The sequence below is a fragment of the Aegilops tauschii genome, chromosome 7, assembly GCF_002575655.3.
Source record: "Aegilops tauschii subsp. strangulata cultivar AL8/78 chromosome 7, Aet v6.0, whole genome shotgun sequence".
NCBI lineage: Eukaryota > Viridiplantae > Streptophyta > Magnoliopsida > Poales > Poaceae > Aegilops > Aegilops tauschii.
In genome coordinates, this window is record NC_053041.3 from 491,383,368 (window position 1) to 491,527,546 (window position 144,179).

At 45.1% G+C, this 144,179-nt stretch overlaps 2 protein-coding genes across 2 annotated transcripts; one reads left to right on the plus strand and one right to left on the minus strand.

Moving 5' to 3' along the window:
* The first annotated feature begins 16,274 nt into the window (after nt 1-16,274).
* LOC109752718 (uncharacterized) lies at nt 16,275-91,363 on the plus strand. The gene is made up of 2 exons (XM_020311617.1): nt 16,275-16,656; nt 91,341-91,363. The coding sequence occupies exons 1-2, from the start codon at nt 16,275-16,277 to the stop codon at nt 91,361-91,363; spliced, it is 405 nt and encodes a 134-aa protein (XP_020167206.1).
* Nucleotides 91,364-109,481: 18,118 nt separating this feature from the next.
* LOC109752716 (CBL-interacting protein kinase 24) lies at nt 109,482-115,577 on the minus strand. The gene is made up of 14 exons (XM_020311615.4): nt 115,166-115,577; nt 114,729-114,791; nt 114,526-114,597; nt 113,778-113,885; nt 113,608-113,682; nt 113,476-113,523; nt 112,798-112,923; nt 112,580-112,669; nt 112,153-112,275; nt 111,934-112,053; nt 111,035-111,151; nt 110,877-110,933; nt 110,716-110,790; nt 109,482-110,236 (listed from the first exon to the last, which is right to left on the minus strand). Exons 1-14 carry the CDS (start codon nt 115,334-115,336, stop codon nt 110,141-110,143), a joined length of 1,341 nt encoding a protein of 446 aa, XP_020167204.1. The 5' UTR covers nt 115,337-115,577; the 3' UTR covers nt 109,482-110,140.
* Between the last annotated feature and the right edge of the window lie 28,602 nt (nt 115,578-144,179).

The following is a 144,179-nucleotide window of genomic DNA, read 5'->3' on the forward strand; positions in this document are numbered from 1 at the left end:
TTGCCGGAGTCGTCTCTCTTGTGTGCTCTTGGCTTTTGCGCGTTGATCAAGTAGTAGGAGTCGTTGCCGAGTGCCTTGCTGACGATGAAGGGGCCTTCCCAAGGGGCCGAGAGCTTGTGCTGGCCGGCTGTTCGCTGGATCAGCCGGAGCACAAGGTCGCCCTCTTGGAAAGATCTTGGCTTGACCTTGTGGTTGTAGTAGCGGCGCAGGCCTTGCTGGTAGACGGCGGACCGGCTGAGGGCTAACAGCCGGCCTTCTTCCAGTAGGTCGACGCCGTCTTCTCTTGCTTCTTTGGCTTCCTCCTCCGTGTACATGGTGATCCGAGGCGAGTCGAACTCGATGTCTGTTGGGATGACAGCCTCGGCACCGTACACAAGGAAGAATGGAGTGAAGCCGGTTGACTTGTTGGGTGTAGTGCACAGACTCCAGAGGACAGCCGGCAGCTCTTCGAGCACTCAGCCGGCCGATCGCTCCAGTGGTACAACTAGTCGGGGCTTGATGCCGGAGAGGATAAGTCCATTTGCTCGCTCGACCTGGCCGTTTGACTGCGGGTGGGCAACGGACGCTAAGTCCAGTCGGATGCCCTGTGTCGCGCAGAAACGTGCCAGTGCGCCTTTGGCGAAGTTCGTGCCGTTGTCGGTGATGATGCTGTGCGGCACGCCGTACCGAGTAGTGATGTCGGTGATGAATGTCACGGCAGTCGGCCCGTTCAGCTTCTTAATTGGCTTGGCTTCAATCCACTTTGTGAACTTGTCCACAGCAACGAGTAGATGTGTCAAGCCACCGCGGGCTGTCTTGAAAGGGCCCACCATGTCCAGTCCCCAGACGGCAAAAGGCCAGGTGAGGGGAATGGTCTTGAGGGCAGAAGCTGGCAGGTGTTCTTTGGAACTGAAGACTTGACATCCTCTGCAGCTCTTGACTATTTCTTTAGCATCCTCCAAGGCAGTCGGCCAGAAGAACCCATGGCGGAAAGCCTTGGCCACGAGGGATCTTGAGGCGGCGTGATGGCCGCATTCGCCTTGGTGGATGTCTTTGAGGCTTGCCACTCCTTTTTCTGGCTCGACGCAACGCTGGAAGACTCCAGTGACGTTGCGCTTCACAAGCTCCCTGTTGATTATTGTGTATGCTGTGGCTCGTCGTTGCACTAGTCTTGCTGCGATCTCATCAGTCGGCAGCTCTCTGCTGACTAGGAACTTGAGGATGGGCTGGGCCCATGAGGGAGCTGTGACTTCTTCTGCTGTTAATGTGGCCACCATGACTCGGGTGGGTGGGTTGGGTGTTGCATTGGAGTCGACCACCGCTTCTTGTGTCGTTGCAGTCCCCGGGCCGACTGCTGCAGTCCCCGGGCCGGGTGCGACTACGTCAGTCCCCGGGGCAGTCGTCGAAGTCCCCGTGCCGCCTGCGGGATCTCTTGAGCCGGATCCGGCTGTTTCTGGCGCAGGTGGTACGAAGATGGAATCCGACTCTGGAGACGGCTTGATGGACGGATTGAGGAGGCGCTGGAGGGAGACGCCAGTCGGTATGGCTTGTCGGGTGGAGCCGATCCGTGCTAGGGCATCTGCTTGGTCGTTGTCGGCCCTTGGCACGTGAAGGAACTCGCATCCTTCGAAGTATCCGGTCATCTGCTGGACGAGGAAACAGTAGCTTGCCATGTTTGCGTCCTTGGCGTCCCAGTCGCCAGATGATTGCTGGACCACCAAGTCTGAGTCGCCGTAGCACAGGATCCGGCGTAATCGAGTTCTTTGGCCAGCCGGAGCCCATGTACGAGCGCCTCGTACTCGGCCACGTTGTTGGAGGCGGCGAAGTGGATCTGCAGCGTGTACTTGAGCTTGTTGCCTTTGGGAGAGGTGAGGACGATGCCGGCTCCCAAGCCGGTGCGCATCTTGGACCCGTCAAAGTGCATCCGCCAATGGGTGGAGTCGGGAGCCGGCGGTAAGTACTGGGTCTCGGCCCAGTCGACGAGGAAGTCGGCCAATGCTTGCGACTTGATGGCGGTGCGGGGTTGATAGAAGATTGTGTAGGGCGCCAAGGCAATGGCCCATTTGGCCACCCGGCCGGATGCATCCCGGCTGCCTATGATCTCGGCGAGCGGGGCAGTGCACACGACCGTGATGGGGTGCTCTTGGAAGTAAGGCTTCAATTTCTTGGCAGCGAAGTACACCCCATAGCACATCTTCTGGTAGTGTGGGTAGTTTTGCTTTGAGCTGGACAGTACTTCGCTGAGATAGTAGACCGGCCTCTGGACCAGCTGGGCTCGGCCTTCCTCCGGGCGCTGGACCACAACAACAGTGCTGACGACTCGGCTTGTCGCGGTGATGTAGAGGAGCATGGGCTCCTTCTCAGTTGGCGCAGCCAGGACAGGCGGAGTGGTCAACATTTTCTTCAACTCATGGAAGGCTTGGTCGGCTTGATCGTTCCACTCAAAGTGAGTGGACTTCTTCATGAGTCAGTACAGGGGGAGAGCCTTCTCTCCTAGTCGGCTGATAAAACGGTTCAGGGAGGCTAAGCAGCTAGTGAACTTCTGCACATCTCGCAGCTTGGTGGGAATCTCCATCCTCTCGATGGCTTTGATCTTGACAGGGTTGCACTCAATGCCGCGTTCGGAGACTAGGAAGCCTAGCAGCTGGCCGGCTGGCACTCCGAACACGTACTTCTTGGGGTTGAGCTTGATCTGGAATCGATGCAAGTTGGCAAATGTTTCCTTCAGGTCTTCCAGCAAGGTACCGCGCTTCTCTGTCTTCACCACAATGTCGTCTACGTAGACGTGGGCATTTCTGCCGAGTTGTTTCAAGAGACATTTCTGCATGCAACGCTGAAAAGTGGCACTGGCGTTTCTCAAGTCGAATGTCATTGTCAGGTAGCAGAAAGCTCCAAAGGGTGTGATGAAGGCAGTCTTCAGGCGGTCAGCCGGGTCCAACTTGATCTGATGATACCCTGAGTATGCATCCAAAAAACTTAACAGCTCGCATCCGGCTGTGGAGTCTATCACTTGGTCAATCCGTGGCAAAGCAAACGGATCCTTTGGGCAGGCCTTGTTCAAACTTGTGTAGTCTATACACATGCGCCACTTGTTATTCTTCTTCAAAACCAGAACTAGATTGGCTAGCCATTCTGGAAAGAACACTTCCATGATGAAGCCGGCTGCAAGGAGCCGGGCTATCTCTTCTCCCACGATTCTTCGCTTCTCTTCTGATAGTCGGCGGAGGGGTTGCTTGACCGGCTTCGCATCAGCTCGGACATGTAATTTGTGCTCGGCGAAATCCTTCGGGACACCCGGCATGTCCTTTGGGGACCATGCAAAGATGTCTCGATTCTCACGGAGGAAGTCGGCGAGCTCGCCTTCCTATTTACTATCCAAGTTCGCCCCAATCACGGCGAACCTCTCCGGGTGCTCCGGGTCTAGAGGTATCTTCTTCGTCTCTTTGGCAGGCTGGAAGGAGCCCTGCGCATCACAGTCCTTGGGGTTGGGGGACAAGGCCGGCTGCTTGCCGGCCATGGCCACAACCCGTTCCAACATCTTCTTCTCTTCTGCCACCACGAGGGACTCGGCCAGCCGGCTGCTGGCCATGGCACACTCGATGGACTTCTTGTAGTCGCCGGCTACCGTGATGATCCCCTTCGAGCTAGGCATCTTTATCTTCAGGTAGGCATAGTGGGGCACAGCCATGAACTTGGCCAAAGCAGGTCGGCCAAGTAGTGCATGATAGGGGCTCTCCAGATCCACCACCTCGAACCATATTGCTTCCCGGCGAAAGTGATCTTTGTCTCCGAAGAGAACATCCATTTTGATCTTGCCGATTGGAGAGCAAGATAGGCCGGGTACGATACCATGGAAGACGGTGCGGCTCGGCATGAGCTGCTTTGCTTTGATGTTCAGCTTGTCCATGGTATCGCGGTACAGTATGTTGATACTGCTTCCGCCGTCTATCAGGACGCGGGAAAATCTGGCAGCTCGCCTCTCCGTCGCAAGGGTGACGTCCAAGACCATAGCATAGGAGCCAGGCGAAGGCATCACCTCTGGGTGGTCGGCCTGGCTCCAGCTGATGGGCTTTTCCGACCAGTGCATGAACTCGGCGGTGCTAGAGGCGACTGCGTTTACTTCTTGGTGCTGCTGGCGTCGGCTGCGCTTGTCATCGACTTGACTTGTGAAGATGACGTAGGCGTCGTGCGCTTCGGGGAACTCGTCTTGGATGGCGCCGACTGCCGGCCGGGCCGCCGGCTGCTGGGGAGCTGGAGGCGGCGGGCCGGGAGGCGGAGGCGGCACCATCCCTTCGCCCTTGGTGATGCGGGTGAGCTAGTGGCATTTCCGTGTCGTATGGTGGGACGGTTTCGCGCCGCTGTGGAACTTGCAGGGGGCATCGAGTGCTTGTTCGTAGGAGAAAGATGGCTGCCAAGGCGGCCGGCCACCCTTCTTCTTGGGAGCGGGCCGCTCTTCGGGCTGCTCGTCTTCAATGGTGGCCACCTGCCGACTGGAGGAAGTCGGCATGGGGCCCTTGCGCTTGTGGTTGTTTTGGTAGGGGCGCCGGTTAGGGTCGCCAGCCGGCGTCTTGGGAGCCGGAGCAACTACTTTCCCCGAGGCGTCCACTCGGAGCTCGGTCTTCATGGAGGAGTCGGCAGTGGCATACTTGTCGGCGGTGATCAGTAACTCATCGAGGGTAGCCGGCTCGTCGCAGAGGAGTCGGTGCTTGAGGAGGGTGCCCTCTCGGCACCCGGCAGTGAAGTACTCGATGGCCTGGACCTCGTGCACTCCCTCGCAGGAGTTGCGGAGCTCGGCCCATCGCGTGAGGTAGTCGCGGGTCGACTCGTTGGGCCCTTGGACGCAGAGGGAGAGCTGGCGAGGCTTGGGAGGCCGCTTGTAGGTGCTGGTGAAGTTGCGGACGAAAACTTCGGTGAAGTCCAGCCAGCTGTTGATGCTGTAGGGCTTGAGGCTGTTGAGCCATGTGCGCGCCGTGCCTTGCAGCATCAAGGGGACATACTTCCCAGCGACGCGCCGATTGCCGTTGGCGATGCTGACGGCCGTGGAGTAGTCGATGAGCCAATCTTCCGGCTTCACCGAGCCGTTGTACTTGGGCGTGTCTCTGGGGAGCGAGAACCCTTTGGGGAAGGGCTCATCGCGGATGCGGGGGCCAAAGCATGGCGGGCCGACATCGTCTTCTTCTTCTAACGCCAAGGATCGAGCAAGGCGGTCGATCCTGTGGCGGGCGTCATTCTTGCCGACTCCTTCTCGGCGGCCGAGTCGGTCGCCAAGAGTCGGATGGGTGACAGGCGGTGGAGTGAGGCGTCTTTCTCTTCGAGGCGGGGGAGGAGGCAGGTTTCCCTGGTCCTCTACAGCTCAAGGGCGGCCATCCGCGTCGCGCTCGATAGTAATGCGAGTCCGGCTGCGGCTGGCAGCCGGCTCCTTGTCTTTCTTCTGGTGCGCACCGCTCGCAGTCGGCGAGCGGGACGTCGCAGCGTGCTCCCGGCGCGGGGGATGGCTATCAGCTCGGGCGCCGGCTTCGTGCCGTTCTGCAGCCGCGTCGATCAGCTGCTGGATCCGTCTTGTCATGTAGGGGAGCTCATCGGCTCCCAGCCCATTGAGCTCCTCTACAGCCGCCTGAGCGGCTCGCAGATTCTCGAGTGGGGTGGCGTAGACGGGGCGATCTACGCCCAGCATGCTGGCAACGGCTGCGCCGCGCTTCTGGACGAAGCCGGCTCGGCTCGGGCCGCTAGGCAGCGGCGTCCCGAAGGCGGCGCGGTCGACTTCGCGCTGGTGGGCCTCGGTGAGGTGTCTCATCGAGGCTATCTTCTTGCTCTCCGCGATGAGGGCAAGGCGGCGTGCCTCCAGGGTCTCGGCGTCGGCGTCGGCCGGGATGGGGACAGAGAGGTCGTGGATCGCCGCTTGTTGAGCGTCGCGGGCGTTCTCGCCCGAGTTGGAGACGTGGCTGATGACCAGCACTTCGGTGACAGCGCTGCTGCCGCTGTCAGCTCGAGGGAGGGGGTCGTCGAAGACCACCACGTCGGAGGGGTAGGCGTCGAGCAACGCGGTGTCGGAGTCGATGATCATCGGGTCGGTGGAGCCGACCGACTCCATGTCCGCGGCGGGCTCGCTGGAGACATGAAGTTGGTCGAGGAGGCTGACGAGGCGGCTCTCGGGGTAGTCGGTGCCTGCGTCGGACGCAGGCTCGTCGGAGATGCGAGTCTCGCCGAGCAGATCGGCGAGGCGGCTCGCTGCGCAGGCGTCGTCGACGCCTTGCAGCGCGTCGGGGCAAACGCCATCGGGCGCAGCAGGCTGGCTGTGCTCGTGGGGAAGGAAGAGGGTTCCCGTCCAGAACAGGTCTCCGGACGATGGTGCACCTGGCCCCACGGTGGGCGCCAAATGTCGGGTGGTTGGTGCGACATACGCCAAGGGATGGCTTATCATTGTGGGAGCCAATAGAACGTCGCCGGTGCCTGGAAACGGGATGAGGCGAAGACATGCACGCCGGCGAATCTTACCCAGGTTCGGGGCTCTCCGAGGAGATAACACCCCTAGTCCTGCTCTGCGAGGTCTCCGCATGATCACTAGATCGGTAAAGGGTAGCTACAATCGCTCCTAGAGCTGTTGGGTTCAAGGGAGAAGAAGAACAAGGCTAGCTCTTGCTTCTCTCTATCTATAGTGTGTGTGTGTGCTATGCTTAGAAGCGAACTCTGCTGAGGTGCGAACCCTTTGCATGGGTGCTCCGGGGGGTTTATATAGGCCTACCCCCCGGGGGTACAATGGTAATCCGACTGGGGTCCGGTCCTAGCCGTCAGTGTCTACGCTCGCCGGCTTCCCCGCCGGCTGGTGGGTCCCGCCGGCTGCCGGCTACTTGGTCGACAGGCCGGTCCCACCGCCTAGGGTTTTGTCCAGCTGCTTACTGTAGCCGCGCCTCTGATGATGAGGGCTTTGTCGAGGTGAGCGTGGCTACAGTGGGCCGCCTCGGGGGCTATCACTGTAGCCTCACCTCGTCTTGTCTCCTTAATGGGGCTCCTGCTTCGAGGAAGGGAGTGGCCGGCTTCTGGAGGCCGGCTATGCTCTTGGCCGACTAGGAAGATTCGGGCCGCCTTCACGCCTCTCTCTGGCTGAAGGGGCCCGCAGTCCTTGGGCCATACAGGAGTGGGTCGTGGATGACGTCGGAGCTAGCGTGGCTACAGTGCCGAGCCGCACGGGAGACATCCCTCCCATACGGCCTCCTGTAGCCATGCCCGCCTCGGGCTTCGGGGGTCGTGGGCCGCACTGTGTCCATACCCCGTCAGGTCGCTGTTATGTAGGAGTGGTTGTGGTCTTGGCCGGCTCCTAGGAGTCGGCGTCCTTCTTGGCCGGCTTCTTGGAGTCGGCCACCCCGTGGTCGTCCTGGGGAGGAGTCGGTGAGGCTGGGTCGCCTTCCGGGAGTCGGCTTTAGTGGTAGCCGGCCATGGAAGGCGGCCCAAACGCTTGGAGTGCTTGAAGGCCCAAAGGCCTGATAAATTTCTTGAAAGCCAGGTGTAGTCGGAATGGCTACCCGTGGCCATTTACCTCGACAAAAAGGCTCTGGCGGTGACGCCACATTGGGCTCCATGGTGACCTCCGTCTTGCCGTCCTGCTGGTCTTGGTCTCGTTGCACCGATATGGAAACCTTTGCCTGATGCCTCGGAACTCCTCGCATGCGCTTGCCTCCTAAGCACCAAAGAGGTAACAAGGACACCGCACGCGCTGGCACCCGCCTGGCTTCGGTCGTCATGGCTCACATCATGAGAACCTCGCGAGGTTTGCCTTGCCTTGATCTCTCCGCCCCTCGCGAGCCAGCCTGGTGAGGCCGCTCCCGAGGAGGTCTTGTGTCGTCCGCCTCGCGAGGCTTGGCCCCTCGCAAGGGTCTTGAAAGCTTGTTGGTGAAGATGGGCCATACGGGCCTGCTCGCAGAGCTACGCCGTGGGCCGCAGGCAGGCAAGTCTGGGGACCCCCATTCCCAGAATGCCGACACTCTGGCTCGGGCAAATACTTGAAGGTGAGTGACGATCTGTTCGTCCACCTCCCAGGAACGGTGAGCACCAGGGCGCCAACTAAGGGGGAGGAGTTCGATGATGAGGCGCTCGCCGCCGCCGGGCTTGAGGTTGTTGACGAACGGAGCACCGGTGGCGGCGGTTCCCAAGAGGAGCATCTCCTTCGGGCCATGAGCGTCAACTTCCAGAAGCTCTAGGCGCTTCACCGTGCCCGCCTGGACAAGGCAAAATCCAGGATGGCGGCGGTGGACAAGGCGTAGGCAGACCTTGAGGAGTGCGTCACCGAGACGCAGGACTGGTTCCATCGGGCCCACGATGAACTGAAGGTTGCCCAGGATCTGCTGGCTGAGCGCAAACAGGAGCTCATCCTAAAGCAGGCAGACGTCAAGAAAGCCCAGGAGGTGGTGAAGGAACAGGCCGCCAAGGACGAGGCCGCTCGGCACTAGCACCAGGCCGAGCTGAACTCCCAGGAGGAGGACCTTGCCGCTCATGAGGAGGCGCTCGCCGCCACACTCCGCGGCAAGGATGAGGAGGTCGAGAAGCTCGTCGCGCAGCGGACCCAGGAGCTAGAGGAGAGGCACAAGGAGGCACTCAATGCTCAAGCCCTGGTTCATGCCGACAAGCTGAAGGAGCTAGAGGTGGAGCGGGATGGGCTGAAGAAACAGGTCTTGGAGCTGACGGAGGAGAAGGACACGGCGAACGACGCTTTGGCGGAAGCGCAGGCCACAGTCCTCAGCAAAGCCGAGCTACTCTCCAAGGCCAACGACTCCATCAAGGACCTGAAGTTGAAGCTGGAAGGCTTGGAGGGGAACCTTTCGGAGGCCGGGGCCCGCGAGGAGATTCTGAACAAGGACCTGGAGCAGGAGAAACGGCTGCGGAGCGACGACGCCGCAGAGCACGAGGAGTACGCAAAGGGCGTGAACCTCTGGATCGGCCGCCTCGTCAACGTCGCGGGGAGGTTCACCCGCAGCTGGCCACCATGGGCCTGCCGGATGTCACATACTCCCAGGAGCCGAACGTGAGCCCCAACTCCAGGCTGGCCCTATTCTTCGAGGGTGTCTTCGGAGCTCTAGAGGGGCTTCAGGCCAACCGAGCGACCTCTCTGGCCAATGAGGCCCAGAAGCTTTGCCGGGGTGCCTTGACCAAGGTCCTCACCAAGGTGGCGTACTGGAACCCCAACATCGACTTCGACGCCGCGCTGGAGAGCATGCCGGAGGGTGTGGACCTCACGGTGCTCGAGGAGCGTATCGAGCCCATCATCAGCCGCGTCGACGGAGTTCAGAGGATAGAGGGCCAGCGCCGGGACTAGGCACCCCGTTTCTCATCGCCGCTGCAGGTTCATGACCAAGACAATTTTTATCTTTAGTTACAGCCGCAGCAACATTTGATGTAATATAACTCTGCAGTACTTTGAAGTGAAGCATGTTATTTTCCTGTTTGATCTCTCTTTGTATGTCCGCCCTACGTTTAATTGGATAGGCTTGCCGATGCGTAAACCCAGGTCGTGGCGCCATGAGGACGGATCCTTAATAGCCTGACGGGTGTGCTTGCTGCCAGGCAAACCACCTTACCGCTCTTAGCACGGCCGCTTGAACTGTCGAGCGGACTCGAAACAGGACAAGAGCGTTGCCAGTAGCGGAAAGGCCACCCTGCCGTTCTCGACGCGGCCGCTCGAACTGTTGAGCGGACTCGAAACAGAACAAGGGCGTTGCCAATAGTGGAAGGGCCCCATTGCGTGCAGGTTTTCCATACAAAGAGCAAGATCTCCAAGGAGAATAAATTTATATAAAAAGGAATTGCTCAAAGTTTCGCGCGACTTAGCTTTTCTGTCGCCGCGCGGACAGCCACTGCGTCTGTGGATGGTGCCACTCGCTCGGTCATCTTCTTCCTTGGAGCAACGACCGTGATGAAGCCACTGCACCAACTAGACTAGATTTTCACAACGGCGTCCCCCTGCCTGGCGCGCCAAAGATGTCGGTGGAAACGACACCTATGGGATCACAGGAATCCCTTCTACGGTTGGCGGGCGCGGAGTTGTGAAAAGAGCGGGTCTAGTAGCTAGCACAACGAGATTTATCCAGGTTCAGGCCGCAAGGATGCGTAATACCCTAGTCCTGCTTTGGTGTATATTTGAGTGTTCTTGAATCCTTGAACTAGCTACAGTGCGTGCGTAGTCCAAAAAGTCCGAATCCTTCCTCGGTACGCCTCGGCCCTCCTTTTATAGTCAAAGGGGTCGCCACAATGGCACACGGGAGGTGGAAAGGTATGTACAGAGTACAAGCTTATCGCTTGTCATTACAGGACAAAACGCATTAAATGCGCTACTTAGGTGTCCACTTGCTTTATCGGGGATGGTAACGAGGCCCGTCCCATCCGTCGCTGCGCCGCCTTGCTCCGACACGCGTCTAGGCCAACGAGGCATGCAGCGCCATGTAGGCTGGCAGGCTGCTGAGCTGGCATGGTGGTAGGGTATTCACGAAGATCTGTATGCCACCACGCAGGTGCTTGACTAGTTGGATTAGGAGCCACGTACTGCCACATGGGTACTTGCTTTAGTTGGTGGGTCGGCCGCTAAGCTAGGGCGGCGATGGGGCGGCAAGGCCTTGCCGCGGTCTTGTGGATATTCCCGGCAAGACTCTTGCCGAGGCCTTGTGAGCGCCCTCGGCAAGAGCCTTGCCGGGGCCTTGCGGGCGCCCTCGGCAAGAGCCTTGCCGAGGCCTTGCGGGTGTCTTCCGCAAGGAGCCTTGCCGGGGCCTCGTGAGCATCCTCGGCAAGGAGCCTCGCGGTTGTCTTGCCTTCTGGTTCTGTTCTGGGCTTTGTAGGCTCTTTGTCTTCACAAAGATCTGTATGCCACCATGGAGGCGCCTCCTGAGCCTTGGTTTCAACATTGTCGATGGTGTCGGAACTCTCAGGATTTAAGGGTGGTTGTGATGCTGGCGTTGGGTGAGCTCCCCTGGCAAGGGCTCTTGCCGGGGTCACGCAGGCCGCACCGGCAAGGGTCTTTCCGGGGGAAAGCCAAACTTGTTGCTTGACCTTCTTGCGCTTCTGTCTTGGAGCTGCTCCGGTAGTCTTGTATTTCTGCTTCCCTCCTCTGCCCTGCTAAGTGTGGCCGGAGGTGCGGCTCTGACTACCCGTGCACAAGTAAAGGGGGATAAAAGAGAGCCCCTACTTTTGTACACCGACACCAAGTTATGCCAAATGAGTCCACCATACCTACCTATATGCGGTATTTCCTTGCCGTTATAAGCAAATTTGTATGTGCCAACTCTAAATTTCAAAATAAATTTCTCTTTTGTGTGCACGTACCGCTCCTGAAGCAACGAGGGGTGGCTAATAGTTTTCATGCTAGATGTATTATTCTCAAGATGAGTGTTTATTCACTTGTCATTGCACGAGGGTATGGCGGTAATAGGGATACTCAGTCCCGAAATGAAAAAGGAAATTTACTATGTTGTCATATAATAAATTCGTTGGAAAGTGTTGGTATGGAGGGCACTCGTGGATACGGTTAGCCATGGCTTGTGAAAGTTTGGTGGAAAAAGGAATAAACTTTATTTTATGTTTGGGAACCGCCTATGATATATCTAGCATGGAAAGTGTTGGGAACTCTAAGTCGTTCTCATTCATGAGAAAAGCATGCCACCCAAAATAATTTTATCTCTTAATTTTTGCTTTAAGCTCTGGCACCTCTACAAATCCCTACTTCCCTCTGCGAAGGGCCTATCTTTTACTTAATGCAATTTTTATCTTTTTTGTGTCTCCATCTTCTCCTATGAGGCACCAACTACGGAACACTATTATCATACTTGAGCATTGGATGTAGTTAATATTTGGATGTGTTGCATGAATGGATCAATGATTGAGCATGATGGGCTAGGGATACCTTGCTTTAGTATTGATGTTTTGAAAGACATGGTTGTTTGTTGATGTGCTTGAGTGTTAAAGTCCTCATGTCAAAACTAGACTATTGCTTTGAACCATATAAAAGTCCAATTGTCCATGCTATAAAGGAAAGAATATGTGATGAACATGTTAGGCAGCATTCCACATCAAAAATTCTATTTTTATCATTTACCTACTCGAGGACGAGCAGGAATTAAGCTTGGGGATGCTGATACGTCTCCAACGTATCTATAATTTTTGATTGTTCCATGCTGTTATATTATTATTCTGGGATGTTTTACTATCCTTTTACAATCATTTTATATCATTTTTGGGACCAACCTATTGATATAGTGCCAAGTGCCAGTTGCTGTTTTCTGCTTGTTTTTACATCGCAGAAAATCAATATCAAACGGAGTCCAAATGCAGCGAAATTTTTTGTGGATTTTTTTGGACCAAAAGACACCAGATGGGCCAGAGAAGCACCTGGGGGTGCCCTGAGGGGGCACAACCCACCAGGGCGTGCCTGGGCCCTCAGGCGCGCCCAGGTGGGTTGTTCCCACCTCGGTGGCCTCCCGCACCGAGTCGACGAAATTTTATTCTAGCCGCCGCAAGTTCCAGAACCACGAGATCCAATATAGATCCCTATTCCGGCACTCCGCCGGAGGGGAACACGATCACGGAGGGTTTCATCATCCTCATTGGTGCCTCTCCGATGATGCGTCAGTAGTTCAACTCAGACCTACGGGTCCGTAGGCAGTAGCTAGATGGCTTTTTCTCTCTTTGTATCTCAATACAACGGTCTCTTGGATATCTATTTGATGTAATGACTCTTTGCGGTGTGTTTGTTGGGATCCGATGAATTGTGAGCTTATGATCAGATTTGCCTTGATTTAATATCCAATCTTGATTGTTATAGTCTCCTATTTCTTCTCCGACATTTGGGTTTTGTTTGGCCAACTTGATCTATTTATCTTGCAATGTGAAGAGGTGCTTTGTAATGGGTTCGATCTTGCGGTGTCCTTTCCAAGTGACAGAAGGGGCAGCAAGGCACGCATGTATCGTTGCTATTAAGGATAAAAGATGGGGTCTATTCCCACATGAATAGATCTTATCTACATCATGTCACCATTCTTATTGCATTACTCCATTTTTCCATCAACTTAATACACTAGATGCATGCTGGATAGCGGTCGATGTGTGGAGTAATAGTAGTAGATGCAGGTAGGAGTCGGTCTACTAATCTTGGACGTGATGCCTATATACATGATCATTGTCTTGGATATCTTCATAATTATTTGCTTTTCTATCAATTGCCCAACAATAATTTGTCTACCCACCGTTGCTATTTTCTCGAGAGAAGCCACTAGTGGAATCTACCCCCCCCCCCCCCCCCCGGGTCTATTTTCCATCATATACTTTATGATCCATATTGCCAATTGCCTTTTCTTTTATTTGATTCTTTTATTTTCGGATCTATATTATCAAAACCCCAAAAATACCTTTATGCGTTTTATTTACTTTTATTTGCATCTATCAATCTACTACAATTTTATCCTATCCTTATGACACTTTTTGGCACCGCTACTCGAAAGGGATTGACAACCCCTTTAATGTGTCGGGTTGCAAGTATTTGTTATTTGTGTGCAGGTATCGTTTACATAGTGTTGTGTGGGTCTCCTACTGGTTCGATAACCTTGGTCTCATCACTGAGGGAAATACCTTACCTTTGTTGTGCTGCATGCTCCCTTGTTCCTTGGGGAAACACCGACGCATCTCAAGCGACATCACTGATCAAGAGAAAACCACCTTTACTTGTCGTTTTGGAACTTATGCCTATAGACGTATGCCTTTTGGTTTACGCAATGCACCTGCTACCTTTCAAAGATGTATGACTGTTATATTATCTGATTTTTCTGAAAAGATTGTTGTGGTTTTCATGGATGATTTTTTCCGTTTATGAAACTTCTTTTGATGATTGCTTAAGCAACCTTGATCGAGTTTTGCAGAGATGCGACCAAACTAATCTTGCCTTGAACTGGGAGAAGTGACACTTTATGGTAAATGAAGGTATTGCCTTGGGACATAAAATTTCTAAACGAGGTATTGAGGTGGATAATGCTAAAGTTGACGAAGATATTAAAGGTATTCGTAGTTTTCTCGGTCATGCTGGTTTCTATAGGAGATTTATTAAAGTCTTCTCTAAAATTTCTAGGCCTCTTACAAATCTTTTACAAAAGTATGTTCCATTTGTTTTTGATGATGATTGTGTAGAAGCCTTTGAAACACTTAAGAAAGCCTTAATTTCTGCACCTATTGTTCAACCACCTGATTGGAACTTGCCTTTTGAAATTATGTGTGATGCTAGTGATTATGCTGTTGGTGTTGTTTTATGACAAAGAGTTGATAAGAAATTAAATGTTATTCATTATGCTAGTAAAACTTTAGACAATGCCCAAAGAAATTATGCTACTACTGAAAAAAGAACTTTTAGCAGTGGTGTTTGCTTGTGATAAATTTAGATCTTACATTGTTGATTCTAAAGTGATCGTTCACACTGATCATGCTGCTATAAAATATCTTATGGAAAAGAAAGATGCTAAACCTAGACTCATTAGGTGGGTTCTCTTGCTACAAGAATTTGATTTACATATCACTGATAGAAAATGAGCTGAGAACCCCGTTGCTGATAACTTGTCTAGGTTAGAAAACATTCTTGACGACCCACAACCAATTAATGATAGTTTTCCTGATGAGCAATTAGCTGCAATAAATGTTTCTCATAACACACCTTGGTATGCTGACTATGCTAATTATATTGTTGCTAAATGTATACCACCTAGCTTCACATACCACCAAAAGAAAAAATTCTTCTATGATTCAAGATATTACTTTTGGGATGACCCACATCTTTATAAAGAAGGAGTAGATGGTATTATTAGACGTTGTGTACCTGAGCATGAACAGGGACAAATCCTACGAAAATGTCACTCTGAAGCTTACGGAGGGCATCATGCGGGAGACAGAACTGCTCACAAGGTATTGCAATCTGGTTTTTATTGGCCTACTCTCTTCAAGGATGCCCGTAAGTTTGTTTTATCTTGTGATGAATGTCAAAGAATTGGTAATATAGGTAAGCGTCGGAAATGCCTATGAATTATTCTCTTGCTGTTTAACCATTTGATGTTTGGGGTTTTGATTACATGGGACCTTTTCCTTCCTCTAATGGGTATACACATATTTTGTTGTTGTTGATTATGTTACTAAGTGGGTAGAAGCTATTCCAACTAGTAGTGCTGAGCACAACACCTCTATTAAAATGCTTAAGGAAGTTATTTTCCCAAGGTTTGGAGTCCCTAGATATTTAATGACTAATGGTGGTTCACACTTTATTCATGGTGATTTCCGTAAAATGCTTGCTAAGTATGATGTTAACCATAGAATTGCATCACCCTATCACCCTCAGTCTAGTGGTCAAGTTGAACTTAGCAATACAAGAATAAAATTAATTTTACAAAAAATTGTCTAGGTCCCGAAAGAATTGGTCTAAGAAATTAGATGATGCACTTTGGGCTTACCGAACAGCATAAAATGGTTTGTGGAAAAGCTTGCCATTTGCCTCTTGAGTTAGAATATAAAGCATATTGGGCAATTAAAGAACTCAACTATGATTTCAAACTTGCCGGTGAAAAGAGGTTATTTGATATTAGCTCACTAGATGAATGCAGAAACCCAAGCTTATGAAAATGCCAAATTATTTAAAGAAAAAGTTAAAAGATGGCATGATAAAAGAATCCAAAAGCGTGAGTTTAAAGTTGGAGAATATGTTCTTTTGTACAACTCACGTTTCAGATTCTTTGCAGGAAAACCTCTCTCCAAATGGGAAGGACCTTATGTTATCGAGGAGGTTTATCGATCTGGAGCTATCAAAATAAATAATGCTGAAGGTACTAACCCAAAGGTTGTCAATGAGCAAAGAATAAAACATTATGTATCAAGTACACCCATTAATGTTGAAAGCAATATTATCCAAACTATGACACCGGTAGAACACATAAAAGAAACCTTCTGGAACACTCGAGAATAACCGAAAAGGAGGAGGTATGCGATACGGTAAGTAAACCTTCTGGAACACTCCGAAAAATCCGCAAAAATATTTTCTGTTAGTTTTGGAATATATTAAAAATTAGGAAAATAAGAAACAACCAGGAAGGCTACCCTGGTGGGCACAAGACACCAGGGCGCGCCCTGGTGTCTTGTGCCCACCTCGGGTACCTTCCGGACTCCGTTTTTCTTCCGTTTGCTCGTTCCCCAAGAAAAAAAATCTTTATATACCCCCCGAACCTATTGACCACCGTATCGCAGAGAAATCTTCCGTTTGCTTTTCTTGCTGTTTTCTGACAAATTAGATCCCCATGGCCGCTTCAAGCTCCTCCAAGGACAAGTTCTTCGAGAACGTCATAAACCCATATTTGCGAGAGGTGATGCAGCACCCTCAAGCCATCGAGTTGTGTGACGGGGTGCTCCACATCCGCGACGTCCAGGGGCCCAAAGCGACGGGAACCGTGGATGCCAGGCTGAAAGCTATGGAGCAGGAAGTCTTCAAGTGCAAGAGGATGGTGGAACATGGACTCAATGCCAATCACTTCATGATCGCGGACTTCACCCGTGATCTCAAGGTGTATGGCAAATATATGAAGGACATCGTCTTCACCTTCAACGAGCAAATCAACTTTCTGCAAAGACAAATCTATGATCTCCAAAACCAAGTCTTTGAATATGAAGCAAGGTTTCAAGGTATGAGTTTGGCTGCCAGTTGTAGAACCCACGAGATTCACTCCTCCTCTTATGATGGTGAGCCTTTGCCATGCACTACTGGAATCAGCTAATTTGCCATCTGCCAGCTCTTTGCCGTCTGCTAGCTGACGGCAAAGAAGCTCTTTGCCATCAGCTACCCAAAAGCAGACGGCAAAGAAACGGCAGACGGCAAAGAAATCTTTGCCGTCCGCTAGCAGACGGCAAAGAGGCAAAAAGGCGGACGGCAAAGAGAGGCGGACGGCAAAGAGGGCACTACCTAAAGGCCCGTACCCCCCCGCCCGTTACTCAGTTTCTCCTCGCCGTTCTCTCCTCCCACCCCGCCGCGCGCCGCGCGCCGCCGCCCCCACCACTCGCCGCTGCCCCACCGCCCGTCGCCCCCGCCGCCCGTCGCCCGCCGTCGCCCCACCACCCGTCGCCCCGTCGCCCCCGCCGCCCCGTCGCCCCGCCGCCCCGGCTCCCCGCCGCCCCACCGCCCCGTCGCCCCCCGCCCCGGCCCCCCGCCGCCCCGGCCCCCCGCTACCGGCCCTGGCCCAGGTGAGCCCCCTTTTTCTGTTTTTTTTCTTTTTAGTTTTAGTTTTAGTTTAGATTTAGTTTTAGTTGTAGTTTTAGGTTTAGTTTTAGTTTAGTTTTAGTTTTAGGTTTAGTTTTAGGTTTAGTTTAGTTTGAGGAAAGAAGAAGAAGAAGAAGAGAAAAAGAGGAGAGGAGGAGAAGAAGAAGAGGAAAAAGGAAAGGAAGAAGAAGAAGAGGAGGAGGAGAAGAAAAAAGAAGAAGAGGAAGAAGAAGAAGAAAAAAGAGGAGAGGAGGAGAAGAAGAAGAGGAAAAAGGAAAGGAAGAAGAAGAAGAGGAGGAGGAGGAGGAGAAGAAAAAAGAAGAAGAGGAAGAAGAAGAAGAAGAAAAAAGAGGAGAGGAGGAGAAGAAGAAGTGGAAAAAGGAAAGGAAGAAGAAGAAGAGGAGGAGGAGAAGAAAAAAGAAGAAGAGGAAGAAAAGGAAGAATAGGAAGAAGAAGAAAAGGAAAAAAGAGGGAAAAACCCCGACCCGACACGGCACCCCGACCCCGACCCGGCACCCCGACCCCGACCCGGCACCCCGACACGACAGCCCGACCCGTAGACCCCGACCCCGACACCCCGACCCCAACCCCGACCCCAACACCCCGACCCCGAGCCTGACCCGACACCCCGACCCCGACACCGACACGGCACCCCGACCCCGACCCAGCACCCCGACCCCGACCCCGACCCTGACGCCCCGACCCCGAGCCTGACCCGACACCCCGACCCCGACACCGACACGGCACCCCGACCCCGACCCGGCACCCCGACCAGACACCCCGACCCCGAGACCCCGACCCCGACACCGACACGACACCCCGATACTGACACCCTGACACCACACCCACCCTTACCCCGACACCGACACGGCACCCCGACCCCGACCCGGCACCCCGACCCGACACCCCGACCCCGAGACGGCATCCCGACCCGACACCCCGACCCCGAGCCTGACCCGACACCCCGACCCCGACACCGACACGGCACCCCGACCCCGACCCGGCACCCCGACCCGACACCCCGACCCCGAGACCCCGACCCCGACTCCGACACCCCGACCCCGAGCCTGACCCGACACCCCGACCCCGACACCGACACGGCACCCCGACCCCGACCCGGCACCCCGACCCGACACCCCGACCCCGAGACCCCGACCCCGACCCCGACACGGCACCCCGAGACCGACACGACACCCCGACCCCCGACACCTCCCAAAAAGGTGTTCTTTGGCCTTCCAAAAGCCGACGGGGTCATATATTTGTGAATTATTAGTTAGGTCATATATCTTTCGATTTTGTTATGAAAAACATCATATATAATTGTGTTGATCGGGTAGTTTTAAATGTGCAGTTGTTTCATCGCTGCGAGCTTTGGTGTTCGACGACCTCGCCGTGCGTTTGACGAGCTCTGCCCCTTCGTTCGTGGGTGAGCACAAATGACATGTTCTCCTCCCCCATTAATTATTTGATCTATTCCGATGAAACTTGATAGCTAGCTATATATGTGTCTTGAATCATCAGTATGCGTAACCAATATGTGTCTCCCGTTCGAAAGCGTCATAGTTATAAATATGCATGCATTTGCATATTTATAACCTTGATTCTTTCGAATTGTCCAACGCTATCCATGGACAGCCCGAGTATGTTTAGACTGGGTTCGTTTTCCCATATGCTTTGTTGCGGATCCGACGCATAAATTTCGTTAGTGCCTCCCCTGTTGTTCTCCGGGTACACATCCTCTCTGTTTATTGCAGAGACGTGTATCAGGAGAACAACGGGGAGGTGCTGCCAAAATTTTGCGTAGGATTCGGAGCATAGCATGGGAAAATGAACCCAATCTAAACATACTCGGGTGGGATTAGGACCTATCATTACCTATTAGAGTGTAGGTTGCATGGACGTAATAAAATTGACAAAGTAGATCAACTGATGAATATATACATGGTGAATTATATATATATATATTTGTTGTGTGTCTAGTAGCTCGGAAAGTCAAGATGAGTGATCGTGCGTGGATGTACACCGGTCACACTGGTCAGAACAAATGGAGCACTGAATGGTTCACAAAAACCAAGGGGTTTGTGCGAGCCGCATTTGCAAATGGCCAGAGGAAAACCTGGTGCCCCTGTTTACGGTGCGGCAATTGGGAAAAGAGGACAGAGGCTGAAATGGGCAAACACCTGCAGAAGAGTGGTTTTACGCCCGATTATATAGTGTGGACATTTCATGGTGAGTCTGCCCAACGTGACCTAGCTGAGGTGGATCGTCGTCGCACCGACGAGCATGGTACCGGGATGGAAAACATGGTGCAAGACTTTGATGATGCTCGGGATTCGGACGAGGAGATGGAGGAATCTGCAAAGGCCTTCAATGAAATGTTGGAGTCTTCAAAACGTCCGCTCCATGAGCACACTGAGCTTTGTCAGTTGGATGCCATCTCACAAGTAATGGCTCTGAAGGCTCAGTTCAACTTGGGCAGAGAATGCTACGATGCAATGATGACAGTATTTGGACGCTTTCTACCCAAAGGCCATGTAATGCCTGCAAACCTGTACCAGTCGGACAAAATCCTCCGTGCACTGAAGATGCCCTATGATAAGATACATGCCTGTGAGAAAGGATGTGTCTTGTTTAGGCTTGACTATCCGGACTTGAACTATTGTCCCATTTGCAAGTCTTCCAGGTATGTTGTGGTAGACAACGGTATGGGTGAGAAGACACAGACCAAAATCCCCGTTAGTGTTCTTCGGTATATGCCAATCGTACCAAGACTTCAACGTCTTTTCATGGTCGAAGAGACGGCCAGACAGATGACATGGCACAAAACGGGCAAAGGAACCGAACTAGATGCAGATGGGAATCTGATGATTGTACACACATCGGATGGTGTTGCGTGGAAAAAGTTTGATGAATTACATGGTGACAAAGCGGCAGATCCGAGGCATCCTCGAGTCGGCATCAGCACGGATGGGTTCAGTGTGTTTGGTATGACGGCAGCCCAATACAGTTGTTGGCCCGTATTTGTCTTTCCACTCAATCTCACCCCCGGACAGATTATGCAAAGAAAGAACATTTTCCTGACGTTGATAATTCCAGGGCCCAACTATCCGGGGAAAAATATGAATGTGTACATGCAACCGCTTAAGGACGAATTGCAAGAAGCCTGGGATAATGGGTTCAAGACATACGATGCCTATAGCAAACGGAACTTCATAATGCGTGTCTGGTACATGTACTCGACGCATGACTTGCCGGCGTATGCGCTATTCGTTGGCTGGTGTGTGCATGGAAGGTTCTCGTGCCCCACATGCAAGGGAGCTCTTAAGTTTCGTTGGCTTCAGGCCGGTCGCAAGTTTTCTTGCTTCGACATGCATAGACAGTTCCTGAATCCTCGCCATAAGTTCAGGAAAGACAAGAAGAACTTCATCAGAGGTAGAGTTGTCAAAAACTCTGCACCACCTGCATTGACAGGCCAACAGACCCTGGATCAGTTAAATGCTCTCGAGCCAGATCCAGAGCGTCCAGGGTACTTCAAGGGGTATAATTCTAAGCACGCCTGGACTCACAAAACATGCTTATGGGATCTGCCTTACTTCAAAGACCTCCTTTGCCCACACAACATCGACGTGATGCACACTGAGAAGAATATCGCCGAGGCACTTCTTGGTACATTGTTCGGCATAGATGGGAAGTCAAAGGATAATACTAAGGCTAGAGTCGATTTGGAGGCGCTATGTGATAGGCCGTTACAAAACATGAAAGAACCGAAAGGAAAGCAGAACTGGACGAAGCCAAAGGCATGGTTCAATCTTGGAAGGCCAGCTATGAGGGAAATTATCTTGTGGGTCAAAATTCAGTTGATGTTCCCTGATGGGTATGCAGCGAATCTACAGAGGGGAGCCAGTCTTGATAAATTGAAGATATTTGGTCTCAAGAGTCATGATTGGCACATATGGATTGAGCGGGTAATGCCGGTGATGTTGCGTGGCTTTATCCCTGAGGATGAATGGCTAGTACTGGCAGAACTCAGCTATTTCTTCCATGTTCTTTGTGCGAAAGAACTATCGCCTGGCGTGCTAGAAGAAATGGAAGAGTTGGCGCCGGAGTTGATCTGCAAGTTAGAGAAGATCTTTCCACCGGGCTTCTTTAATCCAATGCAACATTTGATTTTGCATCTCCCGACCGAGGCAAGATTGGGGGGGCCCGTGCAAAATCGTTGGTGCTACCCAACTGAGAGGATGCAGAAGACGCTTCGACAAAAATGTAAAAATAAACGTAGAATTGAAGCATCGATGGCTGAGGCATTCATCACTGAGGAGGCGGCAAACTTCATGACAGCACACTACGAAGCCAAAAATCGTCATTTGCATAATCCGAAGCCTCGGTACAATGCTGACGACCCTAAAAAGGGTGGATCCAACCTCAGCCTATTCAAAGGGAATCTCGCACCAGCCAGTGTTTCAAATCCAGTATCTTTGGATAACGAACAATGGCGGACCATTTCGTTGTATATCTTCAACAACCTGATAGAAGTGCGGCCGTACATCGAGTAAGTTCTCAGTACATAGTTTCGCAACTTCTATTTCCTTTGAACTGCTCTTATTCCTGGATATTTCATACAGTCGATACGTCGCCTTATTCTCGTATGGAGCGGTGATCCAAAAGGATTCTGTCGAAGAGTATGAGCTTCTCGCAAAGCAAGGAGGCGGCTATCCCGGTTTCATCTCTTGGTTCAAACAAACGGTAATTTCTATTAGACTTGTAGGCTAATTTGTAGGCGGCTATCCCGGTTTCATTCGCTAATTTGTGCGTAATGCAACAATCCTTTCATATAAAACTTGTAGGCTAATTCAGAGTCTATGGACGCTGAATTGAGACAAGTCGCTAATGGTTTTGACTATAAGGTCCGTTCATTTGACAAATACGACATCAACGGGTATCACTTTCGTACCTATGGCAAAGAGCTATCTATGGCCGACCAAAAGTCTACAAATTGTTGTGTATCTGCTATCGGCGAAGGAGGTACCGAGTATTATGGGAGAGTTGAAGCAATTTATGAACTTCTATTCTATGGTGAAAACCCACCGAATGTCGTAGTCTTCAAATGTTATTGGTTTCAGCCGAAGGAGACTAGAAGGACTCATGAACATATAGGGCTAGTTGAAATCAACCAAAGCAACCATTTAGATGTTCCTGATGTCTATATTATGGCTCAACAGGCGACCCAAGTATTCTATCTACCGTGGGCCTGCCAAACTAATCCAAATCTGAAAGGTTGGGATGTCGTTTATGAAGTGCCGCCACATGCTAGACTATCTCCCCCAAAGGAAGAGGATTATGAACCTCACATTAACCCAGACACATATGAAGGAGAATTCTTCCAAGAGACACGTCTTTCCAGAAAGCGTTTCAAGAACCGCTATACTTCACCCCAAAACATTGAAGTAGACAGCGACAGTGAATCCGACATCACCCCAGAGGAGGAACAAGAAGAGCCGGAACAAGAAGAGGTTACTGCTGCGGATGACCTGTCATTGCTTGACCGATTACGTCAAGGTGGCCTTCCACATGTTGATGCCACTGAACCCTATGAGCCCGTCATTGATTATAGTGATGATGATGATTATGCATTTATTGATGATACTGATCGAGATTATTAGTAGTGTCAGGTATTAAATTTTTTAATGTTGTACTTGATGATGATACACTTAAGTGATACACATATTATTATTCATGTCGGTCTTTTTTTATGTTGTACTAATTTCGTTTACTGTTTGTCATGGCAGGTGTTGAAAGATGGTGGGCGCTGGTCGGGGGCGCGCCAAGGCCCCTTCTTCGTCGGCGCGTGGTCTGAGGTCTTCGATTCCAGACGCACCTCTCCGCCGAGCGTTGCTGGACAGTATGTCCACACCGCCGGGCCCTTCTTCGTCGACCGCGGTGCCCAGCAGGGGACGAGGTAGGAAGAGAGGAGGTGGGGCACGTGGTCGCGGGAGAGGAGGTAGGGTGACTGCTATGGCGCCTTCCTCGCCGCCACCCCCAGCTGTTTCACCCGAGCACGTGACTGCTAGGGTGGACTCGTCCGAGGAGGAGGCTACACGGACTCCGGTCCACGAGGCTCCGGTCCACGGGTCTTGGGCCCACGAGCCTCAGGTCGACTGGCCTTCGGCCCACAAGAGTTCGGCCCACGAGACCCCGGAGGAGCACACCTCCGGATGGGGTACCTGGCCGGATCAGCCCGAGGAGCCGAGTGGTCATGCTGATGATGGCGGGGAGCCGACTGATCTTGAGGAGGAGGGTGGCACTGTCTACCAGCGTGGTGCTACACGGCTCCCGTCCGTGCCGGCGACCCGCGAGCAGAGGTGGTTGATTTTCCCTGATGGGGAGAGGTACGTAAGTGCATTTAATATTTTGGTACCTTCTGCATTCACGTTTCTTCAAATAACTAATGCGTTGGCCTTGTCATGCTGCAGGGGTTGGGACCACCATCATAGTGTCCGCCGGCCCAACTCCGTCCTTGGAGTTCTTTGCCAGCAAAACTTCCCGGGGTTTGTCACGTTGCCTGGTGAGGGTAGGCTTCCAGAGCTTGGATTGAGCTAGGAGCACTACGTGGCTGCCCCGGCCCCGCCGGATGAGATTATCGACGGTGTCGTGTGCGACACGAGGGCAGACATGGTGATCAGAAAGTTCTGGGTAATTTCTCCTTTACACATTTCAAAATCTTCAACTAGCTAGTTATTAATTGTACTAATCAATATTGTCTCATTTGATTGCAGACATTCTACAGGTGTGAGGAGGGATACGAGGAGGACGCGGCACATGTTATCGAGAACGTCTGCAAGCGCCTACTCCAGAACTTACGGCACGAGGCTCGGGTGCAGGCTGTTCGAGACTACTACGCCTTGCGTGGTATCAAGAAGACCAAGCCGGCGTGCCGCGATAAGTTCCTGAGTAAGGAGCAGTACATGAAGGTAATTCTTAAGGCCTTCTACTTAAGTTCCTTCATTTAGTAATTCTTAGCCGTAGCGCTCAAGTTTCTACTTGCTAACTTAGGCGCCTCCAAGATGGTGTGCGGATCGGATGGATTGTTGGGAGGTGTTGGTCGATGAGTGGTGCTCAAAAGAATGGCTAGCCCTCCACAACGAGGCCAAGGAAAAACGTGCCCAAATGGAAGGTGTGCCACACCATCAAGGCAGCTCCAACTTATATCAGTTCGGGCGCAACTGGGTATGTGGTTTGCTTCATGATTCATGCAATTCATTCATCATGCTAGCTTGAGCCCTTCAATTACTGATTTTCATTGTTTCTCTCTTTCAGGCACGCCACAATAAGGCGGATAAGGTGCCAGAGGTGTACGACCTGTATGCCATGGCCCACACTGCCTCTTTCAAGAAAGTCAAGGCTTTCTCTCAGTCTGACCTCGATGATGCAAACAACTTCACCAACATCTCCTCCCACAACAAGCTCGTGAGATATAGAGATGAGGGGAAGGTGAGGAAAGGGGAGGACTTTAACCCGAGCCAGGGTCCCATTGATCCAGAGTTGGTGATGATATCTGGTGGCGGGAGGTCCCATGGCTCCATAGCCATTGGAGATGGACTTATCCGTTGTCCTAGCACTCTCCCGGAGATCAAGGCGCGCCAGTCGAGCTCCGCTCCTGAGATAAGGCCTCGTGAACGGCCAGTGCAACTCGCCATCAAGGTTAGTGATACGTACTCAGTTATCTTTCTCCATTACATTGTGTGCGCTTCCATCAATGATTACAAATGGTCATGTGAGTGGTGTTGCAGGCTGCTATACAGACTGAGAGAGATAGAACGGAGAAACTTCTGGCGGAGGCGGCAGAGAGGCAGCGGGAGATGGAGGAGAGGACGAGAAAGATGATGGAGGAGGAGAGGGCACGGAATGACATGCAGGCAAGGGCCATGTACGAGCTCCTTGTGGTAAGTTTCTTCTGCAGATTACTTGCTAGTCTTAACATTTGAGTCTCATTACTAACTAGTATGATTCTGTTGTGAAAACCAAATGTGCAGTCTGTGTGCGAGAAGTCCGGTCAGCCCGCTCCGCCGATGCCAGTGATTGCTCCTGGGAGCACGGTGAGTTTAATTTGAATGGACATTACTTGCTAGTCTTAACATTTGAGTGTCATAATGCTAACGAGACATTGGAAATGATCTTTGGTGCAGCTTAACTCCAGAAACGCATCGCACGATCCTTCTCCAGGTAGCGGCACTAGCCACCCCGCTCCTACACCTCCCTGATCACGGTAAGTTTCTCTAGTGTTTTGCTTAACAAATGCATAAAGACCTAGACTTAGCTTCATTTCCTCCAATATGCTTACCATAATGACCTAGAGTTAGCTTCTTTTCCTCCAAAATGACCCATTTTACCTAGGTTAGCTTATAAATGATGCAGTTCATCCAAGTTAGCTCAAAAATGACCCATTTTACCTAGATTAGCTCCTAAATGATCCATTTTACCTACGTTAGCTTTAAAAAAAATGGCCCATTTCACCTAGGTTAACTCCAAAATGACCCATCTTACCTAGGTTATCTCATAAACGATCCATTTCAACTAATTTAGCTCATAAATGATCCATTTGACCTAAGTGAGCTAAAAACGATCCATTTCACCTAATTTAGCTCTTAAATGATCCATTTCACCTAAGTTAGCTCAAAAAGATCCATTTCAACTAAATTAGCTCATAAATTATCCATTTCAACAAAGTTAGCTCAAAAAGATCCATTTCAACTAAATTAGCTCATAAATGATCCATTTCAACAAAGTTAGCTCAAAAACGATCCATTTCAACTAAGTTAGCTCATAAATGATCCATTTGACCTAAGTGAGCTAAAAAAGATCCATTTCACCTTAGTTACCTCAAAAACGATCCATTTGACCTTAGTTAGCTCATAAACGACCCATTTCAACTTAGTTAGCTCATATATGATCCATTTCACGTAAGTTAGCCCATAAATGACATACTCTTCTTGTTCTAGTCTTCTTCTTGTTCTAGTCACCTATTTCTAACTTTCTTATTTTTCATTTTGCAGATTTCATTCACTTGACGAAAGCTTGCATAGATGGAGTGCTCCTTATCCCTTTCTCTGTTTCTTTTGTATCGTTGAACTATGCATGTATCTTGGTAGTTGGATGAACTATGCTATGTATGATGGAACTTGGTAGTTGGATGGAACATATGTGATGGAACTATGTATGATGGAACTCTGCATGTTGGATGGATATCTTATATGTTTGCTGTGAAAATTGTTGTCATATATATCATATATATCTTATATGTTTGTTGTGAAATATATCTATATATGTCATATATATTTGTGATGAAAATTGTTGGATTTAATAAAAAACAGAAAAAAGAGCCAATATGCAGGCTCTTTGCCGTCTGCCACCGACGGCAACGGGCTCTTTGCCGTCTGCAGGAGAGGGCAAAGAGGCCACGTGGCATCCAGCTGTGCTTCCTGGGAGCTGACCCATTTGGTCAATTTGCCTATAGTGGCAGACGGCAAAGAGTAAAAGAGTTTGCCGTCAGCGGCGGACGGCAAAGGCCTGCCATGTAGTGACGTGTAGATGACATCATATGGCAGACGGTAAAGGCACTAGAAATTTTTCCGTCCGTGGCGGACGGCAAAGGCCTGCCGTTAGCCACTTAACGGACTGAAGGCACAATTATTGCCGTCCGCCCTCTTTGCCGTCCGCGGCGGACGGCAAAGGGCCTTTGCCGTCAGCCGCCAGGAAGCAGACGGCAAAGTAGCTGTTTACCGTAGCCTACTTTGCCGGAGCCTTTTGCCGTCCGCGGCTGACGGCAAAGGCCTTTGCCGTCCGCCGTTCGTGCCTTTGCCATCCGCCGTTCGTGCCTTTGCCGTCCGCCGTGGCAGACGGCAAAATAGCTGATTCAAGTAGTGATTGAAACCTGAAGATAAGATCGCTACTACATCATCACCACCACCACCTTCTTCGTCACCAAAGGAGACTTGAGTATCGGGTATGGGAACTCCCCTTGGCTTGTGCCAAGCTTGGGGGAGGTGCCTCGGTATTGTATCACCATCACTATCTTTTTCCTTTACTTATCTTAGTTCGATCCTCAGTTATCTTTTGCTTTAGTTGAATAAAAATTTAGTTTGATCATTCTTTGAGTGTTTGCTTAGTGATCTATCTGTCCTTGTAATCATGTGTGAGATATATAATAAAGTTTAGTTTGAGTTTTGGTTTCTTTACTTTCATGTTTAATAAAAATAAAGGAAATAAATGAAAAAGAACATATGCTGATCTTATGGTAAGTAATGACATATGATGTCTACTATGCAACTTTATTATTGTAGACTCGTGTTGGGCCTCCAAGCGCGGAGTTTTGTAGGACAGTAGGAATTTTCCCTCAAGTGGATGACCTAAGGTTTATCAATCCATGGGAGGTGTACGATGAACATGGTCTCTCTCGAACAACCCTGCAACCAAATACAAGAAATCTCTTGTGTCCCCAACACACCCAATACAATGGAAAATTGTATAGGTGCACTAGTTCGGCGAAGAGATGGTGATAAAAGTGTAATATTGATGGTAGAAATATATTTTATAATATAAATAAATAAAAATAGCAAGGTAGCAAATAGTAAACGGGCACAAAAAGGTATTGCAATGCTTGAAAATGAGGCCTAGGGTCCGTACTTTCGCTAGTGCAATCTCTCAACGGTGCTAATATAATTGGATCATATAACCATCCCTCAACGTGCAATGAAGAATCACTCCAAAGTTCCTATCTAGTGGAGAACATAAGACGAAATTGTTTGTAGAGTACGCAGCCACCTCAAAGCTATTCTTTCCGTTCGATCTATTCAAGCGTTCGTACTAAAATAACACAAAGCTATTCTTTCCGTTCGATCTATCCTAGAATTCGTACTAAAATAACACCAAAGCAAATTCAGATTCATAATACTCAATCCAACTCAAAGAACCTCAAAGAGTGCCCCAAGATTTCTACCGGATAAACAAAGACAAGAACGTGCATCAACCCCTATGCATAGATTACCCCAATATCACCTCGGGAATCCACGAGTTCAGTGCCAAAACATACATCAAGTGAATCAATATGATACCCCATTGTCACCACGAGTATTCATTTGCAAGACATATATCAAGTGCTCTCAAATCCATAAAAGTATTCAATCCGATAAAACAAAATCTCAAAGGGAAAACTCAATTCATCACAAGATAGAGAGGGGAAAACACCATATGATCCAACTATATTAACAAAGCCCGCGATACATCAAGATTGAGACATCTCAAGAACACGAGAGAGAGAGAGAGAGATTAAACACATAGCTACTGGTACAAACCCTCAACCCCGAGGGTGGACTACTCCCTCCTCATCGTGGTGGCCGCCGGGATGATGAAGATGGCCACCGGAGATGATTCCCCCCTCTGGCAGGGTGCCAGAATAGGGTCTAGATTGGTTTTCGGTGGCTACAGAGCCTTACGGCAGCGAAACTTCTGATCTAGGTTAACCCCGAGGGTTTTTGTAATATTTGGGATTTTATAGGGCAAAGAGGGGGTGTGGGAGGCCACCGAGGTGGGCACAACCCACTTGGGCGCGCTTGGGGGCCTAGGCGCGCCCTGGTGGGTTGTGCTTCTCTGACCCATCCTGGGTGTTCTGGTCCATAAAAATTCTCCAAAAAGTTTTGCTGCATTTGCATTCTGTTTGATATTGATTTACTCCGATGTAAAAAAACAAGTAGAAAATAGCAACTGGCACTTGGCACTGTGTCAATAGGTTAGTCCCAAAAAAATGATATAAAGTTGCTATAAAATGATTGTAAAACATCCAAGAATGATAATATATTAGCATGAATACTTCATAAATTATAGATACGTTGGAGACATATCAGCATCCCCAAGCTTAATTCCTACTCGTCCTCGAGTAGGTAAATGATAAAAGAAATAATTTATGAAGTGTGAATGCTAGCAAAGTGCATAAGTTTGATCAATGATAATTTCAATCACTTTTCCTAGCATCATAACAACAACTCTTTCTCATAAAAACTCATCATGACAGAGTAGCAACCAATTCACATGTTAAGGTTCAAACAATGAATTCTCTTGAAACTCAACAACCTATGTTCTCAGTCACCAAGCAATGGTAATTCAACTTATTCAACAGAGTTTAAGTAACAACTCCACATACTCAACCATCATATAGTCTTCTATGATTGCTAACACTCACCGCATACACATGAGCAAAACGTTTCAACCGGACACATAGAAAGATAGGGGCTTATAATTTCGCCTCCCAACGTATTCACCTCAAGGGTGATGTCAACAATAATAACTCATGCTACCCATATCCAACTGGATATATGTGCCTAGATCTTTCCTCACCACATGATGCTTGCCAAAAGATAAAAATAAAAAGGAATAGAGAGAAAAACTTTGACTATTCATAAAAGTAAATACACAAAGTAAAAGATAGGCCCTTCGCAGAGGGAAGCAGAGGTTGCCATGCGCTTATTTGTTTGTATGCTCAACCCCTTAGTGCAAAAGAACGTCACGTTATACTGCCCCCGGTGATGGCAACCTTTATTATGCAGGTTGTCGCTTTTATTCTTTACCATCACAAGTTCGTACAACGCTCAATTTTCTCTTACACTAAATGATCTCACACTTTTAGAAGCAATTTTTATTGCCTTATTGCACCGATGACAAATTACTTGAAGGATCTGACTCAATCCTTAGGTAGGTATGGTGGACACTTGAAAATAAGATTTGGGTTGAAGGGTTTTTGGATGCACAAGTAGTATCTCTACTTGGTGCAGAATTTTTGGCTAGCAAAGATGGGGGGCAAGCACCACATGTTGAAGGATCTATGACAATATAACTTCTGTGTGAATATGAACAAACATAAATCATTACGTTGTCTTCCTTGTCCAAGGTCAAGAATTTTGGCATATAATATTCTGATGGGAGCTCACAATCACAAAAGATTTCCAAGATAGTGTATTTGCATGTGAAAGTTCTCTTCTACTAATCATTCGTGAATTGCTTGTATGACCAATATTGTGATTGTCAAGCCTCAAAAGATTTCACTTTCCAAACCCAATGTGAAGCTACCACTAGGCATGATATGATTTCAACTTCATGACATTCAATTTATTCAACAATTTACTCATAGGATATAAGTGAAGTACAAGAGTAAATGAAAACTACTCCAAAAAGATATAAATGAAGATCATGCGAGTAGTTAAGTAAATAGATAGCTATGTGAGGACTCTCTCTTATTTAAAACTTTCAGATATAAATATTTTATTAAAACAGCAAGCAACAATGAAAGTAAAATGACAATTCAAGGATAGCACAACACATGTGAAGAAGCAAAAACTTAGGCTCAACCGATACTAACTGATAATTGTTGAAGAAGAAAGGTGGGATGCCTACCGCGGCATCCCCAAGCTTAGATGCTTGAGACTTATCAGAATATTAACTTGGGATGCCTTGGGCATCCCCAAGCTTGAGCTCTTGTGTCTTCTTCATTCCTCTCATGTCATAGTTTTCCTAAATCTCAAAAACTTCATCCACACAAAACTCAACAAGAACTCGTGAGATAAGTTAGTATAAATCAATGCAAAAACCTTATCATTATCTACTGTAGCAAATCACAAAAATTATTATTCAACATTTCATACTAAATGCCTCTGCATATTTAATACTCCTATCCTCAAATAGAATAATGAAACAAGCAAGCATATGCAAACAATGCAACCATAACAGCAATCTGCCAAAACAGTACAGTCTGTAAAGAATGCAAGAGTATCAATACTTCCCTAACTCCAAAAATTATGAAAATTTACCACACTGTAGAAAATTTATCAGAGCTTACTGTGCAAAAGTTTCAACATTTTATCATGTTCTGACTTTTCTGGGGAAATTTGCAACACCGATGAACTTTTTGTTTTCAAACAGCAACATGTAGACTTGCAAAATAAGCATGACAAAGGCTATACTTGACATTTTTATTGAAAATAAAGATGCAAAACATTATTCTAAATAACAGAAAGCAAATCCTAACAAGATAAATTGACGCTCCAAGTAAAACACATAGCATGTGACGAATGAAAACATAGCTCCAAGTGAAGTTACCGATAATGTTGGAGACGAAAGAGGGGATGCCTTCCGGGGCATCCCCTAGCTTAGTTGCTTGGATCTTCCTTGAATATTACCTTGGGGTGCCTTCGGCATCCCCAAGCTTAGGGTCTTGTCACTCCCTATTCTCCTCATATTGATATCTCACCCAAAACTTCAGAACTTCGATCACACAAAACTTAACGGAACTTCGTGAGATAGGTTAGTATGATAAAGAGCAGACCATTTCACTTTGGTACTATCAAAGACAAGATTCATAATTGTTTCCACACAATGCCTACTGTAGCATATCATTTCCATAATTTATATTGAGCAATATAAGCCATAGAAACTAAGAAACAAGCAAACTATGCATTGAAACAGAATCTGTCAAAAACAGAATAGCCTGAAGTAATCTATACTCCAACCATACTTCTGCTACTCCAAAAATTCTCAAAAGTTAGGAAAACGTATATAATTAGTACATCAATCACCTGTAAAAATTTCAGATCAAAAGCACATTCTAGTGAATTTTCAAAATTCCTGGATTGAGCGCAAAAGTTTCTGTTTTTGCACAGATTCAAGTCAACTATCATCCACACTATCCCAAAGGCTTTACTTGGCACTTTATTGAAACAAAAGCAATAAAACATAATTACTACAGTAGCATAATCATGTGAACACACAAAACAGTAGGTAAAAGTGTTGGGTTGTCTCCCAACAAGCGCTTTTCTTTAATGCCTTTTAGCTAGGCATGATGAGTTCAATGATGCTCGCATAAAAGATAAGAATTGAAACATAAAAAGAGCATCATGGATCATTGGTTCCTCTCTCATAATAATTTTTAGTAGCATAATGAATAGATTCATCAATATAACCATCACATAAATCATTCTTTTCATGATACATAAGCATAGAAATATTGTTACTCTCCACATAAGCAAATTTATTCTCATGAACAATAGTGGGAGTATCATATGAAACTCGAATACTAAAAATTGTTTCCACATTAAAAGAGTAATGTTCGGAAAAAAGGATATTCAAAATTATGACAATAACTATCACTACTTTTTATAACATAAGTATCATCACAATAATCATCATAAGTAGCAACTTTGTTCTCATCATAGATAGGAGGCATGCAATCATCATAGAAAATTTGATCATTCAAAGTAGGGGGACTAAAAAGATCATCTTCATTAAGCATAGCATCCCCAAGCTTGGGACAAACATTAATTGCAGCAAATAAATTCTCAAACATGTCATTCTCATCAAACATAGCATCCCCAAGCTTGTGGCTTGGCATATCGTAAGCATAATCACTCTCATCATTAATAGTATGAATAGCACCAATGGTATAACAATTGCTATCATCATAATTTCCCAAATTCGTGCCAAAAAGATTTCCAAGATTATAAGAAGCATCATTATCTTCCCAATCATAATCATCACAACAAGCAATAGGCATAACAAAGTCATCATCAATAGTGCTCTCGGACATTGTGCCATAAGACATAGAAGCAATACCATCATCAAGTGCATCATCTTCCACAATTATTTTTGATACATTTTCATGAGGCACAACAATAATAGGAGCAACATTATTTGGGAAAGATACCCTTTTACCTCTATTCTTTCTTCTTTTCTTCTTCTTCACCACATCATGTGTGGGTTTAATTAATTTTTTCAAGCTTCTTGTTGAAGAGATTGATTGGATAGGAAGCTCCTCCTCGTTACCTGATTCATCATAATAAACACTAGGAGGGTATTGGGAAATATTTTCCCTTTCATTAGTAATCTCTTTATATTTTATTTGTTTTCTTGTCTTTACATAGTTGGCAATATAAGGATTCTCAATGCAATTTACCGCACAAAACATATAAATTTCCTCTAGATCAAAATCAAGAAATCTCTTGAGATTAAATTTTGGAATACCCTTAGTTATACATTTCATTTCTTCATACCCCAAGAGAAGACTAACCTCTTTATGATGCTCAATGGTAATCAAGTTATCAAAAAATTTGGACACGATTTGATCATGAAACAATTTGCATTGGAGATTTAAATGACCACGTTCATTGCAAAGTTCACAAGGATGGCAAAAAAAATTAAATCTTTCAGCACAATCATCTAGCCTCTCTTGCAACTTCTTCGTTTCTAAATATTTATGCCTCTTACAAAATCTATCTTCCCTTTTTGGTGTGCATTTGCACTCCCAATTCACTCCGCAAAAATTGACATGCTTATAAGAAACATTTTTGTCATGACTTGTGCAATCATCATTAGCATTTTGGATATTCAGAGAATTCATACTAACAAAATTGCAATCATGCTCATCATTCAAATATTTTGTGCCAAACATTTTATTGACTTCTTCTTCTAATAATTAAGCACAATTTTCCTATCCATCATTTTCAAGAAAGATATTATAAAGATGATCAATAATATGATGCAACCTTAATTCCACATTTTCAATGTAGTTTTCTTTTATAAACCAAACTAGTGATAAAACAAGAAACTAAAAGATTCAATTGCAAGATCTAAAGATATACCTTCAAGCACTCACCTCCCCGACAATGGCGCCAGAAAAGAGCTTGATGTCTACTACGCAACTTTATTCTTGTAGACTCGTGTTGGGCCTCCATGCGCACAGTTTCGTAGGACAGCAGCAATTTTCCCTCAAGTGGATGACCTAAGGTTTATCAATCCGTGGGAGGTGTGGGATGAAGATGGTCTCTCTCAAACAACCCTGCAACCAAATACAAGAAATCTCTTGTGTCCCCAACACACCCAATACAATGGAAAATTGTATAGGTGCACTAGATCGGCGAAGAGATGGTGATAAAAGTGTAATATTGATGTTAGAAATATATTTTTATAATTTGAATAAATAAAAACAACAAGGTAGCAAATAGTAAACGGGCACAAAAATGGTGTTGAAATGCTTGAAAATGAGGCCTAGGGTCCGTACTTTCGCTAGTGCAATCTCTCAAAAATGCTAATATAATTGGATCATATAACCATCCCTCAACGTGCAATGAAGAATCACTCCAAAGTTCCTATCTAGTGGAGAACATAAGACGAAATTGTTTGTAGGGTACGAAACCACCTCAAAGTTATTCTTTCCGTTCGATCTATTCAAGCGTTCGTACTAAAATAACACAAAGCTATTCTTTCCATTCGTCTATCCTAGAGTTTGTACTAAAATAACACCAAAGCAAATTCAGATTCATAATACTCAATCCAACTCAAAGAACCTCAAAGAGTGCCCTAAGATTTCTATCGGAGAAACAAAGACAAGAACGTGCATCAACCCCTATGCATAGATTTACTACAAAAAAAAGACACATCCGTGACATTTAGGGCCGAATGAAAAAAAATTCTGTCATACTTATGACACTTCTATGACGATAATTGTGACAAAACCCGGTATCATCATAGATGTGGTGGGGTCCTACTTCTATGACAAAAAATCATGACAGAAAATGGGATTTTTGTCCTGGGCGGGCCGGAGACGCAGCTGCATGACATTATTTGGGTCGTCCATGACGGAAAAAACCGTGGTAGAAGCGAGGGCGAGGAAAATATTGGGGAGTTCCTGGTTATGGTGGGTGGTCGGGGGCCGAGCGATGCGCGTTTCTCTTGTACGTACGCGCGTGTGTGCGAGGCATTGGGCTCTAACTGAACCCGAGCGAGGCGTTGGGCTCTAACTGAACACGAGCGATTGCACTGCAGGCTACGCGTTACTGAACCCGAGCGATCGCTCGATCCCTTGCTGTTAACTGAACCTGTGTGATTCCTTTGCTATTGCTCCTAACTGAAGCCGATCGATGCTGCCTCTGGATGAACAGTGAGTGTTGTTGGGGGGTTTGGGTGAATAGTTCCCGGTGGGGGGTTGGATGAACAGGACCCCGTGGTAGTAGAGGTCGTTGCCACTGGGTGAACAGTACCCCGATCGATCGAGCCGGTGGAGGGGTGGATGAACAGGACCCCGTGTAGGGCTGGATGAACAGGACGACCCCGTGGAGGGCTAGTTGAACAGTAGCCGGTGGAGGGCTAGATGAACGGTTGCCCGTGAAGGGGTGGTTGAACAGGACCCCGTGGAGAGGGTTAGTTGAACAGTAGCCGGTGGAGGAGCGCGCGGTCGAGGCTGGATGAACAGGAGCCCGTGGATGAACAGTCACAGGTGGAGGCTGGAGGAGGTCGACGGTGGATGAACAGGAGCCCGTGGAGGCTGGAGGAGGTCGACGGTGGAGATGAACAGTATCCCGTGGAGTCCCGTTTTGCGGTACGCCACACCCCTCCCGATGAAAAGGACCCCCGTTTCGACCGTAGCGCTCCAACACAAGTCCGTTTCCTCCGTTTTGCGGTACGCCACACCCGTCCCGATCAACATGACCCTGTTTCGACCGTAGGAGGTCCGTTTCCTCCGTTTTGCGGTACGCCAGACTCCTCCCGATGAACAGGATCCCATTTCGACCGTGGCCGGTCGAACACAAGGCCGTTTCCTCCGTTCTGCGGTACGCCAGGCCTCGTTTCCATCGGCTGTTTCGTCCAGGCCGGTTGGCTCTCGATGAACACGGCAACGCATTCCGTTCCGACCCAGCCGGTTGGCTCCCCATGAACACGACAATGACGCGGTTTCTTCGTTCCGACCCAGCCATGTACACGAGCCCTGGTCGTACGTATGCGCGAGTAGGCATTCGAGACCCCGCCCGTATGTACGTACGTGGCCGTATTTACTTTCTTGCACCCTGGCCGATGTACGTACGTGTACATGCTACGTGCGCGCATCTACTATGACATGTGCGCGCCTCTACTACGACACGTGCCCTTCCTTACACGGCCATGGTTCATCGCTGCAGCCTGCAGACAGACCGATCATCTAGACGTACACGTTCGCGACCAGAATGACAACGCTACGTACGCTTTGACTAGGTGGTTCCCAACTGTCAGGCACTTCCTTGCGTGCGAAGATGTAGCTGGTGGGTCCCAGCGGTCAGGGGGGAAACGTTTTTTTTGCGAAATACGATGGCCCGTCCGGTGGGTCCCTGCTGTCAGGTGGAGGAATAATTATTTTGCGCGTAATAAGGAGGCACTTCCTTGCTGCGGCCGTGGACCCAGCTGTCAGCCTCTCCACATACAGTACTCTTCCGATGGAAGTCGTTCCTTGACCACGTTGACCACGCCACGCCGAGAGCACCAGGGCGGTGGACGACGGCGAGGCCTAGGAAGGGGACGACGTGGAGCCGAGGAAGACGCGACAGTGGATGCCCACGCGGAGAGGAGTACGAGGGTTCACTGGTTCGGCTGCGGTGTGAGGCTGCCATCGCCACAGGGCCTGACCAGCGGTGGGAGTAGTAGGGGGCGAAAGGCTTCCGCGGCAGCACAGACGGCCACGGGAGGCAGCCAGGAAGGAGGAGGCGGTCTCGCCGGCGCTGGTTTGGGCGGCTGGTGCAAGAAGAGCGGCGATTCAAGAAGCAGCAGGACTGTTCGATTCAAATCCAACGGTCACTGCTGCTATAATCGTTTGTTGACTAAGTTGACAAGCCCTGCGTATGCGTCAACTTAGTAGGCCCACAGGTTAGCCTCCCAACCGGTGCGCCCCAGATGTCAGTGGGAGGAATCATTTTTTTCACGTAATAAGGAGGCAGTTGACTGCGTGCGGCCAGGCCAGCGGAGGGAGTAGGGTGGGCCGGTGAAGCCTGCGCGGCATCATAGCGGGCCACAAGAGGTGGGAGCAGGCAGTCCTGCCGGCACTAGTTTAGGCGGCTCGAGCAGGAAGATCAGAGATTGAAGAAGCACGTCGGCCGTCAGTCACTGCTGCTAGAATCGTGTGTTGACTGACAAAGCCTTGCGTAAACAAGTCAGCCTCGAAATCTGTGGCGTGTACAACCCATTTGCTATTATTTTTATAATTTTTACTCATTTTATAATTCATATGGAATTTATTGCAGCCCATTTTCCATTTTTAGAATTGCTGCCCATTTTCTGGTTAGTACCAAGGTTAAAAAATTGAACTAAATATGTGCGAAATTTTGAAAATTCGCAAATTTTTGCTGGGGAACAAAATATTCTTAATCCAAAAATTAGTAGCCATACTAAAACAAATTTAAAAATAAATTAGTACTATGTCATGTTAAATCCAATGAAATATAAAATATCAGTTAAGAAAAAAATTAAAAAAAAACTAATTTCCCATTGGCTATAATTTTTTTGGAATTTTCAACCCCTTTGATATTACTTTTAACAGACACTGACCATACTCTTTGGCCAGGCCAGAATGCATCCCTCCTCGTCTTGAAAGATTTGCAGCCCAGTAAGTCGGAGAAAACAAATAGGCCTAGCTTGGGTATTCTTCAAAAAGAAATACTGGGCTACCTATTTTCCCAAAGAAAAAACTGCTAGGCCGGTCATGTTGTTAGACGGGCCGCAGAGACCGCACAACCTAGTTTATAGCCTGCTCCTCCGAATTACTACTCAAAAAAAAGTTGTGCAATTCTGTCGTTAATTAACTATACGTTGAAAACGATGTGGGTCCCAGATATCAGCAGGGTGGATTAGAATAAAAAAACGAGGGGTGCATGTGAGTAGTAAAAGAGGCGCTTGCTTGTGTTCAGGAGTGGACCTGGTGGGAACGTACTATCATACTCACAACTAGCATACTCACAACTACAGTCCTCTCCCGATTCACTATGTTGACAGGGCCGGACGGCGGCGCCGCAGCGAGCGCACCTAGGCGGAGGATAAAGTGTTGTCGCCAATGTGCTGGGCTGGGCTGGACATTCTTATTAAAAATAAAAATGGACCGGAACTATTTACGACGTTAACTACGATTTGCATTGGTCCGCTGGTTGCAGGAAGAAAATGGTGGGAGAAAGAAGACTAGTCGCTATCTTTGCCTAAGAATAATATTGACTGAATGTAACGACACTATCATAGGAAATAATATCCTCATGTTAAATCGTGAATTTAAAGAACTAGTGCATGAGCATTTAGCTTTATTTATTTATTTACTTATTTATGTTTAGGGGACCATGAGCATGTACCTGGGCCAGATTCATGTGAGAGCCTCCCTTCCAGTTAATTATGGGCTCCTCTATTGGGCTTTCATCAGTGGGCTGCATGTTATCAACAAGTGGAAAATGTGTTCCGTACCAAAAATAGTATGCGCTACGTACGGTACGGGGCACTAAAGGATCGGACCGTGCAACGACTTCCAAAACATTGTGTTTGTCGTTCTAACAACACATTTATTCAACCAACAGATGAAATATACTACTGATTGTACATTGTAAACAGCAGCAGCAACAACCAGGGCTGGGGGTGCAACAGAAGCAGTAAGCAGGCCAGAAGAGTAAAGACGCAGCTCTCTCTTCCAAACCAAACATCAGCCATCATTACAAAAGGGCTACCGAAAAAGAACAAGTGTATGCATCAAACTAAATAAAGATCCTACTACATCAAGTGTACGCATCTAACTAACTGGCTCAGTTAGACGTTACTATTTATTAAGCTATGGAGATTGGCTGGTGGCTTGAACCAGATGGGTGCCTGACGGGGGAAACTCCAGTCAGCAGGTCGAAGTATGATACTTGAGACCCTCTCTCCTACTTTGGGCTGCAGAGCGTGGCGGAACATATCAGGGTATGGTGCATGCAGAGATGCATGGTACGCTGTGTACACACAGTTTTGCCCGATGAACGAAACCACGCTGCCATCATGAACCTTGTCGTCGGTTATCTCCTGGTTAATCGGATAATTCAGTCCGAGAAACAGAGAGTGTGTACCAAGGCTACTTACCAGCCTCTAGTCAAAAATTCCTGAAGGCCCAGAGAAGTTGGGATCCTGCTCAAAGACCTTGCAGTGACTGTGATTGTATTCCGTGAAACAACACGTCTGGTACGTGCGAACGATCATCAATCGTTCGCCGACGTCTGATCGAGCCAGGAACCACCTGCAACTGCCATGCCGCTTTTCTTTGAAAGGTTCTGGGATTAGGAAGGGTAGGGACACCAGGCGGCCTACAACATCATATCAAGTTGGAGTCAAATAAAAAAGGGCTCTTAATGTAGTCAATCTTAAGAACAACATGTTATGAGCATGAATATTTTTTCAGTAAATGTTGACAGTAGTATAAACAAGCCATCATGATATCATAGGAAAGTAACGTACTACTATAACAGCCGTTTGTAGCGATGACTGGAGTAGGCCAGCAATACGTCCAGCCATAGAAGGAGTCGACGGCGTAAATGAAGCCCTTGTGTTCAATGGGATCAGAGAACCATGGAGGATGTATGATCCTGCGATGGACGTGAAGATTTATCCACTTACCGCAGTGACCTGTTAGATAGGTAAGACCACGGTTGAAGAACGCAATTAGCCTGAAGTCTTTATAATTCGCAGATCTTGTGGGCACTTGGCAGATTACAACCTTGAGCAAATCAAACTTGGTATCATGTTGGCTACTGTAAGATTCTGAGTATTCTGGGCCATGATGCCAAAGCAGTGCAGTGTTAATCGAAGGAAGGGGATCAATCGCTGGGTGTAGACCTCCACGAGCATCCAGCTACCACGACCGTCGACGAGCACCATCCAAGACGTGTTCATGCCGACCCAGTACATACCATTAATGTAGTTGAGGGTGACGGGGATCGGATCGCAGTCAAGGGGGTTGATGCTCGCCACCCTACGATCGTTATGTTTTGTGACATGCCGTTTCTAAAGATTAGGTGGCATCAGCAAGTAAGGAGCTGGCTTAAAAAGCTCCGGCCTGAGGGCTTTGAGTAAACAGTACAACCCCGACGAGCACGCGGCGAGCGGCATGGTACTGAGATTGTCCACACGCGAAACAATGAGCTTGATTACCTCTATGGGGAGCGAATTCCAGCCACTCTTTCGGCGGACGCTGCTCGGTTCTGCCATTGTTAGTGCTCGGGTTTCGGACGAGGGGGGAGGCGCCTTAGCGGGGATGGAAGATTGGACAAGATTATGTGCGGACAAAGATGGAGAAGCAAATATGTGCTGCGGGAAGTGGACAGGTGATGATGACTACGTCATGCCGCTTGACTTACGAGACACATACCAGCAGCGTAGGGTCATATCGATGCCAGACAACTTGCTTGAGTGATCACAGTACTGGTACTCCCTACAGTACCTACTACTATGCCCTAACTTGCTTGAGTAGAGTAGTAGTGGAGTAGGACTAGAGGAGTAGTATATTCTAATCTAAAATAGTTACAAAGTTCAATGCCCGAGCGTGGAACGACTATGAACCGCCATCGGTGCTAACTCCAATCCCCAGCAAACGTTCGCTGGGAGACATGGCAGTTGCAAACGCCCACGATGCAGTTACAGTACATGTGTAGGGTGGTGGTTTTGTCAAATACTATGGCTTAAAAACAGGCCACCGTCGGATGGAAATCTGACGGTTACGTGGGATTCGCCAGGATTGAGCTCGTGGCGAACAATCGCCAGATATCATTACTAAAAAAAAGGTTAAAACACCCGGGGCTATAAGTTGCACTGGCTGACCACTAACAATGATACTAACATAGTTGTAAAATGGTCAAAGACCGTGTCTACGTGGTGTTTGGAATTATATGCAAAAAAATTAGCAAGATGCACGTGCATTGCACGAAACATCAAGATGCATTTTTTTACAAAAGACCTGTTGTGATTGACCCATGCAGGAGTAATCCCATGTGTAAAAACTAATGATATCTTGAGTATTTTATCGGAAAATGGTATGTCGACCATTTCTTCGAAAGAATGATATCTCGAGAAAGATGATAGATAAGGTGAGGAGGGGTGGGGCGTGGTGGTGACTGGTGGTCGGACTGGGCGGGGGCATGGGGATGGACGGCGCCGGCAGCGGCCACCATGCCAGATTGTTCCAGAGACTTCCTTTTTTAATTGCTCAGCAATGAGGTTGTGGGAGATAAGGATGAACGAGGCAAGGCCTTATCTGTAAATGTGGAGAGAGGTGCGGGTATCTTTTGTAAAATTGTCATAGTTTGCTTTCTATCCGTCAGATATAGATCGGATAGTCTATATTATAAGATGGCAGGCACACCATCATCACCAACTCGGTTTTTTCTTTACTCCTACTCCTATAAAAGACTCGGTTGGTGATGATGGTGTGTCTATCATCCGCCATTTCTGACCATTAGATCTACATCTAGCGGCTGTGATGTAAGTTGTGGCCTTTTGCAACAATTCCCACTTCTCTGCTCCAGTTTACACAAAACCCCTTAGTATCTTGAAACCAACCACATTCCTCCCTTACTTCACCAAAACAGCCCAAAGAATATATTTGGAGTGAAACATAAGATATTTTTTTAGTGATATAAAAGACTCAGTTGGTGATGATGGTGTGTCTGCCATCTGCCATTTCTGACCATTAGATCTGCATCTAACGACTGTGATGTAAGTTGTGGCCTTTTGCAACAATTCCCACTTTTCTGCTCTAGTTTACACAAAACCCCTTAGTATCTTGAAACCAACCACATTCCTCCCTTACTTCATCAAAACAGCCCAAAGAATATATTTGGAGTGAAACATAAGATATTTTTACTGATATGTATATCAAAAGTAAATTGTTTTCTTTCAAATTTGTGAATATGTATTATTCTACTTTGGATCCGTTGCAACGGACGGGCTCATTGTTATAAAGGTTTATCTCTTGCATTCTGCGCAACGAACACCTAGTGTACTGGTCCGGGCCGCATGCTCGCAGCGCAATGACCTGAGTTCGAATTCTGTCCTAAACTTTAGCTTTTTATACTTTTTTTAATATATACTTCTTTCGCTACTGTACTGGCAATGGAACCCACAGAGTACTTAGAATACAAGATTAAGGATGGTTTGTTTCTTTTTAACTTTCTGTATGAATCTGTAGCCAGCCTGCAAGTCATGTACACTACTGACAGTGGAACCCACAAAGTACTTAGAATACAAGATTAAGGATGCAATTAACTTTTTGTAGAGGACGAATCATACACGCAATTAACTCAAATGGATTGGACGTGACTCTATTATTCTCCAACGGCAACCGGCAAATTTCCTCCCGCGGGCCGGAGTAGGTTTCTCGGTTTGCATGCGGGTTTAATGGAGGGGTTTGATGGAGGCGAGGAGGCGTGTTCAGCCGGGCGTGCAGCGGACGGCGCAGTACTATTCGATTTGACATCTACAACTAGTATATTATAAAAACAAAGAAGAGTACTAGACATAGAGATAAGAATAGAGACTGTGGAGGAGCACCATCTACTGCTTCGTGGGCTACTCCTGCGCTCCATTCGGCGGCCGCAACGTCCCCTACAGCCACTCCCTCCTGCGCTCCATTCGGCGGGCGCTATTGAAATTTGGGGAGCGCACTCTTGCGACTGCTGGCAGTGACGACTTCACCGACGACGACTTCTTCCCCGACCTCGGCAACCTCTTCCTCAACGACATGGGCGACAACCTCAACGCTAAAGGTGCTGCTCCCGTGGCATCGTATGTGTTTCCGTCCTTCCTATTCGAAATCGTGGTAGAATTCATGTTTCTAGTCTGTGTCCTAGATTCGATCTATTCATCTACTATGCTAGTCCACATGATTAGTTTAATCTCTGTTATAGCCGTCATGATTTATTTTGTGCTTATTCAGACAAAATCTCGTAGTAACTTGCTCATATATTCAACTGGCGCACCGTCCCCTACAGCCACTCCCGTTTCATGGACGGCCTGGTCGATGCCTCCAAGGAGCCCTTCGTTTACTGCTATGAGTGCCTGGTGTCGTTTTCGGGCTCGCCGGTGGACCTCGTGCATCACCTCACGCAGGCGTCCGGCTATCACTACTGGCCCGCGGCGAAGAACATCAAGTACGAGACATGCTACCCGTTCACCGTGCTGGAGTCGCTGGAGGATCACCGCCGCCTGCTAGTCTCGGAGGAGGACGGCAACGTCTTCCTCTTGATCGTGGGAACCGGCGAGGCTTGCGCAGGCGCCGCCCCATCTCTGTAGTGTGCGTCAGGGGCGACGCCGCTGACGCTGACAGTGACACAAGGCCGATGTACGGGTGTGTGCTCACTGTTACTACCCCTTCGAGCTACATGGGCGGCGACAATGGCTACAGGAAGCTGACTTGGACTCTGCCGAGCTGGGACCTTCCCGCCGATGTGGACAGGGAAGATGCATGGTATGATTTCCCCCCCCCCCAACGTGGTGCACGGGGACTCCAAGGAGGTTCACCTAGACATATGCATTACCAAGTTAAATGTTGATCATTACTCTTCGCTCAATGTAATCCGATGTGTAAGCATGTGGAAACTTCCATGCATGATCTTGCTCTATTGGAGTATCGCACATGAATAAAAGTGTATCCATTTATGGTTTAGTCTAGAATCTTCCATGTATGAATTTTTACTACAGTACTGGTGAAAGACTTATGATGAACCATTTCTTACATCTCCTCTGCCCCCTTCCAAGTCATCCTGATTTAATCCCTCAGTCTAGGTGTATAAGGGCATGGTTAATACTTAAATAGTATAGCCAACTGTTGACTATAAGAAAGTGCCATGTCATCTGTAGCCAACATGTATAACAATGGATACTCAAAAACTAATTCTTGAAGATCATTTCTTGCAAAGCACAATAAGTGTTATTTCTTCACAAGTTTTGGATGCAGGTTGAACAGTTGAACGCTTTTGTTGGCAAAAGATACTTTTTTATCTATTTCACCCAGATGTTTGTGAGCTCTAGAGATGAAATAATATCCGAAGAAACCTATCGATACCCATTACACGTGAGATGACCCCCACATCCTTTGTCAAAATAAACAACTCCCCGATCAATGCATTTCACTCTTCAGTGCAACGCACGGGCACCTTACTATAGATTAGTACGACCAAAAATTGAACTAAAATTATATATAGTACGATAAATGCTGATGCATGTCACCTAAAATTATACCATTGAAAACTATGTTCAAATACGAATCCAACGATATTGTTTTTGTTGACATGCACTAACATTTTGTCAGTTAAATCTTCAGTCAAATTCAATGGGGGATAAACCACGACCGATGTAGTACTAGTGTAGAGGGCGGCGCTGCACGGGAGTCTCCCGCTCGTGGCGCGGCAGTAAAGTCGTCATATCACAAAACCCAACCACTCCCAGTAATAAGTGGCCTGGTAAAATAAACGGACAAGCAACCATCACATCCCTCCGTCTTTTTTTGCATTTCATCTCTCTGCATTTACTTTCTCTGGTTCATCTCGCACACTCGATCCCTAGCTACTACTCCTAGTATCCCTAGCTACTACTCCTAGGGCCAGTTCTTTTGGCGGCTTAAAAAATAAGCCGTCTCTTCCCCAGCTTTTCCCATAAGACTAGTCACAGTGGAGAGTAACATTAAGGCGCCTAACTCATTTATTTGGGCTTCTAAACTACTACTAGTACCTCCGTCCTGGTTTATTCGTCACTATTGTAATTTGTGCTAAATTTTGACCAACGATTTAACTGATAAAATGTTAGTGCATGTGACATGCACTAACATTTCATTAGTCAAATTTATGATCAAAATTTGACACGGATTACAATGGGGACCAATAAACCAGGACGGAGGTAGTAGTTATGGTATTACTAATCTAGAAGCCTAAAAGAACCGGCCCCTGGTACTCCTACTAGTAGTAGTACTCAAGTTGGAATTCCAATTGCACGGCACAACTTGTTAGGCAAAAAATTCGATACAGGGTGTAGGAAGCGGTTTGGGAATTTGCATGCCTTTCCGACCAGTGAGATACACCATACAAAGTACGACAGAGAAATAACCACAGAGAAGGAAGCTAAAAGTAAACAATCAAACGAGCATTTTTGCATTTGTTTTGCATTGAATCGTTTCACAAGCTTGACTAGTGTTGTTTTTCTACTTTTACAAAAACCGCATCGTAATGTTAAAACGTGCATTTGCACGTACATAAGTAATAGTAGTACTCCCACCATCTAGGTGTATAAGTCTTCCCTCCTTCTTGGTCACGGTGCACAACCAAAGATGACTTATTCACCTGGACGGAGGGAGTAGCGCAGTCTGCAAGCATATATAGAGAGAGACGTGTAGTGCGATAGTATATAGTAAAGTTGTGCTATATGCACGTACTTACAAAATGTGTACGGATACACAAGGTTTCCAAACTTTCCCTTTTACATACTTAACGCTAATAATTCCTGAACGTTCGGGATTTATCATTTGCGTCCCAAAACTAATGAGATCGCCTTACGAAACTAAATTATACTCCTACTAAAAGCCACGGCGCTCGCAGGAGAGCTTACGGCGCGCCACGAGTGCCCTGGTGCGCGGCCATTTCCCAGCGCGCCGACACAACGCCTCTTCCTCAGCCTCGCAATTCGCAAGGTGCTGATTGGCGGCTTGCTGGCGGGCGAGCGCGATCTCACCGGTGTGGTGATCTGGCACCAACAGGTACTCCTCCTCGCTGGAAGCGTGCTCGGTCCATGTACCGCCAAGCGTAGATGAGGTGCTTAGGCCCGACTACACTCGGGGCTTTGGCACGGGTGTCCTCCGCCACCCTCACGGCCCTCGCACGAGCCTTCTGCCAAAGAGCCAATTGCCTAACTCTCTCGGACGCGACATAGGCCTGCAGGCAGCTTCCCCGCGGCACGCTTCTCTTCCTCGGCCTTCTTCTTCGCCTCAATTTTGGCGCGCTCTGCCGGAGGCAAAGCCTCCCACAAGGCGACATCCATTTCTTTCCAAAGCTCCTCAAGGCTGGGGGGGCTCAGCGGGCAGCACGGTGTTCTCCTCGTAGCGGGGAGCTGATGCGTCCTCCGACGCGCGTGCTGGTGATATTGGGAACGCCGACGCGTCCACCTCGACGCATCACGGCGAGGAGCGGAACACCGACGCGTCCTCCTCGACTTGTGGTGGCGAGGAACGGAACGGCGACGCGTGACCGTCCACGCGGTGCAGCGAGGGGCGCCTAGGGCTTGGGAGGGGTGATGCCATGGTGGTCGACGTGAGAGGGAGGGCGAGGAGATAGCGATGAACGTGAGCGTTCTTCCGAATGCCGTGGGAGGGGCAGTATTTATAGCGAGCAATGGCACACCTACGTAAGATATGGACTGAGGTGCACTGACTTAACTGCAGGTCCGGTTACGTCACTAACATGTGGGCCAGACCCCTGTCGGGCCCATATGTCAGTGACCCAATGCACCTGCAGTTAAGTAACTGAAGCAGCACCCCGTAAGATATGTTGCGTGATTAACGTAACAGCTACGTGGGCATATTTGTTGGAGTAAATTACGGGGGAGGGAAGGGGTGGAAATATTGCTGGTCACAACGGATTGGACGAGCGCGGGGGGAGGAGAGTCATGCATGCAGAGTTTTTCCACACGGGGTGGAGTGGTGGGACCGCCGGAGGGAGAAGGAGAGTCAAGCAGGCATATTGTTTTCACACATGCAGAGGAAAAGATTTGGAGACGAACGGGCTTCCTGCAGGTATGGGGAATGGTGCATAATAAGTCATCTTGCATGCCGGGCTAGGTATAGTCTCAAGTCATTAAAAACATAAACGCCCCACACATGTTCATATTTCAAGGTGCACTAAATTATTGCATGCGATGATTAAGGCTGGCCATAATGGTGGAATCTTAGCTGGTATCATGCACACGGGAATAGCAAACATGCCGATGTGGCAAAGAATTAAAGAAGCGAGGGGGGTTAGAGTAACTAGTGTTCATGCATGCATGCAATGCGATAATGCATTGGTAAACACATTTTTTGTGAAGAATGACAGCATTAGTTGAGTACTTTTGCATACTACAAAAACTATTCCACCGCCTCTATCTTGGTAAGAGTAGGTGAAATTTTTTAATCGAGCCCTTTAAACTAGAAGGGAGGTAGTAGTACTCTAATAGCTAACCTTGTTGGGATGACTAGATAGGACATGGCATGCACCTGGACGGAGGTACTAGTCTGCATTGTGCATTTAAGTTTTGTTTGAAGTCAATGTACCTCTACTTTGACCAAACTTATAGAAAAATGTATCAACATTCACAATGTCAAATCAATATTTTTATAATCATTATCAAACGTAGTTCTTATACTAATTATAATCAGTATTGTAGATATTGATATTTTTAGTATAAATTTGGTCAAACACTTTGCAAACGATTGACGGAACTAAAAAGGACCAGAGGGAGTATCATGCATGCGGACTAAGCAAAAAAATTGCTCATTTATAGCCGGTCAAAGTCTCAAAGGGCACGACCATGCGAGGGAGGCGAAGGTCATGGGAGGCGCGACGGTTGACGGAATTAAGTGAAGTTACATCCACGCACCAACATGGCGTGCAAACAGGGAGAAGCTATACCGTCAGGCCTACGATATGGGTCTAGTAGACATGACAACTAGTGGGTCCCGCATAGTACTCGAGAACTCTTTCGGGGCTTGCAGCCGTTTATCCACCGGGCAAGCCACCACCCCACGCCGTTCGCACGCCCTACTCGTCCCCGTCTTCTACCTTACAACAGTTCGCTCCCAATCGTCCCATCCTTTCACATTACACCAGTTCAACTTCTCCTAACCCTCCTCCAAAATCCATGGCCTCCCAAATCTCCATGGTCGCCGCTGAGTACCAGGTTAGAGCCATCACCGGTGATGAGTTCATCGTCATCTACACAAGTGGATCCATGACGGTGAAAGCATGCCTTGCTCGCTTCCTACGCATGTTCAACAGTTCAAAGGATGAGTGGGCCGATGGGCCAGATGTTGAGTACACCACAGTCCTGGAAAGAGAGAAGATTCTAAAGGAGGCAGAGAAGAAAAGGCCCGCCGTGATCCAGGTTTGCGTACATAACGTGTGCTAGGTCTACCACATATGCCATGCCGACGTTGAGTGCCAGGATTTTAAGAACTTCCTCAAGGATGAAAGAGTTAAATTCGTTACTGTAGACTTTAGGAACGACAGGGATGTCCTGGGTCGGATAGGCCTCGTTGTAGGCCAGCCCTTCGATCTCCAGAAGGCAAGCCTGGTGTCCTCCTCTCAGCCTTCAATGATGACCCTGGTAGCAGCCATGATTGATCCTTCGTACGCTAAACTAAAGAAACCTCACCATGATTTTCATCATGCATGGCAGTCAAAGACATTAGATGAAGATCACATCCTGTACGCAGCAATGGATGCATACCTTTGTTTAAATATCTACATGGGTTGGATGAAGAAGCAGAGCCCAGTTTCCGGTTCAAGCAAAGAAGCGTCGGCGAAGATGAAGAGGAAGAGGGACGAGGACGATGTCGAGGACCTGGACTCGGACTCGAACTCCGAGTAAGGTGGTAGTGTCGTCGCCCATGTTGGTTTATCTTGTGGGAGAAATGGATGAACGAGGGAAGGCCTTATTTGTAAATCTGGAGAGGGGTGTGGGTATCTTTCTGCAAAATTGCCATAGTTTCCTTCCTATCCGTCGGATATAAATCGGACGGCCTATATTGCAGGATGGCAGGCACACCATGATCACCAACTCTGTTTGTTAAAAGAAAAAAAACTAGCAAGATGCCCGTGCGTTGCATGTAACATCAAGATGCATTTGTATGCCTAGTTTATCTTGTGAGACATAGTTTCCTTCCTATCCATCAGATATAAATCGGACGGCCTATATTGCAGGATGGGAGGCACACCATCATCACCAACTCTGTTTTTTATAAGAGTGTAGAAAAAAAGAGTAGAGAGTACAGAAGTAGAGATAAATATTAAATATAAAATAAATATAACAGTAGAGAAGAGAGTAGAGATAGCACGGACGTCGGGAAAGGATCGCGCGCGCGGGAAAAATCGGCCGGGCGCGCGCTAGTTTTGGCGCGCGGCGTCCGACGCGCTTTATAAAATCCAACGCCCTCCCACCACTCTGTGCCTTGCCACCGCTCTATTCCAGCTCTGTGCCTTGCCACCGCTCTCTCCCCGCTCTTTCTCGCCTCGCCGCCATCGCGCCACCATGCCGCCGCATCGCCGGGAAACTTGGGGATACCGCGGCGTCCGTGCGCGCCCCTCCGACGGCTTCTCCGCCGAGATCCGGTTCCGCGGGATGCGCCTCGGCCTCGGCAATTTTTACACCGCCAACGAGGCCGCCCGCTCGTACGACGTGGTGGCGTGGCACCTCCGGTGGCCCCATAGAACATTGAACTTCCCCAACGTGCTGACACGGGAGCGGGCGCAGGAGCTCGTGCCTCTGCCGCGGCTTATCACCGATGAGGATCGTCGCGACAATCGGAGGCGGGCACCATCTCGACATCGCCGAGATGGACGAGGAAGCCATGGCGTTGTGGCGCCAATGCTTCCCGCAGGACATCATCAACGAGCGCGAGTTCTACGCGCAAAGGAGGGCGGAGAGGGAGAAGAGGAGGGCAGAGCGAGCCGCCTATCGCGAGGACAAGCGTACGCGAAAAGTGGACGCTCAATTCAACATGAGGCTAGGAGTAGCGTCGCCCTGGGAATCCGATGACAATCGGTATCTTCACGCCTACATCGAGACGTCGGAGGAGGACATCACCGAGGAGGACTCAAACGACAAGGAGTAGTTGAACTATCTATTTTTATCTATCTATGCTATATCTATGCTGAGAACTATCCTCTACTCTCTAGTCTCTACTCTCTATCTCTACTTCTTGATCTCAGCACTGTAAACGCTTTTTGAAAGCGCCGCATGTTGCGCTTCTGTTGGAGATGCTCTAACATGGCAGACGAGTGCTTTAATGTTGCCCACAAGATGCATGAGTATTACTAGTAGTATATTTTTCTTGCCATGTTGAGATTTTAAAACCACGAGTGCGAACATGCATAGGAGAATGAAGACCAAACACGGGATATTGGGGACATCTTCAAGCAGCGTGGCAAGTTAAAGAGGAGCTGCACCGAACCTGTAAAACGAGCTTTGGTAAGTAACACCCTTTCAATTACTTTCGTTTAGCCTCGTGTTCTTCGATGTCTATATGTTGTAGTTTCTGTTTCTCTTAGCCTCATGTTCTTCGATGTGTAATAAGAAAAGTCTTAATCGTCCTAATGCTTTCGTTTTTAGCTTGATGTAGGAAGTGGGTGTTCTCACCTTGTAGTCAGTTTTTATAATTTTCCTTTTGAATTCACTTCTGCGAGTCGTGTTTATCTGGCTTCTAGTAAATGGATCTGGGTTGCTCTGAGTATTGATCTAAAAAGGAAGTAACTTCATGTCAGGATGCAGTTCCTGCGAGGAGGGAAGTATGGTCAACCTCGAGATCATGTTTCCAAAATGAGGCTGGATTACACACAAGGTGCCAGTTCCCTAATGATGTTGGATTAGACACAAGGTGCAAATTCCCAGATGATGCTGGATTACACACAAGCCAGGTGGAGTCGGCAGCTGTTCGTGTCCTCGTGGCTCTAGTAAAGGCTGAAAGAAAGCATGTAGCAGCCCTTGAGAATGTAGCTGAGTTCCTGAAGAAGCGAAAAGAGCAATCAGATGCTCTCTTCACGCAAGCCAAAGAAGAGATGGAAGAAGCTAGAAATAAGCTAGTAGAGGCAGAGCAGGCTAGGCGTCTCCTGCTATCTAAAACTGTTGTCAATACAAAATTTCCTTCATAATTGCTAGGTTCAAATGTTGATCCATTCAGCATGCCTGTTGTGATGTCCGTGCATCTACTGATGTGGCACAAAATAATATTCTTTTGGGTCATGTAATAACAACAATTACTTTCCAAACAATAACAGACGAAGCATTGGACATGGTATAGTTCACGCGCAAACCCTACATTCCAAGTTCAACTTCCACATCGAACTCATGTTCACAGATATCTGCACATTCATAGATAATGTCCACAACCATGATTCACTTCAAAGCCAAAAAAATGTGAGGAGAGTTCTAAATAAAGAAAAACCTCTAGTTCCTGCTACCACTGCGAGCACAACAAGTCAAGACCATGCGTAATTAATTATATTTTGGTCATTTTTTGTGTTCTAAAATGCTGGCCAGCTCGTGGAAGGGCGTGTTGCCGGCACACCCGCGGATTCAATGGAGGCAGGCGGGGCAGTCTGAAGCTGGTTGCATGCGGCAAGGAGGCGTGTTCAGCCGGGCCTGCAACGAGTGGGGCCCTCTTGGCCGGTGGGCCGGTTCAATGCCTGCACTATGAGAGGTCGCGTCCGTGTCAGAGCAATCACTCCCTCCAGTCCTTCTTTGTTTGGGTATAACAAAATTTCATTTTCCATTCACATTTTACAAGTAAAATTCGTGGACAAACTTTGACCCAAACTAGGATGGGGATTAGTAAACTGGAACGGAGGTAGTAGTTTTTTTATCAAAGAAGGGTTTCCCCCTTCTGATTTTCATTACTGAAAACCAACATCTAAACCATAGTATTTGCCCTAGAACTACCAGGTTCAACATCTTGCAACATAAACCCATACAACCATACGCCAAGGAGGTAGTAGTTATGAATTCCATCTTCACTCCATACCAATCGTTCTAAAAAATACTTAGTACTTATAACGCGCCATTGAATATCGGAACTCTTACCCCGCTAAAAAAAGATATTTTAAACGTGGCTACTCGATCTGTGGCAACTGGCGAGCCACCACCTCCAGGTCGTTCACCTGTGGTCCCGACCATCAACTCCTACGGATCAAATTATCACGCGGGCTGACTATTCCTACAAAGGTGCGCTCCACCACGTAGCCGGTACCCGCGCATGCAGCAATCGTGCACCTGGGGTTTTAGGGTTTATTTGTTAATGGTGCCTTTACGTAACTCTCATGTGTGCGAGACAGCGAGAGACCGACTGCATGTGTGCGCCTCTTCTCTTCGTATATGTACTCCACCGTTTGTCTGGTGTCCAAAAAATTATACAGTGGTAATAACTACTCCCTCCGTTCCATAATGTAGTGCCTATAGATTTTTTGAAAAGTCAAACCTCACAAACTTTGACCAAGTTTGTGGAGAAAAATATTTACATCTAGAGTGCGAAACATATATCACTAGATTCATCATATGATGTAGTTCCGCATTATATATTTTGTCTATTGTAGATATAAATATTTTTCCCTACAAACTTGGTCAAAGTTTGCAAAGTTTGACTTCTTAAAAAATCTATAGGTACTACATTGTGGAACGATGCGTTGCCACACGATCAAAGTTGATTAATACATATTCACCGATTTGATAGAAAAAAGAGTCTAGTTTTGAAATACGTATATCACTAAAAATATGTTATGTTTCACTCAAAATATATTCCTTTGGCCGTTTTGATGAGATACGGGAGGAATGTTGTTGGTTTCAAGATTCGAGAAGTGGTATATGTCTAATTTCTACTCTTACTAGCAAGATGCACGTGCGTTTCACGGAACATCAAGATCTTGTGGGAGAAAAGGATGAACGAGGGAAGGCCTTATCTGCAAATGTGGAGAGGAGTGCGGGTAAATTGCCATAGTTTCCTTCCTATCCATTAGATATAGATCGGGCGGCCTATATGGCGGGATGGCAGGTACACCATCATCACCGACTATGCTTTTTATAAGAGTAGAGATAAAAAACAGAGTTGGTGATGATGGTGTGCCTGCTATCCTGCAATATAGGCCGTCTGATTTATATCTGGCGGATAGGAAGGAAACTATGGAAATTTTGCAAAAAGATACCCACACCCCTCTCCACATTTGCAAATAAGGCCTTCCCTCGTTCATCCTTTTCTCCCACAAGATAAACTACTCATACAAATGCATCTTGATGTTCCGTGCAACGCATGGGCATCTTGCTAGTTGTTGCAAAAAGCCCATGTGTGAGACAGAGGGAGAGAGGAGGAGGAGGGAGTGCATGTGTGACAAAGACACAAAGAGTGTGTGTGCGAGAGGTATCAGCTTAAAATGAGGTGATAGTGTGTGTGTGTGCATGATCGAGAGGGCATGTCTCAAGAAGGGAAGAAAAATCTACGTAGATACAAGGAGCGCGAGAGAGACATGTATGCGATAGTGGAAGCACGAGTGTGCGGGTGTATAAACCTATCTAGAGGCTAGTCAATAAATGTTTGTGAGAGAAATATGAGTCGGGGGTGCGAAAGCGAGAGTTTTGTGTGTGAGAGAGAGACGGTAGTCGGGAAGGGGAGTGGAAGCAGGAGCTGTGTGTGTGAGAGAGGGGGGGAGTTTTTCTGATCGGTAAACAAATGAATAATGTCAGTTTTATAACTGGGATGGAGACGGAAAGGAGACCGCAACAAATGTTGTGTCTGCAGGAGAGAGTAATTTTAGTGGTATGAGCCATATCTAGAGACATATAGGGTGTGTGAGAGAACCCCATAGAGAGGAAGACAAAGTGAAAGACGAGTGAGACTGTGTGTGTGGCGGTGAAAAAGAAAGCTTAGGTACCTAGTGATACCAGAGAACGGTAGAGACATGAGAGATAATGAAAACCATGTAGTGTATAACGATAGGGAGAGTGTGACACTTCTCAAGGGAGACGTCGAGAGACCATGTTTGCGAAGATAGGAGAAACATGAAGTGAGCGTGCGGGTGAGCTGGAGAAAAGAGAGTGATAGCTACATGAAGGAGCATGCATGCGAGAGAAATGGGCGTGAAAGGAGTCAACATAAAAGCAAATATTTGATTTCGAGATGATGATACATGTAATTCATACTTGAACCAAAATTGATCTATCAAACATGCATACTCATATGAATTCACGCGCATCTATGTTATTTAATATGTAGATATTACTGATCCATACATTTTAGTAGAACATAATTTGGTTTAAATTTTTTGAATTCAACCTTACGATTTTGAGATCATTGTACTTGTAAATCATATTATACATATAAAGGAGCAGAATTCTTTGTTGTGCTTTTGAAAGTATATATAAAAAATGATGTATATAGAATTTTATTCCAATCGAAAATGGATCCTGCCCAAACAAAAATAGATTGCAAACTGGATTCGAATTGAGTTGGCATAGTAAACGTGCACTCTTGCTCTGCAAAAATTTGAACGAAGCAGGGAAAGTTGCAGTAACCGCCCGAAACCAAAATCTGTGAGATGGAAATTACTGCCTATCCCTGCCACGCAAGCCTATCGGCTCGATTTCTATAGGTTTGGATAGGGGTAGGTTTGTAATTTCACTCAAACGTGACATAACCGCCTCTCACCCGGATTCATACACGGTGGGCGCCAAAACACAGTGTCTCCTCGGCCGAAATTGACTCCCTCCCCGATTCATACACGGTGGGTGCCAAAAACAAACTCTCGTCGGCAAATATTCGGTGTATGCGAGATTACCGTCCTATCCCCAACTGACTAATATTGCTGTGATGTAGGAAATTTTAAACGGGGGCTAAGTTTGTAATTTCCTCGCATTTGAGACAAGCGCGCCCTGAAGACATGGTTCCCCCTTCCTCTCTCTCTCCATTTCCCCATTCGTACTCCGTGGGCGCCAAAACACCCTCTCCACCCCCGCCTCCTCCATCCGCCACCCCATCCACCGCCGTCCTCCTCCACCATGCTGGAGCTGATACCCCGACGCCGTCGGCCATTACAAGAGATCGATCTCTCTCATCCACGGCTTCGGACCAGGATCCTTGCATCCCGTCCTCTCGCTTCATCCCCGCCATTGTCCACCGCGCCCCGCCGCCACCGTCTACCCTCCTAGATCTGCTTCCACGCCGCCGACAGCCATCGCTACCGCAGCATCGTCAAATTCTCAGCAGATGCATACACGGCGCCGCACCAGAGGCGGTACTCTTTCGTATCTGCTCAACTTATTTATCGCAGCAAGTAAATAGATCGCCACTACTTTACTCTGATTTCTTGTCCATCACTTAATTTTTAGTTGAAAGCAAACATTGGTTGCGAAATTGCCTTTGTCCGGTTTGCACCTTCAGATCTGCCATGGCACGCTCAACACTATACTCGCAATGCTTATGGTTTTCCCCTTTTATATTCCACACTAGTTAAATGACAGTAGACTAAATTTCAAAATTGGGTTAGTCGATTTTTGAGAGCTCGCCGGAGTTCGCCGGTGCAAAGGAAGGGGCTCAGGTGGGGACGGTGGTTGTGGGTGGCGGTGGTGGGGCCTCGCCGAACGAAGAAAACTTGACGCAGGTGGGGGCGGGGGTGGGGGTGGCAGAGGAACACAGGCGGTGGGGGCCGGTGGTTCGGTCGGCGGCCCGTGCGGTGTTCTGTATGGGAAGAATCAGAGACGAGGAAGAAGAAGGGTTAGGAGACGTAGGATCTTCATCCAACCACCTGAAATGGTCGACTGACCCAAATGACAAAAGTCACGCGAATTGCATGCAGACATGCCTTTATATTCAGTACCATCATCATACCTGCTTAGCACTGCTCATGAATCCATCAAGCTAAACAATGTGCCGCTCATAATTCCAAACTTGTTGCTCAAATACGAATCTGATATGATGCTGATATTACTAAAACAGATAACGTTTAATTGGTCAGCTAATGTTCCTACTTTACTTTCGAAAAGCACGTGCACCACATATAGAGAGAAAGCAGGGAGTTGCATTCTTAATGCGCTCTGGTTCATCATGTGTGGGCACTGCACAACGAACATTTTATTATCCAAAATCTGCTTGCTCTTCTTTAGCATGTTCCTCTTTCGTTCTTCTTTAGTAAGTACTATCTCCGTTCCTAAATACAAGTCTTTGTATAGATTCCACCATGGACTACATATGGAGCAAAATGAGTGAATCTACACTCTAGAATGTATCTATATACATCTGTATGTGATCCATAGTGGAAATCTCTACAAAGACTTATATTTTGGAACGGAGGGAGTATGATAGTAGTACAGTATGTTCCTTGTAGTGAACATGAGCAGGGACATTTGCAGTGTAGAGGTCTATACGGTCGGTTGTGATGGACACTTTGAACTCTTCGGGCCTCTTTGATTCGTAGGATTTTGTAAACATAAGAATAGGAATTGTAGTGGCCTGCCCACTTGAATCCTATAAGATTAGCAAGGAAATGCGGGGAGTTGTGTCGCCTTTGAGAGTTACACGGATATTAACAGTACCGCACCTTCAGTTGAAGAGAGCTGGTATCCGAAGCCTTTCTAGCCGTACCAGCAATACTAGCACATATATTCCAGCAAGTTCCACTTTGCTGATTTTACTTGTGATGCTTACGGTTTTCCCGTTATATCTACACTATGATCTGCGTAGCTGCTTTGTGTCGCACTAGCAGCAGTCCACTCTTGAAGCTAAACAACACACCAATCATAAGTCCAAAGCTTACTTCTTCAAATACGAATTGTGATATGATACTGATATTAGTTAACAGACACACATTTAATTGGTCAGGTAATGCTCCCACTTGATTTTCCAAATGCATGTGGCCACATATAGAGAGACAACATGGAATTGCATTTCTTTGGCACCGTGATTCATCATGAGTGGGCAACCAACACTGTATGCAATGAAGCGGAACCTCAAGAATATGCTTCCTCTTCTGTTCTTTAACATGTTACTCTTTTATTATTCTGTATTTAGTACGTATAGTATGTTCCTTGTCAGGAAGGGGAGCAGGGACATTTGCAGTCAACAGCTGATAGAGCTGGCCTGTACGTGATCGATAGGCTTTCAATTAGTAGCGGCAATACAACACCGTAATTTCCAGCCAGTTCCACTTTCCCGATTTATATATCCTGGTTATGGTGTACCCCCTTTATGTACACTACGATCTGCCTAGTTGTTGTGTGCTCTTGTTATCATGGTTTGGCAATAAACTCTCTATATAGTATATTATGAACCTATCATCTGCCAACTATCCTTACTTCTGGAGCCTATTTTTTTGTGTACTTGTTCCAGATTATATTAATGCACGCACGATATTACAACACACATGGGCTCTCTCATCAGAATCCAGTGATAGCACACAAGGGTTTACAGGGACGCCCCTATATTAGAATATCCTTTGCATTACAAAGATAATCTCACTACTATTTATGTTTTCATGCTTCTCAGATATTATACGTAATCATAGTGAATATCAGAATCCGCGCATCAGAAGAATATTGTGGAACACTGCAACAACTTACAAAATTGGCACCAAGGCATTGAGTGCCATTCTGGATGCAATGAAACTCATACGCTCCCCACTTGTAGATTCTTGTTTAGAATATGATCCTAATGACTATTCTGACCTCGAGGAGTCAAAGGCAGATGGCCTGTCCTGTTCACCCATCAAGGTGCATGTTCTAATTTGGCAAGGTTTTATTGATTGCGCGTATCTTGCATAAGTTGTCTTGCATTTCTTCTACTTTGTAGCACCACCATTTGCTTAGTTTACTCATCATATATGTCAAGATGCCATGCCCATCCATTATCAATACATATTCCATCTGTCATCATACCATGTTTTTCCATTCAAATGTTGTTCTTGTGCATTAGACATCAGAAAGGAAGAGGGTGATTGCCGAACCTGAAGGAGCACCAGCAAAGTCCTTGAAAAACGTGGTGGTGCCGGAGAAATCAGACAACACCCCACTTATATTGGCTCTACAACCAGTGACACAAAATGTAGGACCGACTCCAGGAGACTGTACCCATACTTCACTGGCCACACCACTAGCCCCACCACACAGGACCTGCACTCCAGCAAAAGGTATGTCGATTTCAGTTGCCATAGCACCAGCCGTACCACAGAAAAATCCCACTCCAGCAAAAAGTACAGCAAGTCCACCGGCCGAAGACCTATCCCAACTGCAGAGACGGCCAATTCCTGCAGATTGGAACCCCATTCCAGTTATTCCCAGTTTAACAGACAATGCTTTCAATGTTGTTAGGGACTACGTGCAAATATTCCCATCATGGGAAGGTTATAGTGAAGACAAACACCATTTTCACAGCTTCCTGTCCCACTTACGTGTAAGTGCTATTATTCATGGTGATTATTTTCCTGTTTTCTGCTGATTGAACACATCAATGATTTACATTACATTGTTGTAAGTAGGTGAGGGTCAATCTGGATAGTCATGACGAGCAAAGCTTGCTTGCGCTTTTCAAGGAAGCATTGCAGCAGTATCGATGTTACCTGAGGAAATCACACTTTGATCGCAAGTCTATAAATGAATTTCCCATGAAGTCTCGTGTGCTAAATTTAGAAGACATTGAATGGAAAAACCTTGTTATGAACTGGTCTCCTTCCCAGGATGAGGTATTGTCTATGATATCTGCTACCTCTTGACCACTGTGTTGGTTTTCCCTTGAAGAGGAAAGGGTGATGCAGCAAAGTAGCGTAAGTATTTCCCTCGGTTTTTGAGAACCAAGGTATCAATCCAGTAGGAGCTACACGCAAGTCCCTCGCACCTACACAAACAAATAAATCCTCACAACCAACATGATAAGGGGTTGTCAATCCCTAAACGGTCACTTATGAGAGTGAGATCTGATAGATATGAAAGGATAATATTTTTGGTATTTTTGTGATAAAGATGCAAAGTAAAGTAAACAAAATAAAAACGGCAAAAGAAATAGCTAAGTGTTGGAAGATTAATATGATGGAAAATAGGCCCGGGGACCATAGGTTTCACTAGTGGCTTCTCTCAAGAGCATAAGTATTTTACGGTGGGTGAACAAATTACTGTTGAGCAATTGACAGAACTGAGCATAGTTATGAGAATATCTAGGTATGATCATGTATATAGGCATCACGTCCGAGACAAGTAGACCGACTCCTGTCTGCATCTACTACTATTACTCCACACATCGACCGCTATCCAGCATGCATCTAGAGTATTAAGTTCATAAGAACAGAGTAATGCTTTAAGCAAGATGACATGATGTAGAGGGATAAATTCATGCAATATGATAAAAAAAACCCATCTTGTTATCCTCGATGGAAACAATACAATACGTGCCTTGCTGCCCCTACTGTCACTGGGAAAGGACACCGCAAGATTGAACCCAAAGCTAAGCACTTCTCCCATTGCAAGAAAGATCAATCTAGTAGGCCAAACCAAACTGATAATTCAAAGAGACTTGCAAAGATAACCAATCATACATAAAATAATTCAGAAGATTCAAATATTGTTCATAGATAAACTTGATCATAAACCCACAATTCATCGGTCTCAACAAACACACCGCAAAAGAAGATTACATCGAATACATCTCCACAAGAGAGGGGGAGAACGTTGTATTGAGATCCAAAAAGGGAGAAGAAGCCATCTAGCTAATAACTATGGACCCGAAGGTCTGAGGTAAACTACTCACACTTCATCGGAGAGGCTATGGTATTGATGTAGAAGCCCTCCGTGATCGATGCCCCTTCCGGCGGAGCTCCGGAACAGGCCCCAAGATGGGATCTCGTGGGTACAGAAGGTTGCGGCGGTGGAATTAGGTTTTTGGCTCCGTATCTGATCGTTTGGGGTACGTAGGTATATATAGGAGGAAGGAGTACGTCGGTGGAGCAACGTGGGGCCCACGAGGGTGGAGGGCGCGCCCAGGGGGGTAGGCGCGCCCCCTACCTCATGGCTTCCTGCCTGATTTCTTGACGTAGGGTCCAAGTCCTCTGGATCATGTTCGTTCCGAAAATCACGTTCCCGAAGGTTTCATTCCGTTTGGACTCCGTTTGATATTCTTTTTCTGCGAAACTCTGAAATAGGCAAAAAACAGCAATTCTGGGCTGGGCCTCCGGTTAATAGGTTAGTCCCAAAAATAATATAAAAGTGAATAATAAAGCCCAATAATGTCCAAAACAGAAGATAATATAGCATGGAGAAATCAATAATTATAGAATCGTTGGAGACGTATCAAGCATCCCCAAGCTTAATTCCTGCTCGTCCTCGAGTAGGTAAATGATAAAAACAGAATTTTTGATGTGGAATGCTACTTGGCATAATTTCAATGTAATTCTTCTTAATTGTGGTATGAATATTCAGATCCGAAAGATTCAAGATAAAGTTCAATATTGACATAAAAATAATAATACTTCAAGCATACTAACTAAGCAATTATGTCCTCTCAAAATAACATGGCCAAAGAAAGTTCATCCCTACAAAATCATATAGTTTAGTCATGCTCCATTTTCGTCACACAAGAATGCTCTCATCATGCACAACCCCGATGACAAGCCAAGCAATTGTTTCATACTTTAGTAATCTCAAACTTTTTCAACCTTCACGCAATACATGAGCATGAGCCATGGACATAGCACTTTGGGTGGAATAGAATATGATGATGGGGGTTATGTGGAGAAGACAAAAAAGGAGAAAGTCTCACATCAATGAGGCTAATCAATGAGCTATGGAGATGCCCATCGATTGATGTTAATGCAAGGAGTAGGGATTGCCATGCAACGGATGCACTAGAGCTATAAATATATGAAAGCTCAACAAAAGAAACTAAGTGGGTGTGCATCCAACTTGCTTGCTCACGAAGACCTAGGGCACTTGAGGAGGCCCATTGTTGGAATATACAAGCCAAGTTCTATAATGAAAAATTCCCACTAGTATATGAAAGTGACAAAACAAGAGACTCTCTATCATGAAGATTATGGTGCTACTTTGAAGCACAAGTGTGGTAAAAGGATAATAACATTGTCCCTTCTCTCTTTTTCTCTCATTTTTTTGGCCTTCTCTTTTTTTATGGCCTTTCTCTCTTTTTTTTTATTCCTCACTTGGGACAATGCTCTAGAAAATGATGATCATCACACTTCTATTTATTTACAACTCAATGATTACAACTCGATACTAGAACAAAATATGACTCTATATGAATGCCTCCGGCGGTGTGCCGGGATATGCAATGAACCAAGAGTGACATGTATGAAAGAATTATGAACAGTGGCTTTGCCACAAATACTATGTCAACTACATGATCATGTAAAGCAATATGACAATGATGAACGTGTCATGATAAACGGAATGGTGGAAAGTTGCATGGCAATATATCTCGGAATGGCTATGGAAATGCCATAATAGGTAGGTATGGTGGCTGTTTTGAGGAAGATATAAGGAGGTTTATGTGTGAAAGAGCGTATCATATCACGGGGTTTGGATGCACCGGCGAAGTTTGCACCAACTCTCAATGTGAGAAAGGGCAATGCACGGTACCGAAGAGGCTAGCAATGATGGAAAGGTGAGAGTGCGTATAATCCATGGACTCAACATTAGTCATAAAGAACTCACATACTTGTTGCAAAAATCTACAAGTCATCAAAAACCAAGCACTACGCGCATGATCCTAGGGGGGTAGATTGGTAGGAAAAGACCATCGCTCGTCCCCGACCGCCACTCATAAGGAGGACAATCAAACAACACCTCATGTTTCAAATTTGTTACATAACGTTTACCATACGTGCATGCTACGGGACTTGAAAACTTCAACACAAGTATTTCTCAAATTCACAACTACTCAACTAGCACAACTTTGATATCACTACCTCCATGTCTCAAAACAATCATCAAGCATCAAACTTCTCTTAGTATTCAACACACTCATAAGAAGTTTTTTACTAATCTTGAATACCTAGCATATTAGGATTATTTAAGAAAATTACCATGCTATTTAAGACTCTCAAAATAATCTAAGTGAAGCATGAGAGATCAATAGTTTCTATGAAACAAATCCACCACCGTGCTCTAAAAGATATAAGTGAAGTACTAGAACAAAAACTATATAACTCAAAAGATATAAGTGAAGCACATAGAGTATTCTAATAATTTCTGAATCATGTGTGTCTCTCTCAAAAGGTGTGCACAGAAAGGATGATTGTGGTAAACTAAAAAGCAAAGACTCAAATCATACAAGATGCTCCAAGCAAAACACATATCATGTGGTGAATAAAAATATAGCTCCAAGTAAAGTTACCAATGGAAGTAGACGAAAGAGGGGATGCCTTCCGGGGCATCCCCAAGCTTTGGCTTTTAGGTGTCCTTAGATTATCTTGGGGGTGCCATGTTCATCCCCAAGCTTAGGCTCTTGCCACTCCTTGTTCCATAATCCATCAAGTCTTTCACCCAAAACTTGAAAACTTCACAACACAAAACTCAGCAGAAAATCTCCTGAGCTCCGTTAGCGAAAGAAAACAAAAGACCACTTCAAGGTACTGTAATGAACTCATTATTTATTTATATTGGTGTTAAACCTACTGTATTGCAACTTCTCTATGGTTTATAAAGTATTTTACTAGTCATAGATTCATCAAAATAAGCAAACGACACACGAAAAACAGAATCGGTCAAAAACAGAACAGTCTGTAGTAATCTGTAACTAACGCAAACTTATGGAACTCCAAAAAATCATCCAAAATAGGACGACCTAGACAATTTGTTTATTGATCAGCAGAAATTGGAATCAATATTTTATCACGTTCTGGTGATTTCTAACAATTATTTGCGTGAACAGAAATTTTCTGGAAGTTTCTGCAAGATCAAATAACTATCATCCAAGAAGATCCTATAGGTTTAACTTGGCACAAACACGAATTAAAATATAAAAACACATCTAACCAGAGGCTAGAACAGATATTTATTCCTAAACAGAAGCAAAAAGCAAAAAACTAAAAATAAAATTGGGTTGCCTCCCAACAAGCGCTATCGTTTAACGCCCCTAGCTAGGCATAATAGCAAGGATAGATCTAGGTATTGCCATCTTTGGTGGGCAATCCATAAGTGGCTCTCATAATAGATTCATATGGTAATTTTATTTTATTCCTAGGGAAGTGTTACATGCCTTTCTTTAATGGAAATTGGAATCTAATATTCCCTTCCTTCATATCAATAATTGCACCAATCGTTCTAAGGAAAGGTCTACCAAGAATAATAGGACATGAAGAATTTCAATCTATATCAAGAACAATAAAATCTACGGGCACATAGTTCCTATTTGCAACAATAAGAACATCATTAATTCTTCCCATAGGTTTCTTAATGGTGGAATCCGCAAGGTGCAAGTTTAAAGAGCAATCATCAAAATCACGGAAACCTAACAAATCGCACAAAGTTTTTGGAATCGTGGAAACACTAGCACCCAAATCACATAAAGCATAGCATTCATGATCTTTAATCTTAATTTTAATAGTAGGTTCCCACTCATCATAAAGTTTTCTAGGGATAGATACTTCCAACTCAAGCTTTTCTTCATAAGATTGCATCAAAGCATCAACGATATGTTTGGTAAAAGCTTTATTTTGACTATAAGCATGAGGAGAATTTAGCACGAATTGCAACAAGGAAATACAATCTATCAAAGAGCAATTATCATAATTAAATTCCCTGAAATCCAAAATAATGGGTTTATTAACATCTAATGTTTTGATTTCTTCAATCCCACTTTTATCAATTTTAGCATCAAGATCTAAAAAACTCCGAATTTTTGGAACGCCTTCTAGGTAAAGGTGGATCATATTCATTCCCATCATTATAAAGATTCATATTGCAAAACAAAGATTTAATAGGGGACACATCAATAACTTTTAGATCTTCATCTTTATTTTCATAGAAATTTGAAGAACACGCTTTCATAAAGCAATCTTTCTTAGCATGCATCCTAGCGGTTCTTTCTTTGCACTCATCAATGGAAATTCTCACGGATTTGAGAGACTCATTGATATCATGCTTAGGAGGAATAGTTCTCAGTTTCAAAGAATCAACATCAAGAGAAATTCTATCAATGTTCCTAGCCAATTCATCAACTTTAAGCAATTTCTCTTCAAGCGAAGCATTGAAATTCTTTTGCGAATTCATAAACTCTTTAACACTAGTCTCAAATTCATAGGGCATCTTATCAAAATTTCCATAAGAATTTTTGTAGGAATTACCATAATTATTAGAGGAATTGCTAGGATAAGGCCTAGGATTAAAGTTTCCCCTATACGCGTTGTTACCAAAATTATTCCTACCAACAAAATTCACATCCATAGATTCATTATTATTCTCAATGAAAGTAGACAAAGGCATATCATTAGGATTAGAAGAAACACTCTTACTAGCAAATAATTTCATAAGTTCATCCATCTTTCCACTCAAAACATTAATTTCTTCTATCGCATGCACTTTTTTATTAGTAGATCTTTCAGTGTGCCATTGAGAATAATTAACCATAATATTACCTAGGAGTTTAGTAGCTTCTCCTAAAGTGATTTCCATAAAAGTGCCTCCCGCGGCCGAATCTAAAAGATTTCTGGAAGCAAAATTCAATCCGGCATAAAAAATTGTATAATCATCCACAAATTTAAACCATGCGTAGGGCAATTACGTATCATTAATTTCATCCTCTCCCAAGCTTGTGCAACATGTTCATGATCAAGTTGCTTAAAATTCATAATATCGTTTCTAAGAGAGATAATCTTAAGAGGGAGGAAAATACTTAGAGATAAAAGCATCTTTGCACTTATTCCAAGAATCAATACTATTTTTGGGCAAAGACGAAAACCAAGCTTTAGCACGATCTCTAAGCGAAAAAGGAAATAGCTTCAATTTAACAATATCATTGTCAACATCTTTCTTCTTTTGCATATCACACAAATCAACAAAGCTATTTAGATGAGTAGCGGCATCTTCACTAGGAAGGCCGGTGAATTGATCTTTCATGACAAGATTCAACAAAGTAGCATTGATTTCGCAAGATTCAGTGTCGGTAAGAGGAGCGATCGGAGTGCTAAAGAAATCATTATTGTTGGTATTGATAAAGTCGCATAATTTGGTATTGTCTTGAGCCACCGTGACAAACAAGCAATCCAACACACGAGCAAACAAGAGACGGGCAAGAAGAGGCAAACGGAAAATAGAGGGCGAATAAAACGGCAAGGCTGTAGTGGGGGAGAGGAAAACGAGAGGCAAATGGCAAATAATGTAATGCGGGAGATAAGGGTTTGTGATGGGTTCTTGGTATGTTGACTTTTGCGTAGACCTCCCTGGCAACGGCGCCAGAAATCCTTCTTGCTACCTCTTGAGCACTACGTTGGTTTTCCCTTGAAGAGGAAAGGGTGATGCAGAAAAGTACCGTAAGTATTTCCCTCAGTTTTTGAGAACCAAGGTATCAATCCAGTAGGAGGCTACACGCAAGTCCCTCGCACCTACACAAACAAATAAATCCTCGCAACCAACGCGATAAGGGGTTGTCAATCCCTACACGGTCACTTACGAGAGTGAGATCTCATAGATATGAAAGGATAATATTTTTGGTATTTTTGTGATAAAGATGCAAAGTAAAGTAAACAAAATAAAAACGGAAAAAGAAATAGCTAAGTGTTGGAAGATTAATATGATGGAAAATAGACCCGGGGACCATAGGTTTCATTAGTGGCTTCTCTCAAGAGCATAAGTATTTTACGGTGGGTGAACAAATTACTGTTGAGCAATTGACAGAATTGAGCATAGTTATGAGAATATCTAGGTATGATCATGTATATAGGCATCACGTCCGAGACAAGTAGACCGACTCCTGCCTACATCTACTACTATTACTCCACACATCGACCGCTATCCAGCATACATCTAGAGTATTAAGTTCATAAGAACAGAGTAACGCTTTAAGCAAGATGACATGATGTAGAGGGATAAATTCATGCAATATGATAAAAGACCCCATCTTGTTATCCTCGATGGCAACAATACAATACGTGCCTTGCTGCCCCTACTGTCACTGGGAAAGGACACCGCAAGATTGAACCCAAAGCTAAGCACTTCTCCCATTGCAAGAAAGATCAATCTAGTAGGCCAAACCAAACTGATAATTCGAAGAGACTTGCAAAGATAACCAATCATACATAAAATAATTCAGAAGATTCAAATATTGTTCATAGATAAACTTGATCATAAACCCACAATTCATCGGTCTCAACAAACACACCGCAAAAGAAGATTACATCGAATAGATCTCCACAGGAGAGGGGGAGAACATTGTATTGAGATCCAAAAAGGGAGAAGAAGCCATCTAGCTAATAACTATGGACCCGAAGGTCTGAGGTAAACTACTCACACTTCATTGGAGAGGCTATGGTATTGATGTAGAAGCCCTCCGTGGTCGATGCCCCTTCCGGCAGAGCTCCGGAACAGTCCCCGAGATGGGATCTCGTGGGTACAGAAGGTTGCGGCGGTGGAATTAGGATTTTGGCTTTGTATCTGATCGTTTGGGGGTACATAGGTATATATAGGAGGAAGGAGTACGTCGGTGGAGCAACGTGGGGCCCATGAGGGTGGAGGGCGCGCCAGGGGGGTAGGCGCGCCTCCCTACCTCGTGGCTTCCTGCTTGATTTCTTGACGTAGGGTCCAAGTCCTCTGGATCATGTTCGTTCCGAAAATCACGTTCCCGAAGGTTTCATTCCGTTTGATATTCTTTTTCTGTGAAACTCTGAAATAGGCAAAAAAACAGCAATTCTGGCCTGGGCCTCCGGTTAATAGGTTAGTCCCAAAAATAATATACAAGTGAATAATAAAGCCCAATAATGTCCAAAACAGAAGATAATATAGCATGGAGCAATCAAAAATTATAGATACGTTGGAGACGTATCAATATCACATGACAATTTGAACTTCTACTTTTCCGCATGTGCCTTACGGATCTTTTTTGCAGGAAATCTGCTCGAAGAAGAATTCCGGTTTGAAAAGGACGACTGGATATCGCAAATATGCTGCCTGCTGCTTTGCTCTTGTTAGTACCTGTTATCCTATATCACTGTACTTGCATACATACCTGGTTCATTATGTGACAGCAGTATGCATGATAGCTTGCTTATCAATTGTTCGCTCCAAATTATCTGATATGTATGAATGGTTACATTAGTGTAGAATATATCCAATGCCAATGAATTTTTTTAGCTCTGCATTGTTCTTGTAAGTACCTGGTTTCCTTTATCAGTGTACTTATATTGATAGCTAGTTGTACATGTACCATCACTCTGCAGCTTATTTTCCTTTGCCCTCCATTTTCTACACATCAGATCTATATTTACTCTTACCATAAGGTTGGATAATACCGATGGTACTGAAGAAGTTTAGCTCTGCATTGCTCTTGGCTGTACCTTTTGCCTGTATCGCTGTACTTACATTTATAGCTACTTGGTTATGTAGCATCACTCTTCATCTTATCGTAAATATTCTCCATTTTTTCTTATACTATCACATATATATTTACTCTTAACAAAATGTAGAATAAAGGCAATGCTTATGAAGAAGATTCTGTGGTAAACTTCTTGAATTGCCCCCCCCCCAATCAGCATGGACAAGGGCTTTATAGAGCCTGTCTTCACCAATAATGTAAGTTTGTCCTTCTCAAGCCTTCAAACTTTGTTGTGTATATTTGGTTAGGCATGACTGCAACAGCTGTTTATTTTTGGTGTTTGCATCAAATTGCATGTTTAAAGTTTATTATGTACTTCATAAACAAAAGTTTGTCCTTCTCAATTTAAGTTTTCAGTTGTACAACCAAGTTCCTTCTTTATACCATGTAAATTAAACTATACAGAGCAAGTGATATTCTTTTGCACTGCATGTATGCTTTTGTTCTTGATCCATAATCGAGTGGTGTGGTGAACCTACCCACTACAGCACAATGTCATATTCTGCAGTGTCTTAACTATGAACAATGTCATGTCATTCTACTATTATTTAAATTGTCTCTTTATTTGCCAATTTGAAATGGGATAAATTGATAGCACACTAACCATTGATACTTATGAGTTCTTGATTTGTAATCCAGTGGTGTCGTGAAGCTGCCAACTCCTTCACAATGCCATTTCCTGCCATGTCTTGACCTGAACAATACCATATTGTGTTAATGTTATTTTAAACTGTGTCACTTTATTAGTCAGTAAGAAATGTGATGAATTCTCAGCATTCATACTTATATGTGCAAAACCTGTCATCTGTCTGCTTGTTTATCTTTCAGAGTGAGGAGGATATAAGTGTCAAACAAGCGCAGTCTCATCAGCTTGCTCAGCTGCTTGCGCTGCAGCTCCCGAGCAGGGCTAACCTTTCTTCAACTCTATTGAAGTGCTGACGGTTTTGTATATTATTTTGTCGGCGTGTTTATTTGCACTGGTGGCGATCTTTGATGCCCAGTGTATGTAATCTACTGTCTGCTTGTGCTTTATTATCATAGTGGCGAACTTTGATGCCCAATGGATGTAATATGCCGTAATTTCTTTATTGTATAGTCTAGGTTTTTTCTTATTCACGATGTTGCAGTTATTTTACTGTATATATATCCTGTCTTCGCAGTAAACCGGCCAAACCGTAAAATTACAGTACATAATCGGGCCGTCATGCAAATCACTATGTATGATCCGCATCATGGGCCCAGTCATCTTGGTCCGTTAACAGGCCTAAATGTGAACTAGCCTACAAGTAGATTCGGGCCTTTAATAGGCCGAGTAAACCACCGGCCCTATTTTCGCAAGAAAACTCAATGGGCTTTTAGGAGGCTGAAAAGTAGGTTGGGCCTGAAACGTGCCGAACAGCTCACGAGCCGGCAGTAGGCCGAAATAGACCCCGGCCCATGATTGTGCCAATCACATCACGGGTCGTTAACAGGCCAAAATTGTATCGGTCCTTGTTTGGCCCAATCAGATTATCGGCTGTGAGCAGGCCGGATGCAAACCGGGCCGTAGTTAGGCCCAACTATATGACGGGCTTTTAACAGGCCGAAATAAATATAGGGCCGAAATGTTAAACGAGCCTTTAACAGGCCGAAACTAATATCAGGCTGAATTACTAAATGGGCCTTTAGCAAGTGGGCCCAAAAGTATAGCGTCCAGTTGACGGGCCGAATCTGATATGGGCCATAATTTGGCCCAAAGCCTCTTAAAGGGCCGAATCTTATCTGGGTCGTAATTTGGCCTAGAACGTGGTAGGCTTTTAACGGGCCGGATCTCATATGGGCATTTTTTAGGCCCGGAACGTGGCAGGCTGTTAATGGACCGGATCAAATATGGGTCGGCATTTGACCCAAAATATGGCAGCCTGTGAATGGGCCGGCCCACTATTGTCCTCAAAATCTTGTGGGCCTTTAGCTGGGCCTGCCCATTATGGTTGGCAAAATCTTGTGGGCCTTTAGCTGGGCCGGCCCATTATGGTCGGCAAAATCTTGTGGGCCTTTAGCTGGGCCGGCCCATTATGGTCCGCAAAATCTTGTGGGCCTTTAGTTGGGCCGGCCCATTATGGTCTGCAAAATCTTGTGGGCCTTTAGTTGGGCCGGCCCATTTAACCTATATGGGCCTCTGTTGGGCCCTGCCATGTGTTGACGTATCATAGGCATGTCTCCTCTAATGGACGGGCGACATTTGGCCCACCGAGGAGCAGACACGTGTTTCCTCCGGCCAATGAGAATTTTACACGTGGAAAATCACCATTTGTCCGGGCTGTTAACGGGTTATCGGATCCAAAACCGGACCCGATAGCTTAACGGCGAGCCGTTACGGTGGATGCCACATGTCGGTCACCCTTGACGAAATACTTCTATGACGCGTGATTTATCGTCATGGAAGTGGACACTTCCGTGATGATAATTTTGGTAATGTCATGGAACACTTCTACGACAGCACAGGTATGACTATCTTGATTCTGTCATAAAATTGTCATGGATGTACATGCATGACAGAGAACGTGACCTACTGTGACAAACACGTATCATCACGGAAGTGTATTTTTTTGTTGTGATCACCCCAATATCACCTCGGGAATGCACGAGTTGAGTACCAAAACATACATCAAGTGAATCAATATGACACCCCATTGTCACCACTAGTATTCATTTGCAAGACATATATCAAGTGCTCTCAAATTCATAAAAGATTCAATCCGATAAAACGAAATCTCAAAGGGAAAACTCAATTCATCACAAGATAGAGAGGGGAAAACACCATATGATCCAACTATATTAACAAAGCCCGCGATACATCAAGATCGTGACATCTCAAGAACACAAGAGAGAGAGAGAGAGAGAGAGAGAGAGAGAGAGAGAGATTAAACACATAGCTACTGGTACAAACCCTCAGCCCCGAGGGTGGACTACTCCCTCCTCATCGTGGTGGCCGCCGGGATGATGAAGATGGCCATCGGAGATGATTCCCCCCTTCGGCAGGGTGCCGGAACGGGGTCTAGATTGGTTTTCGGTGGCCACAGAGCCTTACGGCGGCGGAACTTCTGATCTAGGTTAACCCCGAGGGTTTTTGGAATATTTGGGATTTTATAGGGCAAAAAAGGGTGCGAGAGGCCACCGAGGTGGCCAGGTGGGTTGTGCCCCCTCGGGGCACCCCCCACGTGTTGCTCTGGCCCATCCTGGGTGTTCTGGTCCATAAAAATTCTCCAAAAAGTTTTGCTGCATTTGGACTCCGTTTGATATTGATTTTCCGCGATGTAAAAAACAAGTAGAAAATAGCAACTGGCACTTGGCACTATGTCAATAGGTTAGTACCGAAAAAATGATATAAAGTTGCTATAAAATGATTGTAAAACATCCAAGAATGATAATATATTAGCATGAATACTTCATAAATTATAGATACGTTGGAGCCTTATCAACATCACATAAGGAAGAGTATAAGTAGTAAAATTTATTGGAGATTGACAAACATAGCATTGGTCAATGATGCAATTCATGAAAGAATTAATAAGGGGAGAGAAGATTCGTATGCAAATACACTATCTTGGACATCTTTTATGATTGTGAGCCCCCATCAAAATATTATATGCCAAAATTGTTGACGTTGGACAAGGAAGACAATGTAATGATTTATGTTTGTTCATATTCACATAGAAGCTATATTGTCATAGATCCTTTAACATGTGGTGCTTGCCCCCTATCTTTGCTAGCCAAAAATACCGCACTAAGTAGAGATACTACTTGTGCATCCAAAACCCTTAACCCAGATCTTGTTTTGAGAGTCCACCATACCTACCTATGGATTGAGTAAGATCCTTCAAGTAAGTTGTCAGCAGTGCAATAAGGCAATAAAAATTGCTTCTAAATGTGTAAGATCATTTAGTGTAAGAGAAAATTGAGCGTTGTATGAACTTGTGATGGCAAAATAATAAAGGCGACAGACTGCATAATAAAGGTTGCTATCATAAGGGGCAATATAACATGACGTTGTTTTGCACTAAGAGATTGAGCATACAACCAAAAAGCGCATGGCAACCTCTGCTTCCCTCTGCGAAGGGCTTATCTTTTACTTTTATGTATTTACTTTTATGCAAGAGTCAAATTATCTCTCTTTCCCTTTTTATTTTTCTCTTTTGGCAAGCACCATGTGATGAGGAAAGATCTAGGCACATAATCCAGTTGGATATGGGTGGGCATGAGTTATTATTGTTGACATCACCCTTGAGGTGAATATGTTGGGAGGCAAAACTATAAGCCCCTATCTTTCTATGTGTCGATACGGTTGAAACTTTTTGCTCATGTGTATGCGGTGAGTGTTAGCAATCATAGAAGACTATACGATGGTTGAGTATGTGGAATTGCCAAAAGGCTCCGATACGTGACCCTTCCTGAAAAGGTAATGAATTGTAGTTGCAAAGTTGACTGAGAACATAGTTTGTTGGTTTTCAATAGAGTTTAATTTATACTTCGATGTTGTGATGAATTGTTACTTGTTCATGAGAAGTTTATGATAAAAGTTATGTGATAAAAGTTCTATAATGAAGTTTGTTGTTGTTATAATAATATACATGCTGCTTCTATGTCTGTATTTTGTTTTTATCGACACCTCTCTCTCTCTCTCTAAGCATGTGGACATGTTTTTCGATTACGATTTTCGCATGAGGACAAGCGAGGTCAAAGCTTGGGGGAGTTGATACGTCCATTTTGCATCATGTTTTCCTACTGTTATTTATGATGTTTTTATGCATAATAATGCTTTATGGAGTACTTATAATGCCTTTTCTCTTATAATATGCAAGGTTCACACAAAGAGGGAGAATACCGGCAGCTGGAGTTCTGGACCTGAAAAGGCTACGTCAGACCACCTATTCTGCACAACTCCAAATGAGATGAAACTTCACGGATAATTTTTGTGGAATATTTAAGAATTATTGGAGCAAATAACTACCAGAGGGGGCCCACCAGGTGGGCACAACCCACCTGGGCACGCCAGGGCCCCCAGGCGCGCCCTGGTGGGTTGTGCCCTCCTCAGCCCACCTCCGGTGTCCCTCTTATGGTATATAAGTCATTTTGACCTAGAAAAAATAGAGGGAGGACTTTCGGGACGAAGCGCCGCCGTCTCGAGGGGGAACTTGGGTAGGAGCACTTTTGCCCTCCGGTGGAGCGATTCCGCCGGGGGAACTTACCTCCCGAAGGGGGAAATCATCGTCATCATCATCACCAACAACTCTCCCATCTTGGGGAGGGCAATCTCCATCAACATCTTCAGCAGCACCATCTCCTCTCAAACCCTAGTTCATCTCTTGTGTTCAATCTTTGTACCGGAACCTTACATTGGTGCTTGTGGGTGACTAGTAGTGTTGATTACATCTTGTAGTTGATTACTATATGGTTTATTTGGTGGAAGATTATATGTTCAGATCCATTATGCTATTTAATACCCCTCTGATCTTGAGCATGATTATCATTTGTGAGTAGTTACTTTTGTTCTTGAGGTCACGGGAGAAATCTTGTTGCAAGTAATCATGTGAACTTGATATGTGTTCGATATTTTGATGGTATGTATGTTGTGATTCCCTTAGTGGTGTCATGTGAAAGTCGACTACATGGCACTTCACCTTATTAGGGCCTAAGGGAATGCATTGTGGAGTAGTTATTAGATGATGGGTTGCGAGAGTGACAGAAGCTTAAACCCTAGTTTATGCGCTACTTCATAAGGGACTGATTTGGATCCAAAAGTTTAATGTTATGGTTAGATTTTATCTTAATTCTTTTCTTGTAGTTGTGGATGCTTGCGAGGGGGTGAATCATAAGTAGGACGTTTGTTCAAGTAAGAACAACACCTAAGCACCGGTCCACCCACATATCAAATTATCAAAGTAGCGAACACAAATCAAACTAACATGATGAAAGTGACTAAATAAAATTCCCGTGTACCCTCAAGAACGCTTTGCTTATCATAAGAGACCATTTTGGCATGTCCTTTGCCACAAAAGGATTGGGCTACCTTGCTGCATACTCATTTGTCATTACCATTACTTGCTCGTTACAAATTATCTTGTTATCAAACTACTCGTTACTTATAATTTCAGTGCTTGCAGAGAATACCTTGCTGAAAACCACTTATAATTTCCTTCTGCTCCTTGTTGGGTTCGACACTCTTACTTATCGAAAGGACTACGATTGATCCCCTATACTTGTGGGTCATTAGTGGGCGATGACAGTTGGCCATGCAGATGCGGGAGGAGCCCACGATGCGGCGATGACTTTGGCCGCGGCGGCTCGAACCGGTGCCATGATGTCGTCCCTTCACGCGGAGGCGATGGTGGTCATAGCGACGCCCTTCTCCTTGGTCGTGAACGCGTCCATGGCATGTCCGACACAACATGACCCAATGGCGGTCCCATGTGTCACATGCCATGCTTCAACACACTACAAGATGTTGGTGTCGTGTTGGCCCGACCCGACCCAGTCACTAGCCCATCTCATGAGGGGAAGACCTGGTCAAATTCTACTACACTACCAAATCAATCGGGTCAATTGACTCCTGGCTCCCACCAAATCAATCGTGATTTAAGAGATATCCTGTCTGAAATTTGGAAGAAATAATTTGACCTGCTGCTTTATGGACGCGTTTGGTTGCCCGCATAAGGTCCAACTAGGCCCATGCGGGAAGAAAACGAGTTGATTGGTTGCCAGCATGTACTATTGGGACTGCATCACATGAAGTTCAAAGCACCTCTGGGCCTATCTCGCAAGGCACACTCGAATCGGCATTTTCTCACGAGCCAGGCCCACGCGAGGCACGTGGGCGACGACTGCTGCACGCGAGGAGCCACCCTCGAGAAGCCGCATTGCTTCCCGAAGCGCCGGCAGTTATTATCCTCACCTTACCTCAGCGCTCTCTCTCCCCTCTCCCCACTCTCGACGATGGCGGCAGCGACGTAGATTGGACAACAACAAGTCGACCTCCAGCCACCTTCACTGACATCCGCAGCAGCACTTCTGCAATGGCGGTAAGTGATCACTACAAGAAATATGTCAACTTGCGACCATCAATATTGGTCACTGAATGGTCATTGTTTTTCGTTTGTGACCTTTTTATGAAAAAAACAATTGGTCAAAAGATGATTGTCTTAAGCAATATGATAAAAGATAGACCCGGGGGCCATAGTTTTCACTAGAGGCTTCTGTCTCGAAGAAAGCATACGGTGGGTGAACAAATTACTATTGAGCAATATAGTCAAAAATATTACTATTGAGCAATTGATAGAAAAGCGCATAGTTATGACGATATCCAAGGCAATGATCATGTATATAGGCATCACATCCGAAACAAGTAGACCGACTCCTGTCTGCATCTACTACTATTACTCCACACATCGACCACTAACCAGCATGCATCTAGTGTATTAAGTTAACAAGAACGGTGTAACGCCTTAAGCAAGATGACATGATGTAGAGGGATAGATCCAATCAATATGAATAAACCCCATCTTTCTATCCTTCATGGAAATACAGATACGTGTCATGTCCATTTCTGTCACTGGGGTCGAGCACCGCAAGATTGAACCCATTACAAAGCACCTCTCCCATTGCAAGAAAAAATCAATCTAGTTGGCCAAACCAAATCAATAGATCGGAGAGAAATACAAAGCTATAACAATCATGCATAAAAGAGTTTAGAGAAGACTCAAATAATATTCATAGATAATATGATCATAAACCCATAATTCTTTGGATCTCAACAAACACACCGCAAAAGAAGATTACATCGAATAGATCTCCAAGCACATTAAGTAGAACATTGTATTGAAGATCAAAGAGAGAGAAGAAGCCATCTAGCTTCTAGCCTTGGACCCGTAGGTCTGTGGTAACCTACTCACGCATCATCGGAAGGGCAGCAAGGTTGATGTGGATGCCCTCCGTGATCGAATCCCCCTCCGGCAAAGTACCGGAAAAGGTCCCCTGATGGGATCTCACGAAGACAAAAACTTGCGGTGGTGGAAAAGTATTTTTGGTGTGCCCTCTGGTCTTTGGGGAATATTTGGATATTTATAAAAGAAGAATTAGGGTTGGGGGACTCCCGTGGGGCCCACAACCTTGCAGGGCACGCCCCCTGGGGCGCGCCCTGTGAGCTTGTGGCCACCCCGTGGCCCTCCAGGTCTCTTTCCCAAGCTTCCTGGGTGTCTTGTGGTCCAAGAAAAAACATCAAAAAGTTTCATTCCATTTGGACTCTGTTTGGTATTGATTTTCTTTAAATACAAAAACAAGGAAAAAACAACAACTGGCACTTGGCACTAGGTTAATAGGTTAGTCCAAAAAACTGATATAAAATGGCATATTAATGCATATAAAACATCCAAGATTGATAATATAATAGCATGGAACTATAAAAAATTATGGATACGTTGGAGACGTATCAAGCATCCCCAAGCTTAATTCATGCTCATCCTCGAGTTGGTAAATGATAAAAACATAATTTTTGATGTGGAATGCTACCTAACATGTTTATCATGTAATCTTTCTTTTATGTGGCATTAATATTCAGATCAATAAGATTCAAAAAAAAGTTTAATATTGACATAAAAACAATAATACTTCAAGCATACTAGAAAGTAATCATGTCTTTTCAAAATAACATGGCCAAAGAAAGTTATCCCTACAAAATCATATAACCTTGTTATGCTCCCTCTTCTCAACACAAAGTATAAATCATGTACTACCCTGGTGTTAGCCAAGGAATTGTTTCATACTTTCTAACGCGCTTCAGCTTTTTCAACTCTTCACACAATACATGAGCGTGAGCAGGTGGTAGTAGACAAAAGAAGGGACAAAGTCTCACATCAACTAGGCAAATTAACGGATTATGGAGATGTCCATCAATTGATATCAATGTGAGTGAGTAGGGACTGCCATGTAATGGATGCACTAGAGCTATAAGTGTATGAAAGCTCAAAAAGAAAACTAAGTGGGTGTGCATCCAACTTGCTTGCTCATGAAGACCTCAGGCATTTGAGGAAGCCCATCATTGGAATATACAAGCCAAGTTCTATAACAAAAAATTCCCAATAGTAATATATGGAAGTGATAACATAGGAGACTCTCTATCATGAAGAACATGTGCTACTTTGAAGCACAAGTGTGGGAAAAGATTGTAACATTATCCCTTCTCTCTTTTTCCCTCATTTTTTCCTTTTTTTGTTGGGCTCTTTGGCCTCTTTTTTCTTGGGCTCATTTGGTCTCTCTTTTTTATTTTATACCGCACATGGGACAATGTCTAATAATGATGGTCATCACACTTTAATTTACTTACAACTCACTGTGAAAACTCATAATAACGGAACGGTGAAGTTGCATGGTAATGTATATCGGAATGGCTATGGAAATGCCATAATAGGTAGGTAAGGTGGCTGTTTTGAGGAAAGGTATAAGGATGGTTTAATGCACCAGCGAAAGTTGCACGGTACTACAGTGGCTAGCAAAAGTGGAAGGGTGAGAGTGCGTATAATCCGTGGACTCAACATTAGTCATAAAGAACTAACATACTTATTGCAAAAAGTTTATTAGCCCTCAAAGCAAAGTACTACTATGCATGCTCCTAGGGGAGAGTTTGGTAGGAGTTAACCATCGCGTCCTCTCGGTTTTCACGCAAAGGAAGATAATCAAGGATAAATTGTGCTCCAACTTCATCACATAACAGGAAGACCATACGTGCATGCTACGGGAATCACAAACCTTAACACAAGTATTTTTTTACTAATCCAAAATCTACTACTAGCATGAATCTAATATCACCATCTTCATAACTCAAAACAATTGCAAGGAATCAAACTTCTCATATCAATGATCTTCATGAAAGTTTTTATTATATCCCTCTTGAATACCCATCATATTAGGACTAGATACATAACCCAAGCAAATCGCTATACTATTTATAAGACTCTCAAAATAATATAAGTGAAGCATGAGAGTTCATCAATTTCTTTAAAATAACATCACAAGATATAAGTGAAGAACTAGAGCAACTGCCTAGCTCAAAAGATATATGTGAAGCTCAAAGAGTATTCTAATAAATTCACGATTAATGTGTGTCCCTCGCAAAAGGTGTGTATAGTAAGGATGATTGTGGCAAACCAAAAAGCAAATGAAACAAAGACTCATATACTACAAGACGCTCCAAGAAAAACACATATCATGTGGTGAATAAAAATTGTTCGCACACGAACACGTCACCGTGTACCTCCAACGCCGAGGGTGATGCACCGCAGCTCACGTCGAAGGAGACCCGTCCGGAAGCGCGGTACGCAAGCAATCCGGTAGGTGCTTTTCAGGACCCGAAACCGCACGCGCCCGGGACGCACCCCGTCTGGACGCGTGGTGGCTATGGGCTGCCCTAGGTCGGTTTGCCCGCCCCTAGAACCTCGAGGATCGCTGCCCTTCAACACGAAGAACGAACAAAGAACGAGAGAAGTAGATGGGTTTTGCAATTGTGTGTTGTTTTTTCAATCGGCCGTCACCCTCACCCCTCATGTATATAACAGGCGGATGGACTTCCCGTGCAAGGAAAAGTTAGAATTCACATCCAAAACCCTAATTTGGGTCCAATTCAGACTGTTTGGTCCGAACTTTCCAAAACAGTTCGGTCTAAAAATTGGCTGCACCTTGCGGGTCATTTTTTAGGTAGTAAACGATCTCATATCAAAATCCCGTAAGAAGCAAAGTTAAACGTTTCAACGAGATGAACAACTTTCATGTTGAACTTTTTTTGATATGAGGCCATCCTCAGGGCCGAATTGCTCGCACAAAGTTGACTGTTATTCGCGCTACCCATCAGACAGCGTGTCTGATGGGGCGCGCCACTTTTGCCCAATGACAGGGCCGCATTCAGGTGGCTGTAACTTTTACATACAATCTCGGATTGAGACGACTTTTATATCAAAATCGATCATTTCGACAAGACGAAGACAATTCATGTAGAACATTTTCTCATTTGAGGCCTCCCTTGAGGCGTAATTGGCTGAACAGTGCTTTGGATACAAAATCTCAGTATTTCGAACACAACTTCAGCCTTCGAGATGAGATCCGATGACGATGGCCCAAACATCAAACATGTTCATGTCGACAATATGGAACTTTTTCATGTAGATCACTTCTCCATTTGAGACCATCTTAATTGCATTTCATTCCATGCCAAAATCTTGTGTCAACACATGCCCCCCTGTTTTTCGGCAAAGCTTGAATGCCGAAAAATAATTTGCACCGTGTTTGTTCTAAGGACGATGTCAACACTCCATCGACCATTTATATTTCTCAGGGCGATAATTATGTATCGGCCATTGATTTTAACTTCTTATTTACATCATACCTTGGAACCGATTACCATCAATCGGCTTTAAAGAGATGGGAATGAACCCGTTCCTTGTAGCACTAAGGAAATCAAACTTTGAGAGGTCACGCCCTATTAAGCAAGTAACATCGGGATGATTCCAATCCACCGATGCATCGGCCAAAGCAACACAAGCCGAATTATCCGCGTGAATGACTTCTACCTCATCATCGACCCATTGTATTAATTGATGAATGGTAGATGGCACACATTGGTTAGCATGAACCCAACCGCGGCCTAATATAACATTATAGTTACCTTGCACCTCGACGATGAAGAATGTGGTGGCCCAAGTGTTGCTTCCCACAGTGAGTTTCATGCACATCACACCTTTGGCCTCTGTCTTTTCTTTACCCTCAAATCCATTAAGTACCATATTGGTCTTCATCAATGCATCATCATCTAACCCCAACTTCTTGAACACCGAATAGGGCATAAGATTTACCATAGCACCACCATCAACGAGCATCCTAGCAACCGGCGATCCGTTAATATGACCTTTGAGGTACAATGGCTTCAAGTGTTTCACCGGTTCTTTTGGCTTCTCGAAGATAGCATTCTTAGGACCAAAATCCAGCTAGGCCACATCCTCTTCTTCACCTATAGCACAAAACTCGGCAGGTAAGTAATACGCCATATTAATATCCATACCTTCCCGAACCGGCGTAGATTCGTAATCCACCATCTCATCTTCATCTCCCAATGTGTATATTGGGCTTAAAGTTTCCTCAATTGAAGGGGATGTTTCAGGTGATGTAGACGATGTAATAGGGGTCGCATCATCCTCTTTTGGTGATGAAGGTGTTGTTGTAGCTAATGTAGAAGCATCTGCATTTTCTTTTTGTTTAGGTCACCACACTTGTTTTGTGAGTGCCATGGGCCGAAATTCATTGAACAATTCATCCCTTTGTTTCTCTTCTTTGTGCTCTACCTTCTCGTGGTTCTTCATGCGTTGTAATCTCCTTTTCATGGTCTTAGTTAAACCGGGAGGACACCACTTAGGTTGGGTATATTTGGGATCCCTAGATTTGACCTTGCTTGTGCTAGCCTCATGATCATTAACCATGGAACCCAGCTGAACAATAACAATATCACCATTAGAATTAGCCAGATTACCAACGATCAGTTTTTTTATCTCCTTTTGCTTATCGCATTCTAAAATTTCCACATTAGGTGACTTAATACGCCACACTTTTTTATTGGCCTTGCTTGGAGAAAGTTTTGTTGGCCGATTAGCACCATAGCTCAAACGACCTTGTGTGGGATAATAAAGCCTCTCGCGAGCAGGCCTTCTAGGTGCTGCACACCCCATATGAAAACCATAAGGAGACATTGGGGGCTGCCCCCATCCTTTATTGAAGTCTCTCATGTAATATGGTGCATACGGGGGTTGTGACATCCATGGTGTCGGTGTCCATGACCCATATGGCCTTGCATAGCATCGAAACTCTTGCTTCGGAGGCGATCTTGAACGCTTTGAATGTGATGGCCGATTAGAGCTAGAACCAGTCGCTTGACTTGCATATTTGGATAACAACATATCAAAAGTTGGCTTGATGCGCTTGCGCTTAGCTTCACTCTTTTCCCACCTGCCAACTTCTGAATTCTTGGGCTTGATAAATTTAACATGGGTATCTTCTTGTACTTGTGGTTGCCCCCGAGTGCAGGATTTTTTATTGTGGTCTTCAATACTTCCTTGCCATCGGGTTGCTTATCAAGCACAACCTCTCTTCCCAAGACTTTGTCGCCTTCCTTGCCTTTCCTTGGTTCACCAATAACAACATTATCTTTATTAGTAGATTCGACTATGCTAGGCCGAATTAACATTTTCTTTCCCTCCAAGTCCATGGTGTTTATCGGGAAGGGTGATACGTCCATTTTGCATCATGCTTTTATATCGATATTTATTGCATTATGGGCTGTTATTACACATTATGTCACAATACTTATGCCTATTCTCTATTATTTTACAAGGTTTACATGAAGAGGGAGAATGCCGGCAGCTGGAATTCTGGGCTGGAAAAGGAGAAAATATTAGAGACCTATTCTGCACAACTCCAAAAGTCCTGAAACTCCACGGAAGTTATTTTTGGAAATAATAAAAAATATTGAGCGGAAGAAATACAAAAGGGGACCCACACCCTGGGCACGAGGGTGGGGGGCGCGCCTTACCCCCTGGGCGTGCCCCCTGCCTCGTGGGCCCCCTAGTGGCCCTCCGGTGGCCATCTTCTGCTATATGAAGCCTTTCGTCCGAAGAAAAATCATAAGCAAGCTTTCGGGATGAGACTCCGCCGCCACGAGGCGGAACCTTGGCGGAACCAATCTAGGGCTCCGGCAGAGCTGTTCTGCCGGGGACACTTCCCTCCGGGAGGGGGAAATCATCGCCATCGTCATCACCAACACTCATCTCATCGGGAGGGGGCCAATCTCCATCAACATCTTCACCAGCACCATCTCCTCTCAAACCCTAGTTCATCTCTTGTATCCAATTCTTGTCTCTAAGTCTGAGTGTTGATTACTCCTTGTAGTTGATGCTAGTTGGTTTATTTGGTGGAAGATGATATGTCCAGATCCTATATGCATATTAATACTCCTCTGGTTATGAACATGAATATGCTTTGTGAGTAGTTACGTTTGTTCCTGAGGACATGGGAGAAGTCTTGCTTTTAGTAGTCATGTGAATTTGGTATTCGTTCGATATTTTGATGAGATGTATGTTGTCTCTCCTCTAGTGGTGTTATGTGAACATCGACTACATGACACTTCACCATTATTTGGGCCTAGAGGAAGGCATTGGGAAGTAATAAGTAGATGATGGGTTGCTAGAGTGACAGAAGCTTAAACCCTAGTTTATGCGTTGCTTCGTAAGGGGCTGATTTGGATCCATATGTTTCATGCTATGGTTAGATTTACCTTAATACTTCTTTTGTAGTTGTGGATGCTTGCGATAGGAGTTAATCATAAGTGGGATGCTTTTCCAAGTAAGGACAGCACCCAAGCACCGGTCCACCCACATATCAAATTATCAAAGTACCGAACGTGAATCATATGAACGTGATGAAAACTAGCTTGACGATAATTCCCATGTGTCCTCGGGGGCGCTTTTCTTTATATAAGAATTTGTCCAGGCTTGTCCTTTGCTACAAAAAGGATTGGGCCACCTTGTTGCACTTTATTTACTTTTGTTACTTGTTGCTCGTTACAAATTATCTTATCACAAAACAATTTGTTACCTATAATTTCAGTGCTTGCAGAGAATACCTTGCTGAAAACCGCTTATCATTTCCTTCTGCTCCTTGTTGGGTTCGACACTCTTACTTATCGAAAGGACTATGATAGATCCCCTATACTTGTGGGTCATCAGGACTCTTTTCTGGCGCCGTTGCCGGGGAGTGAAGTGCCTTTGGTAGGTGGAATTTGGTAAGGAAAAATTTATATAGTGTGCTGAAATTTACTGTCACTTGTTACTATGGAAAGTAATCCTCTTAGGGGCTTGTTCAGGGTATCTTCACCCCGACCAGTGGAGCAAAGAGTTGCTCCTCAACCTATTGAACCTACTAAAATTGAAAATGTCTACTTTGAAATTCCTTCGGGTATGATAGAAAAACTGCTAGCTAATCCTTTTGCAGGAACGGAGCATTACATCCTGATGAGCACCTAATCTATGTGGATGAAGTTTGTGGATTATTTAAGCTTGCAGGTATGCCCGATGATGTTATCAAGAAGAAGGTCTTCCCTTTATCTTTGAAGGGAGATGCATTGACATGGTATAGGCTATGTGATGATATGGGACCATGGAACTACAAGCGATTGGAATTGGAATTTCATCAGAAGTTTTATCCTATGCATCTTGTTCATCATGGTCGTAATTATATATATAATTTTTGGCCTCGCGAAGGAGAAAGCATCGCTCAAGCTTGGGGGAGGCTTAAGTCAATGTTATATTCATGCCCCAATCATGAGCTCTCGAGAAAAATGATTATTCAAAAATTTTATGCTTGGCTTTCTGACAACAACCGCACCATGCTCGATACTTCTTGTTCTGGCTCTTTTATGATGAAGACTATTGAATTCAAATGGGATTTATTGGAAAGAATTAAACGCAACTCTGAAGATTGGGACCTCGACGAAGGTAAGGAGTCAGGTATAACACCTAAGTTTGGTTGTGTTAAATCTTTTATGGATACCGATGTTTTCCGTAAATTTAGCACTAAATATGGACTTGACTCTGAGATAGTAGCTTCTTTTTGTGAATCTTTTGCTGCTCACGTTGATCTCCCTAAGGAGAAGTGGTTTAAATATCATCCTCCCATAGAAGTAAAAGTAGTTGCACCTATTAAAGTTGAAGAAAAGACCATCACTTATAATGATCCTATTGTTCCTACTGCTTATGTTGAGAAACCACCTTTCCCTGTTAGAATAAAGGATCATGCTAAAGCTTCAACTATGGTTCGTAAGAGCAACATTAGAACTTATTCACCTCCTGAGCAAGTTAAAGTTGAACCTAATATTGCTATTGTTAAAGATCTCTTGGCTGATAATATTGATGGGCATGTTATTTATTTCTATGATGAGACTGCTAGAATTGCTAAACCTTGTGCTAAAGATAAACATAGACCTATGGTAGGCATGCCTGTTATTTCTGTTAAAATAGGAGATCAGTGTTATCATGGCTTATGTGACATGGGTGCTAGTGCTAGTGCAATACCTATTGACTTATACAAAGAAATTATGCATGATATTGCACCCGCTGAGTTAGAAGAAATTGATGTCACAATTAAGCTTGTCAATAGAGATACTATTTCACCAATTGGGATTGTTAGAGATGTTGAGGTTTTGTGTGGGAAAACTAAATATCCTGCTGATTTCCTTGTTCTTGGTTCCCCACAAGATAGTTTTTGCCCCATTATATTTGGTAGACCCTTCTTGAATACTGTTAATGCTAAGATAGACTGCAAAAAGGATGTTGTTACTATTGGTCTAGGTGATATGTCTCATGAGTTTAACTTTTCTAAATTTCGTAGACAACACCGTGAAGAGGAATTGTCTAGTAAGGATGAAATTATTGGTCTTGCTTCTATTGCCGTGCCTCCTAGTGATCCTTTAGAACAATATTTGCTAGACCATGAAAATGATATGTTCATGAATGAAAGAAGGGAAATAGATGAAGTGTTCTTTAAACAGGGACCTATTCTGAAACACAACTTGCCTGTTGAAATCCTAGGGGATCCTCCTCCACCCAAGGGTGATCCCGTGTTTGAGCTTAAACCATTGCCTGATACTCTTAAATATGCTTATCTCGATGAAAAGAAGATATATCATGTTATTATTAGTGCTAACCTTTCAGAGAAGGAGGAAGAAAAATTATTGAAAACTCTAAAGAAGCACTGTGCTGCCATTGGATATACTCTTGATGATCTTAAGGGCATTAGTCCCACTCTATGCCAACACAAAATAAATTTGGAGAAAGATGCCAAACCAGTTATTGATCACCAACGACGGCTGAATCCTAAGATGAAAGAAGTGGTAAGAAAGGAAATATTAAAGCTCCTTGAGGTAGGTATAATTTATCCCGTTGCTGATAGTCAGTGGGTAAGTCCTGTCCATTGTGTCCCTAAGAAGGGAGGTATTACTGTCGTTCCTGATGATAAAGATGAATTGATTCCGCAAAGAATTATTATAGGTTATAGGATGGTATTTGATTTCCGCAAATTAAATAAAGCTACCAAAAAGATCATTACCCCTTACCTTTTATTGATCAAATGCTAGAAAGATTATCCAAACACACACATTTTTGCTTTCTAGATGGTTATTCTGGTTTCTCTCAAATACCTGTGTCAGCTGATCATCAAGCAAAGACCACTTTTACTTGCCCTTTCGGTACTTTTGCTTATAGATGTATGCCTTTTGGTTTATGTAATGCACCTGCTACCTTTCAAAGATGCATGATGGCTATATTCTCTGATTTTTGTGAAAAGATTTGTGAGGTTTTCATGGACGATTTCTCCGTCTATGGATCCTCTTTTGATGATTGCTTGAGCAACCTTGATCAAGTTTTGTAGAGATGTGAAGAAACTAATCTTGTCTTCAATAGGGAGAAGTGCCACTTTATGGTTAATGAAGGTATTGTCTTGGGGCATAAAATTTCTGAAAGAGGTATTGAAGTTGATAAGGCCAAGGTTGATGCTATTGAAAAGATGCCATCTCCCAAGGACATCAAAGGTATAATAAGTTTCCTTGGTCATGCCGGTTTTTATAGGAGGTTCATTAAGGACTTCTCAAAAATTTCTCGGCCTCTGACTAATCTATTACAAAAGGATATACCATTTGTCTTTGATGATGATTGTGTAGAAGCATTTGAAATACTTAAGAAAGCATTAATTTCTGCACCTATTGTTCAGCCACCTGATTGGAATTTACCCTTTGAAATAATGTGTGATGCTAGTGATTATGCAGTAGGTGTTGTTCCAGGGCAAATAGTTGATAAGAAATTAAATGTTATTCAATATGCTAGTAAAACTCTAGACAATGCCCAGAGAAATTATGCTACTACAGAAAAAGAATTCTTAGCAGTTGTATTTGCTTGTGATAAGTTCAGACCTTAGATTGTTGATTCTAAAGTAACTATTCACACTGATCATGCTGCTATTAAATACCTTATGGAAAAGAAAGATGCTAAACCTAGACTTATTAGATGGGTTCTCTTGCTACAAGAATTTGATTTGCATATTATTGATAGAAAGGGAGCTGAGAACCCCGTTGCAGACAACTTGTCTAGGTTAGAAAATGTTCTTGATGACCCACTACCTATTGATGATAGCTTTCCTGATGAACAATTAAATGTCATAAATGCTCCTCGTACTGCTCCATGGTATGCTGATTATGCTAATTACATTGTTGCTAAATTTATACGTCCTAGTTTCACATACCAGCAAAAGAAAAAGTTTTTCTATGATTTAAGACATTACTTTTGGGATGACCCACATCTTTATAAAGAAGGAGTAGACGGTGTTATTAGACGTTGTGTACGTGAGCATGAACAGGAACAAATCCTACGCAAGTGTCACTCCGAGGCTTATGGAGGACACCACGCTGGAGATAGAACTGCACATAAGGTATTGCAATCCGGTTTTTATTGGCCTACTCTCTTCAAGGATGCTCGTAAGTTTGTCTTATCTTGTGATGAATGTCAAAGAATTGGTAATATTAGTAGACGTCAAGAAATGCCTATGAATTATTCACTTGTTATTGAACCATTCGATGTTTGGGGCTTTAATTATATGGGACCGTTTCCTGCCTCTAATGGATATACTCATATTTTAGTTGTTGTTGATTATGTTACTAAGTGGGTAGAAGCTATTCCAACTAGTAGTGCTGATCATAACACCTCTATTAAGATGCTTAAAGAAGTTATTTTTCCGAGGTTTGGAGTCCCTAGATATTTAATGACTGATGGTGGTTCACATTTTATTCATGGTGCCTTCCGTAAAATGCTTGCCAAGTATGATGTTAATCATAGAATTGCATCTCCTTATCATCCACAGTCTAGTGGTCAAGTAGAATTAAGTAATAGAGAACTCAAATTAATTTTGCAAAAGACTGTTAATAGATCTAGAAAGAATTGGTCCAAGAAACTTGATGATGCATTATGGGCCTATAGAACTGCATATAAAAATCCTATGGGTATGTCTCCGTATAAAATGGTTTATGGAAAGGCATGTCACTTACCTCTCGAACTAGAACATAAGGCATATTGGGCCATTAAAGAGCTCAACTATGATTTGAAACTTGCCGGTGAGAAGAGGTTATTTGACATTAGCTCACTTGATGAGTGGAGAACCCAAGCCTATGAAAATGCCAAGTTGTTTAAAGAAAAAGTTAAAAGATGGCATGATTAAAGAATACAAAAGTGTGAGTTTAATGTAGGTGATTATGTATTATTATACAACTCTCGTTTTAGATTTTTTGCAGGAAAACTTCTCTCTAAATGGGAAGGTCCTTACGTTATCGAGGAGGTCTATCGTTCCGGTGCCATAAAAATCAACAACTTCGAAGGCACAAATCCGAAGGTGGTGAACGGTCAAAGAATCAAACATTATATCTCAGGTAATCCTATAAATGTTGAAACCAATGTTATTGAAACCGTAACCCCGGAGGAATACATAAGGGACACTTTCCAGAACGTTTCAGACTCCGAAAAGGAATAGGTATGTGGTACGGTAAGTAAACTGACTCCAAAACAGTTCTAATGGCAATTTTTCTCCGTTTTGGAATATTTAGAAAAATAGAAAAATAAGAAGCAGTCCGGGAAGGACACGAGGGCTCCACGAGGGTGGAGGGCGCGCCCTACCCCCCTGGGCGCGCCCCTGCCTCGTGGGCACCTCGTGCGCTCTCCGGACTTTGTTTTCTTGCACGATACGTATTTTGGTCGGTAAAAATTCATTATATAATCTCCCTGAGGTTTTGACTCTCGTATCACACAAATATCCTCTGTATTTGTTTCGAGCTGTTGCTGTTGCAGATTAGAGCAAGATGTCTTCTCAAGAGTCAGTCGCGGAGAGTCGGGTGTCTCATCCGGCATCGAGATCAAGGACAAACAGCGATGCTGACCACTTTGGGTCAGCAACGGAGGAAGAGAATCGTATCCTGAGGAGTATCATCGCCAAGAATATCACACCACCTCCTCCGAAGAAAGAGACATAATCATATGGGTATGGGCACTCCCCTTGGCAACTGCCAAGCTTGGGGGAGGTGCCCCGGTATCGTATCACCATCACATCTCTATCTTTACTGTTTTTCTTAGTTCGATCCTTTTAGTAATATCTTGATCTAGTAGAATAAAGTTTTTGGTATGATTTAGTTTTGAGTTTTGCTTTATGATCCCTTTATGTAATCGAGTCCATGAGCTATATAATAAAGATTAGTGTTGAGTCAAGGGCTTGATTATTTTGCTATGATCTTGAGGGAATAAAAGAAAAAGATAGAATAAAAAGAAACAAAGAGATCATATTGATCTTATGGAGAGTAATGACTTCACATAGAAAGAGTGTGATGATTAAAAATTGTTGAGAGTTGGCAAACATAGCTTTGGTCATCGTTGCAATTAATAGGAAGTAATAAAGAAAGAGAGGTTTCACATATAAATATACTATCTTGGACATCTTTTATGATTGTGAGCACTCATTAAAGTATGACATGCTAAAGAGTTGACGTTGGACAATGAAGACAACGTAATGGGTTATGTTTCCTTACATCTAAAATAAAGTATATTGTCATGGATCATCCAACATGTTGAGCTTGCCTTTCCCCCTCATGCTAGCCAAATTCTTTGCACTAAGTAGAGATACTACTTGTGCTTCCAAATACCCTTAAACCCAGTTTTGCCATAAGAGTCCACCATATCTACCTATGGATTGAGTAAGATCCTTCAAGTAAGTTGTCATCGGTGCAAGCAATAAAAATTGCTCTCTAACTATGTATGACTTATTAGTGTGGGAGAAAATAAGCTTTATACGATCTTGCGATGTGGAAGAAATAAAAGCGACGGACTGCATAATAAAGGTCCACATCACAAGTGGCAATATAAAGTGACGTTCTTTTGCATTAAGATTTCGTGCATCCAACCATGAAAGCGCATGACAACCTCTGCTTCCCTCTACGAAGGGCCTATCTTTTACTTTTATCTTCTACCTTATGCAAGAGTCATGGTGATCTTGACCTTTCCTTTTTACATTTTATCCTTTGGCAAGCACAGTGTGTTGGAAAGATCCTGATATATATATATATATATATATATATATATATATATATATATATATATATATATATGTATGTATATATATAATTGGATGTAAGTTAGCATGAACTATTATTGTTGACATTACCCTTGAGGTAAAAGGTTAGGAGGCGAAACAATAAGCCCCTATCTTTCTCTGTGTCCGATTAAAACTCCGTAACCACAAGTATTGCGTGAGTGTTAGCAATTGTGAAAGACTAAATGATAGTTGAGTATGTGGACTTGCTGAAAAGCTCTGACATAGACTCTTTCTGATGTATTGATAAATTGCAATTGCTTCAATGACTGAGATTATAGTTTGTTAGTTCTCAATAAAGTTTCTGATTCATACATGACATTGTGAATAGATTATTACTTGAGCATAAGAGATCATATGACAAAATATATATATGTTGCTGTTATAAGAATGATCATGATGTCCTCATGTCCGTATTTTATTTTATCGACACCTCTACCTCTAAACATGTGGACATATTTATCATTATCGGCTTCCGCTTCAGGACAAGTGAGGTCTAAGCTTGGGGGAGTTGATACGTCCATTTTGCATCATGCTTTTATATCGATATTTATTGCATTATGGGCTGTTATTACACATTATGTCACAATACTTATGCCTAATCTCTCTTATTTTACAAGGTTTACATGAAGAGGGAGAATACCGGTAGCTGGAATTCTGGGCTGGAAAAGGAGCAAATATTAGAGACCTATTCTGCACAACTCCAAAAGTCCTGAAACTCCACAAAAGTTATTTTTGGAAATAATAAAAAATATTGAGCGAAAGAAATACCATAGGGGACCCACACCCTGGGCATGAGGGTGGGGGCGCGCCCTACCCCCCTGGGCGCGTGCCCCTGCCTCGTGGGCCCCCTGGTGGCCCTTCGGTGGCCATCTTCTGCTATATGAAGTCTTTCGTCCGAAGGAACCAATCTAGGGCTCCGGCAGAGCTGTTCTGCCGGGGACACTTCCCTCCGGGAGGGGGAAATCATCGCCATCGGCATCACCAACGCTCCTCTCATCGGGAGGGGGCCAATCTCCATCAACATCTTCACCAGCACCATCTCCTCTCAAACCCTAGTTCATCTCTTGTATCCAATTCTTGTCTCTAAGTCTGGGATTGGTACCTGTAGGTTGCTAGTAGTGTTGATTACTCCTTGTAGTTGATGCTAGTTGGTTTATTTGGTGGAAGATCATATGTTCATATCCTATATGCATATTAATACTCCTCTGATTATGAACATGAATATGCTTTGTGAGTAGTTACGTTTGTTCCTGAGGACATGGGAGAAGTCTTGCTATTAGTAGTCATGTGAATTTGGTATTCGTTCGATATTTTGATGAGATGTATGTTGTCTCTCCTCTAGTGGTGTTATGTGAACGTCGACTACATGACACTTCACCATTATATGAGCCTAGAGGAAGGCATTGGGAAGTAATAAGTAGATGATGGGTTGCTAGAGTGACAGAAGTTTAAACCCTAGTTTATGCGTTGCTTCGTAAGGGGCTGATTTGGATCCATATGTTTCATGCTATGGTTAGGTTTACCTTAATACTTCTTTTGTAGTTGCGGATGCTTGCAATAGGAGTTAATCATAAGTGGGATGCTTGTCCAAGTAAGGACAGCACCCAAGCACTGGTCCACCCACATATCAAATTATCAAAGTACCGAACGCGAATCATATGAACGTGATGAAAACTAGCTTGACGATAATTCCCATGTGTCCTCGGGAGCGCTTTTCTTTATATAAGAATTTGTCCAGGCTTGTCCTTTGCTACAAAAAGGATTGGGTCACCTTGCTGCACTTTATTTACTTTTGTTACTTGTTGCTCGTTACAAATTATCTTATCACAAAACTATCTGTTACCTATAATTTCAGTGCTTGCAGAGAATACCTTGCTGAAAACCGCTTATCATTTCCTTCTGCTCCTCGTTGGGTTCGACACTCTTACTTATCGAAAGGACTACGATAGATCCCCTATACTTGTGGGTCATCAAAGGGTTGTTTATCAATTTGGATGTTAGCGAAATTCAATCGTCCGTCATTAATGGCCGATTGTATCTGTCATCGAAAAACATTGCAATCGTTAGTAGCATGAGAAAATGAATTATGGTACTTGCAATAAATACGCCGTTTTAGCTCCTCAAATGGCGGTATGGTGTGTGATATTCTAATCATCTTGTCTTGCAAGAGAGCATCAAATATTTTACCACACTTAGATATATCGAAAGTAAACTTCATCTCCTCATCACGATTCTTGCGAATCGGCTTAAGAGCATTGCATGTATAGGGTTTGGCCTTTGAGAACCAAACAAACTTAGTAGTATAGACATCAACCTCATCGTCCGAATTATCATCATTGTATTCAACCATATGCATTCTAGGACGATCAGTTGTAGACCTATGAACCTCTTTACTTCGACTCTCTTGAGCCTAAGCTTTTTGTAAGACTTGGTTAATATTCAAAAACTCATAACTTTCTAGCCTCTCTTTAATGTGAGTATTTAAACCATTAAGAACAAGATCCGCCAAGTCTCTCTCAGTTATCACCAAGCTAAAACATCGGGTTTTTATATCTCTAAATGTCTTGACATAATCCGTGACCGATTCATCAAGTTTTTGCCTAACCGATGTAAGATGTGACAACTTAAGCTCATTATCACCACTATAAAAGTGATCATGAAACTTTTACTTTAGTTGCGACCATAAGAGAATTGAACCATGTGGTAAAGCAGCAAACCATGAAAATGCAGTACCAGTTAAAGATAAGAGTTAAAAGCACTCGGGGTACTAGAACTTGTCCGAGATGTGATGATTTGGTCCTATAACTTGCAAAATGACCCTACCCAGTCCCAGAACTTGCACCCAATGTGCAAATTTGGTCCTGGACCAATCACAGAGCGACAACTAGACTCATCGGGCCCGAGCCGGTTAGTGCACGCATTTTTGCAAATACCCCCTGCCTTCTCCTTCCCCGTGCCCCGCATCTCACACCTCCGCGAGCTCCCCGTTGGCCCACGACGGCAGGAGGGCCTTCACCCCCGTCAATGCCTCCCTCGTCAGGAAACCCTGCACGGAAACGGCACTCCAGCTCAGTTTGCCTCCACGGGCGACGCCGGTGAAATCAGATAGGCGCACAGCGCATCACTAGCTGGTGTTGGTGGTTCACGTACGTCGGCGATCTTGCAGGTCATGTAGTGGCCCTCCTTGCCCCATGCCTGCGCCGCCGGGGCCCTCCCCACCGCCGCGACCAGCAGGACATGAAGCAGCAGCAGCAACCCCATCGTTCTTGCTTAAGCTCAACTTTGCTCTCTTTCTGTGTGTCTTGTTGCTGTGTTGCTTTCTTGCTCTTGTCTTATCTACCCTGTGTACTGCTCCTTTATTTATACATACATACAACCACCGCCAACCGATGGCCGCATTTTGGACTTGGAAGATTCCTTCATCCGATCCGCGATGCCTTTTGTCCGAGCAACAACCTTCATCCAATTTCCTGCAGCTAGCAGTGAGGCACGAGGAAGGCAGGCTTGAGCTCGATCTCCTCATACCAGGTATAGAAGAAGGCAGTCGATGGGCAGTTGTTATTGTTCGCCTCCACCGGGCCGGGTGGTAGGTGTGTTCTTCTTCACCGAGGCCTCGGACGAAGAGGGTGGGAAATGCGGGCAGCTCACCGCCGGCATGAGCGGGCCGGCGTTGTGGATGAGGTAGAGGTGCTCCCGCACCTTGGAGAAGATCCTCTCCTCAGTCCCGTTGGCGTAGATGGTGGAGAAGCCGTGGGGCGCGTAGATCACCACGTTGTCCACCATGCACGGGCGGTGGTTGTACACCCACACCGCCATGATCATCGGCATCTGCTTCAGCTTCCGCCCGCCGCCGCCGCCGTGCTACTCTTGCGTGTGGTCGCCGTTCTACTTGTAGCTGTCCACCCGGATATGTCGTATCTCCAGGTCCGCCATGGTGCATTTCTTGTTGCATCTCCTCCCTGGCAAAGATATATTCGCGATCGAGCAAGAATGAGTTAGGAACTGAACTCAACTAGATTGGCTGCTCAAGAAATTATACATACGCTCACATGACTCTGGATTGGAAATGTTCTTGTTACCTTTCACCAAGGTGAGGAACAAGATGGGTAGCAGGTTCCTCTTCTGAGCAAAGAACCATATCTCCTCGAGGACGAGCGGGTTGAGGAAGCCAGACGCGGTGACCACCACGATGCGGAAAGCCACCGAGCAGAAGATGCGGTCTGCGACCTCATGGTTGTGCACGCCAGAGTACCTGGCCCGGTCGGTCGTGAACAAGGCGACCCCTTGCAGCTCGAGCTCTGCCTTGAGCCACCTGTAGAACCTCGCGAGGGGGGCCCCTGGCCGTGGAAGCCGATGTAGACATCGCAGCTCCGGAGCTTGCCGTTGGACATGGGCGATGCGACGGCGCCCCGCGTGAGCGATATGCGTGGCACTGGGATTCAGTTTCACCCAAAACGCGCGGCACGGGGACGGAGAAGGCACGGGGTATTTGCAAAAACGCGACCGCTGACCAGCTCGGGCCCGACGAGTCCAGTTGTCGCTCTGTGATTGGTCCAGGACCAAAGTTGCACATTGAGTGCAAGTTCTGGGACTGGGTAGGGTCATTTTGCAAGTTGTAGGACCAAATCATCACATCTCGGACAAGTTCTAGGACCCCCAGTGCTTTTAACTCTAAAGATAATGGAAATAGACACACTTTCAATTCTTCTATGGAACCTACTTCACCCAACTACGCTAGATACTGACTAACATGCTCCCATGTTGTTTTCGTGCCCTCTCCACTAAATTTGACAAAATCAGGAACCTTATAGCCTTGAGGGTACAAAACTGCATCAAAGTGTTCAGGATAAGGCTTTTGGTACACACGACTCTTTACTTTCGGCTCGTTTCTGAAAGTTTCTAGAAACATCTTATGCAAATCCTCCCTTAATTTAGCTAAAATTGGATCCGGGGTAGATGAAGATGTTTGTGGCAATGACATAGGAGCAACCTGAGTACTAGCTAGTGGTGCAACTTGTGGGATGGGCGCCGAAACATAATTCGGCGGAAGACCAAACATGCTTGCGCCTACGGGTGGTGTGACAAAGTGATTTGGTGTTGACTCCGAATTGGGCACACTCATAATATGATTAGGATATGTAGGTGCAGCCACAAGCTGGTTGGTTTGACTAGGGTAAAAATTCAACGACATACTATATTGTTGTTGCATAGGAGGTGCCGATGAAATAGGTAAAGTTGGACTAGGGTTTTCAGATAAACCAACAGTACCATGCTACTTCTTGAGCTTGCGTTGTTTTTTCCCTTGAAGAGGAAAGGGTGATGCAGCAGAGTAGAGATAAGTATTTCCCTTAGTTTGAGAACCAAGGTATCAATCTAGTAGGAGACAACGCACAAATCACCAATACCTGCACAAACAATCAAACAACTTGCACCCAACGCGATAAAGGGGTTGTCAATCCCTTCACAGTCACTTGCAAAAGTGATATCTGATAGAGATAGATGAAACTAACAAAAGGTAAAGTAAATATTTTTGGTATTTTTATTTATAGATCGGAAAGTAAAAGATTGCAAAATAGTACATCGGAAACTTATATGATGGAAAATAGACCCGGGGGCCATAGGTTTCACTAGAGGCTTCTCTCAAGATGCAGATAATATGGTGGGTGAACAAATTACTATCGAGCAATTGATAGAAAAGCGCCAAGTTATGACGATATCTAAGGCAATGATTATGAAATATAGGCATCACGTCCGTGTCAAGTAGACCGAAACGATTCTGCATCTACTACTATTACTCCACACATCGACCGACTCCTGCCTGCATCTAAAGTATTAAGTTCATGAAGAACAGAGTAACGCATTAAGTAAGATGACATGATGTAGAGGAATAAACTCAAGCAATATGATGTAAACCCCATCTTTTTATCCTCGATGGCAACAATACACAATACGTGCCTTGTTGCCCCTACTGTCACTGGGAAAGGACACCATAAGATTGAACCCAAAGCTAAGCACTTCTCTCGTTTCAAGACAAACCAATCTAGTTGGCCAAACCAAACCGATAGTTCGAAGAGAATTACAAAGATATCAAATCATGCATATAAGAATTCAGAGAAGATTCAAATAATATTCATAGATAAGCTGATCATAAATCCACAATTCATCGGATCTCGACAAACACACCGCAAAAGAATATTACATCGGATAGATCTCCAAGAACATCGAGGATAACATGGTATTGAGAATCAAAGAGAGAGAAGAAGCCATCTAGCTACTAGCTATGGACCCGTAGGTCTGAGGTAAACTACTCACGCTTCATCGGAAGGGCGATAGAGTTGATGTAGAAGCTCTCCGTGATCGAATCCCCCTCCGGCAGGGTGCCGGAAAAGGTCCTTGGATGGGATCTCATGGGTACAGAAGGTTGCGGCGGTGGAAAAGTGTTTTCGTGGATGCCTCTGGTGGTTTGGGAATATATGTGAATATACAGGCGAAAGAATTAGGTCAGGAGAGTCACGGGGGGCCCACAAGGCAGGGGGCGCGCCCCCCACCCTTGTGGCCGCCTCGTGGCTCCTCTGACTTGAACTCCAAGTCTACTAGGTGTCTTCTGGTCCAAGCAAAATCATCGCGAATGTTTTATTCCGTTTGGACTCCATTTGGTATTCCTTTTCTGCGAAACTCAAAAACAAGGAAAAAACAGAAACTGGCACTGGGCTCTAGGTTAATAGGTAGTCTCAAAAATAATATAAAATAGCATATTAATGCATATAAAACATTCAAAGCAGATAATATAATAGCATGGAACAATCAGAAATTATAGATACGTTGGAGACGTATCATACCACTAGATGACAGAGGCATATTTTTCTGAGCATTAGGACTTGCTACGAAAGAATTGTATGTCATCACATTACCCTTACTAACAAGACTTTCAATCACAGCCACTTGCTCTTGAGAAAAAACTTTACTCACAGTGATTACATCTTGTTCGTCAATGAGAGGAGAGAAATTAACGTTTCCAACCAGGGTGATGTTGCCTTGACGGTCCTTCTTGAAACTTGAAAGAAACGCCTCCAAATCCTGCTCCTCGCGCTTCTTCTTGAGCGCCTCAAAAGCCTCTTCACACTTATTATTGAGCACTTCGTAGGCCTGGCGATGTTCATCCGATAGTTCATCAAGACCGGGCTTAATGATGTTATCGGCACTAACTTCTGAGGGCTTGCGGAGATCCGACATGGTTGATGATGATTCTTGATCTTTCTTCCTCAACGGAGTCGCCAAAAAGTGTTCGCACACGAACACGTAACCGTGTACCTCCAACGCCGAGAGTGATGCACCGCAGCTCACGTCGAAGGAGACCCGTCTGGAAGCGCGGTACGCGAGCAATCCGGCGGGTGCTTTTCAGGACCCGAAACCCCACGCGCCCGGGAGGGACCCCGTCTGGACGCACGGCAGCTATGGGCTGCCCTAGGTTGGTTCGCCCGCCCCTAGAGCCTCGAGGATCGCTGCCCTTAAACATGAAGAAAAAACGAAGAACGAGAGACAAATAACCAAGGAGAGATGTAAAACTAGGGTAAAAAGTAGATGGGTTTTGCGATTGTGTATTGTTTTTTCAATCGGCCATCACCCGTCGTGTATATAAGAGGCGGATGGACTTCCCGTGCAAGGAAAAGTTAGAATTCACGTCCAAAACCCTAATTTGGGTCCAATTCGGACTGTTTGGCCCGAACTTTCCAAAACAGTTCGGTCTAAAAATTGGCTGCACCTTGCGGGGCATTTTTTGGGTAGTAAACGACCTCAGATCAAAATCATGTAAGAAGCAAATTTAACCTATTCGACGATACGAACGACTTTCATGTTGAACGTTTTTCAATTCGAGGCCATCTTCAGGGCCGAATCACTCGCACAAAGCAGACTGTTATTCGCGCTACCCATCACACAACGTGTCTGATGGGGCGCGCCACTTTTGCCCTGTGATAGGACCGCATTCAGGTGGCTATAACTTTTACATACGATCATGGATTGAGACAATTTTTATATCAAAATTGATCATTTTGACGAGACGGAGACAATTCATATAGAATATTTTCTCATTTGAGGCCTCCCTTGAGGTGTAATTGGCCGAACAGTGCTCTGGATACAAAATCTAGTATTTCGAACACAACTTTGGCCTTCGAGATGAGATCGGATGGAGATGGCCCAAACTTCAAAGATGTTCATGTCGACAATACGGAACTTTTTCATGTATATCACTTGTCCATTTGAGACCATCTTAATTGCATTTCATTCCATGCCAAAATCTTGTGTCAACAAAAATATAGTCTCAAGTAACTTACCGATGGATTGTAGACAAAAGAGGGGATGACGTCTGGGGCATCCCCAAGCTTAGACGCTTGGTTGTCCTTGAATATTACCTTGGGGTGCCTTGGGCATCCCCAAGCTTAGGCTCTTGTCACTCCTTATTCCTTAGCCCATCGAAACTTTACCTAAAACTTGAAAACTTCACAACACAAAACTCAACATAAAACTCGTGAGATCCGTTAGTATAATAAAATCAACCTTTATTTTTAGGTACTGTTATGAACTCATTATAATTTTTTTTGTATTATATCTACTATATTCCCACTTCACCATGGCTTATACCCCCCGATATAGTCCATAGATTCATCAAAGCAAGCATCAAACACAATGAAAACAGAATCTATCAAAAACAGAACAGTCTGTAAAGACGCAATTTTTAGTCATCCTTATGTAACTCTAAAAATTCTGAAAAAAATAAGAAAAACGTGGGAAATTTGTATATCAATTAAAAATTTCAAAAATTGATCATGCTCCAGAAAGCTCATAGAATTCTGCTACTAGACGCAAAAGTTTCTCTTTTCTCACAGAATCAAATCAACAATATTCCAAACCATCCCGAAGGTCTTACTTGGCACAAACACTAATTAAAACACATGAACACCATTATAACGGAAGCATAATGGTATGTTTATTGAAAAACAGAAGAAAAAGCAAAATACACAAAAATTCATTGGGTTGCCCCCAACAAGCGCTATCGTTTTACGCCCCTAGCTAGGCATATTACATAGTCCTAGGTTTTGTCATCTTTGGTATTCAATCGATAAGTGGCTCTCACAATAGATTCATATGGTAACTTATTTTTCTTTCTTGGATTCCATGCCATTCCTTAATAGAAATTGAAATCTAATGTTTACTTCTTTCATATCAATAATTGCGCCAATCGTTCTAAGGAAAGGTCTACTTATAGGGCAAGTAGAATTGCAATCGATATCAAGCACAATGAAATCTACATGCACATAATTCCTATTTTCAATAACAAGAACATCATTAATTCTTCCCATAGGTTTCTTAATAGTGAAATCTACTAAGTGCAATTTAAAGAACAATCATCTAGTTCACGGAAACCTATCACATCACATAAAGTTTTTGGAATAGTGGAAGTGCTAGCACCCAAATCACATAAAGTATTGCACTCATAATCTTTAATCTTAATCTTAATAGTAGGTTCCCACTCATCATATAATTTTCTAGGGATTGAAACTTCCAACTCAAATTTTTCTTCAAAAGATTTCATCATAGCATCAACAATATGTTTAGTGAAAGGCTTATTTTGATCATAAGAATGAGGAGAATTAAGCATGGATTGCAACAAGGAAATACACTCAATCAAAGAAAAATTATCATAATTAAATTCCTTGTGATCCAAAAGAGTGGGTACATCACTAGTTAAAGTTTTGACCTCGCCAAACCCACTTTTTGTCAATTTTTTCATTAAGAACATCGCCCTCCAAATTATTGGGACACCTTCTAGCTAAAGTTGACTCCTCTCCCGTCCCTTTTTATCAAGTTTTATATTCTCAAACAAAGATTCAACAGGAGTCACACCAATCACTTTAAGATACTCATCATTATTATCGCAAAAATGGGAAGAACACACCTTTTCTAGCCATTCTCTTTTAGCAAGAATTCTAGCAGTTCCCTCCCTACATTCATTAATAGAAATTTGGATAGATTTTAGAGACTCATTAATATCAAGCTTAGGTGGCATAGATTTAATCTTAAGGGAATCAATCTCATGAGAAATTCTATCAACGTTTGTAGCCACATCATCAAACTTAAGCAATTTTTCTTCAATCATAGCACTGAAAATCTTTTGGGAGTTAATGAAATCTTTAATATTATTCTCAAGATCAGAGGGCATCTTATTATAATTTCCATAAAAAAATTGTAAGAATTACCATAATTATTACATGAATTACTAGGAAAAGGCCTAGGGTTAAAATTGCCTCTATAAGCGTTAATACCAAAATTGTTCCTACCAACAAAATTCACATCCATAGATTCATTATTATTCTCAACCAAAGTATAAAAATGCATATCATTAGGATCAATATGAGCACTCTTGCTAGCAATCAATTTCATAAGTTAATCCATCTTTCCACTCAAAGTATTAATTTCTTTAATAGCATGCACTTTTTTATTAGTAGAGGATCTTTCGGTATGCCATTGAGAGTAATTTGCCATAATATTATCTAGGAGTTTAGTAGCTTCTCCTAATGTGATTTCCATAAAAGTAGCACCCGCGGCTGAATCTAAAAGATTTCTAAATGCAAAATTCAATCCAGCATAAAAAAATTTGTATGATCATCCATAAATTTAAACCATGAGTAGGGAAATTTCTTATCATTAATTTCATCATCTCCGATGATTGAGCAACATTTTCATGATCGTGTTGCTTAAAATTCATTATATCATTCCTAAGGGAGATGATCTTAGCGGGAGGAAAATACTTGGAAATAAAAGCATCCTTACACTTATTCCAAGAATTAATACTATTTTTAGGCAAAGATGAAAACCAAGTTTTAGCACGAGCTCGTAATGAGAACGGGAATAATTTCAATTTCAAAATATCATTATCCGCATCTTTTTTGTTTTGCATATCGCACAATTCAACGGAAGTATTAAGATGGGATGCAGCATCTTCATTAGGACTATCAGAAAATTGTTCTTTCATAACAAGATTCAATAAAGCGGAATTAATTTCATAAGATTTCGCACTAGTGGCGGGAGCAATCGGAGTACTAATAAAATCATTATTATTAGTATTGGAAAAGTCACACAACTTAGTATTTTCTTCAGACATCGTGACAATGGAAACAATCTAGCACACAAGCAAACAAAAAGCAAACGAAAAAGACAAACAGAAAGATGGCAAATAAAAGGGCATTTTTTGTGTTTTTCTGAAAACATTTTAGAAGTGGGGGAGAGTAAAACGAGAGGCGAATGATAAATAAAATAAATGTAAGAGATGAGAGTTTATGATAGGTACTTGGTAGGCTTGATGTAGATCCTCCCCGGCAACGGCGCCAGAAATTCTTCCTCCTACTTCTTGAGCTTGCGTTGGTTTTTTCCCTTGAAGAAGAAAGGGTGATGCAGCAAGTTGAGAACCAAGGTATCAATCCAGTAGGAGGAACACACAAGTCCCCAATAATTGCACCTACACAAACAAACAAATACTTGCACCCAACGCGATAAATGGGTTGTCAATCCCTTCACGGTTACTTGCAAGGATGAGATCTGATAGTGATAGATATAAAAGATAAATAAAATAGGAAAATAAAATAAAGGTAAATAAATTACAGCAAGGTTTTTTGTGTTTTTTGGTTTTATAGATCTAAAAGCAATATGATAAAAGATAGACACGGGGGCCATAGTTTTCACTAGAGGCTTCTGTCTCGAAGAAAGCATACGGTGGGTGAACAGATTACTGTTGAGCAATTGATAGAAAAACGCATAGTTATGATGATATCCAAGGCAATGATCATGTATATAGGCATCACATCCGAGACAAGTAGACCGACTCCTGCCTGCATCCACTATTATTCACTCCACACATCGATCGCTAACCAGCATGCATCTAGTGTATTAAGTTAATAAGAACGGAGTAATGCCTTAAGCAAGATGACATGATGTAGAGGGACAGATCCAATCAATATGAAAAAACCTCATCTTTATATCCTTAATGGAAACAATACCAATACGTGTCATGTCCATTTCTGTCACTGGGATTGAGCACCGCAAGATTGAACCCATTACAAAGCACCTCTCCCATTGCAAGAAAAAAAATCTAGTTGGCCAAACCAAATAAATAGATTGGAGAGAAATACAAAGCTATAACAATAATGCATAAAAGAGTTCAGATAAGACTCAAATAATATTCATAGATAATCTGTGCATAAACCCACAATTCACCGGATCTCAACAAACACACCGCAAAAGAAGATTACATCGAATAGATCTCCAAGAACATTAAGGAGAACATTGTATTGAAGATCAAAGAGAGAGAAGAAGCCATCTAGCTTCTAGCCATGGACCCGTAGGTCTGTGGTAAACTACTCACGCATCATCGGAAGGGTAGCAAGGTTGATGTAGATGCCCTCCATGATCGAATCCCCCTCCGCCAGAGTACCGGAAAAGGTCTCCAGATGGGATCTCATGAAGACAGAAACTTGCGGCGGTGGAAAAGTATTTTTGGTGTGCCCTCTAGTCTTTGGGGAATATATGGATATTTATAGAAGAATAATTAGGGTTGGAGGACTCTCATGGGGCCCACAAGCTTGGAGGGCGCGCGCCTTGAGCTTTTGGCAGCCCCGTGGCCCTCCAGGTCTTTTCCCGAAGCTTCCTGGGTATCTCGTGGTCCAAGAAAAAATGTCAAAAAGTTTTATTCCATTTGGACTATGTTTGGTATTGATTTTCTGTAAATACTAAAACAAGGAAAAAACAACAACTGGCACTTGGCACTAGGTTAATAGGTTAGTCCCAAAAAATGATATAAAATGGCAATAATAATGCATATAAAACATCCAAGATTGATAATATAATAGCATGGAACAATAAAAAATTATAGATACATTGGAGACATATCACCGCCTCGTGACTCCTCTGGCCTCCTCCCGAAGCTTCCAGGGTGTCTTGGCCATCGTGGCACCTGACGGGTGGGCCCGGGCGGTCAGTTTCGGCGTCAATACATATAAACACATCCTTTAGCTCTATTTGCAATGGCACGCCCCGAAGTTAGTGCTGACATGCAAAAATTACGGAACTTGATACCAATATGCACGTTCTGCCCCAATTGTGGCACTTGTGTGCAATTTACTCTCTGCAAGGTGATCATGGCCCCCCAGCTCGAGGCCATACCTATGTCGCTGGCCTTCACGATCAGTTCCCATCCGTGCCACAGGAGTTCAAGCTGAAGACAAACACCGTCTGCTCCTGGAGGGTCACTGTCCGACTGTTGGACGGCAGGGTCACCCTCGATCAGGGTTGGGCCACCTTTGCTGCCGTCCATCAGATCAAGATAACCTTCATGGTGACCTTCAAGCTGCTGACTCCCGACATGCTGAAGGTCATCATCTTCAATGACGATGCAATTGAAATGGTGACCAGGTGCAGGAGGTACGACAACGCCTTCACCGTGAATGCATAGGACATGCCATCGTATGCTCCAGCTACTTTAGTTTAATATCGAACTGCTTAGTACTATGTTTGAACTGATTTGCTTATGTGCGGCACAATATTTATGCTTACTACTATGTTCTGTTGTGTGTCTTTTTCCTGACGCCGTTGTGTGCTGGTAACCTCACCACAGCGCCGAAGAGTTATCAGACAACAATGGTTGCATGCAACCAAACAGTGTGCTTGTGTGTGAGTTCAGACAATGTGGACAACCAAACACTGTGCGCCTAGCTATCACCTAATACATGAGAAGTAAATGCGGGCAACCAAACAAACAAATTACAGATGATGGTTTAGAGGGTGCATTTGCTCAACCAACCTCATGTGAGCCAGGCTTGAGCCGGGCCGGCTGCCATGGCCTGCCAAAGACGCCCTATTTCAGTCGTGGAAGTGGGAGTGGGTGAAACAACACTGTTCTAACAAGGGCGCCTCGCCCATTCTCACTGTCCTCATGCCCGCGGGTAGGGCTACGCTTGGTTTCTTCTCCCTCGCCGCTCTTTCTCGATCCAAAACTCCAAGGCCCTTCTCCCCTCCCCTCCCCACCCTCCAAAACCCTACCGCATCCTCCTCCACTGACGCCATGGCATCGCCTCGCTCTCATGATCGATCCGACGGTAAGCGCCTGTCCCCACAGCCCATCCCTAGCCCTAACCCTAACCCTAACCCCTAACCCCAGCCCAAATCCTAACTCTGGCCCCTCCCGCCACAGTCCGTGACCCGGTGTTGGACATGGCTTTCAATGCGGCCTCCGCTGACAACCTCTCCCTCTTCAAGGGTACGCTGCCCCCTCCCCCGTCCCGGATTCTGACCCTGTCCCAGTTTTGTTGCTCGAGTGCTAACATTTTGGAGGCCCAATCCGTTGCAGCGCTGGTCATGATGCTGGACATGGGCAGGGGCTGCCCCAAGGAGGCGATTGAGGAGTTGAGGGTGGAAGATGATGAGACGTTTGAAGGTTTCAGTGCGCTGCACATCGTGGTTAGTACAGGGAGTCTGGAGGTGTGCAGGTACCTCGTCGAGGAGCTGCTGATAGATGTGGATCTGGTCGACAAGGAAGGTCCATCTATCTCCAAAACCCTAATCTATTGGTTTAGGACCCTGCGCACACGTTCAGTGTAGATTTTGTCAATTTGTATGAAGTGCTATTTTACGTGCGCTTGATCTGTAGGTTAGGTGTCACGATATCTGGCTGTTTTGTGCTTTCTCTGGGTTTGGCATAGAGGTGCATTATGATAATCCAGCTTTTGCCATGGCTCCAAGCTCAGCACAACACAGTCCAGCAACCATAAACAGAGCCTAAGATTATCTACGGCAGTATGAACCAATGTATCATAAGCACCAATATTTATCTCGCAAAATAAAATTATGATTTATCATATTCTGTTGTGCTAACTCATGATCATGCAGCTTTATATGAGATAAGTCGGTCTTTTTAAGAGAAGAAATAAGTCTGGCTTAATTATGATACCGAATGTGAATACCCTACATAAGCACCGTTTATATAAATAATTAAATAAGCTACTCTTTGAGGGCAAATTAATCTTTATTTTAGGATAGTTTGGTTGTATAGTTATTGCACATATGTATGCACTCCAACTCTGAGGATGCATTTGATTCTTCTATTCGCGTAGTCTAATGTGTTAGGAAACTTCTGTGGCGGTATGCTTTTGGAGATAAGCCATGCTTCGATACAAAAAAGATCTCATTTCTTGCTATGCCGAGAAGTGCTTTGATATAATTTCATTTTTGTGTGTTTGTCTGCTTTATAGGTAGAACACCTCTGTTCTGTGCAACATACCACAATGGGGGTACTGCCGAGTATCTTCTTGATCATGGTACTAATCCAGACAAAGCCAATAACGATGGGTTTTCCCTGTTACATTTTGCCGCTGAATTAGGTCCACCTCCATAAACACATATCTCTGTTCTGCATCTCTGCATTGCAAATTGTTTTGTGTTATCCTATTCAGAGCTATTTACCTTTGTTTCATATAGTAATTTACTAATATTGTTCTGTGCTAATAGATTGTCTTCAAACCCGATGGTTAAGTTCTTGTAATGTGTCTCTTTGTTCGGAAGTACATGTTGTTTTAGACTCATTAGGCTGTTTGAGAATGCGCGGCATATTAGGTTTCCAAGTAGATGTTTGGTGGTATTTGCTGATATACTCTTAGCTGTACTAAATAATAATCTTGCTCACGCTTTTAGTCAAAGTCATCGATATATTTATGTTTAGCCATTAGAGCAAGTTCTACCGTGTGCATTCTGACGCCCCAATTTGACCGTACACTAATCATAAACGCAAATGTGTACGATCAAGATCGAGGACTCACGGGAAGATATCACAACACAACTCTAGACACAAATTAAAATAGAACAAGCTTTATATTACAAGCCAGGGGCCTCGAAGGCTCGAATACATAAGCTCAAAAACACAAGAGTCAGCGAAAGCAATAATAACTGAGTACAGACATAAGTTAAACAAGATTGCCTTAAGAAGGCTAGCACAAAAGTAGTAACGATCGAAAAGGCAAGGCCTCCTGCCTGGGACCTCCTAACTACTCCTCGAAGCCGAACTCCATGTAGAATCATCCTCGGGATCTCTAGCTCCTGGACTCCAGCATCTGGTTGCGACAACCAGGTATAGAAAGGGGAAAAGAGGGAGAAAAGCAACCGTGAGTACTCATCCAAAGTACTCGCAAGCAAGGAGCTACACTACATATGCATGGGTATATGTGTAAAGGGCCATATCGGTGGACTGAACTGCAGAATGCCAGAATAAGGGGGGATAGCTAATCCTGCCGAAGACTACGCTTCTGGCCACCTCCATCTTGCAGCATGTAGAAGAGAGTAGATGGTAAGTTCACCAAGTAGCATCGCATAGCATAATCCTACCCGGCGATCCCCTCCTCGTCGCCCTGTTAGAGAGCGATCACCGGGTTGTATCTGGCACTTGGAAGGGTGTGTTTTTATTAAGTATCCAGTTCTAGTTGTCATAATGTTAAGGTACAACTCCGGGTCGTCCTTTTACCGAGGGACACGACTATTCGAATAGATAAACTTCCCTGTAGGGGTGCACCACATAACTCAACACGCTCGATCCCATTTGGCCGGACACACTTTCCTGGGTCATGCCCGGCCTCGATCAACACGTCGCAGCCCCACCTAGGCACAACAGAGAGATCAGCACGCCGGTCTAAATCCTATGGCGCAGGGGTCTGGGCCCATCACCCATTGCACACCTGCACGTTGCGAGGGCGGCCGGAAGCAGACCTAGCCTAGCAGGCGTTCCAGTCCAATCCGGCGCGCGCCGCTCCGTCGCTGACGTCACAAAGGCTTCGGCTGATACCATGACGTCGAGTGCCCATAACTGTTCCTGCATAGTTGGTTAGTGCGTATAGACCAAATGGCCAGACTCAGATCAAATACCAAGAACTCGTTAAGCGTGTTATTTTTAAGTATCCGCGGACGCCGACCAGGGCCAGGCCCACCTCTCTCCTAGGTGGTCTCAACCTGCCCTGTCGCTCCGCCACAAAGTAACAGTCGGGGGCCGTCAGGAACCCAGGCCCACCTCTACCGGGATGGAGCCACCTGTCCTTTCAGCCCCCTCATCAGAATCACTTGCGGGTACTCAACGAGCTGACCCGACTTTAGTCACCACATGTGTCATGTATATAAAGTATATAGTATATACCCGTGATCACCTCCCTAGTGATCACGGCCCGATAGTATAGCATGGCAGACGGACAAGAGTGTAGGGCCACTGATGGAACACTAGCATCCTATACTAAGCAGTAGGATAGCAGGTAAGGGTAACAAATGTAGCAACAATGACAGGCTATGCAGCAGAATAGGATTAACCGAAAGCAGTAACATGCTACACTCTTCTAATGCAAGCAGTATAGAGAAGAATAGGCGATATCTGGTGATCAAGGGGGGGCTTGCCTGGTTGCTCTGGCAAGGAGGGGTCGTTGTCGACGTAGTCAATCATAGGGGCAGCATCGGTCTCGGGGTCTACCGGAGAGAAGAGGGGGAAGAAAGAGTAAATATAAAGCAAACATAGCATCACAAAGCATAACGTGGTAATACGACGTGTCGGGGGTGACCTAACGTATGTCTACACGAATAGGTGAAGGGGGAAATTCAACCGGGAATGTTTTCCCGGTTCCGGACCTGTGCCAGACAGATGACCGAAGGGGGAAAGTTCCATGTTCAGCATGCTAGAGGCATCTGACAAATGAACGGACCGCGTATTCGGATTCGTTGGATTTTTCTGAGCAACTTTCATATAGAAAACATTTTAATCCGTGTTACGGATTAAAAGATATGATTTTCAAAAGAATTTATTAATTTCTGGAATTTAATTAATTATTTAATTTAATTTAAAACTGGATTTATGACATCAGCATGATGTCATGCTGACGTCAGCAGTCAACAGGGGTTGACCGGTCAACCTGACCAGTGGGTCCCACTGGTCAGTGACACATTTTAATTAAACATATTAATTAACCTAATCAGGATTAATTAGGGGTGGGCCTCACTGTCATTGACTACTTGATTAGCTAATTAGGTTAATTAGGTAACTAATGTTTAATTAGTTTAATTAGTTGTTTAGTTTAATTAATCAAAATTAATTAAGTTAATTAATTAATTATTTTTATTATTATTATTTATTTATATATATTTTTTAATTCTTTTTTTTACATTCTAGGAAGTGGGCCCCCTAGTCAGTGGCCCGAGGGGCTTGCGGGTGCTGGTTACGGGCGTAGCCGCAGCCCGCCCGTTAGCGATGCGAGGCCAGGGGTCGTCGGCTGTGGGGCCGGGAGGGCATGCGCCGTAGGATGGCTGGAGCACTGCGGCAGCGCCGTCGCAAGGAACAGGTGCGGGCGTCGCCATGGCGGCGAGCGCCAGCAGCAGGAGGCCGAGACTCTGGGGAGGCGCGCCGGGAGGGGGGTGGGCGACGGGTGCTAGAGGCGGGCGCCAGGCGGGCCTTGGCCGACGCGAGCGGCCGGGGTCGGGCAACGGTGCGCGGAGGCGGGGCGTGTGCGCATCGGCGCGGTCGGGGCGTGGCGACCGCGGGACGCGACGCGGGAAGCACGGCGTCGGGCGCTCGGGCGGCGTTCGATAGGGGGAGGGGAAGAGGAGGCCGCGGGCCTCACTGTACGGTGTAGGGACAACGGCAGTGGGGCTCGGGGAGGGGGTCGGAGATGACGGCGATGGGGAGGCAATCCGGCGAGGGGGTCCGGGCGGCGCGGTGACGGCGACCACAACGGGGCGGCGTCGAGGCGCGATGGCGACCGGTGGGGAGGGGGGCGAGGAGGCGATTCGGCGACGGTGACGGGGCGGCGTTCACCGGGGTTGGCGTAGGGGCGGGAGGGCGTCGCGGCGAGGGCGGGCTCCGGCGTAGTGGCCGCAGGGCTCGGCGGCGGCGTTCGTGCCCCGATCCAGATCGGATCGGGTGGGGAGAGGGAGATGGCGAACGAGTGGGGGAGAGTGGGGGTGTCGGTTAGGGTTTGTGGGAGTGGGGGGGAGTAGCGGGCACGGTTGGGCCGGCCTGGCGGCCCTGTAGCCTGCTGGGCCGAGGCCCAGCTGGGGGGTGTTAAGCAGGGGGCAGCGGGCCGGGCGGTTGGCCCAGCGGGGTTTCCCCTTTTTTTGTTTTTGTTTATTTTCCTTTTTCATTTATTTATTCTTTTCTGTTTTATTTTAGTTTTAGTAAAAATTATCACTAACACCTAAATTGGTACTTTTAAATAAACTACTGCCACATTAATTCTTATCCCAACTAAAATAGTTTAATATTTTATAAAATTCAAAAGGCATTTATTTTATTATTTAACCTACAATTTTAATTATTTTGAACACTTAATCACTTTATTAAATTTAGGTTTCTTCACCGCTATTACCCAGGATTTATTTAACACACTTACAACATTTTAGTTTTCACTTTTGAAAACTTTAACTGTTTGACTTGATCTTAAATTTGAATTTGGATCGGTTCTAAACTAGCACGAGATTAGCAACAGTAATCGTGGTGATGTGGCATCGTTACCAGAGGGTTATTGTAGCTTGATTACCCGGGCGTCACATGCGTGCATGTATTGCATAAAACCAGGGCTCTTTGTGTAGCATAATTACTAATATTTTAAACACTTTAACATGGATATAGTGGCTTAGCTGCTGTGCATGTGCAATATCCTAAAATGTCACCTAATTGGGAAATCAATATATACTGTCGTGCAATGGCGCCTAAAGAATTACGAGTGCCAGACGTAACTATGCAATTCCAAATATCTGATACTTCTCCCTGGAATATTCAGGGAAGCTATGAAGTCGTTGAAGACGTCTCGGAGCACGAAAGCCAAGTGACTATTTGGGTGTTGCAGGGAAATCAGTTGAAGGCGGTGTTGCAGGGAAATCAGTTGAAGGCTTGAAACGGCTCAGGAGTTTCTTCATTTGCGCAAAGACTGATTTCCTTTGTATATAGTAGGAAGTAAAGCGGCGTGTCTGATGGGAGTACGTATTACCGTTCAATCGACTGAGATCTAGACACACCCTTTCTTTCTCTTGCTGCTCTTGATCTTCCCCACCCCTCCTCCTGTTCCGGTTCATGCACTTGTACTAGGGCATTGCAGTGACGAAATTACCGGCTGTTTCTGAACTTGCAAGATTTTCGCCTGCAGATTCTGCTGAATGCTGATCAGCTGAAACTGTAGATATGCACAAAAGCAAATCTGGAAGTAATACGTAGGAGCTGGACGCTGTTGTATTCTCGTATGTACCCAACAATACCGATGCTGCTGCCAAATTCACGGGAAATGAAACAGCCCCCTGTCACGACTCACGAGCGAGCCACGCCTCCGACGATGACAAGTCCAGCCAACAACGGTTCTTCCCCTCTGATAGAAAACACTTAATCTATAGTCTAATAATAATGGCACTCATTATCTCTACTACTTATAAAGAACATAAGGTTCACATTTCACCTTTCTTCCCACATCACTTCGTCCAACCTTCCACGTATATGATAATTAATCATCTTAATTTATTTACTTTTTGAACCAATTTCATTTTAATTTACTTACCAAACTTCTAATCAAAACATAAGGTAATCCACAGTCAGAATTTGATAAACATTTATTTACACAATCGCATTATTATTGACAGGTGAATCATAATCTAACGTACTAGAATATTTATACCCTGTTGCAACGCACGAGCATTGTTCTAGTTATTAAAAAAAAAACTTAGACGTGAAACAAGATATAAACATGTGCATTTGTTATTAAATTCATGCACCAGCCAGTTGCTCCAAAAGTCTAAACTATAGAAGAGGGCCGAACATTATACTCCAACATTTATAAGTGGCATGGAAAACACCGGCTAGTTAGGCTGCTATCAAATCAAATCAAATCGAGGTCCTGGTCTTTCTACAGCCATGACTGAGACATGCCTCTACAGCCATAGATGTTTCTTTTTCGCCTAACCCTTGAAAAAGAATGAACTGAACCCGGCTAAACAGCATGCAGTTTCCAGCATCAGATAGATTCTTCTTGTTCACAGTCACAGACCATCCTCCCTTTCCCGGGTTTTTTGGCGGCAGAATCATCAAGCCTTCAGAAAACTCGGATCATGCTGCAGCCTTACAAGCATTTACAGGGTTTGCCATGAACACTTACAGCCAGCTTATCTATACACATGATCTAGCGTGAAGTCTATGTACCTGCTTCATCCGGACTGTACTCGCTATTTAGCTCGACACAAACTATCTACAATACTGTCAAACCTGCAACGCAGCAGACTGCATTATTTGATCTACTAGGGTTGACTCAAGTCACTCAGCTATGGTAACACACAGTTACAGTCACCGCAGAAGCAACTGGGATAGATGAAGGGCGTGTGGATCAGCAAGCGGTTCACAAGAGATGCCGGATGCAGCAGCAAGGCTCCAACTTGGCAACTGGAAATCTTATTTGCGAAGGTGTATCCGCGGTAGTGCCAGGCTAGCAAGTAGTTGTCCTCAGCAGCGCAGATTTTGCAGAAACCTCTATTGGTCTCCAGATTATGCTCTCAAGTTTGCTGCATAAGTTCTTGTAGAACTGCCATGAGTACAGCATAAAGTTAGCACACTCTGAGGACAGATAAGATGGCAGAGTGGAAAAATAGCTAATATATCAAATTTTCAGTTTTTCCGAACTTCTCTACGATATCAAGAAGCTCTAACTCATAGCGATGGTTTTGGTTTTGGACAAACTTAAAGCCTAGCACTTTTCTTTTTCTTTAAGCACACATGCATAATGTGCTTAAAGATCAATTACTGATGAGCAGCCAACTTCTCGTAGCATGGAATTTACAAGCGGCTTATGTTTGTCGTGGCAAATTTATGTTTGGTGAGTAAAAACATCAAGTTTAGTGTATTTTACAACTAAAGACATTTTTCCTAACTATGACAGCTATAAAGTTAGCACAAGAACTGCCATGAGTACAGCATAAAGTTAGAACAAAGTCTTATGTTCCAACCACAATAGTCCCCCAAAAATTTCAATAGGATGCATGATGTGATGTGAAAAGAACAGACCCTGTGGTATTCCAGAGAGTCACCAGCAACCTTTCGAACATCCACCATAAATAGAGCGGGAGCGACTTCAAATATCTGAAAATAATGCACTCAAAATCATGAGAATATATGTGAAACGTTGTCTGTGAACAAATTACAAGCTGAAGCGCTTGATAAATCACCTCTAGAACAACAGCGAATGGGCTCATTTTGTTTGATGATACTCCTTCAAGACGTAACTACAGTCCAGTTAACAATATGTGTCAATACATTATCAAGATTAACAAAAGATAAATAATTTTCCTAGAGTTGTTCATTGAAGCAGTTTTCCCACAATTACCTTGTAATTCTGGGAATGCACCTTGAGACCCATGGAATCAGCGACAACTTCAATTGTAGCTGCTATAGTCTTCGCTGGTTTCCTTGAGACGAAGCGAGTTTGGCGTTTCACATACTCCTGTAAACAGAAAAATCCATCATTGCGGCTTCTACAGCTACATGAGTTGATGAATAGTTTATGCCACAAAAGATGGAAAAAGAGATGATACAAAATAATATGCCACTTATCCATGAGCATTGCAGTTATGCATAATTGCACATAGCAAACACTAAAGGAAGATAATAGAGAAATCCAAACAAAACTGAGAAGCACAAAAATGATTTGTCCAGATAAATATAAAACAAAGACAAATTAAGGCATGTGGAACAAAATGTGAGAACATAAATCACTAAAAAAAAGGTGTAGTTTATTTCTGCTATGTGAACAACTGCCAGTAGAGTTCGTTCTGAATATATGGTTGAAGTGTTCAAATACTTTGACAGTAAACAGACGCGACATAAAGACTACGGAAATTAGTATGAAATGTGGGACCAACAAGTGCTTAAATCTACATAGACCATGCAGTTCTCAAACAACTGATAATACCAAGGCCAATGGAAAACACAGGCCGGGTTAAGCCTTCTTCCTTAAAGTAAGTATAAAACAGTAGTACTGAATACTGACAATGCTCTTTCTGTTTCAACTCTCGAGCCTAACATCATAAAAGTTGGGGGACCATTATAAGATACCACCTGAGACCAAATGGCATGGGAAAGTGCTGCTACAAACATTAGTGGAAAAAAGCTGAACAGATCGAATCTCTATATAATCTTTACCCAGCGAAGGATTGAACTTTATTGTGCTAATCATATTGCAAGTAAACATTCAACCATGCTGACTAAAGAAACTAACGAAATTACCTGTTGTCTATCAAATAATGATGAAAGATTTAAACCTTGAGATAGGGTAATCATCTCAAAGGCATTCATCATAAGAGGACCACCATCATTACGAGTCACTTGCTCAGATACATACTTGTCCTGAAGCAAGAAATATTAAAATTTAACGAAGGACTCTGAACGAGAAAAATAAATATACGACACATCACTATGCACCAAAACAATACTTTACGCACAAACCTCGATATTATCAAAAGCAGCCTGTACATCATCCAGACTGACGTTTTCATCCTCACCATGTCTAACACCTACATAATTCTTGCTAAACCATGTGTCTGACTTCATTTCTTTAATAGTCATACGCTGCAAAATAGTGTGAAAGCCTAAGAAACCATAGGCAGCAATTTACAAATCTAGATAGATGAAATACTCCATGCTGTCTGAACTAGATTTATAGGTTAGGTTCTAGTTAACAAGTTTCTCACATTGCTATGTATATGAGATTTACTTAACATATGATAACACTGATATGAAAAATGGAGATAGTGAGACTAACATAACTAATTGATGACCACAACTCTGGCAGCTTCAACTCAAACGATAACTTTGTCGTAACTGCTAAATGTTGCTAAATGATGCAATGACACAAACTCATGCCTGTACTTACAGTTTTTGGAGTTGGATCAAGTATTCTCTGGATCAATGATTTGGCTCCTTGAGAGAACCAATCTGGGCATGAAAAGTGAGCTGCAGTTATCTTCAAATTTGACAAACAAACATGTTAGCTCGGAAATATGAGCAAAATCATCGTGTATCTATTAAATGTCAACAACTTGGGGAGAATGAGATCCATGAGGACCATCACACTGGTAAAGAAGCCAGTACCTTGTCATACAAGGTTGGGAGATCATTTTCTTCAAAGGGAAGGTACCCAGCCATTAAAACATAAAGGATAACACCACATGACCAAACATCTGCTGCAGATCCATCATAGCCACCGTCGCTAAGCACCTAAACAGTGATCCAAGTTTAAGTCCAGAACATATATGTACTTAAAGCTCTAATTCCATATGCACAAATGGTCCAAGATACCGACACTGACATCTCCATAGACTACTTTAGAGTTTAGATAATTATACAATAATTAGTTATAGTATGAACATGGTAAACACGATGCATAATGGCCATAAGTTAACTGCTGAAATACAGCTGAAAGTGAGGATTTGATCACAAAAAATAACTACCAGACAAACTGACTGCAAGATAGGCAGAAGTGCAAATGATAGATACAAAAATGACAGATGATGTTTCTTACAGTCTGATAGGCATCTAGTAATCTTAAATGATTTATATTAAAACATAAAAAAGAAGGACATGGATCATATGCCTGTACAAAATTTACAGGAAAAGGGAGGACATTCAGTAGAACGGAATTCAAAAGTTTCTTTTTTGAAAGATCCAGCTGCTGCTGCTGGCTTTGATTGATTTAGAAGGAAAACGGAATTCAAAAGTCAATTCGTGTATAGGCTGTTTAGTTTTTGAAAGAAAAAGAACATTGCATACCTCAGGAGCAACATAATTCGGTGTGCCACATGTCGTGTGAAGAAAGCCCTGGGACCCTCCAAAAATAGTAACTCTCAATCAGCACACTGAAGTATAAGTATGGATTGTTAGAAAAGAGATCCCTAAACTCACGTTTTGCGACAGCGAGCTAAGTCCAAAATCAGAAACTTTTAAGTTCCCACGTGAATCAAGAAGCAGGTTTTCAGGCTACAGAACCAGATTCAAATTGTCAAGCATCAGAAAATGCAATTAGTCAATAACAGAACAACAAGTGACACATGCACCTCTTATCCAGAACAGACCTTCAGATCTCTATGATAGACACCTTTACTATGGCAATAGTTAATGGCATCAATAAGCTGCTGGAAGTACTTCCTAGCCTCATTTTCACGAAGCTTCCCTTGGCGGGCCTACAGATATTTGATATTGACAAAGGTCAATATTTGGATAAAAGACACAATAGTAATCAAGAAATACGTCTACACCCAGCACATAAACTGCAGAGATCCTGAAACATTTATATTATATTGATCCTATAACATTACTGTTTGGCAATGAATTTATCTCAACTCTCCAATAAATTGCATAGAACCTCTGCATTTTCACTTCTGTATTGTACAAGCATCTTCCACATACACAAATACATATGCAGGAAAGTTTCCTTCTATTGGCTATTGGGAGCATATAAGGGCTTTATCCAGCATTTAAGTTAACTCTTACTAAGCAGCAAGTTTCTGATATATGTGGCAGCATCAGGATCAACATATGTTTTGCCTCGGTTCAAGCAGGGCCGCAGATCTTCATAACACTAAGAACATAAACCTAAATGAATTGTGTGTACATGGTTTGCAATAAAGCTGAAGTTGGTCAACTAGTAATCACAAAATATGATCACCATATAAATCTGTTAAAAGTACACTATGAATAATTAAGTATGATGTAATTTTTATTATTTCTGGTGTTCATTGTACTTCCATGGTTGAAGATGAATAGATAGGAAGTTTTCTCGCAAAAAAAAGGTACTCAACATGTAGACCACAGGTTTCGTACTATTTTATCGAACAGCTCGCCTCCGGTGATAAGCTCCATGATTATGTATATCTTTGTCTGTCCAGCTAGAACCTACAAAATGGTCAAAATGCTAGTAATGAAAAACTAAACTGGTAAGACGGAAAGATAAAATAAGTAACAGAATAATTTTAGTAAGGTAAATTTGTACATAGGAAATACTAGAAAGCAGACATTTGTAATACCTCGTTTAGCCTGATGATGTTGGGGTGTCTTACAATCTTCATTATTGATATCTCCTTTTTGATCTGTAAAGAAGCATGAGACGTAAGCTCACATTGAAATGAAGATGTAAACTTTCCTGAAGACTGTTTCTTCGGAGAGAAATTTGAAGTGGTCCTTGTTAGCTACTCCTATTTATTAATCTGATGACAGCTACTGCGCACAACTTGTTCGTACTACTCTGTGATACGTGCTGTTCTGCTTCTGCGGGCATATTCCACCCGCACCGGAACTCCCGACCTTTTTTCCTCGCCCAAAAGCGCACGGAATATACAACGAATCATTCAAATTGATACTGAAGGCTACCGACGAACAACAGCGAGGCTACTAAATTGCTTCCTTGGATCAAAGCTGAGACGGGGAGGGGGAAGGGGGAGCAGGAGGAGTCTGATTTGGATACCTGTTGCAGCATCCGGTTGTTGAGGATGGTGGCCTTGTCGAGCACCTTCATGGCGACGGGGGCGCCCGTGTCGGCGTCGACCGCGAACTTCACCTTGGCGAACGACCCCTGCCCGATGGTCCGCCCCACCTCGTACCGCCCAACAAGCTTCTTCCTCGCCGCGCCCGCCATTTGCTTGGAGCCCCTCAAAGCTCCCGGCCTCGCGCCACGCTGCCGGACTCGGCCCCCCTCCGCCGTCGGCCGGGTTTGGAGAGCGTGCGCGGTCCGCTACGCTGAGCTGGCCGTGCGTGCGAGGGAGTGAGTGTGATTCGGGTCCGGTGGTGCGCGCGCGCCGCAACCGCGATGCGATGGTTATGGGAGGACGCGAGCGCGGGGATGGATAAAACGACGGAGTGCCGCCGTCCGTGGTTCAGCTTTTTACCTGTCAGGGAAACTCCTTTTTAAAGCAATTTATTTGGAAATCGTTTCAAATCAACCGGCTGAAGATACGCGCAGCGTCAACCGCCTTGCTAGCCAACCACGTGTCCCCTGCGTCGGCCATGGTCCCTGGACTTCCGCACTGCCTTTTTTTTCCGATATAGGATTAATCCATCACGCACTCTTCTTCAGTTGCTGCTGCTTTTACATCAGGAGTATATAGTGCGGCTGCAGAACCGCCGTTGCCAGCCTTGTCGTTGCTGAGCAGGAAGCTCGGCTAGGCACCTACAACTCCATATGCACACGGTCGACGGCCTGCTGCCCCTACAGTATTCCTATCTTTGCTGTGCTAGATGTCCATGTCTAGAACAGGGTTCTCCAAGGCATCGAGCTTTGTAATAACGTGAAGTTGCCAATTTATATTTTTATAAATGTTGCAATGTGCATCTAGATCTGCACATCGGTGTTGTGATGGTCACCGCCGTGCTGCAATGGGCCTTCGATGCCGCAGGCCGGTGTTCGTCCACCATGCATCGCCGCTGTGCTGCAATGGGCCTTCGGTGCCGCAGGCCGGTGTTGTCCACCATGTGTCGCCGCCATGCTGCAATGGGCGTCCGGAACCATGGGTCAGTGTTGTGATGGTCGCCGCCATGCGACAATCTGCGTTCGGAGCCGTGGGCCGGTCTTGTGATGGTCGCTACTGTGCTGCAATGGGCCTTTGGCGTCGCGGGCCGGTGTTGTCCACTGTGTTGCAATGGGCGTCTGGAGCCGCAGGCCGGTGTTGTGATGGTGACCCCGCGCTTCAATGGGCGTCCGGAGGTGCGGGTCGGTGTTGTCCACCATGCGTCGCCGTCGTGCTGCAATGGGCATTTGGAGCCGTGTGTTGGTGTTGCGAGGGTCGCCGTCGTGCTGCAAAGGGCGTTTGGAGCCATGGGTTGGTGTTGTGAGGGTCGATGTCGTGCTGCAATGGGCGTCCGGAGTCGTGCGCCGGTCTTGTGATGGTCACCACCGTGCTGCATGGGCCTTCGGCGCCGCAGGCCGGTGTTGTCCACTGTGCTGCAATAGGCGTTCGGAGCCGCGGGCCGGTGTTCTGATGGTCGCCACCATGCTGCAATGGGCCTTCGGCGCCATAGGCCGGTGTTGTCCTATGTGCTGCAATGGGCGTTTGGAGCCGCGGCCCGGTGTTGTGAAGGTCGCCATCATGCTACAGTGGGCATCCGAAGCCGCGTGCCGGTGGTGTCCACTGTGCTGCAATGGGGGTTCGGAGCCGCGGGCCAGTGTTGTGATGGTCGCTATCGTTCTGCAATGGGCCTTCGGTGCCGCAGGCCGGTGTTGTCCTCTGTGCTGCAATGCGTGTTCGGAGCCGCAGGCCGGTGTTGGGAAGGTCGCCATCATGCCGTTGCGGGCGTCCAGAGCCGCGTGTCGGTGGTGTCCACTGTGCTGCAATGGGGGTTCGGAGCCGCGGGCCTGTGTTGTGATGGTCGCTACCGTGCTGCAATGGGCCTTCATTGCTGCATGCTGGTGTTGTCCTTTGTGCTCCAATGGGCGTTCGGAGCCGCAGGCCGGCGTTGCAAAGGTCGCCATCATGTTGTTGTGGGCGTCCGGAGCCGCGTGCCGGTGGTGTCCACTGTGCTGCAATGGGGGTTTGGAGCCGCGGGCCGGTGTTGTGATGGTCGCTACCGTGCTGCAATGGGCCTTCGGTGCCGCAGGCGGTGTTGTCCTCTGTGCTACAATGGGCGTTCGGAGCGCAGGCCGGTGTTGTGAAGGTCGCCATCATGCTGCAATGGGCGTCCGGAGCCGCGTGTCGGTAGTGGCCACAGTGCTGCAATGGGGTTTTGAAGTCGCGGGCCGGTGTTGTGATGGTCGCTACCGTGCTGCAATGGGCCTTCGGCGCCGCAGGCCGGTGTTGCCCTCTATGCTGCAATGGGCACTCGGAGCCGCGGGCCGGTGTTATGAAGGTTGCCATCATGCTGCAAATGGTGTCCAGAGCCGCGTGCCGGTGGTGTCCACTGTGCTGCAATGGGGGTTCGGAGCCGTGGGCCGGTATTTTGTGGTCGCTACCGTGTTGCAATGGGCGTCCGGAGCCGCGGCCGGTGTTGTGATGGTTGCCCTCATGCTTCAATGGGCGCCCGGAGCCGCGGGCCGGTGTTGTGATGGTTGCCATCGTGCTTCAATGGGCTTTCGGAGCCGTGGGTCAGTGTTGTAATGACCGCCGTCCTGGTGTAATGGGCAACCTGAACCACGGGCCGGTGTTGTGATGGTCACCGACATGCTGCAATGGGCGTCCGAAGCCACGGGCCGGCGTTGTTGTGGTCACCATCGTGCTGCAATGGGCGCCCGGAGCCACACGTCGGTGTTATGACTGCGGGCCATGGTTGTGATCATCGTCGCGACACTGCAATGGCAGTCCGAAGCTTCCCGTTGGTGTTGTGATGATCGTCGCCACGCTGTGATGGTCACGCACGGCTACAAAGAGCGTCCGAAGCTTTGCGCCGGTGCTGTGATGGTCGTCACCGCGCTGCAATGAGCATCGGAGCCGCGGGCTGCTGTTGTGATGGTCGTTCTTCTGTAACGATAGTTCGGAGGTGCGGCTTTCCACTTGTAATGGTCGTCGTCATGACAATGGACGTTCGGAGCTGTAGGTCAGATGTTTGTGATGGTCGTTGCCGTGCTCGAATGGACGTCGCCGTATTGTGAGGTTTTTGCTATGAGGCACCGCCGCAGGAAGTGCACGCTGGTGCTACCATGAAGAACAACACACTCTTCAAGCCTTCCAGCCCGTGCAAGTTAAAGCTAGCTCCAGAGATGATAAGTTTGTAGCAAAAGCGGAGAGATACCATTCGATGGTGCAGGTGTTGCGAGCCGGCCGTCGGCTACTGCTCGTCGGAGCTGCCGGGGCTTCCGGGCTGCCGCGTCTAGAGTGATGTTACGAGGAGTTTTGCGAAGCGATAGATGCAGGCGCTAAGACTGCGTTGCGGCGTGTGGTGGAGTTGGAGACGAGCAGACGGCTGTGTCTATCTTATCTAACGGTAGACAAGGCGGTTTACCTTTGGGTTGCATCAGCCGGATTACGCGTAGCAGCGGCCATTTATTTAGTAGTACTTCTCATAGTTCAAGAAAAATACACTTTTTCTTTAAACGTCAAGAAAAATGCTCCCTCCGTATGGAATTACTTGTCATAGAAATGAATATGTATAGACGCATTTTTAGTTTTAAATATATCCATTTCTATCCATTTGCGCGGCAAGTAATTTAGGACGGGAAGTACTACAATTTAGTTCACCTTCCCTCTATGTCTCGGAATTTAACGGCGTGGAGAGTTGTACATTTACCTACTTTTTCGCCTTTAACGATTGCGTAAGGCTAGGATGAAAAGCACAAAAGTTGATATTTGCGATTCTATTTATGTTTATGAATAAGATACATGGTGAAGAAGAACCTTCACCTCACCTTGGCCTCCGCGTTGTTCTCTAGGTGACCCAATGACAACCGAAAACCCTAGATTTCATTGTCTTTCCTCATTTCCTCCTCATTCCCCTCTTGTTGTCGTCGAGGCGAAGCACAAGTTAGATGGTGGTAGTGTTGGGGATCGTTGCAGAAATAAAAAAATTCTACGCATCACCAAGATCAATCTATGGAGAGACTAGCAACGAGAGAGAGGGGAGTGCATCTTCATACCCTTGAAGATCGCGATGCGGAAGCGTTACAGGAACACGGATGAAGGAGTCGTACTCGCAGCGATTCAGATCGCGGTTGATTCCGATCTAAGCGTCGAACAACGGCGCCTCTGCGTTCAACACACGTATAGCACGGGGACGTCTCCTCCTTCTTGATCCAACAAGGGGGAAGGAGAAGTTGGGGAAGAGCTCCGGCAGCACGACGGCATGGTGGTGGAGCTTGCAGTTCTCCGGTAGGGCTTCGCCAAGCTCAACGGAGGAGGAGGGGGTGTTGGAGAGGGGGAGGGCTGCGCCTTGGATGAGGTGCTGCTGCCCTCCCTCCTCCCCTCTATTTATAGGGCAAAGGGGGAAGGGGGCCGGCCCCTCTAGATGAGATCTAGAGGGGGGCGGCGGCCAAGGGGAGGGGGCTTGCCCCCCAAGCCAAGGGGGCGCCCCCTTTAGGGTTCCCCCCAACCCTAGGCGCAGGGCCCTAGGGGGGATGGCGCCCAGCCCACTTAGGGGCTGGTTCCCTTCCACATACAGCCCATAGGGCCCTCCGGGGCAAGTGGACCCTCCCGGTGGACCCCCAGAACCCCTTCGGTGGTCCCGGTACAATACCGGCAAACCCTCGAATACTTCCGGTGACCGTATGATGACTTCCCATATATAAATCTTCACCTCCGGATCATTCCGGAACTCCTCGTGACGTCCGGGATCTCATCCGGGACTCCGAACAACATTCGGTAACCGCATACTAATTCCCATAACAACTCTAGCGTCACCGAACCTTAAGTGTGTATACTCTACGGGTTCGGGAACCATGTAGACATGACCGAGACATCTCTGCGGCCAATAACCAACAGCGGGATCTGGATACCCATGTTGGCTCCCACATGTTCCACGATGATCTCATCGAATGAACCACGATGTCAGGGATTCAATCAATCCTGTACTCAATTCCCTTTGTCTACCGGTATGATACTTGCCCGAGATTCGATCGTCGGTATCCCTATACCTTGTTCAATCTCGTTACCGGCAACTCTCTTTACTCGTTCGTAACACATCATCCCGTGATCAACTCCTTGGTCACATTGAGCTCATTATGATGATGTCCTACCGAGTGGGCCCAGAGATACCTCTCCATCACACGGAGTGACAAATCCCAGTCTCGATTCGTGCCAACCCAACAGACACTTTCGGAGATACCCGTAGTGCACCTTTATAGCCACCCAGTTACGTTGTGACGTTTGGCACACCCAAAGCATTCCTACAGTATCCGGGAGTTGCACAATCTCATGGTCTAAGGAAAAGATACTTGACATTAGAAAAGCTTTAGCAGACGAACTACACGATCTTGTGCTATGCTTAGGATTGGGTCTTGTCCATCACATCATTCTCCTAATGATGTGTCACGTTATCAACGACATCCAATGTCCATGGTCAGGAAACCGTAACCATCTATTGATCAACGAGCTAGTCAACTAGAGGCTCACTAGGGACATGTTGTGGTCTATGTATTCACACATGCATTACGATTTCCGGATAACACAATTATAGCATGGACAATAGACAATTATCATGAACAAGGAAATATAATAATAACCATTTTATTATTGCCTCTAGGGCATATTTCCAACAGGTAGCCGGACTGGTTTGGCCAGCTTGAGGGCCATGGCGGGTTGTGGTGGCTGGTTGAGGGCAAACAGTAAGATCTGTGGCAAACAAAAGCCGATGGCGGCAGTGGCGACCCTGCTTTCCTGACCTAGCATCTTCGGGGTGGATAAGGGGTGCATGGGTCCATATGTTTCACAGCCGGATGTCACGCATGGGACCCTTGTTGCTTCTCATCCTTCAGGCGGTTGAGTATGGTTGTTGGGTCCTTTAAGCGAGTTGGTCATTTGCCTTTGTCTTTGGAGTCAACGGGTTCCCCATATGGTACATGGGCAATGAGTTTTCATCTCTCGTTATGGCTTATATCATCGCCTCCATGTTGTAGGTGGTTGACCCCCCCTCTAGATCTCACATTCCCTACCCTCCTTTCGGGGGTAGGAATGGTTGTTGGCCTGACATTGCATGATGGTGCCTCTCCCTCTCCCGGATGGCAGTATTTCTTACCATGCTCCCTTGCTCCTCTATAACAAACATAATCTTGTGCAAGTAGGGATGCTTCCGAATGGTCGTGTTGGTGGTTGATGTCCCTCATGGTGTCGGTATTGTTTTGTCGTGTCATGGTAAGGGTGAGGTGTCATTGCAACTTCAAACTATGGACAATGCTCTCATGACTTTGTGGGCTATTCGTTGGGTGCGTTGGGTCTTAGCTTGTTACTCCTTCAATTGCAGATAGTGTGGATGGGTAGTGTTCTCAGATCTTGAGTTGTTGTTAGTACTCTATGTCTTTGTGATCGGGATGTTTAGATCGTTTAGTATTGTTTAGAATGCGTTTGTTTCTTATGGGTCATGCCATCTTTTGGTTTCGTAAGATTCTTCTTTCTTAATGCATGTACATACATGCGGCTCTTTTGCATGGCCTCGAAAAAGCATGAAATCTACACAAATGAAAATTCAACACAAAAAAATGTTTAAAACATAGAAAGTTTGAATGAGTAGTTATTCAATGGGACAAAGAATTAACGTGAAGAAATTTTGGTCAACATTTGGACAAATGAGTAGGTAAAAAAAAAGGTTCTAGCTAGTGATTCTAAATCTAAGAGTGGTGGAGTATGGAGATGACCGAAATAGCCCTTTAACCCGATGTAATAATGAGCAATTTTTGAATTTATTTAATCGAGAATCATGCCAAGAATACTAGCAATATTAACCAGATGCATGAATTGGACCTGAAAAAAGTTTGTACGAAGTATTGGGCCGACACATCTACCAGCAAGAACAACAACAAGATTAATCAAAACATCGTTAATCATGTTCTTAGTTTCCAAATGTTTTCTGGCATGTGGGCCCAGTCAATCAATAGGTAAAAGAAACATGTGATTCGGACCGGGCAAGGGCGATTTTGATGACTTTGACCCCGAATGACAAGTTTAAGCGCTAGTCTATTTCATTTGACAAGTTCATGGGCTAGAATGTTCTTCTTACTAACGCAGCAATCGCTTGCATCGCCCGCGCTCGTCATATTTTAAAAAGTTGCGTAGCTGTCCATCTAAAGAAAGTGAGGTTAATTAGCTGTAAGCATCATCATGTTCACAGGCCTTATAGAATAATAACACGAGCAGCGCACAAGGAAGCCGACGGCGGGAGAATACTCTAATAGCTCTACTCTTCTGGAAAGCAATCTATCCACAGATTGGTTTAGTATAAGCAAGTGTGGTAATCGTGCGTGTCCACTGCAGTTGGAATCAAGCCATAGTAGCACTATTTTTTGTCCGCCGTGGCCCTGCGTGCGAACCCAGCTCGCTCACGACGCTTTCGATCCTGGCCCACGATCACGTCCGGATCAAACGTGTGACGACGCTACATTTGTACAGTCTGAGCACTACCATATTCTCGCATTGTCGCGTGTGGTTTTGTCGACGAGGCGTGCCAACCATTAGATCGGGTCAGCCAGGACCTCAGTGCACACACAGTGCCGGTCTTCTTGCTGCGAGCTATCCTATCCATACACGTGGAAGGAAACGTCACGCTGGTAACGATGGTACTTATAAATTAATTGGGTTGGGTTACCTTAGCTTAATTTAGATTTTAGACAGATTGTGTGAGCTCAGAGAGTACGTTGCTTTCTTTCTAGAAAGAAAGAAATGGTATTGCCTCCTAGGCCCTGTTCGTTTTAGCTTTGGTTACTTTCGAATCATCGTGGATCGCTTCACTGGTAAACTTGATTTATAGAATCAGATTTGCTATTGAAATACATCTGGGGTGCTTCAGACAATTGCACTAAAAATGACCAGAATCCATATGCGAACCAACCTGTGATTAGATGGTTAGAGGGATAGTGGTATCCACAACCCACCAGAGTTTAAGTCCTGGTGCTCGTATTATTCCTGGATTTATTTCAGGATTTCGGGCGGTGCGCTTTCAGTGGGAGGAGACGTTCCCGTCTCTCGAAGGTGCTCATAGGGGTGAGTGTATGCGCGTATGTATGAGCGCTTGCGTCTGTACTGTATTAAATAAAACAGAATCCATATCCAACTTTGTTGGCAAAGCAGATTTCAAATAGTTGTTTCTTTAAGTTTATGTTTTCTTTCATACGAGAATGTACAACAAGTAGTTCAGTTACGACAAACAATTCACCTGTAATATTTCACTAAATAACTCACCAGTGGAATCTTGGTGCCTTCGCTCCGGTCGGTAGGTTAGCTTAGGTTTTTTTTAGTCCTCGCAGGTGTAGCGGTCGGGCGGATGGCGGCGCTTCTTCTTCGAGTTTGTCTTTCGGGATCCAATCCTTCTCGAGTTCGTCCGTCTGAACATAGTCGACGGAGCTCTGGCATCCGTTCCTACCTTCTCCTTGGGGCGGTTACTGAAGGAAATATGCCCTAGAGGCAATAATAAAGTTGTTATTTATATTTGCTTATATCATGATAAATGTTTATTATTCATGCTAGAATTGTATTGACCGGAAACTTAGTACATGTGTGAATACATAGACAAACAGAGTGTCACTAGTATGCCTCTACTTGACTAGCTCGTTGAATCAAAGATGGTTAAGTTTCCTATCCATAGACATGAGTTGTCATTTGATTAACGGGACCACATCATTAGAGAATGATGTGATTGACTTGACCGATTCCGTTAGCTTAGCACTTGATCGTTTAGTATATTGCCATTGCTTTCTTCATGACTTATAAATGTTCCTATGACTATGAGATTATGCAACTCCCGAATACCAGAGAAACACTTTGTGTGCTACCAAACGTCACAACGTAACTGGGTGATTATAAAGGTGCTCTACAGGTGTCTCCGATGGTACTTGTTGAGTTGGCATAGATCGAGATTAGGATTTGTCACTCCGATTGTCGGAGAGGTATCTCTGGGCCCTCTCGGTAATGCACATCACTATAAGCCTTGCAAGCAATGTAACTAATGAGTTAGTTGCGGGATGATGCATTACGGAACGAGTAAAGAGACTTGCCGGTAACGAGATTGAACTAGGTATTGAGATACCGACGATCGAATCTCGGGCAAGTAACATACCGATGACAAAGGGAACAACGTATGTTGTTATGCGGTTTGACCGATAAAGATCTTCGTAGAATATGTAGAAGCCAATATGAACATCCATGTTCCGCTATTGGTTATTGACCGGAGACGTGTCTCGGTCATGTCTACATAGTTCTTGAACCCGTAGGGTCCGCACGCTTAACGTTCGGCGACGATCGGTATTATGAGTTTATGTGTTTTGATGTACCTAAGATAGTTCGGAGTCCCGGATGTGATCACGGACATGACGAGGAGTCTCGAAATAGTCGAGACATAAAGATTGATATATTCGACGGCTATATTCGGACACCGGAAGTGTTCCGGGTGATTTCGGAGAAAATCGGAGTGCCGGAGGGTTACCGGAACCCCCCCGGGGAAATAATGGGCCACATGGGCCTTGGTGGAGAGAGAGAGAGGGCCGGCCAGGGCAGGCCGCGCGCCCCCTCCCCCTCTGGTCCGAATTGGACTAGGGAAGGGGGGGCGGCGCCCCCCTTTCCTTCTCCCTCTCCTCCTTCCTTTCCCCCTCCTAGTAGGACTAGGAAAGGGGAGTCCTACTCCTACTAGGCGGAGGACTCCTCCTCTCCTGGCGCGCCCCAAGGGCCGGCCGGCCTCCCCCCTTGCTCCTTTATATACGGGGGCAGGGGGCACCCTAGAACACACAAGTTGATCATTGATCTCTTAGCCGTGTGCGGTGCGCCCCTCCACCATAATCCACCTCGGTCATATCGTCGTAGTGCTTAGGCAAAGCCCTGCGCCGGTAGCTTCATCATCACCGTCATCACGCCGTCATGCTGACGAAGCTCTCCCTCGACACTCTGCTGGATCGTGACTTTGTGGGACGTCACCGAGCCGAACGTGTGCAAATCGCGGAGGTGCCGTACTTTCGGTACTAGGATCGGTCGATCGTGAAGACGTACGACTACATCAACCGCGTTGTCATAACGCTCCCGCTTACGGTCTACGAGGGTACGTAGGCAACACTCTCCCCTCTCGTTGCTATGCATCACCATGATCTTGCGTGTGCGTAGGATTTTTTTTTGAAATTACTACGTTACCCAACAGTGGCATCCGAGCCAGGTTTATGCGTAGATGTTATATGCACGAGTAGAACACAAGTGAGTTGTGGGCGATAATAGTCATACTGCTTACCAGCATGTCATATACTTTGATTCGGCGGTATTGTTGGATGAAGCGGCCCAGACCGACATTACGCGTACGCTTACGCGAGACTGGTTCTACCGACGTGCTTCGCACACAGGTGGCTAGCGGGTGTCAGTTTCTCCAACTTTAGTTGAATCGAGTGTGGCTACGCCCGGTCCTTGTTGAAGGTTAAAACAACACATACTTGACGAAAATCCGTTGTGGTTTTGATGCGTAGGTAAGAACGGTTCTTGCTCAGCCCGTAGCAACCACGTAAAACTTGCAACAACAAAGTAGAGGATGTCTAACTTGTTTTTGCAGGGCATGCTGTGATGTGATATGGTCAAGACATGATGCTAAATTTTATTGTATGAGATGATCATGGTTTGTAACGGATTTATCGGCAACTGGCAGGAGCCATATGGTTGTCGCTTTATTTTATGAAATGCAATCGCCATGTAATTGCTTTACTTTATCACTAAGCGGTAGCGATAGTCGTAGAAGCAATAGTTGGCAAGAGGACAACGATGCTACAATGGAGATCAAGGTGTCGCGCCGGTGATGATGGTGATCATGACGGTGCTTTGGAGATGGAGATCAAAGGCACAAGATGATGATGGCCATATCATATCACTTATATTGATTGCATGTGATGTTTATCCTTTATGCATCTTATTTTGCTTAGTTCGACGGTAGCATTATAAGATGATCTCTCACTAAATTTCAAGGTACAAGTGTTCTCCGTGAGTATGCACCGTTGCGAAAGTTTGTCGTGCCGAGACACCACATGATGATCGGGTGTGATAAGCTCTACGTTCACATATAACGGGTGCAAGCCAGTTTTGCACACGCAGAATACTCGGGTTAAACTTGACGAGCCTAGCATATGCAGATATGGCCTCGGAACACTGAGACCGAAAGGTTGAGCGTGAATCATATAGTAGATATGATCAACATAGTGATGTTCACCATTGAAAACTACTCCATCTCACGTGATGATCGGACATGGTTTAGTTGATTTGGATCACGTGATCACTTAGATGATTAGAGGGATGTCTATCTAAGTGGGAGTTCTTAAGTAATTTGATTAATTGAACTTTAATTCATCATGAACTTAGTACCTGATAGTATTTTGCACGTCTATGTTGTTGTAGATAGATGGCCCGTGCTGTTGTTCCGTTGAATTTTAATGCTTTCCTAGAGAAAGCTAAGTTGAAATATGATGGTAGCAACTACATAGACTGGGTCCGTAACTTGAGGATTATCCTCATTGCTGCACAGAAGAATTACGTCCTGGAAGCACCGCTAGGTGCCAAACCCGCTACAGGAGCAATGCCAGATGTTATGAACGTCTGGCAGAGCAAAGCTGATGACTACTCGATAGTTCAGTGTGCCATGCTTTACGGCTTAGAACCGGGACTTCAATATGAGATGTTTCAGGAGTTGAAATTAATATTTCAAGCAAATGCCCGGATTGAGAGATATGAAGTCTCCAATAAGTTATATAGCTACAAGATGGAGGAGAACGGTTCTGTCAGTGAACATATGCTCAAAATGTCTGGGTATAACAATCACTTGATTCAACTGGGAGTTAATCTTCCTAATGATAGTGTCATTGACAGAATTCTTCAATCACTGCCACCAAGCTACAAGAGCCTCGTGATGAACTATAACATGCAAGGGATGGATAAGACAATTCTCGAGCTCTTCGCAATGCTAAAGGCTGCGGAGGTAGAATTCAAGAAGGAGCATCAAGTGTTGATGGTCAACAAGACCACCAGTTTCAAGAAAAAGGGTAAAGGGAAGAAGGGGAACTTCAAGAAGAACGGCAAGCAAGTTGCTGCTCAAGTGAAGAAGCCCAAGTCTGGACCTAAGCCAGAGACTGAGTGCTTCTACTGCAAACAGACTGGTCACTGGAAGCGGAACTGCCTCAAGTATTTGGCGGATAAGAAGGATGACAAGGTGAACAAAGGTATATGTGATATACATGTTATTGATGTGTACCTTACTAATGCTCACAGTAGCACCTGGGTATTTGATACTGGTTCTGTTGCTAATATTTGCAACTCGAAACAGGGACTACGGATTAAGCAAAGATTGGCTAAGGACGAGGTGACGATGCACGTGGGAAATGGTTCCAAAGTCGATGTGATCGCGGTCGGCACGCTACCTCTACATCTACCTTCGGGATTAGTTTTAGACCTGAATAATTGTTATTTGGTGCCAGCGTTAAGCATGAACATTATATCTGGATCTTGTTTGATGCGAGACGGTTATTCATTTAAATCAGAGAATAATGGTTGTTCTATTTATATGAGTAATATCTTTTATGGTCATGCACCCTTGAAGAGTGGTCTATTTTTGTTGAATCTCGATAGTAGTGACACACATATTCATAATATTGAAGCCAAAACATGGAGAGTTGATAATGATAGTGCAACTTATTTGTGGCACTGCCGTTTGGGTCATATTGGTGTAAAGCGCATGAAGAAACTCCATTCTGATGGACTTTTGGAATCACTTGATTATGAATCATTTGGTACTTGCGAACCATGCCTCATGGGCAAGATGACTAAAACTCCGTTCTCCGGAACAATGGAGCGAGCAACAGATTTGTTGGAAATCATACATACTGATGTATGTGGTCCGATGAATGTTGAGGCTTGCGTCGGATATCGTTATTTTGTCACCTTCACATATCATTTGAGCAGATATGGGTATATCTACTTGATGAAACATAAGTCTGAAACATTTGAAAAGTTCAAAGAATTTCAGAGTGAAGTGGAAAATCATCGTAACAAGAAAATAAAGTTTCTACGATCTGATCGTGGAGGAGAATATTTGAGTTACGAGTTTGGTCTCCATTTGAAACAATGCGAATAGTTTTGCAACTCACGCCACCCGGAACACCACAACGTAATGGTGTGTCCAAACGTCGTAATCGTACTTTACTAGATATGGTGCGATCTATGATGTCTCTTACTGATTTACCGCTATCGTTTTGGGGTTATGCTTTAGAGACGACTGCATTCACGTTAAATAGGGCACCATCTAAATCCGTTGAGACGACACCTTATGAACTATGGTTTGGCAAGAAACCAAAGTTGTCGTTTCTTAAAGTTTGGGGCTGTGATGCTTATGTGAAAAAACTTCAACCTGATAAGCTCGAACCCAAATTAGAGAAATGTGTCTTCATAGGATACCCAAAGGAGACTGTTGGGTACATCTCCTATCACAGATCCGAAGGCAAGACATTCGTTGCTAAGAATGGATCCTTTCTAGAGAAGGAGTTTCTCTCGAAAGAAGTGAGTGGGAGGAAAGTATAACTTGATGAGGTAACTGTACGTGCTCCCTTATTGGAAAGTAGTTCATCACAGAAATCTGTTCCTGTGACTCCTACACCGATTAGTGAGGAAGCTAATGATGATGATCATGTAACTTCAGATCAAGTTACTACCGAACCTCGTAGGTCAACCAGAGTAAGATCCGCACTAGAGTGGTACGGTAATCCTGTTTTGGAGGTCATGTTACTTGACCATGACGAACCTATGAACTATGAGGAAGCGATGATGAGCCCAGATTCCGCGAAATGGCTTGAGTCCATGAAATCTGAGACGCGATCCATGTATGAGAACAAAGTGTGGACTTTGGTTGACTTACCCGATGATCGGCAAGCCATCGAGAATAAATGGATCTTCAAGAAGAAGACTGACGCTAACGGTAATGTTACTGTCTACAAAGCTCGACTTGTTGCGAAAGGTTTTCGACAAGTTCAAGGAGTTGACTATGATGAGACCTTCTCACCCGTAGCGATGCTTAAGTCCGTCCGAATCATGTTAGCAATTGCTGCATTTTATGATTATGAAATTTGGCAAATGGATGTAAAGACTGCATTCCTGAATGGATTTCTGGAAGAAGAGTTGTATATGATGCAACCTGAAGGTTTTATCAATCCAAAGGATGCTAACAAAGTGTGCAAGCTCCAGCGATCCATTTATGGACTGGTGCAAGCATCTCGGAGTTGGAATAAACATTTTGATAGTGTGATCAAAGCATATGGTTTTATACAGACTTTTGGAGAAGCCTGTATTTACAAGAAAGTGAGTGGGAGCTCTGTAGCATTTCTAATATTATATGTGGATGACATATTGTTGATTGGAATGATATAGAATTTCTGGATAGCATAAAAGGATACTTGAACAAGAGTTTGTCAATGAAAGACCTCGGTGAAGCTGCTTATATATTGGGCATCAAGATCTATAGAGATAGATCAAGACGCTTAATTGGACTTTCACAAAGCACATACCTTGATAAAGTTTTGAAAAAGTTCAAAATGGATCAAGCAAAGAAAGGGTTCTTGCCTGTTTTACAAGGTGTGAAGTTGAGTCAGACTCAATGCCTGACCACTGCAGAAGATAGAGAGAAAATGAAAGGTGTTCCCTATGCTTCAGCCATAGGCTCTATCATGTAAGCAATGCTGTGTACCAGACCTGATGTGTGCCTTGCTATCAGTTTAGCAGGGAGGTACCAAAGTAATCCAGGAGTGGATCACTGAACAGCGGTCAAGAACATCCTGAAATACCTGAAAAGGACTAAGGATATGTTTCTCGTTTATGGAGGTGACAAAGAGCTCGTTGTAAATGGTTACGTCGATGCAAGCTTTGACACTGATCCGGATGACTCTAAGTCACAAACCGGATACGTGTTTATATTGAACGGTGGAGCTATCAGTTGGTGCAGTTCTAAGCAAAGCATCGTGGCGGGATCTACGTCTGAAGCGGAGTACATAGCTGCTTTGGAAGCAGCAAATGAAGGAGTCTAGATGAAGGAGTTCATATCCGATCTAGGTGTCATACCTATTGCATCGGGTCCAATGAAAATCTTTTATGACAATACTGGTGCAATTGCCTTGGCAAAGGAATCCAGATTTCACAAGAGAACCAAGCACATCAAGAGACACTTCAATTCCATCCACGATCAAGTCAAGGAGGGAGACATAGAGATTTGCAAGATACATACGGATCTGAATGTTGCAGACCCATTGACTAAGCCTCTCTCACGAGCAAAACATGATCAACACCAAGACTCCATGGGTGTTAGAATCATAACTGTGTAATCTAGATTATTGACTCTGGTGCAAGTGGGAGACTGAAGGAAATATGCCCTAGAGGCAATAATAAAGTTGTTATTTATATTTCCTTATATCATGATAAATGTTCATTATTTATGATAGAATTGTATTAACCGGAAACTTAGTACATGTGTGAATACATAGACAAACAGAGTGTCACTAGTATGCCTCTACTTGACTAGCTTGTTGAATCAAAGATGGTTAAGTTTCCTAGCCATAGACATGAGTTGTCATTTGATTAATGGGATCACATCATTAGAGAATGATGTGATTGACTTGACCCATTCCGTTAGCTTAGCACTTGATCGTTTAGTATATTGCTATTGATTTCTTCATGACTTATACATGTTCCTATGACTATGAGATTATGCAACTCCCGAATACCGGAGGAACACTTTGTGTGCTACCAAACATCACAACGTAACTGGGTGATTATAAAGGTGCTCTATAGGTGTCTCCGATGGTACTTGTTGAGTTGGCATAGATCGAAATTAGGATTTGTCACTCCGATTGTCGGAGAGGTATCTCTAGGCCCTCTCGGTAATGCACATCACTATAAGCCTTGCAAGCAATGTAACTAATGAGTTAGTTGCGGGATGATGCATTACAGAACGAGTAAAGAGACTTGCCGGCAACGGGATTGAACTAGGTATTGAGATACCGACGATCGAATCTCGGGCAAGTAACATACCGATGACAAAGGGAACAACGTATGTTGTTATGCGGTTTGACCGATAAAGATCTTCGTAGAATATGTAGGAGCCAATATGAACATCCAGGTTCCGCTATTGGTTATTGACCGGAGACGTGTCTCGGTCATGTCTACATAGTTCTCGAACCCGTAGGGTCCGCACGCTTAACGTTCGGTGACGATCGGTATTATGAGTTTATGTGTTTTGATGTACCGAAGATAGTTCGGAGTCCCGGATGTGATCTCGGACATGACGAGGAGTCTTGAAATGGTCGAGACATAAAGATTGATATATTCGACGGCTATATTCGGACACCGGAAGTGTTCCGGGTGATTTCGGAGAAAACCGGAGTGCCGGAGGGTTACCGGAACCCCTCCCCCGGGGAACTAATGGGCCACATGGGCCTTGGTGGAGAGAGAGAGGGCCGGCCAGGGCAGTACGCGTGCCCCCTCCTCCTCTGGTCCGAATTGGACTAGGGAAGAGGGGAGGCGCCCCCCTTTCCTTCTCCCTCTCCTCCTTCCTTTCCCCCTCCTAGTAGGACTAGGAAAGGGGAGTCCTACTCCTACTAGGAGGAGGACTCCTCCTCTCCTGGCACGCCCCAAGGGCCGGCCGGCCTCCCCCTTGCTCCTTTATATACGGGGGCAGGGGGCACCCTAGAACACACAAGTTGATCATTGATCTCTTAGCCGTGTGCGGTGCCCCCCTCCACCATAATCCACCTCGGTCATATCGTCGTAGTGCTTAGGCGAAGCCCTGCGCCGGTAGCTTCATCATCACCGTCATCATGCCGTCGTGCTGACGAAGCTCTCCCTCGATACTCTGCTGGATCGTGAGTTCGTGGGACGTCACCGAGCCGAACGTGTGCAGATCGCGGAGGCGCCGTACTTTCGGTACTAGGATCGGTCGATCATGAAGACGTACGACTACATCAACCGCGTTGTCATAACGCTTCCGCTTATGGTCTATGAGGGTACGTAGACAACACTCTCCCCTCTCATTGCTATGCATCACCATGATCTTGCGTGCGCGTAGGATTTTTTTGAAATTACTACGTTACCCAACAGTTTGGTTAGGGTTTCTCGTCATGTGACGAGATTTGGTGTCAGGTGCTTCAGATCTATGCAAAGGTTCAATGGCGACGACTGTGGCTCTAGGGCACTTGTCCTTCAGGGCATGTGCACAAAGAGTTCTCGGCTATTATCGACAAGGTCAAGCCGGCTCTGGTAGGGAAGCGGCAACAGCGGCGCATCGGCGGCTCGTTCTGGCGATAGTAATGGTCATCCCATGGTCTCAGAATCTGAATGTAACTTTTATTATGTTTGAGATGTTTTGTACTTTCGTTGAACTTTTACAATATACACTAGTAGAAAATAGGGCTTTGGTCGAGGCCAGGATAAGGGCATTAATCTCGGTTCCCTTACGAACTGGGACCAAAGAGTGCATCAGTCCCGGTTCGTGAGGCCAGGGCGCCGGCCGGGCCTCAGGGGCCATTGGTCCCGGTTCGTCTGACCCCTTTGGTCCCAGTTCAAGACACGAACCGGGACCAATGGGCCTCGCACTTGGCCCAGCACCTTTAGTCCCGGTTGGTGGCTGGAACCGGGACCAAAGGTCAGTCTTCTGTTCCGGTTCTAGCCACCAACTGGGACTAAAGATAAGCCTATAAATACCCCCGCTCCTGCCCGCTCACTCCTCTGTTTTTTGGCCGGCCGGTGTGTGCAGGTGTGTGTTGATCTAGCTCTCACCTCCTATGCACATGAGGTGTTCGATGAAATGTCCGAGCCACACTTAAGCTTTCTCCTCTCCAAGCTCGACCTCCAAACTCCATTTTCCTCAAGATTTGTCTAGGTTTAGCTGTCCGTCCTGTCCCGTCCCCGTCCTCACCGCCGTCGATCGCCCGCACTGATCTCGTCGCCGGCACCACCGTGGTGAGCCTCTTGTTCTTATCTTCTTTCTAAAAGAAAAAAATTCTTACTTGTATGATTTAGATAGATACTTGTATTATTTTCTTACTTTTATTATTGATTGTTATTATATAGTGCCATGGTTTTGGTATCCGCCCCCGTCGGCCCTCGTCCGGTCTATGATTCGGATGTGGTATATTAACTTTTATAACTATTTGTTTCACTTAGTGTTTATGACAATTATGCCGATCAACGTGACATAGATGTTTTTATCTAGGAGGTATGTGAACCGAAAATTCCAACCGACCCTCTTGTCGAGAGGTTAAATTTAGTCAAAAAAGAAAACAATTACTTGAAGAAAAAATTGAAAAGAATTGAGGAGGAGAAGATGGAATTGGAGTTGCATGTTGCCGATGTCGTTGATGATCACAAGATCAAGATGGATGCAATCCGCTTGAAGATTAGGAAGATTAGAAAATATGCCATTCATACTGAGGTTTGGTACCATTATGCTGTTGGATCAATTTCTACCTTAGTTGCGATTATGATCGCATTTGTTGTTGCATTTAAATGTTTTACATAGTTTCAATGTACCTTTTAATTAGATGCTCTAGAGAGCTATATGTTGTTCAATGAGAACTATGTATGAACTTTATGTATTTATTTTTTTAGTAATAACATTTGATCACTACTTTACTTTGGTTTTGATGTGATGATGAACTTCTATTAGTTTGGTCACTTCTCTATTCATGATGTTCCGTAATGGTTTTTGATACACTTAATTATATAATGCACGCAGATGAACCGGCAATGGATGTACGGTGACCGACGCACCTCCGAGTACATTAAGGGCCTGCATAATTTTCTCGAAGTGGCTGAGGCAAACAAGCAGAATGGTTTTATATATTGTCCATGTACTATCTATGTGTAAGTGCATCTAGTGCCACCCCTAGTTGGTTTTGGAGTATTGACGACAAACCTGGTTGAGGGACTAATGTGTTTGTGAGAATTGTAGGATAACACAGGTAGTAGTCCCTCATTGATTCGGTTTACCTACCGGAGATGACCCCTAAAATGTGTGAAGACATTGAAGACAATGGTGGTATGAGAAGATATTCACAACGATGATTATGACTCGAGAAGACATTCACGTGACGACTATGGAGTGCGAAGACATAGTTGTTTCGTAGTTTCCTTTTCTTCTTTGTTGAGTCATAGGAACCACCGTACTGTTAAGTGGGGTCCAAGTGAACAAAGTCAGAGTGACTGAAGTGATGCTCAACCAAATCCTAAGTCCTCGAGCAAAGACAATGAGAGCAAATCTTATCCAGAGCTGGATGAGTCAGCTTTACTTTAGCCCAAGTTAAGCTGTCGCGTGTGTTTGAAATCTGACCGTTGAAACACGTGTCAGTTCCTTAGTGACCCAGGGTCATTTCGACAAATCAGGTCGGGTTGCCTAGTGGCTATAAATAGCCCACCCCTACACCATAAATTGGTGGCTGCTCAGAGTTAGTGCACGACTTTTGTCGTTTGAGAGCAACCCACCTCGAAGCCTTTGAGAGAAAGATCCTTGCGAGGACAAAGCCCAAAACACCCAGAGCCAAAGAGTGTTAGGCATAACTGAAGTCTTTCTGTCTGCGTGACCTGAAGACTTGTTACAATTGAGGACTATGAATCCTCCAGCCGGTTAGGCGTCGCGTTTTGAGCATCCAAGAGTCATTGTGGATTGCCGGTGAACGAAGCCTGTGAAGGTTTGGAAGTCTACCTTGAAGACTTACCAGAGTGATTGGGCAAGGACTAAGTGTCCTTAGCTCAAGGGGAATAAGGTGAGAACGCGGTCTTCTGAGTTGAATCTCAGCCTCCCTAACCAGACGTACAGTTGTCACAGCCACTGGAACTGGTCCAACAAATCCTTTGCCTTCACCAAGCAACTGGTTCTATCTCTTCCTTTACTTATTTACAGTTTGTCTTCGTGAAGTCTTTTGCTTGCTTGTCTTATCTGTTTAACTTCACTGTGTGACGTCTATTGTTGTTTGGCTTCATACTATCTTCCATTTTGATCCATACTACCTAGCTGCTAATAGTCTTCGTGCTTTAGCTTCATTACTTGCTTGACTATGGCTTGTCTAGTGTAGTCTACCTTCCGCTGCATGTCAATAGGTTCATTTCTATCGTTTGTCTTTGAAACTCCCATGTTTTGAGGACTTTCATAAAAATCGCCTATTCACCCCCCCTCTAGTCGATTACTAGCACTTTCAATTGGTATTAGAGCAAGGTACTCCCTTGTTCTGTGTGATTCAGTTTAACCACCTAGAGTTTTAGCTATGCCGACTACAGGGATAATCAAAGTCTCCGCTGCGTGCCCTGTCTTCGATGGCACTGATTACCCCTACTAGAAGAATAAGATGCGCATGCATCTTGAAGCCATTGATGTCGATCTATGGTATGTCGTCCAGAATGGCATCCCCAAGACTGGTGAAGGTGTCACCCCAGCTGATGTCAAGAAGTTCGTTCAACTGGATTCTACTGCCAAGAAAATCATCTGTGGTCATCTGACCAAAGGACAGTATGGCCGTGTGAGTGCTCTGGAAACATCGAAGCTAGTCTCGGACTGGCTCTCCAAGGTCAACGAAGGCATCTCAATCCAGAGAGATCAAAGGATCAGTGTCCTTCGCAACCTCTTCAACCGCTTCAAGAGAAAATGACAATGAGAATGTCCAGCTTACGTTTGATCGCCTCACTGATATCACAAATGAGCTCCATGCTCTCGGCGCCACTGAGATCACCAAGCATGAAATCGTCAAGACACTCCTGAGATCACTTGACAGCTCGTTTGACACCCTATCCCTGATGATACAAGAACGCCCTGACTTCAAGACTCTCGGTTCGTCTGACATACTTGAGAGGCTCCACACACATGAGTTTCAGCTATCTGAGAAAAGAGACATCTATGGTCCCAACTATGGCCGAACTCGCGCTTTGAAGGCAAAGGCTGTTTCCTCATCTGAAGAAGAATCTGACTGCAGTTCTGGGGATCCTGAAGACATTGGAAAGGAGCTTGCTATGCTTGTGAAGAAGTTCCAGAAATTCACCAAGAAGAAAGGCTTCAGAAAGTCTTCAAGATCCAGCTTGAGAAATGATGAAGCTTCTACTCATGACCACAAGAAGAGAACATGCCACAAGTGCAAGAAACCTGGTCACTACATCTCTGAGTGTCCACAATGGGACAATGAGAATAAGAAGAAGAAGAAGAAGAGCAAGGAATATGATTCTGATGACAAGAAGAAGAAGAAATCCTCAAAGTCTTCTTCCAAGTCTTCCTCCAAGTCTTCATCACATAAGAAGAGCTCATCTGGCAAGGCTCGTGCTTTTGTTGGCAAGGAGATGGATTCAGAGGACGAGTCTGCTTCTGAGGAGGTAGAGGTGGAGTCTGAGGAGGACTCCGACTCTGGCGTTGCAAGTCTGGCTCTAGCTACAACCTACGTTGCCAAGTCCATCTTCAACACTGAAGACAATGGCTCCGTCGCCAACGCTGATGCTAATGACAAGGACGACTCCGCTCCCACCTACTGCTTCATGGCACGTGGTGCCAAGGGTATGACACCTAATGCTTTAGAATGGATTATGGACAGTGGATGCACTAATCACATGACTGGTGATCGAAGTCTTCTCATGGACTCAACCTTACGTCCATCAGACAAGAGTCACATCACATTTGCTGACACTGGTAAAAGCAAGGTATTGGGTCTAGGTAGAGTTGCGATCTCGAAGGATCAACACATGGATAAAGTGATGCTTGTTGAATCCCTTGGTTTCAACTTAATGTCTGTCTCAATGCTTTGTGACTTGAACATGATTGTGATATTTGGAAAATATCGTTGCCTTGTTCTAATGGAATCTGACAAGTCCCTAGTCTTTGAAGGGTACCGGAAAGATGATCTATATATGGTAGATTTCTCAGCAGGACCACAGTTAGCCGTATGTCTTCTAGCAAAAGCTTCAGAGTGCTGGCTCTGGCATCGGAGGCTAGGGCATGCTGGCATGAGGAACCTGTACACTCTCGCAAAGAAGAAACACGTCATAGGCATCGAGGGCATCAAGTTCAAGAAAGATCATCTGTGTGGTGCCTGCGAAGCTGGAAAGATGACGAGGGCCAAGCATCCCTCGAAGATATCATGACAACATCTCAACCCTTTGAACTGCTACACATGGACTTATTTGGTCCTACTCACTACTCTACTCTTACTACAACTGCATGTCTCTATGGCTTCGTCATTGTTGATGACTATTCAAGATATACTTGGGTGCACAAATCCTCTACAAGAATGAAGTGCAGGATGTCTTCAGACGCTCCACCAATCGTGCCATGATGAACTATGGCATCAAGATCAAGCACATTAGAAGTGACAACGGCACCGAGTTCAAGAACACCGGCCTCGATCTTTACCTTGATACATTAGGCATCACTCATGAGTTCTCTGCTCCATACACACCTTAGCAGAATGGCATCATGAAGCGAAAGAACAGAACACTCATTGAGATGGCTCGGACGATGCTTGATGAATACAAGACACCAAGGAAGTTCTGGCCTGAAGCCATTGATACTGCATGTCATCAACCGTGTTTATCTTCACAAGCTTCTGAAGAAGACATCCTATGAGCTCCTAACTGGTAAGAAGCCAAATGTCAATTACTTCAGAGTATTTAATGCCAGGTGCTGGATCAAGGATCCACATCACACTTCAAAATTTGCGCCAAAAGCACATGAAGGCTTTATGCTTGGTTACGGAAAGGATTCGCACTCCTACAGAGTCTTCAACCTCTTTCATTATAAAGTGATTGAACTGTGGATGTGCGGTTCGATGAGACTAACGGCTCGCAAAGAGAGCACTTGCCAAATGTGTTAGATGAAGTTCCACCTAGTGAGTCCATCAAGCTCATGGGAACTGGAGAAATCATACCTTCTGAGGTACAGGCTGAAGAGGAACTTATCATTTCTGCGCCTAATCAACCTGAAGACAATGCTCAGCCTGAAGTCAATGCTCAAAATGAAGACAATGATCAGCAAGAGCAAAATCTTCGTCCTTTTCATCCTCGTGTTGCAAATGAAGTACAGATTGAGAAGATAATTGGTAGCATCAATGCACCCGGTCCACTCACTCGTTCAAGAGCAACACAGCTAGCAAATTTCTGTGGGCACTTTGCATTTGTTTCAATATCTGAACCCAAGAAAGTTGCTGAAGCCTTCATGGAACCTGAGTGGATTCAAGCTATGCAAGAAGAGCTTCAACAGTTCGAGCTGAACAATGTGTGGGAATTGGTCAAGCGTCCCGACCCTCGCAAGCACAACATCATAGGCACCAAATGGATATATCACAACAAGCAAGATGAGCATGGTCAAGTTGTCAGAAACAAGGCTCGTCTTGTTGCTCAAGGATACACTCAAGTTGAAGGGATTGACTTCGATGAAACATTTGCTCCGGTGGCTAGGCTTGAAGCCATTCGCATACTACTAGCCTATGCCAACCATCACAACATCCTTCTGTATCAAATGGATGTGAAGAGTGCCTTTCTCAACGGCAAGATTGAAGAAGAAGTGTATGTTGCACAACCACCTGGCTTTGAAGATCCAAAACATCCTGATATGGTATACAAGCTCAATAAGGCACTATATGGCCTCAAACAAGCCCCTCGTGCTTGGTATGACACACTCAAAGACTTCCTGAAGAGCAAAGGCTTCAAACCTGGTTCTTTAGATCCTACACTCTTCACGAAGACATATGATGGAGAACTATTTGTGTGCCAAATCTATGTGGATGACATTATCTTCGGCTGCACCAACAAGAGATACAGTGATGAGTTTGGACACATGATGCAAGAGCAATATCAGATGCCCATGATGGGTGAGCTGAAGTTCTTCCTTGGTCTTCAAATTCGTCAGCAAAGCAACGACATCTTCATATCTCAAGAGAAATATCTCAAAGACTGCCTGAAGAAGTTTGGAATGCAATATTGCAAAGGTTACACGACGCCAATGCCAACCAAGAGTCATCTGAGTCCCGACGCCAATGGTAAAAAGTTTGATCAAAAGGTATACCGCTCCATGATTGGTTCTTTACTTTATTTATGTGCATCTAGGCCAGATATCATGCTTAGTGTTTGCATGTGTGCCCGATTTCAAGCGGCACCATAGGAATCGCATCACTTAGCAGTGAAGCGAATTCTTCGATATTTGGATTACACCCCAACACTAGGATTATGGTATCCAAAGGGCTCGGAGTTTGATCTAGTTGGATTCTCGGATGCTAATTATGCTGGTGACAAGGTGGATCGCAAGTCTACATCAGGCACATGTCACTTTCTAGGACGATCACTTGTCTGTTGGTCTTCAAAGAAGCGGAACTGTGTGTCTCTCTCCACTGCTGAATCTGAATACATTGCTGCTGGATCTTGCTGCGCTCAGCTTCTATGGATGAAGCAAACTCTCAAGGACTATGGCATCCATCTGAAGCAAGTACCACTCTACTGCGACAATGAAAGCGCCATCAAAATTGCCAACAACCCAGTTCAACACTCGAAGACAAAGCACATTGAAATTCGCCATCACTTTCTTAGAGATCACGTTATGAAGGAAGATATTGATATCATTCACGTCAACACTGAAGAGCAATTGGCAGATATCTTCACAAAGCCCTTGGACGAGAAAAGGTTTTGCAAGTTGCGGTGTGAGCTAAATATCTTGGAATCCTCAAATGTCCTGTGATTAGGCACACATCCTAACACTTATGCATATTGATGACTTAGATGTGCAACACATGAAGTAAAGTATATCTTCAATCAATGAAGACATACACTCTAAGTGTGAATACATTAATGTGGAATTTGACTTCGGAGCACCACGATAATTGTGCACCGTGTCTGGGTCTAATACTTCCTGTACGGTGGGTAACGCCACCACCAAACTTTTGTTTGGAATGTTTCATTTGGCGTTGCATTTGCTAAGTCTTCGCATTTGATTTATCTTCAACATTGATTTGTCTTCATGTTGATATTCACTTTGCTGATTTGGTCTTACTCAGATATATACATATATTTGTGTTCTCTCCTCTACAACATTCACTTATAGCTATGTCTTCTTGTTTGAATCTTTTGGACTAAGTGAATGTGATCGGACCCTAACCTCTTCTATGCTTCTACCTCAAATTCTATCTATCCAAATCATACGCATTCTATTGAAACCGTCAAATGTCTTCTCTGCGTCCTTGTCAGCAGAAGATACAGAGACAAAAGTTGAATATGTTTTAAAAGCTTTATCCTTATTGCTTGACACCCGGAGAAGCCGGAACGACCATCCGACAGTCCAGGCGTGCGTGGGAACATGGAACAACTTCCAATGTGTTGCATGTTTGCCACGTGTCCCTCAGATGTGAACCGCCAGGGGCACCTGCATCATAGCGCTGTGTTGTCCCTTTCCTTATAAATACACATCTCATCGCAGTCAAAATCCTTCCTCCACCTCTCCACCTCGACAAACCCTAGCGCCACCGCTAGCTCCCGACGATGCCGGCGACGAAGCGCTTAGCTGCCGCGACCTCACCGATGCCGTCCTCACGCCGGCCGCGGACCTCGTCTCCTCCGCCGTCGCCGTAGGTGTCTTCCGTCGCCAAGTTAGGGCATGGAAGATCAAACTGCTCGGCCTCCTCTCTACTCCGTCTAGCAGTTCTTCGTGTGGTAATTAAATCTCACTTTTACTGCCTTTTTGATCCGATAGATTCATCCTTCTCCACCAAAAGTGGTTTCTGTGCCTACAAATTTGGGTCTATCCTGTTCTGCATCTCATAACATGCCTAGTATATTCACTTATGCTTCACACGTAGTTAGATTCCTCACTTTACCTATTCTTGGATTCGTACAAATCTGGAACCAACTCTCAACATATAAGTGAATGTCTTCGCGCTATGAGGTCAATGTCTTCAAACTAATTTATCTTCGAAATCTTCTGAGAATGCATATGACCTCTTCCCCTTCCCTCGCATCCCTAATGTTGTCACAGGTACATGTCCGTGGGAGAATCCTTTGGTTCTCATAGTCTGCATTCATTTGCAGAATTCTTACAGCGTCACATCAATTCTCCCGAAGCCAGTTCTTGTCTGACCAGCAGATGGAAGCCTTTGCAAGTTCTGAAGCCATTCAGTTTGAACTACATGGCCACTGAAAAGTCAGCAAGAAAGGGCGGTAGACAGCATCGTGGGAATACATCCAAAGAACTGCCACCCGATCTCTGTGAGCTATACAAGACAGACCTTCAAGAAACCTACGGCGAACACAAGACTCGAATCCAATGGATTTGCAGATACTGGGCGGAACAATGGTTTCTGTACATATTTGTCACTGCAGAGGATGCTGAAAAGAATGCCATCAAACGACCATGGGGAGATATTCTCTTCAAAAATCTTCCACCCAGGTCCAGAACTGAAGCCATTGCTCAAGGCTTCTATCCTTGCATGGTTCGCGGACCACAGCCAGAGAATGCTGACCCATCTTCTCTGCTATGGTGTCGTGACGACAATTTGTTCAAGCGCAACTACAAGTTTGCCAATGATTCTGTAGTGAAGAACAAGAAGAGTCTCAGATGCAACTTCAATCCAGGTCCTTCTGCTCCTAGGGCTGATGGCACACGTGATGCCAATCCCAATGTCATCGGCCCCTTCGACAACTTTGATGGTTTCCTCTCCTACATCGCCGCTCAGAGGGCCACTGTGGATCAATCTGCAGATGACGCTGATTTTGATGAAGCGCCTGCTCCCCCAAAGCCACAGAAGCAGAAGAAATGAAAGGCCTTAAAGCCCTCCACTGCACCAAAAGCTTCGCGTGTGAAGCCACTGGCTACTGCACCTCCTGCATCCAGTGTGCAGTCTGAAGATCTCTCTCGCATCTCCAAGAAGACCGAGAAGAAGAAGAAGCCCATCCAAAGTTCTGGTCAAGCACTGACCCCTGCTGCCGTTCTGAGAAACGAGAATGACGCCATTGATCTGTCAAGTGATGAAGATCTTGGCGATGATGCTCTTGAGCAGTTAATAAAGAGCAAGCAAGAGGCGGAAATCTTCAACGATTTGCCCCTCTTTGATGTGGACATCTTGAATAACTTCATTGATGAGTGGTTTTAAAATCCGAGCCTCAGCATCTATGATCTTCAGCTTCCAATTGGCATCAGTGTCTCCTTCCATGGAGCCATTGCAAATGAGTTGGCTCTGGCTCAGAAAATCATTGAACTAAAGAACAAAATTGACTATGAGAAGGCTCAGTTCAAGAAGCACATGGCCAAGCTCAGCCTGGCTGATGTTCAAAACTTCAAGCAGATGTTGCATGACCTCAAAGAGCAGTTTCAACAGAAACGTGAAGCAACAAAAGGATCAAGAGAACGTATGAAGCTCTCCGCTGCCAAATGTGTTCAAGCTCATAATGAAGCTGAGAAGCGCAAGGCACTTGGGCGTCCTGGCATCGACCCCAAGATGGCTGCCAAGAAGAAGCATGCTATGGCCCACACTGAAGCATCAAGGCAGGAAGCACCTCGCATTGTCTTCCCTGCTAGCATGACCGGCTCGAAGCCTAAGGTCCCCACAGTAGCTTCAGAACTCAAGAAAACAAGGGCAGCTGAAGCCGAAGCCAGAAAGCGCAAGAGCAAAAATGCCTTTGATGATGCTCCACAGACCAAGAAGCGGAAGACGAAGTCTTCAAAGAAAGATCGGGCTGCTCCCACAGAGCCCCTTGTAGTCGAGCCCATCTCTGTTGCTTGTCCTGCATCTGCACACCAAGAGCGTCGTTTAATAGTTCACGAGCCTGCTACCATAGAGACTCCTGAAGCTGAAGAAGATCCAGCTGTTGACCACACCGCAGTTGAAGACATTGGTCCTCAAGACAATGTAGATGATGATGAAGTCCTTCCTCAGACTGAGCACCAAATGGTATCATCGCCTGTTCTCACGAACAACGAACTCATCAGCATTGGTCATCACTTGACGCCAATTGCTCAGGATGATTCATGGGCTGATCACCCTCAAGACTCCCCCCGTCAAGAAGAATCACCAAGTACTCCCCCACCTCAAGTCACCACTCCGGTGCTTGATGACGACGACTATGTGGTCCAGCCAACTCCCTCTCCAAAAGCGTCGCCCGCATTCCGCAGGCTTCGCAAAGGACCAAGGCCACAAGTCACTCAATCGAGCTTTCCAGAAGGAGAAGAGCAACATAACTCAGTGGCATGACAAGTATTTCCTGACGCCACTCCAACTGTGAACGTCTCTGCGTCTGAAGCCAGAGCTGCTCAAGACCTTCCGGCTGCATCAGCCGATGACCAAGAAGAACCCCGTCAAGAAGAAGAGCGAGTTGCCACACCCCCTAACAACCAAGAAGCTGTTCTCGAGGAGAACGAGTCTGTGCCTGACCCTCCAGCTACTCAAGTGGAGGTTGAAAATAATGAGGCATCCACCAACGACAACACTGAAGCCAATGACATTGTCATGGCTGAAGCTAATGTGGCGCCCGCAGTGAATGTGACCCCTGAAGCCAATGTTGCACCTGAAGCCATTGTGTAGCTCGAAGCTCATGTTAATGCCGATGCTCCTGTACCACCTCCACGGCCTCACACAATTGAGCTGGCATTTGATCGCGGTCAACCTGTCATGGTTCGTTGGCCTATTCTGGTTCCTCCTCTTGCTCCCGGACCTCAATTTGACTATCATGTGGAGCACAGGCCTCAGGTCCAGAAGCCAAAACCCAGGCTGCCAAGGTTTCTAGGTACTGCAACTTCACCAGGATCGTTTAATGTGAATGGCTTCATGGCACACAACACCTTCTTTGATAGCGCCAAGAACCCATACTCCAAGCCAAGAATTTCATCTGATTGGTTCTGGAGCTATCAGCGGC

What these genes read in the sequence shown, in the direction of transcription:
- LOC109752716 (XM_020311615.4), bottom strand. Translation starts at nt 115,336, where the DNA reads ATGGCGGGCGCGGCGAGGAAGAAGCTTGTTGGGCGGTACGAGGTGGGG. An exon ending in GCGAGCTGTTCGATAAAATA is followed by an intron (nt 113,886 to 114,525) that starts GTACGAAACCTG and finishes AAATATCTGTAG; the next exon opens with GCCCGCCAAGGGAAGCTTCG. An exon ending in TGCATTCCCAGAATTACAAG is followed by an intron (nt 110,934 to 111,034) that starts GTAATTGTGGGA and finishes ACTGGACTGTAG; the next exon opens with TTACGTCTTGAAGGAGTATC.
- LOC109752718 (XM_020311617.1), top strand. Translation starts at nt 16,275, where the DNA reads ATGGCCGCTTCAAGCTCCTCCAAGGACAAGTTCTTCGAGAACGTCATA. An exon ending in ATATGAAGCAAGGTTTCAAG is followed by an intron (nt 16,657 to 91,340) that starts GTATGAGTTTGG and finishes ATGAAAATGCAG; the next exon opens with TACCAGTTAAAGATAAGAGT.